Genomic DNA, 109597 nt, shown 5'->3' with positions numbered 1-109597 from the left:
GGAGGGCTTTGATTATGTTTTCTTGCCCTGGTGAAGGGAGTTGGACTGGATGGCCTTAAGGCAGCATTTCTCAACCTAGAAAGTTAAGACCCTGGGGGGAGGTCACCAAAGACCACCAGAAAACACAGTATTTTATGTTGGTCATGGGGGTTCTGTGTGGGATGTTTGGCCCAATCCCATCGTTGGTGGGGTTTGGAATGCTCTTTGATTGTAGGTGAACTATACATCCTAGTAACTACAACTCCCAAATGTCAAGGTCTATTTCCCCCAAACTCCATCTGTGTTCACATTTGGGCATATTGAGTATTCCTGTCAAGTTTGGTCCAGATCCATCTGTTTGAGTCCACAGTGCTCTCTGGATTCCAAAATTCAAGGTCAGTGCCCACCAAACCTTTCCAATATTTTCTGTTGGTCATGGGAGACCTGTGTGCCAAGTTGGTTCAATTCCATTGTTGGTGAAGTTCAGAATGCTCTTTGATTATAGGTGAACTATAAATCCCAGCAACAACAACTCCCAAATTACAAAATCATAATTTTTTGAGTGATGGTCATTCCTTGTGTTGTGAGACGTTTTGTTGCCAAATTTGGTGCGGTTTCGTTCATTGGTTCTTTTGTTTTTAAGGTACTCATTACGCACAGAGCATTTATATATATATAGAAGATAGATTATAAAGTGTGTGCATTAACAGATTACAATCAAAATATTATAATACTATGTAAGAAAATTTGAAAGAAAAATCTGGTCCTGGTTTGAAAGTGTTACTTCCTGTTTAATTGTGTGGTCCTTGTCTTGAAATTAGTTGTTATAATCCAGGAACTTCGTGTTGGTGGCTGCCACCAACTATGTTGGATTGACTCAAAAAAATGAGATATTCACTGCAAAACTATAGCATTGTGGTTCTCAACCTTCCTAATGCTGCAACCCCTTAATACAGTTCCTCATGTTGTAGCGACACCCAACCATAGAATTGTTTTCACTAATACTTCATAACTGTAATTTTGCTACTGTTGTGAATTGTAATGTAAATATCTGATATGCAGGATGTATTTTCATTCAGTGGACCAAATTTGGAACAAATACCCAATACGCCCACATTTGAATACTGGTGGGTTGGAGGGATTGATTTTGTCTTTTGGGAGTTGTAGTTGCTGGGATTTATAGTTCACCTACAATCAAAGAGCATTGCGAACACCACCAACAATGGAATTGAACCAAACTTGGCGCCAAACTCCCACGAGAAACAGAAAATACTGGAAGGGTTTGGTGGGCATTGACCTTGAGTTTTGGAGTTGCAGTTCACCTACATCCAGAGATCACTGTAGACCAGTGGTTCTCAACCTGGGGCCCCCAGATGTTTTTGGCCTTCAACTCCCAGAAATCCTAACAGCTGGTAAACTGACTGGGATTTCTGGGAGTTGTAGGCAAAAAACATCTGGGGACCCCAGGTTGAGAACCACTGCTGTAGACTCAAACAACAATAGATCTGGACCAAACTTGGCATGAATACTCAATGTGCCCAAATGTGAACACTGGTGGAGTTTGGAGAAAAGAGACCTTGACATTTGGGAGTTGTAGTTCCCACATAGACCCCCCCCCCCCGGCCTTGAAGGGACTTACTGGTGCGAGACTCCCGACTGCCTTGCATGCTCTCCCTCGCCCGCACATGCACACCATACTGCCATGTGCCAAGCACACCTGCTCTTCCTTCCCCACTTCTTGTCTCAGAAACAGCCCTCTCCTTGGCTGAGAAGCCGGCCAGTTACAGCAGAGGAGGGCTTTTGGTGGGAGAATTAGCTGTCTGTTTCCAAAAAGGAAGAGAAAAACAGGCGAAGAGATCTTCAACTTTATCTGCAAAAGGGGTTTCTAAGACTATCAGAAATATGTTTTCTGATGGTCTTTGATGACCCCTCTGAAACCCACTGACGACACCCCCAGGGGTCCTGATACCCAGGTTGAGAAATGTTGCTATATTAGAATGTGCTGCAGAATGTCCCTGCAGCAGGAACAAAGTTTTTGCAGTTTTAAAAACTTTTTTTTGATGTTTTTGTGATCAAACCAATTAGGAAATCACATTTACAACCCAGAAACAAACATAGTGTTACATACACATTAGATCTGGTTTTCTGCCAGGGATGGGAGAAAGGTGGTGGGATAGAGGAGTTAACCATCTCTACGTTGCCATGGACCAACCACTACCTGATCAAGTTTAGACTCACTCCGCCTCCTAATCTCTGCAGGGGTGGAGGACCTATTAAAAAGGTCCACTTAAGGATCCGGATGGATTCCTGACAGCTCTTGGGGAATTTCCCCCCACCTCAGTAGGTGATGCTCTGGTCACACTCCAGAATAGGGAGATGGCTGGGGCAGTAGACACGATTGCTCCGGAACATCCCCTCTCAAGTACCTGAGCTAAACCATCTCCTTGGTTCAATGAGATGGCAGCAATGAAGCAAATGAAGAGGGGACTAGAGTGCATGTGGCATTCAAGGCCAAGTGAGTCAAACTGAACACAACTATATGCCTACTTACGGGCATACGCCTTGGCAATAAAAGCTGCACAGAAATCTTTCTTTGCAGCCAAGATTGCGTCTGCAAGGAATCATCCGATGGAGCTTTTTCGAATAGTCAGAGGGTTGCTAAATCCCATCTCCCAAGACGGGGTCCCTGACAACTTGGCAGGCCGCTGTGTAGCATTTGCTCGGTTCTTTGCAGACAAAGTTGCTTTCATCCGTTCTGAGCTTGACACCATGTTAAAGGCAGTCTCAGAGGATGTAGCATTGGCACCTGCTTGTCCGCCAAAAACCATCAGAAAACATATATTTCAGATGGTCTTTGATTCAATTGGTGCAGCTAGAGGATTTGAACACGATATTTGGAGAGGCAAGAGCAACCACATGCATCCTAGACCCCTGCCCATCTTGGTTGATAAAGGAAGCCAGAGGGGGTTTGACAAAGTGGGTGAAGGTGGTGGTCAATGCCTCCTTACAGGAAGGCAACATTCCAGCCAGCTTAAAACAAGCTGTAATAAAACCGCTGTTGAAAAAACTATCACTGGACCCCACTCAATTCATCAACTTTCGGCCATCTTCCAATCTCCCCTTCTTAGGCAAAGTTGCAGAACGTCTGCTGGCCTCACAATTCCAGGTATTCTAGGAAGACATGGATTATCTAGATCCGGCATAGTTTGGCTTCAGGCTGGGACATGGTACCGAGACTACCATGGATCACCTTAGTGCAGCATTTCTCAACCTGGGGGTCGGGACCCTTATGGGAGTCACAAGGAGGTTTTAGAGGGATTGCCAAAATCCATAGGAAAAAACATATTTTAGATGGTCTCTTTGATTGTAGGTGAACTATAAATCCCAGCAACAACTCCCAAATGTCAAGGTCTATTTTGCTCAAACTCCACCAGTGTTCACATTTGGGCACATTGAGTATTCGTGCCAAGTTTGCTCCAGCTCTATCATTGTTTGAGTCCACAGTACTCTCTGGATGTAGGTAAACTACAACTTCAAAACTCAAGGTCAATGTCTACCAAACCCTTCCAATATTTTTCTGTTGTTCATGGGAGTTCTGTGTTCCAAGTTTAGTTCAATTCCATCATTGGTGGAGTTCAGAATGCTCTTTGATTGTAGATGAACTATAAATCCCAGCAACTACAACTCCCAAATGACAAAATCAATCCTTCCAATCCATCAGTATTCAAATGTGGGCGTATTGGGTATTTGTGCCAAATTTGGTCTAGTGAATGAAAATACATCCTGCATGTCAGATATTTACATTACGATTCATAACAGTAGCAAAATTACAGTTATGGAACAGCAATGAAAATAATTTTATGATTGGGGGTCACCACAACATGAGGAACTGTATTAAGGGGTCACTGCATTAGGAAGGTTGAGAAACACTGCCTTTAGTGGATGATCTACGCTTGGAACTAGATAGGGTGTGTGTGTCCTACTGACCTCTCAGCGGCCTTCGATACCATAGACTACAGTATCCTTCTGGATCACCTTGCGGGAATGGGCCTTGGAGGTACTGTTTTACAGTGGCTCCAATCCTTCCTAGAGGGCTGTTCCCAGAAGGTGTTCTTGGGGGACACCTGCTTGGCCCCACAAGCATTGTCTTATGAGGTTCCACAGGGGTCAATAATGTCTTCAATGTTATTTAACATCTACATGAAGCCACTGGGAGTGATCGGAGTTTTGGAATTCAATGTCATCTGTACGCAGATGACATTCAACTCTTATCACTCCTTTCCACCTACTACTAAGGAGGCTGTTCAGGTCCTGAACCGGTGCTTGGCAGCTGTGATGATCTGGATGAGGGCAAACAAATCGAAATTGAATCCAGGCAAGACGGAGGTACTCCTGGTCAGTCGTAAGGCCGAACAGGGCATAGGGTTACAGCTTGTGTTGGATGGGGTTACACTCCCACTGAAGAGACAGGTTCACAGCTTGGGAATGATCCTGGATTCATCACTGAGCCTGGAACCCCTGGTGTCAGTGGTGGCCAGGGGAGCATTCACACAAATAAAACTTGTGCAGTAGCTGTACCTGTACCTTGGGAGATTTGACTTGGCCATGGAAGTTTAAAGGACATGGACTAGAATGACAATACTAGTGTATTGAATATAGGAACATGGAACAACGGATTATGAGATTGGATCTTGATTCTACCTATGAGACGCTAATGAGAAGTTATAGTTATGTTTAACTGATTGTTTATTATATCATTGTTTTAACTGGTTTTTTAAAAACTCTTTTTACGATGTTGAGCATTGAATTTTGCTATTGTTAATCCCTTTGAGTCACCCAAGGGCTGAGAAAAGCGGTATATAAATGAAGTAAGTAAGTAAAAAAATAAGTCTATGTTCTGGCTACATCCCAAGTAGAGTACTGCAATGTGCTCTATGTAGGGTTGCCTTTGAAGACTGTTTGGATGGTTCTAATGGTCCAATGGGTGGCAACCATATTGCTCACCGGAGTGGTGTTCAGGGATCATACTACCCAGGCCTGTAGCCAGGGGGAGGGGGGGGGGACCTAAAGGGCTTCAGCCCCCCCCCCCCCGAAATCCTTAGGGTGGTCCATGAGAAGGCCTTACTGGTACATTATTTAAACTGTTATGTCTATTCATATCATGATCTGATCACTATGCTCAATATATCCCATATGCATGAAGGTATTGGGACAATGATACAAAAGTGGGTTGTTATAGGATTTTCCAGGCTATATGGCCATGTTCTGGAGGCAATTTTTCTCCTGACGTTTCTCCTGCATCTATGGCAAGCATCCTCAGAGGTAGTGAGGTCTGTTGGAACAGACCCCACTACCTCTGAGGATGCTTGCCATAGATGCAGGCGAAACATCAGGAGAAAAATTGCCTCCAGAACATGGCCATATAGCCCGGAAAAACCTACAACCCAGTGATTCCGGCCATGGAAGTCTTCGACAATACAATGATACAAAAGGTTTGCTAGGGTAGCTTCCCCCCCCCCCCCCCCAAATCAAAATCCTGGCAACGGGCCTGATACTACCCCTCTGTTACGCCAACTCCACTGGCTGCCAGTTTTCTACCAGTGACAATTCAAAAGGCTGGCTTTAGCCTATAAAGCCCAAACAGTTCTGGCCCAGCTTACCTGTCCGAATGTATTTCTCCCTATGAACCATTTAGGAGTTTAAGATCGTCTGCGGAGGCCCTGCTCTCAGTCCTGTCTTCTTTACAGGTGCGACTTGTGCGAATGAGAGACAAGGCTTTCTCAGTGGTGGTCCCTCAGTTGTGGGATGCCCTCCCCAGTGGTATTAGATTAGTCCCCTCTCTCTTGACTTTCCAGGAAAAAAGTGAAAACATGGCTATTTGAACAAGTCTTTGTAATCTAACGCAACAGTCAAACACGGTATTAGACAAAAGTGAACATTGGAACTGCTCACATGACGATTTATGGACAATTTGGGACTAACATTGGTTTTATATGTTTTATTGTATATATTTTTAATTCTCTTAATTGTATATTGTTGGGCATCAAATTGCTGCCAGGTTGTAAGCTCCCTTGAGTCACCTTCGAGTTTGAGAAAGGTGGGATAGAAATATTGTAAATAAATAAATAAATAGTGTAACAGGAGCACATTCATTAAGAGATTAACTTATACCCTCTTTAAATATGAATGGACATTCTTGAGAAAATTGAAATAATTATTTGATGCAGCCTAGTTGGTGTGTTATACTTTGAATTAAGTCATGGGAGGCCACAGCCACAGCTCCCAGCATCCCCTAGACCAGGCCCTTTAGGAGAGGAGGAGGATCCAAATGCACTGCTTCCAAGCTGCAAGCTTTCTTCTCCTTGGATCTCTTTGAAAGCATCCCAATCCCCGCATATTTCCAATTTCCTATTCCTGGACTGCAACTCCCAGCAATCATCCAGAAAGATAGATTAGATAGTGATAGATAGGTAGATAGGTAGATAGATGGATCAAGAGGACTGCTAGGAGTTGCAGTACAAGAATAGGTAGAGAAGGAAGAACAGGGAGAAAGAGGAAGGGAAAGAAAAGAGGGGGAGGAAGGGAAGAGGAGAAGGAAGGAAAGGAGAGAAGAAAAGAAAAAAAGGGAAGCAAGGAAAGAGGGAAGGAGAGAAAGAGGTTGGCTGCAGCAACACGTGGCGGGTATAGCTAGTACATTATAATAATACATAATTGTTGTTGTTGTTCATTCGTTCAGTCGTCTCCGACTCTTCGTGACCTCATGGACCAGCCCACGCCAGAGCTCCCTGTCGGCCGTTACCACCCACAGCTCCCTCAAGGTCAGTCCAGTCACTTCAAGGATGCCATCCATCCATCTTGCCCTTGGTCGGCCCCTCTTCCTTTTGCCTTCCACTTTCCCCAGCATAATTGTCTTCTCTAGGCTTTCCTGTCTCCTCATGATGTGGCCAAAGGACTTCCACTTTGTCTCTAGTATCTTTCCCTCCAGTGAGCAGTTGGGCTTTATTTCCTGGAGGATGGACTGGTTGGATCTTCTCGCAGTCCAAGGCACTCTCAGGACTTTCCTCCAACACCACAGCTCAAAAGCATCGATCTTCCTTCGCTCAGCCTTCCCGAAGGTCCAGCTCTCACATCCGTAGGTGACTACAGGGAATACCATGGCTTTGACTAGGCGGATCTTTGTTGCCAGTCTGATGTCTCTACTCTTGACTATTTTATCGAGACTGGACATTGCTCTCCTCCCAAGAAGTAAGCGTCTTCTGATTTCCTGGCCACAGTCTGCATCTGCAGTCATCTTTGCACCTAGAAATACAAAGTCTGTCACGGCCTCCACGGTTTCTCCCTCTATTTTCCAGTTGTCAACCATTCTTGTTGCCATAATCTTGGTTTTTTTGACGTTTAGCTGCAACCCGGCTTTTGCGCTTTCTTCTTTCACCTTGATTAGAAGGCTCCTCAGCTCCTCCTCGCTTTCGGCCATCAGAGTGGTGTCATCTGCATATCTGAGGTTGTTAATGTTTCTTCCAGCAATTTTCACCCCAGCTTTGCATTCATCCATAATACATAATAACAATACACTTTGTTGCTGTGAGTTTTCCAGGCTGTATGACCATGTTCCAGAAGCATTCTCTTCTGATGTTTTTCCCACATCTATGGTAGGCATCCTCAGAGGCTGCGAGATCTGTTGGAAACTAGGCAAGTTAGGTTTATACATCTGTGGAGTGTCCAGAGTGGGAGAAAGAACTCTGTTTGCTGGAGGCAAATGTGTGTTGCAATTGGCCACCTTGATTAGAATTGAATGGCTTTGCAGCTTCAAAGCCTGGTTGATTCCTGCCTGGAGGAATCCTTTGTTGGGAGGTGTTAGCTGTCTGGAATATTCCTGTTTTTTGACTGGTGTTTTTTTCTTTACTGTCTTGATTCTGGTGTTTTTTAATACTGGTAGCCAGCCTTTGTTCGTTTTCATGGTTTCCTATTTCTGTTGAAATTGTCCACATGCTTGTGGATTTCATTGTCTTCTCTGTGTAGTCTGACATGGTGGTTGTGAGACTGGTCCAGCATTTCCGTGTTCTCAAATAATAATACGCTGTGTGTCCAGGCTGGTTCATCAGGTGCTCTGCTATGGCTGACTTCTCTGGTTGAAGGAGTCTGCAGTGCCTTTCATGTTCCTTGATCCGTGTCTGGGCAATGCTGCTGCGTTTGATGGTCCCTATGTAGACTTGTCCACAGCTGCATGGGATACGGGAGACTCCTGCAGAGGAGTCTCCTATATACTTTATTTACAGTATTTATATTCTGCCCTTCCCACCCCGCAGGGGACTCAGGGTGGATTACAATGTACACATATATGGCAAACATTCAATGCCAAAGACACACAACAGATTAAGACAGACAGTCAGAGGCTATTTAACTTTTTTGGCTGCCAGGGGAGCCGTCGCTTTCATGGTCCATCTAGGATACTGATGAAGTACTTCCGTATTCCCCGCATGCTTTTGCTGGAGTACTTTGCTGGAGTCCTTTTTATGGCCTCATAAATTAGTTAAATTAGTCTTTCCACAAATAGGTGGTACCTAATTTTCCTACTTGACAGATGCAACTGTCTTTCAGGTTGCAAAGGTTGACAACAAGCTACACAATTGGTCAGAAGCTCACTCCGACCTGGGCTGGCTTCGAACTCATGACCTTCTTTGGAAGCTTTTAAAAAGAGGCTGGATGGCCACCTGTCGGGGGTGATTTGAATGCAATATTCCTGCTTCTTGGCAGAATGGGGTTGGACTGGGTGGCCCAGGAGGTCTCTTCTAACACTTTGATTCTATGATTCTGTGATTCTTCAATGTCAATATCCTTCCAATAATAATAGAGTAAAATAATAAATGTAATAAAAATAGAGTAAAATAATGGAAATGTAATAATAGTAGTAATGATAGAGTAAAAAAGTACATGTAATAATAATAATAACAATAATAAATAGAGTAAAATTATAAATGTAACAACAATAATAAAGTAAAATAATAAATGTAATAATGATAGAGTAAAATAATAAATGTAATAGTGATATTTTGGAGCACAATACTCCTGACCTCATGATCGTGTTAAAAAACCAAGTATGGATCGTCAGTGCTGCAATCCCAAGCGACAGCAGTATTGAAAAGAAACAACCTATACTTGTCCCGTGATGTTTGGATTGATGTTGTTCACCGCTTTGAGTTGCCTGAGGGCTGAGAAAAGTGGTATATAAATAAAGTAAATAAATAAATAAAAGCTGACACAATACGAGGATTTAAAGATCGAACTGCAAAGACTCTGGCACAAGCCAGTCAAGGTGGTCCCAGTGGTGATCGGCACACTGGGTACAGTGCCTAAAGACCTTGGCCTGCACTCAAACACAATTGGCGCTGACAAAATTACCATCTGCCAGCTGCAAAAGTCCACCTTATTGGGATCTGCATGCATTAAACGCCGATACATCACACAGTCCTAGACATTTGGTAAGTGTCCAACGTGTGATCCAGTACAACAAATCAGGACATATGGGACTTTCAGTCATTGGAAGCATCCATGAAAATTTGATTTAAAACTACATCTTTCTCAATATTAGATTTGGAAGAGACTTCAAAGGTCATCTAGTCTGACCCTACTTTCCTGCCATGCAGGAATCTACAATTTAAGCCTTCCAATCCAATGCTCACTCCAAGGTGCTGAGTCCTATACTCCTGCAAAGGCTGAAATTAAATCTATTCAAATAAAATATTGATCCATCTGCCTATACTTGTATTTTTCTAGATGGCCCCCACCCCTGTCCCCATTAAGGATTAGTGTTGTTTGGGAGGACAATGGGAGTTATAGTTCACCCAAATACAAAGAGCACAATGAACCCTCCTGGAAACAGATCTGGAATAAACTTGGGACACAGACCCACCTTGACCCACTTTAAATACTGGTGTGTTTTGGGGAGGAAATGCTTTGGATGGTGGGAGATGTAGTTCACCCACATTCCCATCTATTTCCTAATGGGTCCATTCATAGAACCCAGAATCAGACATAACCATGTTTATCCTTCCAAGATACTTAACTTGGGCATTGCAGGTTGTTGGGTGAGTGGGCATCATGAAAAAGACCCCTCCTTATAAATGTATAGAATCCTAGAGTTGGAAGCAACCTCGTGGGCCATCCAGTCCAACCCCATTCTGCCAAGAAGCAGGAAAATCTCATTGAAAGCACCTCCGACAGATGGCCACCCAGCCTCTGTTTAAAAGCCTCCAAAGAAGGAGCCTCCACCACACTCCAGGGCAGAGAGTTCCACTGCTGAATGGCTCTCACAGTCAGGAAGTTCTTCCTAATGTTCAGATGGAGCAACACATTAGCAATAACACATTAGCAGCAGCCCAAAGGGGTAAAAAAACAAACAAACCCAAAAACACACAAGCCAATGTTATTTCTTTCATAGGAGGCTTTTCTATGTAGTAAAAGAATACAGTGGATTGTTGTGTGTTTTCTGGGCTGTCTCGCCATGTCCTAGAAGCATTCTCTCCTGAAGTTTCACCTTCATTTATGGCAGGCATCCTCAGAGGTTGTGAGGTCCTCTAAGGATGCCAGTCATAGATGCAGGCGAAACATCAGGAGAGAATGCTTCTGGAACATGGCCATACAGCCCAGAAAACACACAACAACCCTGTGATTCTGGCCACAAAAGACAATTCATTAAGGTAATATAGTTGCACTATTTACAACAAGGTTTCCATAACACAAATAAATATATTGTAGCTTTATACATACAGCAGCCTTTATGCTGGAGCTTTACACACGAGGCTTCTCTCATACTTGGCCTTCTCATACAGTATGAGCCCTACCTCACAGAGAAGCCTCACACTGACTGAGGAGTTCCCTCACTAAGGCAAACCTAACACTAACAGGCTTTGGCTTACTCACGCTCCTCAGGGCGACGCTAGCTTTGGCCCACTAACTCTAACAGGCTTCGGGCTACTAACTTTTTCAGTCCTTGACTCACACTTTGGTCATCAAAAAATACCTAGTTAATATGTGTCATCTTTCTGACACATAATAATAATAATAATAATAATAATAATAATAATAATAACAACTTTTATTTATATCCCGCCACCATCTCCCCCAAAGGGGACTTGGGGCAGCTTACATGAGGTCAAGACCAAACAGTAAATTACAGTACAGTAAATTACAATAAAAAACAAAACAAAACGCAAGCATTAACACAGTAAAATACAAAAACATTATGAATACAATAAGCAATGAACACAAAACATAAGAATGCAATGAAGAATCACAGTAACAGTGAGCGGGCCGCATCTATATAAATAAAAATGTAATGTTCAGGTTGTTGTAGGTTTTTCGGGCTGTATGGCCATGTTCTGGAGGCAATTTTTCTCCTGACGTTTCGCCTGCATCTATGGAAAGCATCCTCAGAGGTAGTGAGGTCTGTTGGAAGTAGGGAAAATGGGTTTATATATCTGTGGAATGACCAGGGTGGGACAAAGGATTCTTGTCTGCTGGAGGATGCTTGCCATAGATGCAGGTGAAACGTCAGGAGAAAAATTGCCTCCAGAATATGGCCATATAGCCCAGAAAAACCTACAACAACCCAGTGATTCCGGCCATGAAAGCCTTCGACAATACAATGTAATGTTCGTTTGTGGGATTAACAGAACTCAAAAACCACTGGGCGAATTGCCACCAAATTTGGACACAAGACACCTATCAGGCCAACAAATGTCCATCACTCATAAAAACATTGAAAAACACAGCAGAAGAGACTTTAAAAGCCAAAAAAATGCATTACAACACATACGCAAAACCACATATATACACAAACACACACATATATGCACACACAAAAATATATACACATATATATACACAATATACTCACACAAAACATATACACAGACTGGGCCACAGCACACGTGCTCAAAACCACATATATACACAAACACACATATATACACATATACACAAATATATACACACATATATATACACACACAAAGCACAAAGCACATATACACAGACTGCCTTGCGTTGCTGTGGCCCATTCATAGTATCATAGAATCAAAGAGTTGGAAGAGACCTTATGGGCCATCCAGTCCAACCCCATTCTGCCAAGAAGCAGGAATATTGCATTCAAATCACCCCCGACAGATGGCCATCCAGCCTCTGTTTAAAGCAGTGGTTCTCAACCTTCCTAGTGCCGCGACCCCTTAGTACATGTCCTCACATTGTATGACTCCCAACCATAACGTTATTTTCGTTGCTACTTTTTAAATTTTGCTACTGTTATGAATCGTAATATAAATATCTAATATGCAGGATGTATTTTCATTCACTGGACCAAATTTGGCACAAATACCTTAAACGCCCAAATTTGAATACTGGTGAGGTTGGAAGGGGTTGATTTTGTCATTTGGGAATGTTGGAGTTGCTGGGATTTATAATTCACCTACAATCAAAGAGCCTTTTGAACTCCACCAATGATGGAATTGAATCAAACTTGGCACACAGAATTCCCATGTCCAAGAGAAATACTGGTAGAGTCAGATGGACACTGACCTTGAGTTTTTGGAGATGTAGTTCACCTAAATCCAGAGAACACTGTGGACTCAAACAGTGATGGATCTGGATCAAACTTGGCTCAGATACTCAATATGCCCAAATGTGAACACTGGTAGAGTTTGGAGAAAATAGACCTTGCCATTTGGGAGTTGTGGTTGTTGGGATTCATAGTTCAGCCACAATGAAATAGCATTGTGGACCCCACCAATGATAGAATTGGACCAAACTTCCCACACAGAACACCCATGACAAAGAGAAAATACTATGTTTTCTGATGGTCTTTGGTGACCCCTCTGACACCCCCTCGCGACTCCCACAGGGGTCCTGACCCCCAGGTTGAGAAACACTGGTTTAAAAGAAGGAGCCTCCACCGGGCCACAGCACACGTTTGTAGATTGTTTGTATGTTGTGTTTCCTCATCAGCTTCCCTATGCGGTCTACAAACCCACCAAGAAAATCCAACAAATGCTACGTTCAGCAAAGGACAAGAGGGATCCCCTCGCCTCTGCAGGTGTCTCCCGTATACCATGCAGCTGTGGACAAGTCTACATAGGGACCACCAAACACAGCAGCAGCGTTGCCCAAACACGAATCAAGGAACATGAAAGGCACTGCAGACTGCTTCAACCAGAGAAGTCAGCCAGAGCAGAGCACCTGAGGAACCAACCTGGACACAGCATATTATCTGAGAACACAGAAATGCTGGACCACACCAACAGCCACCATGTCAGGCTACAGAGAGAAGCCATTGAAATCCACAAGAAGCATGTGGACAATTTCAACAGAAAGGAAGAAACCATGAAAATGAACAAAATCTGGCTACCAGTATTAAAAAACTCTAAAATTACAACAGCAAAACAGCAGAGAGGAAACAATCAGGCACATCTTAACACCTCTCAACAGGGGATTTTCCCAGGCTCAGCCAAGCCTTCAAATGCTAATGAAGGTGATCAGTTGAAACATTCAAACCTAGCTCCAGCAGACAAGAGTCCTTTGCCCCACCCCAGCCATTCCACAGATATATAAACCCATTGTCCTAATTCCAGCAGACTTCACAACCTCTGAGGATGCTTGCCATAGATGCAGGCGAAACGTCAGGAGAAAATGCCTCTAGAACATGGCCATATAGCCTGAAAAAACCCACAAGAACCTAATAATAATAATAATGCTTCTGGAATATGGCCAGACAGCCCGGAAAACACACAACAACCGGTTTCTAAAAATGCAGACTTGGTGGAACTTCCCTCCTGCCTCTTCTGCTCCATTCTCCCCAGTTGAGGATAAGCCCCGCCCCCTTTTTTCCCGGCGCGGGAGGGAGGGGCCCCTCCCCTTTGGCGAGCCCCGTGGCCACGCCCCCTTGGCTGCTGCCCATTGGTGGAAAGGAGGCGCTGACGTCACTCTTGTCCCTCTCGCTTCACCGGCGCCGCCGCCGCCATTTTCAGTGAGGAAGGACAGAGAGAAGGAGGTGAGTGAAGGGCGTCCGGGGGTGTGATCTCTCCTCAAACAGATCTCCACCCGGGACCCATTGCGGTCTCTTCCAACTCGAGAAATATATATTGAGATGGGCCTCTTGGCCTCCTTTGTGCTTCAGGCAGGTTTGGACCACGAGGGGGGGGGGGAGGCCTTTTCTCTCAGCCGCAGCCTCCTCTTTCCTGAGGGATTTCTTCCCTCGAGGCCAGGCCTTGAGAGAGAGACAGAGGCCCAGACCCTTCTGGAGTGGGTCTCCTTGCAGAGGCTGCATTCAGCTTCCCATCCCGTTTTGAGCATGGATTTTAAACGTTATGCCTTGTGTTTTAGTCTCTTTTCTCTGAATTATAATATATGCATTTTATAAAAACATGTTTTAATGTGCATCTTTTGTATAAAATACAATTGATATATATCTAGAAGGCAGAATCCTAGAATCAAAGAGTTGGAAGAGACCTCATGGGCCATCCAGTCCAACCCCATTCTGCCAAGAAGCAGGAATATTGCATTCAAATCACCCCTGACAGAGGGCCATCCAGCCTCTGTTTAAAAGCTTCCAAAGAAGGAGCCTCCATCACACTCCCTCCGGGGCAGAGAGTTCCACTGCTGAACGGCTCTCACAGTCAGGAAGTTCTTAGAATCATAGAATCCTAGAGTTGGAGGAGACCTCATGGGCCATCATCCAGTCCAACCCCATTCTGCCAAGAAGCAGGAATCTTGCATTCAAATCACCCCTGACAGATGGCCATCCAGCCCCTGTTTAAAAGCTTCCAAAGAAGGAGCCTCCACCACACTCCGGGGCAGAGAGTTCCACTGCTGAACGGCTCTCACAGTCAGGAAGTTCTTCCTCATGTTCAGGTGGAATCTCTTGTAGTTTGAAGCCATTGTTCCATTTATTTATTTATTTACGACATTTATATGCCGCCCTTCTCACCTCGAAGGGGACTCAGAGCGGCTTACAAGGTATATATACATACAACATATTATCAACATAGTACAATATCAGTTTTAAATATTGCTATATTGCACTATATCAATTATACTGTAATATTATTAGTAATATTACATGTAATATAAATATATAATTATAATATCTTATTATTATTATTAGTATTATATTGCATTACATTACAATATTATAAATAAATTGCGTCCTAGTCTCCAAGGAAGCAGAAAACAAGCTTGCTCCCTCCTCCCTGTGGCTTCCTCTCACATATTTATACATAATAATAATAAAACTTTATTTATACCCCGCTACCATTTCCCCCTTGGGACTCGGTGCGGCTTACATGAGGCTGAGCCCACAATACAAGCAATACAAACAATAACAGATACAATACAAAGCAATTAAAATAAATCTCATACACAAAAGCATAAACATTAAACAGAATACAGTGCACATTTAAAATCTATGGCTGGGCCAAATGTAATTAAAGTTTAAAAAATAATGCTAGGCATGAACAAGATAAAGGAGGTGGGGCGTTGATTTTTTTTTTGTTGTTGTTGTGTCAGGAGCGACTTTAGAAACTGGAAGTCGCTTCTGGTGTGAGAGAATTGGCCATGTGCAAGGACGTTGCCCAGGGGACGCCTGGATGAATTGATGTTTTTATCATCCTTGTGGGAGGCTTCTCTCATGTCCCCGCATGTGTAGCTGGAGTTGATAGAAGGAGCTCATCCGCCTCTCCCCGGGTTCAAACCTGCAACCTGTCCGTCTTCAGTCCTGCCGGCACAGGGGTTTAACCCACTGCGCCACCTGGGACTCCGGGCCGTTGATAGAGACATATAAGCAGTCCTAAATCGATATAATGTGCTTTTTTGGGGGGACATAATGCTAAGGGTTCGTTATTCTGGGAAGGCACACTGGAACAACCACATCTTCAAGCTCCTCCTGAAGACTGCCAGAGATGGGGCATGCCTGATGCCCTTAGGGAGTGAGTTCCAGAGTCGAGGGGCCACCACCGAGAAGGCCCTCTCCCTCGTCCCCACCAATAGTGCTTGCGATGCAGGTGGGAGCGCAAGCAGGGTCTCTCCAGATGATCAAAGAGATCGTGTGGGTTCATATACAGAAATACGGTCACGCGGGTGGGCAGGTCCCAAACTGTTCAGGGCTTTGTAGGTAAGAACCTGCATGGGCAATCCATGGTTCTAAAGTACTGACAAAATGAGAACAAGCTGGTGCTTTGCTTCCACAGTGTTGCTAAAGTTCTGGTGGTGAAAATTTCAGAATTCTAACAAAACTTTCAAAATTTCGTCATAAATGGCAGTTCCTAATTGGTTCTGTCATAAAAATTGCCAATAACAAAATAGTAATGAAATTTTGAAAGTTTTATTAGAGTTCTGAAACACCTCAGAAACAAATCATCAGCGCGCCCTCTAGTTTTTGCCCATGTCCAGCATTATTTTAAATACATTTTCGCCTACCCATAGTTTTTTAAGTGTGTTGTCCTATTGTTATTGTTTTATTGTTATGTTGTTTTTAAATTGCTGTTTTGTTGTTATTGCTTGTATTGTATTTTGGGCTCTGCCTCATGTAAGCCGCACCGTCCCCTGGGGAGATGGTAGCGGGGTATAAATAAAGTGTTATTATTATTATTATTTTGTAAGTACTTTAGAACCATTTAGAACAGGGGTTCTCAAACTAAGGGCTGAGTGCGGCCCTCCAAGGTCATTTACCTTACCTTTGCTCAGGTTCAACCTAAGTCTGAAACAACTTGAAAGCACACAACAACAACAACAACAACCCTATCTCATCAGCCAAAAGCAGGACCACACTTCCCATTGAAATACTAATACGTTTATATTTGTTAAAGTATAAATTTGATAAAATATAAATTTGTTAAAAACCCATTTTCCTATTTCCAACAGACCTCACTACCTGAGGATGCTTGCCATAGGTGCAGGCGAAACGTCAGGAGAAAATGCCTCTAGAACTTGGCCATATAGCCCAGAAAAACCTACAACAACCCACTGTTAAAATTGTGCTTCATTTTAATTATTGTATTGTTCTAAGGTGTTTTTTTGCACTACAAATAAGATATGTGCAGTGTGCATAGGAATTCATTCATGTTTTTTTTCTTCAAATTATAATCCGGCCCTCCAGTAGTTTGAGGGACTGTGACCTGGCCCTTTGTGTAAAAAGTTTGAGGACCCTTCTTTTAGAACAATGGATTGCCCATGCCTAATAACTAGCCTTTCCCTGACATGCGTTGCTGTGGCCCAGTCTGGTGATCTCGAATATAAAGTAATGAGAAAGTGTTGGCTTCTAATATAAGTAATTTCTTTATACTTGTGGGTAAACAGTATTTCTTGCTGTTTCTTTGTTGGTGTTGATGTGGAGGTTGTCTGGTTTGCCTACTCAGGAACATGCAACATATTGTCCTTCTTTAGGGGTCCCTTTCAAATCTATGATGCTATATCTGTGTGTGTATGAATCATATATATCTATCTGTATCTAAGGTTGCTGTTTGTCAGGAGGGCTTTGATCACGTTTTCTTGCCCTGATGAAGGGAGTTGGACTGGATGGACTCAAGGCAGCATTTCTCCACCTGGTGTTAGGGAGCCCTGTGGGGGTTGCGAGGGGGTGTCAGAAGGGTTGCCAAAGACCACCAGAAAACACAGTATTTTCTGTTGGGAATGTGGGTACTGTGTGGAAATTCTATCCTTGATGGGGTTCAGAATGCTCTTTGATTGTAGGTGAACTATAAATCCCAGTAACTACGACTCCCAAATGTCATCTATTTCCCTCAAACACTATCTGTATTCATATTTGGGCATATTGAGTATTCATGCCAAGTTTGGTCCAGATCCATCATTGTTTGAGTCCACAGTGATCTCTGGATGTAGTTGAGCTCCAACTCCCAAACTCTGGATGGCCTCAAGGCAGCATTTCTCAACCTGGGGATCGGGACCCCTGTGGGGGTTGTGAGAGTGTGTCAGAAAGGTTGCCAAAGTCCACCAGAAAACACAGTATTTTCTGTTGGTCATGAGGGTTCTGTGTGGGAAGTTTGGCCCAATTGTATCCTTGGTGGGATTCAGAATGCTCTTTGTGGGTGAACTATCAATCCCAGCAACTACAACTCCCAGATGTCAAGATCTGTTTTCACCTACCTACACCTGTGTCCCTATTTGGGCATATGGAGTTTTCGTGCCATATTTGGTCCTTCATTGTTTGAGTCCACATTGCTCTCTGGATGTAAGTGAACTACAACTTAAAAACTCAAGATCAGTGCCCACCAAACCCTTCTAGTGTTTTCTGTTGGTCATGGGAGTTCTGTGAGCCAAGTTTGGTTCAATTCCATCGTTGGTGGAGTTCAGAGTGCTCTTTGATTGTAGGTGAACTATAAATCCCAACAACTGCAACTCCCTAATGGCAAAATCAATTTTTGAGTGATGGTCACTCCTTGGGTTAGTAGGTGTCTTGTGGCCAGATTTGGCAAAAATTCATCCAGCAGATTTTGAGTTATGTTGTCACTCAAAATTAACAGAGTATTTATATGTGTGTGTATGTGTGTTTTAGTTATGCTCTAACCCAGGTATGGGCAAACTTGGGCTCTCCAGGTGTTTCGAACTACAACTCCCATAATTCCTCACAGCCTCAGGACCCTTCCTTTTCCCCATCAGCTGCTCAAGTGGAAGGGGCCCGAGGCTGTGATGAATTGTGGGAGTTGTAGTCCAATACATCTGGAGGGCCCGAGTTTGCCCATGCCTGCTCTAACCCGCCTTGAGACACAGGGAGAGGCGGGTAAGAAATGAAATTATTGTTATTATTGTTGTATTGTCAAAGGCTTTCATAGCTAGAATCACTGGGTTGCTGTGAGTTTTTCAGGCTGTATGGTGGAGGTGTTCCAACAGCATTATCTTCTATTTATGTATTTATGCATTTATTTATTTATCGATTCAGAAGCGCATTCAGGGCACAGTTATAATATCTTTAAAACACACATACGAAGTTAAAAATAGGCATTATACTAATGTTCTTTGACCAGACGCTGGCCACTTGGAGTGTCTCTGGCGTCTCTGTGAGAAGGTCCTCCATTGTGCATGAGGCTCAGGGTGCGTTGTAAGTGGTCTGTGGTTTGCTCTTCTCCGCACTCGCATGTTGTGGACTCCACTTTGTAGCCTCATTTCTGAAGATTGGCTCTGCATCTAAGATCTACAGAGATAATTCTGAAGAGCATTTTCTCCTGATGTTTCGCCTGCATCTGTGGCTAGTATCTTCAGAGGATGTAATGGTGGGGAAGCAAGTGGAGTGTGTGTATGTGTGTGTAATAATCTCCGAATAATTATTGCCGAATAATGCATGCAGATCTCAGTAAGGTGGCTTTCTGCAGCTGGCAAATGGTAATTTTGTCAGCACCAGTTGTGTTTAAGTGCAGGCCAAGGTCTTTAGGCTCTGCACCCAGTGTGCTGATCACCACTGGGACCACCTTTACTGGTTTGTGCCAGAGTCTTTGCAGTTCGATCTTTAAATCCTGATATCGTTTCATATTTTCCAGTTGTTTCTCTTTAATCGTGCTGCCACCCGGGATTGCAACATTGACAATCCATACTTTGTTTTTTAACACGATCGTGAGATCAGGAGTCTTGTGCTCCAAAACTCTGTCTGTCTGAATCCAGAAGTCCCAGAGTATCTTGATGTGTTCATTTCTCTGTAACCTTTTTCGGCTTGTAATCCCACCAGCTCTTTTTTGTCGCAGGCAGATGGTATTTGTGGCACAAGTTCCAATGAATCATCTGAGCAACTGTGTTATGCCTCTGCTTGTAGTCTGTCTGAGCGATAGTCTTGCAGCAGCTAAGGATGTGATCTATTGTTTCATCTTCTTCTTGTTATTATTATTATTAAACAAGCTTGAATAGCATTGAGTAGCTATGAAACTGTTTAGGAGGCATTAACTGGTTCTTGATTACCTGTTGTCTGGAGTTCTCCTGCTTCTGAGTGTTGTTCCTTATTCAGTATCTTGATTCTAGCGTTTTTCAATACTGATAACCAGATTTTGTTCATTTTCATTGTTTTCTCCTTTCTGTTGAAATTGTCCACCTGCTTGTGGATTTCAATGGCTTCTCTGTGTTGTCAGAGTGGTCTAGAATTCCTGTGTTCTCAAATAATATTCTGTGGCATTTGCAGATGGTGTTTGCACAGTCTACCACGGCTTCAACTGTGCGTCTTCTTGACCTATTCAATGGTTGGAGTTTTTATATAGGTGTCTACCAGTGTCTGTAAGTTTGCAGATGACTAGGATAGCTAAAAATGGTAGTTTTCTTTTTCTGTGGTAAATGTGATGTTTGGAGGGACATTGTTGATGTGGTCCAGGAATTTGTTTAGTTCTTCTCCATGACTCCAAATGGTGAAAGTGTCACTCACATATTGGAACCATATTGTGGGATTTTTGGTGCTATTTCCAGGACTTTCCAGGACTCAAAATGTTCCATTTATTTATTTATTTATCATGTCAGGAGCAGACCAAACAGTTGTGTTGCATTTTTAAACAAACAGACAAACAAAACAGAAAGTTTGCAAGTTTAGTAGTTGATTAGATGCCCTTTGACCAGTAGCTGGCCACTTGGAGTGCCTCTGGTGTTGCTGCAAGAAGGTCTTCCATTGTGCATGTGGCAGGGCTCAGGGTGCATTGCAGCAGGTGGTCAGTGGTTTGCTCTTCTTCTCCACACTCGCATGTCATAGATTCCACTTTGTAGCCCCGTTTTTTAAGGTTGGCTCTGCATCTCGTGGTTTTCTATGTGCCCAGGAGGGAGTCTCCCATCTGGTATCAGCCATGGGTTGAGGTTCTGGGTTTGAGCCTGCCACTTTTGGATTCTCGCTTGCTGAGATGTTCCATCGAGTGTCTCTATAGATCTTAGAAAACTATTCCTTGATTTAAGTCGTTGATGTGCTGGCTGATATCTAAACAGGGGATGAGCTGGAGATGTCACTGTTTTGGTCCTTTCACTTTTGGTTGCTACTTCCCAGCAGATGCCAGGTGGTGCAATATTGGCTAAACGGTGTAATTTCTCCAGTGGTGTAGGGCTCAGACACCCCATGATAATGCAGAATGTCTCATTAAGAGCCACATCTACTGTTTTAGCGTGGTGAGATGTGTTCCACACTGGGCATGCATTCTCAGCAGCAGAGTAGCATAGCGCAAGGGCAGATGTCTTCACTGTGTCTGGTTGTAATCCCCAGGTTGTGCCAGTCAGCTTTCGTATGATATTGTTTCTAGCGCCCACTTTTTGCTTGATATTCAGGCAATGCTTCTTGTAGATCAGGGCACGGTCCAGATTTACTCCCAGATATTTGGGTGTGCTTCCCAGGTAATCCTCAGAGCTCTGGATGCTTGTCTGTTCTTAAGGTGAAAAGCACATGTCTGTGTATTAGATGGATTAGTGTTCCATTTAAAAATGTGCATTGACTGGGCTAAGAGGGCTCCCCATGGCTACCCCATCTTTCTGTTAATAGAATTCATTGTCCTACTGGAAGTAGCTTGTAGTAAGGCAATTTTGAAACAGGACTGAGTTGGATATGATTCTATTGATTAATTTATCGTGTCAGGAGCAAACCAAACAGTTGTATTGCATTTTTTTAACAAACAAACAAAACACAACGTTTGCAAGCTCGGTAGGTAATTAAATATCCTATGACCAGTAGCTGGCCACTTGGAGAGCCTCTGGTGTTGCTATAAGAAGGTCCTCCATGGTGCACGTAGCAGGGCTCAGGTTGCATTGCGGCAGGTGGTCTGTAGTTTGCTCTTCTCCACACTCGCATGTCGTGGATTCCACTTTGTAGCCCCATTTCTTAAGGTTGGCTCTGCATCTCGTGGTGCCAGAACACAGAGCGCAGGACTGTGATGTCTTCTTGGAAATTCTGGTTAATGAGTACGATGATGTCTGCTATGGAGACCTTGATAAAAAGAGAGACCACATCAAAGCTGATCAGTTTGTCATTGGTCCTAAGTTTGCTGGTTTTTTTCTATGAAGAGGGCTGAATCCATAATGTAGTGAGCAACAGTATGGGTTTGTAGTTGTGCAGCCATAAATTTTGACAAGTCGTATGTAGGGAAATCCAGTGGCGCTCACAGTACGTCTGACCAGAGTGAAGTCCTTATGGATTTTTGGGAGTCTGTAAAGCCTAGGAGGGGAGGCTTCTGATTTGCAAATATGTTTGCATATGTTAAGATCAGTTGAGGAGTTCTGAATCAAAGTGTTTGTTTTTCTTGTGATTTTGTTGGTTGGGTCCTGAAGATGCCAGCCACAGATGCAGACAAAACGTTAGAAGAGAATGCTGCTGGAACATGGCCATGATCTTTTGACAATATATGAGATTATTATTTTTGTATTGTTCGTTTTTCTTTTTTGTGTGTGCCTGTTTTCATTATTTTCCTTTCAATTTGCTGGATTCAACCTTGAAAAATTCATTGGCTTTTGGATACCTGGCCTGCCAGGTATTCATTCATTCTTTCTTCCCCTCCCACTCATAGCTTTCCCCCTTTCATTTCCACTAGTTTTCTTCCTTCCCTCTCCCTCCCTGCCTTCCCCTTTCTTTCCCTTCTTTTTTTCCTTACTTCCTTCCCCTCTTTCCTTCTCCTCATACACGTCACCTTTCCTAATGACATCAAAGAGGGCCACTTCACCTGGCACCAGTCTTTGTGTAACACATTGACATACATGCATACTTTAACTTCCAAGCACAATTTAAAGTGCTGGTCTTAACCTACAAAAATTCTATATGGCTCTGGCCCAGTTTACCTGTCTGAACGTATTCTCCCCTATGAATAATCAAGACTGTTAATTTATTTATTTATTTATTTATTTACTTTGCTTCTATACGGCTGTATCTCAAGCCCGAAGGCGACTCACAGCGGTTCACAAACAGTAAAAACAGTAGAAACAGCCGTGGTTCCATACAACATATAACAATTGACTTAACACATTATCCATAAATTACCAATAAGCAATTACAATGCACAATTATTACAAAAAACAACCGTACCCAATCTTCTCATCACCCAAGCGTAGTCCAGGTTCGTCGTCCATTGTTCCATTCCTATGTTCCATTACCAGATTGTACTAAATTACTCAAACGCCTGCACAAACATCCAGGTCTTCACCTTTTTGCGGAATACCATTAGAGATGGTGCCAGTCTAATGTCCGCAGGAAGGGCATTCCACAGCCGAGGAGCCACCACCGAGAAGGCCCTATCTCTCGTCCCCTCCAGCCGAGCTTGAGAAGCAGGCGGGATCGAGAGCAGGGTCTCCCCGGAAGATCTCAAAGTCCTGGTGGGTTCATAGGCAGAGATGCGGTCAGATAGGTAGCTTCTGGAGAGACCCTGCTCTCGGTCCCACCACTTTCGCAATTGCATCTGGTGGGGACGAGAGACAGGGCCTTTTCCGTGGTGGCCCCTCGGCTATGGAACTCTCTCCCAAATGAGATTAGAGCTGCCCCCTCCCTCCTAACCTTCAGGAAGCTAGTGAAATCTTGGCTATGGAATGGAGCATTCCTAGAACAATGGCTGAGACTGGTAACAGGCTGCAGTGACTGACCTATGCGGACTGTGTTGGATATGATTCTATTTGATGAACTGGCTTATATGTACTTTATTTTATATGTATTTTAATCTATTGTCGCTGTATGATGTTTTAGACTGTATTGTGGCCTTGAATCCTTGCTGTTAGCCGGCCTGAGTCCCTCCGAGGAGATTGAGCAGATCGGGATATAAAAGTTTTAAATAAATAAATAGAAATACTTTGATTTTTATATCTGTAGATATACTAGTTTTCTGCCCAATGTACAAACAAACCTATACACCTGATTTCAACCAATTCCTACTGCAAGAAGCTGACTTAAATTGCTTTAGAAAGGGTTGGCCCAAATGGGGAAAGTTGGGAGAGACAATCGTAAAAGGTTCCTTTCGCCCAGTGCTTTGGAAGTGCTGACCTGCAGCTTTTGGGTGAAAGGGAGATAAGTCAGATCTTCCCAGTTTCCTATTGACTTGTGAGATTGGTAAGGTTTTTACTTAGGCTAGAAGCAATCTGGGGCTCCTTGGTGGCCTCCCATCCAAGTCCAAATCGGGGCTGGCCTTTCTTAGACAGAATCTGTTGTCTTTGGGGAACTGAGGCCAAGTAGTCAGAATATATTATTTATTATTTGTTATTGCTATTGTAGTTATTAGTAATAGTAGTACCAAAAGAAATAGTGGTGGTGCAATTATTATTGTTATAGTATTATCATTACTATTAATATTGTCTATTAATGTTATTACTGTTTTGCTGTCACTACTCCTACTATTATTAATAAATTATTCATCATGCCACTCTGGCCCCTTCTACGCTGTTATGGTTTGACGATGCATGCAGATCCAGCAGAAGCTTCGTCCTTTTGTTTATTCAAAAATGAGCCACTCAAGGACATGCTGCATGGAGGCCCCTTCCCCTTTCTCTCCCTCTCCCCTCCCTCAAAAGGGGTCTCTATAGATCTGCCTCTTCCTTTCCCTCCTCCTGCTCTGATTTCCATCTGGGACCAATTTTGGTATCTTTCAAATCGACAAATGCAGATTGAGATTGTCCAGCTATTCCTGTGCTGCCACTGCTTTGTGCTGCAGGCAGATCTGGAACACGAAGCCAGAAAGGCATCCAGGGAAGGAAGATTGATTCCTTTGATTACTCCTTCCTCCTCTCATGAAGGCTCTCCCTATGCTCTTTATTTCCTCCTCCCAAAATGGCATAGGGGAGGTTCCTGCTCTACTACTATTAGCGATCACTCCTGGCCTGTAAATCTGGTTGTCTTCCAAGGTTAGTGTCTTGGTGATTGGTCCACAAATGACTGTAGAGACCTGTTATTCTGGATCTACATGGTCTTTCTTTCACAAGGGACATACATTTCCAGATGGAAAGCGGTCCCAACAAGGATTTTCTTATAGGCACCTTCTTCTGTTCAAGCTGTTTCTCCCTCCATCCATGCCTCTTTGAAATCCATAACACTGTTGGCCACAGCTGACTTCCAGTTGCAACGCTTCAGGGCTAGAACTTCCCACTTGTATCTTGGTGTTTATACCACATTTTAAAAGATTAGCTTCAAGCCCTTCTTTAAATCTCTTTTTGTGTTCACCAACGTTATTTTAAAATGTGCTTTGTTTAAAAAGATGCATTTGTAGCCCAGCTTCTGGTTGAAGGTCTGCTAAATAATGAAAATTTGAAAGGTGAGGCTGTGAGAAGCATGGGCAAACTTTGGCCCTTCCTCTGGGTGTTTTGGACTTCCAATTCCCACAATTCCTAATAGCCTAACATGTGCTTGATACCACATTAACCTCTGTGGCTCAATGCTCTGAAAATCATGGGAATTGTGGTTTTGCAAGGTCTTTAGCCTTCTCTGAAACAGAACTCTAGACGTTCCAGAACAGCAGTTCTCAATCTGTGCTCCCCCCAGTCTCCTGCCTACAAAGCATGCAGCCTGTGGAGCCCCACTTCCCCCAGCACAATCTACGAGGCTTCTCTGCTATCGCCAGTAGCACGGCCTATGGGGCCTCCCCACCACAGCCATTGCCATGGCCTGCAAGGCCTTCCTCCCTTGGCTTTGATTGTACTTTCCCTGCATAGCAGATAAAGCTTGGCCTCAGGGGTTGCCTCTATTTATTTATTTATTTGGTAGTTTTGTATACCGGTCTTCTCACCTCCATTCGAGGGACTCGGGCCGGTTTCTAACATCAATATTACAGACCGTCATTAAAACATCAAATTTCTAAATCACACTAAAACATTGAAACAATTAAAATGGCAAAAATACAATCATATGATTACAGTGTTCAGTCGTCATCAAAGTCATTATTCGTCGTCATCGATCCATATCACAGGATCATGGCTCATTCGTTGAGTGCCAATCCCCAAAGCCAGGTTTTTACCTGTTTCCTGAACGTTAAGATTGAAGGGGCAGTTCTGATCTCCAGTGGAAGGGAGTTCCAGAGTCGAGGGGCCATCATCATTATTGCAAAGGCTGGATGGCCATCTGTTGTGTGTGTTTTGACTATGCCTTTCTTGCAAGGCAGAAAAAGAGTTGACTGGGTGGCCTCTGGGGTTGCTTCTGTTGTTGTTGTTGTAGCAAAGGCTGGATGGCCTCTGGGGTTAAAATTGTTCTTCATGTTATTGTTGTTTATTTGTTCAGTCACTTCTGACTCTTTGTGACCTCATGGACCAGCCCACGCCAGAGCTCCGTGTCGGCCGTCACCTCCCCCAGCTCCTTCAGAGTCAAGCCAGTCCTTTAAGGATACCATCCATCTACCTTGCCCTTGGTCCTTTTCCTTTTTCCTTCCTTTTTCCCAAGCATCATTGTCTTTCCCAAGCTTTCCTGTTTTCTCGTTATGTGGTCAAAGTGCTTCATCTTTGCCTCTAATATCCTTCCCTCCCTTTGGATTTTTTTTTTTTTTGCACTACAAACAAGATATGTGCAGTGTGCATAGTAATGTGTTCATTTCTTTTCAGTTACTTCACACAAGCATTTTCCATTCATTTGCCACTGGACCAGCCCATCTGACAAATTTTCAAAGGCAGTTTGGCCCCTGTGTACAGCTATTTCTTCCTTCAGAAGCTTGCATGGCTCAGTGCTCTGGAAATCATAGGAATTGTTGTTTCACAAGGACTTTAGCCTTTGCTGAAACACAACTCCAGACATTACTATTTGATACATAACAAGATTAGTACACAGCAAACAGGATCACTATGCTGTCTTTTGTATTCAGTCACACATCTGATACTTCCCAAGTGTTTAGGACTGTGTGATGTATCGGCAAATAATGTGTGCAATTCTGAGTAAGGTGGCCTTTTGCAGCTGACAGATGATAATTTTGTCAGTGCCAATTGTTTTCAAGTGCAGGCCAAGGTCTTTAGGCACTGCACCCAGTGTGCCAATCACCACTGGGACCACCTTTACTGGCTTGTGCCACAGTCTTTGCAGTTCGATCTTTAAATCATCATACCGTGTAAGCTTTTCCAGTTGTTTCTTGCCAATTGTGCTGTCATCTGTGATAGCAACATCGATGATCCATACTTGGTTTTTTAACACGATTGTGATGTCGGGAGTATTGTGTTCCAAAACTCTGTCAGTCTGAATTCGGAAGTTCCAGAGTAGTTTGACGTGTTCATTTTGTGTAACTTTTTCAGGCTTGAGATCCCACCAGTTTTGTGTCTCAGGCAGATGGCATTTGTGGCACAAGTTCCAACTGATCATCTGAACAACAGTATTATGCCTCTGCTTATAGTCAGTCTGTGCGATCTTCACTTCACTTTTTCACTTCACTTTATTTCTTAATTAGTCGCTCTCCACCAAGGTGCTCGGAGCGACTTACAATTTAAAATAGCATTTCACAATATAAAACATTCAACATAAAAACCTTTAGCAGTGACTATTTGGCAATTTGATCTGATTACTTAAATGCACAACCAAACAGCCAAGTCTTGAGCGCCTTTACAAAAGGTCGCAACTCCGACATTGCTCTAACATATGGAGGCAATGAGTTCCACAGATTGGAGCATAGATCGAAAAAGCTCTACGCCTTGTAGCTTTCAGGTGTACCTCCCTAGGGCCCAGTATGTATAGGAGATTTTCCTGGGTGGGTTGAGGTGACCACTGACGGAGAAAAGGAATAAGGTGGTCCCAAAGATATAACGGTCCTTGGCCATTTTGAGCTCTAAATGTCAGGATCAGTATCTTGTAAGAGATCTGATGTTCTATTGGTAGCCAATGTAGTTGTTGCAGAATCGGTGTAATATGGGATCTTATAGATGACCCCGCTAGCAGCCTAGCCGCCGCATTTTGGACCATCTGGCGTGTGGTGGAGGCTCCTTCTTTGGAGGCTTTTAAACAGAGGCTGGATAGCCATCTGTCAGGGGTGCTTTGAATGCAATATTCCTGCTTCTTGGCAGGGGGTTGGACTGGATGGCCCAGGAGGTCTCTTCCAACTCTTTGATTCTATGATTCTGGGTTGTTGACTTCAGAAGGCCGGCACTAGGTTGCAATAGTCCAACCTCGTGGTGATTGTTGTGTGGATTATCATTGCCAATGCTTCTACTGAAAGGTAAGATGCCAATTTCCTTGCCTGGTGAAGATGAAAAAAGGCCTGCTTACTTATGGCAGTGATTTGGGCCTCCATCGTCGGCTTTGAGTCCAACACAACCCCAAGGCTTTTAACAGTGGTAGACGAAACCAGAACTTCCCCATCAAAATCAGGCAGAGACTGGATTAATTCTGGCAGCTGGCTGGGCCAGAGTATCTCAGTTGTTGCAGTATTCACTTTTAGTCTGCTTGCTCGCAGCCAACTCATCACTGCTTCCAAACACAGCTTAAAGTTTCAGGAATCGCAGTGGTTGTCCCAGGTTTGAGTCGCAAGAGTAGCTGGGTATCATCTGCATACTGGTAGCAATCTATGCCAAAGCTCCGCACCAGTCCAGCAAGTGGTCGGACGTAGATGTTAAATAACAGGGGCGAAAGGATAGTACCCTGGGGAACTCCACGACAGCTCAGATGTGATCCAGTGTTTCAACTGCTTCCTTGCAGAGTCTACACTTAGATTCTGTCATCAACTTTTCAATACTGTCTTCGATAGCATTTGTTTTAATTTCTTGTTCTTGGGCTGCAAGAATCAGACCTTCTGTCTCCTTTTCCAAGTTCCATTTGTGAGCCACATCCATGTTTTTTCTTTGTCAGTTTTGCTCTCAATGTTTCCCAGGAACTGAGCCTTCTTTTGCCAGTTTTCTCTTCTGCTCTGCATTGTATTTTTACGATATTCCCTCTTTGTCTTTTGCACTTTAAGCAATTTTCTACTATTGACCTCTATCAATGTTGTTTCTTGACTCTCTTTCACAAAATCTGCCAGTGCATGTTTCTCTTCTTCTACCTTTTGTTTCACTTGCCGAAGCCCTCTTTTGGCCTCCTGATTTTATGGACAGGCAAAGTCTTGTTGACATCACTACATGGGTGTAAGGAATAGTGGATAATGATGATGATGATAATAATAATAATAATAATAATAATAGCAACAAAAATAACAACACCACTGCAGCAAAGACTGGATGGCCCCTGGGGTACTGTTAAGGTTATGCTGGTTCAAATTGTTCTTCATTTTAAATATTTCACATATTTTATGTCTTTTTAAAACTACAAACAAGATATGTGCAGTGTGCATAGGAATGTGTTCATTTTTCATTTAGTTCACACAAACATTCTCCATCCATTTGCCACTGACTCTGCCCATCTGTCCTATTTTAAAAATTTGTTAAAAACTTTCTTGGGGTTCCACAGGAAACTTTTCCTTCAAAAATGGCACTGTGGTTTTAAAAGTTTGAGAACCCCTGTACCAGGGCATTGAACTATGGCGGTTGAGGTGGAATCAGTTTGCATCCATTCCAAGGTGAACATGTGCCACAGGTCAGGAAAGCCTTTCAGAAGCGGAGAGTATTTGGGACCTTTGGGAGACTACTTGAAACTGTCTTCCAAAAGGCATCCAGGGAAAACTTTTCCCACCAACTGCCTTCAGTTTTCTTAGGATTTTCTTTTGGGAGGCCAGACTTATAGGTCCATGTTCTTACTTAATGCACAAGGGAAGACTTCCTTTCCATGCTGTTTTGCCCATGCTTAGTAAGGCATTTCTGAGGTGGCATTTATAGGAGGATTGCTCAGAGTAGATGTCCATTCTTCCCTAGGTCAGGATCTATTGTGTTGATCCTGACCCAGAGATCAATACAATAGACATTCCTAGGAAAGACCAGTATGAAAAGCCTGTATATTTCTCTAGCTCTCCTTCGGCTGTTGAAAATCCTTCCCTGGACAGAGGACACTGAAAGGAAGTGGGAAAAGGCCAAGTGGGAAAAGGCATTGTGGATGGAGCTGCATTTGTCTTTGTATCTGAGGGAATGAATGGAGAGGCTCATTTTGTGAACATCCCAACAAGCCTCAATGTGGTTTTGAATAAGATGGATGAGGAGGCAGGGTCATGGTTTGCTGTGAAATTCCTTTGGAAAAGGAGAGGAAATTTGGTGGCAGCAGGCGTCTAATTTGGGATGCTCAGAAAGTGCACCTGGGACCCATTGTGGGATAGGAGACAGCCCAGTAATCTTTGTGTTCCTCAGCACCGGGACTGTGGCGTAACTGGCTGAGTGTCAGCTGCATTACGATCACTTCTGACCACAAGGTCATGAGTTTGAAGCCAGCTCAGGTCGGAGTGAGCTTCCAACCAATTGTGAAGCTTGTTGTCGACCTTTGCAACCCGAAAGACAGTTGCGTCTGCCAAGTAGGAAAATTAGGTACCACCTATGTGTGGGGAGGCTAATTTAACAAAATTTAGAAGATCATAAAAAAGACTCTAGCAAAAGGTATGCGGGGAATGCAGAAGTACTTCATCAGTGTCCTAGATGGACGATGAAAGCGACAGCTCCCCTGGCGGCCAGAAAAAGTTAAATAGCCTCTGACTGTTAGTCTCTATCTGTTGTGTGTCTTGGCATTGAATGTTTGCCATATATGTGTACATTGTAATCTGCCCTGAGTCCCCTGCGGGGTGAGAATGGCAGAATATAAATACTGTAAATAAATAAATAAATAAATAAATTTAGAACACTCTAGTAATTCAGTGGATATTCATTATCCACTGAATATTGGAATGAATCATTTTTTTCTGCCTGTCTTTAGTTCCTTTAGCCATATTTGTCTTCAACCCAATGATGTTCCAATATTAGAATGAGCCCCCTTTTTTCCTTTTATCATTCATTATTATTTAAGAATCAGTGATTGCCTTTGCTGGCATCTGTGTATGCACTTGAGACCCTGATGTCTGCATTTCTTGATATTTCCATTTTCAATATGATCCATCAAGGAAAAGGGGGGGAAATCTTGCAGGTAAAGAAGGTTTCTGGCTTTCATCACTGATCTTTTGCTTCTTTCTTCCCCAGGGAAATGAGGATTCTATGGAGCAATCTCTTGTGTGCAGTAAGGAAAACAATGATATAGGAAGAAGAAGAAATCCTCTCAAGGTGATGATCTTGCCAAATTCTTGACCTCACCTACAGATAAGAAAGGAAAAAAGCAAGAGTCAAGTATCTGTATTGCAATTCAACACCCATATCACCGTTGACATGGTTGACATGGAGGAGAAATCTTCTAAAGACCTGGAGTATGGAAACAGCTTAACTCTAAGGGATCATCTGCAGCAACATAAAAGTACTCATACTGGGAAGAAGCAACATGAATGCATGGTGTGCGGAAAAAACTTCACTCAGATTGGAAGTCTACACAGACATCAAAAAATTCACACTGGGGAGAAACCCTATCCATGCCTGGAATGTGGACAGAGCTTCACTCAGAGTTCAGATCTACGTTCGCATCAAAGGACTCACACTGGAGAGAGACCCTTTAAATGCCTAGAATGTGGACAGAGCTTCACTCGTAATGCACATCTACGGTCACATGAAATGACTCACACTGGAGTGAAACCCTATACCTGCCTGGAGTGTGGACAGAGCTTCACTCATAGTTCAGGTCTACGTTCGCATCAAAGGACTCACACTGGGGAGAAACCTTATACATGCGTGGAGTGTGGACAGAGCTTTGCTCAGAGTTCAAGTCTTCTTTCACATCTAAGGACTCACACTGGGGAGAAACCCTATACATGTCTGGAGTGTGGTCAGAGCTTCACTAAGAGTGGAAATCTACGTTTGCATGAAAGGACTCACATGGGGGGGAAACCCTATACATGCTTGCAGTGTGGACAGAGCTTCACTCAGAGTTCAGATCTGTGTGCACATCAAAGATCTCACACTGGGGAGAAACCGTATACATGCCTGGAGTGTGGAAAGAGCTTCACTCGCAGTTCTGATCTACGTTCACATGAAAGGACTCACACTGGGGAGAAACCCTTTACATGCCTGGAGTGTGGACAGAGCTTCTCTCGGAGTTCAGATCTACATTCACATGAAAGGATTCACACTGGGGAGAAACCCTATCAATGCCTGGAGTGTGGACAGAGCTTCACTAAGAATGGAAATCTACGTTCACATCAAAGGATTCACACTGGAGAGAAACCCTATACCTGTCTGGAGTGTGGACAGAGCTTCAGTCAGAGTTCAGATCTACGCTCACATCAAAGGACTCACACTGGGGAGAAGCCCTATACATGCCTGGAGTGTGGAAAGTGCTTCACTCAGAGTTCAGGTCTACGTTCACATCAAAGGACTCACACTGGGGTGAAAGCCTATATGTGCCTGGTGTGTGGACAGAGCTTCACTCATAGTTCAGGTCTACGTTCACATGAAAGGGGTCACACTGGGGAGAAACCTTATACGTGCTTGCAGTGTGGACAAAGCTTCACTAGGAGTTCACATCTACGTTCACATGAAAGGATTCACACTGGGGAGAAACCTTATACATGCCTGGAGTGTGGAAAGAGTTTCACTGAGAGTGGACATCTGCGTTCACATGAAAGGACTCACACTGGAGAGAAACCCTATATGTGCCTGGAGTGTGGAATGTGCTTCTCTCGTAATTCAGGTCTACGTTTGCATGAAAGGATCCACACTAGAGAGCAACTCTAAAAATGCATGGAGTGTGGAAAGAGCTTCTCTGATCATTCAAATCTATATCGACATACAATTCATATTGGAATGAACAGTAGTATTTGACCCCAGAGCGACTCCCTAAAACAGAGCTTTCTAAACTGTTCATGTTGGTGAAACACGTTTTATTATTATTATTTATTTCAAACATTTTTACCTCGCCCTTCTCAACCCCTGGGGGGACTCAGGGTGGCTTACAATTGGCAACAATTCAATGCCGCTTCATAAAATACAAATAGCAAAAATAACAATTAAAACCATGAACATTAAAATAAAAATTAAACAGTATACTTACAATCCATTTAGCTATTGCCAATCTGGTGGCTATTTATCTAGCCATATACTAATGATTACTCCGCTTCACTTATCCAAATCCACTTCCAAGCCATAGTCAAATATTATCCATTGTCCTTTAACCTGATTGCCCGAAGGCCTGGTCCCACAATCATGATTTTACCTTCTTTCTGAAGGTGAGGAGGGATGAAGATGATCTAATTTTCCCGGGGAGAATATTCCACAGGCGGGGGGTTACCACTGAGAAGGCCCTGTCCCTCGTCCCTGCCAAACATGTTTGAGACAAAGGCGGGGCCGAGAGCAGGACCTCCCCAGAGGATCTTAAGCTTCAAGGTGGGACGTAGAAGGAGATACTTCAGACAGGTACACTGGACCGGAGCCGTATAGGGTTTTATAGGTCAAAACCAGCACTTTGAATTGTGCTCAGAATTGGATCGGCAGCCAGTGGAACTGACACAACAGGGGGGTGGTATGCTCCCTGTGTGACGCTCCAGTGAGTAATCTAGCTGCCACCCGTTGGACTAATTGCAGTTTCCGAACAGTCTTCAAAGGCAACCCCACATAGAGCACGTTGCAGTAATCTATTTGGGATGTGTCAAGGACGTGGACCACCATAGCCAGATTCGACTTCCCAAGGTACAGGCGCAGCTGGCGCACAAGTTTTAGTTGTGCAAAAGCTCTCCCGGCCACCGCCGGGACCTGGGGCTCCAGGCTCAGCGATGAGTCCAGGATCACTCCCAAGCTGCGAACCTGCACCTTCAAGGGGATTGTAACCCCATCCAACACAGGCTGCAACCCTATGCCCTGTTTGGCCTTACACTGACCAGTAGGACCTCTGTCTTGTCTGGATTCAGTTTTTAGACATGCATCCTTTCACAATATGGCAATTCAGTTGAACTATTAACCAGAGATTTTGAATATAATATAATAATAGAGATTTGTTTCATATCATCTTTATTGCATAAACAATTGTGTAGTTTCCTCTATAGCTGATCCAGATTTTATTTTATCAACAGATTATATTTTCTTAATTCTGGTAATTAATTCTGGCAAATAACAAAAGTTGTAACAGAACCTACACTTGAACATACCTGGGCCTTCCTTCCAGAGTGATGAAACTTCTCTGAATATTTTTAAACAGAAGCTGCATAGCCTTCCATGAGTGCATTGATTGTGTCTTCTTGGCTGGTTGAAGAGGGAAGGACTAGATAACCTTTGGGGGATTTCTTCCAATCCTAGTGAAATATAGACTGCTTAGGAGTCTGGAGTCTCCTCTGGAGTAGTTTGAGCTGAGGTTGCATGGCAGTCTGTTGGGAGGGCTTTGACTGTGACTTTCTGCCTGGCTAAAGAGGGTTGGACTAGATGCCCTTTGTGGGTCTTTTCCAGTGAGGGTCAGGATGCTCTTTTTTCATGTGACGCACCTGTGGACTACAGCCGACACACTAATGTGTCATGGCACACAGTTTGGAAAGCTCTGATCTAAGACATACAAAGTCAATGTTCGTTAATGCAGAAAAATGAGAGCGCATTGTTGGGATATATTTCTGCTTTTGCAGAAAGGCCTGAAAATATTGGACTCAAATGCATACGATGCTGGATGAAAATTAGAAAATTTAGATTTACAATGAGGCACGAGGAATGCTGGACAGTCATCTAGATACAACATTTGGAAGATTCCTAGAGTATGGGATAACTGCAGCAAGCATCATCTGCCGAACCAGCCACCCAGTGAGAAACCGATGTCACAAAAACTTGCCACTCTTATCCTGCAATAATAAATTCCTCTTGTGACTACTCTGAAATCTAATTTTATCTTCTTTTCTAGATATCCAAATGTAAGTCTCCATTTCGTAACTAAATCTTACTTGTTTCCTCCTCGTTTGCCATTGGATAGCTTGGTCATTGGGATATATTCTGATATTGTTTTGTCTCCAGTCCTTTAGCAACAGCTTTTTTTCTGGGTTGTTGTAGGTTTTTCCGGGCTATATGGCCATGTTCTAGAGGAATTTTCTCCTGATGTTTCGCCTGCATCTATGGCAAGCATCCTCAGAGGTAGTGAGCTCTTTTTCTCCTTTTCCGAGCCATATGGCCATGTTCTAGAGGCATTTTCTCCTGATGTTTCGCCTGCATCTATGGCAAGCATCCTCAGAGGTAGTGAGCTCTTTGTCTCCTTTATAATATTTTGCTATTATTCTCACTGCACCAAAACATATTCCTACATTTTTTACTGATTTTTTCCCATGAAATAGGCTTAAGAAGCACATCTCTGGATTTTTTCTAACCTTTTTAGTGATCATATTTGTTCAATTGCTTTTTCTCCAAAAAAAAGTTTGTTCCAACTTACAGGTTCACCAGGCATGAAAAAAGTACCCTTCTGTATTTTACATCTCCAACAATTCTCCAAGTGTTGTTGTTCATTCGTTCAGTTGTCTCCGATTCTTCGTGACCTCATGGACCAGCCCACGCCAGAGCTGTCGACCTGTCGACCGTCACCACCCCCAGCTCCTTCAAGGTCAGTCCAGTCCCTTCAAGGATGCCATCCATCCATCTTGCCCTTGGTCGGCCCCTCTTCCTTTTGCCTTCCACTTTCCCCAGCATCATTGTCTTCTCTAGGCTTTGCTGTCTCCTCATGATGTGGCCAAAGGACTTCAACTTTGTCTCTAGTATCCTTCCTTCCAGTGAGCAGTCAGGCTTTATTTCCTGGAGGATGGACTCCAAGTGAGATTTGTCTATTTTAGCTATGATTTTAAGTGTTACATAGCTTCTATAAAACATTGTGTACATGTTCTCTCTAATGCAGCAGTTCTCAACCTGGAGGTTGCGACCCCCAGAGGGGTCACTTGGCCGAATCCTTCAGCCCCAGCTCCTCCGCCTCTCCAGAATGGCTACCGGGTACCCTCCTTTTCTTTCCTATCCCTTTAATGCTCCGCTGGACCTTGAGCCAGATAGGAGCAGGAGGAGTCCTCTCTGCCACTGCACTGCCCGTGTTTGTGCCGGCACTGTCACAGTGACACTGTCTGGGTCAGGCAGGCCCGGCCTCATCCAGAAAGTAGCTTTTCCTTTTTCTTTCTTTCGGGGCAGAGACAGATAGAGGGGAAGGTTCTGGCTGCAAAAGAAAGGAAGGGAAACAAGGAGGAGGCTTGTGGCAGCACATAGCACGAGGTCAGAGCAGTGTCACAATGAGGCCTTGGGGCTAGGTTCTCGTGGGTTTTTTCGGGCTATATAGCCATGTTCTAGAGACATTTCTCCTGACGTTTCACCTGCATCTATGGCAAGCATCCTCAGAGATAGTGAGGTCTGTTGGAATTAGGACAATGGGTTTATATATCTGTGGAATGGCTAGGGTGGGGCAAGGGGCTCTTCCCTGCTGGAGCTAAGTGTGAATGTTTCAGCTGATCACCTTCATTAGCATTTGAAGGCCTGCTTGAGCCTGGGAAAATCTCTTGCTGAGAGGTGTTAATCTGTGCCTGGTTGTTTCCTCTCTGTTGTTTTGCTGTTGTAATTTTAGAGTTTTTTAATACTGGTAGCCAGATTTTGTTCATTTTCATGGTCTCTTCCTTTCTGTTGAAATTGTCCACATGCTTGTGGATTTCAATGGCCTTGGGGCTGCTCCGCTCCTGTTCCTCCTCCCTGGCTCAAGGCCCAGTGGGTCAGCCCCAAGACCTCCTTGCAACACTGCTCAGCTGGGCCCCAAGAGGGTGCAATGCAAGAGTAGCCTCAGCATGAGGCGCTCCAGCTCCTCCGATGACAAGGCCTGCTCACCTGAGCCCACCAAGGCCGCCCTGATGCAGGGTGTAGCGCAGTCAGATCTGTTGCGTGGCAGGAGGGATCTTATTTTTCTATTTATTTATTTACTACGCCTCTATACCGCCATTCTCAGCCCGAGGGCGACTCATGGCGGTTTACAAAACGGCACAATTCGATGCCCACAACAGTACAAAAATATTGTCGAAGGCTTTCATGGCTGGAATCACTAGGTTCTTGTGGGTTTTTTCGGGCTATAGGGCCATGTTCTAGAGGCATTTCTCCTGACGTTTCGCCTGCATCTATGGCAAGCTTCCTCAGAGGTAGTGAGGTCTGTTGGAAATAGGAATATGGGTTTATATATCTGTGGAATGGCTGGGGTGGGGCAAAGAGCTCTTCTCTGCTGGAACTAGATGTGAATGTTTCAGCTGACCACCTTCATTAGCATTTGAAGGCCTGCCTGAGCCTGGGAAAATCTGTTGCTGGGAGCAGGGAAGAGCTCCTTGCCCCACCCCAGCCATTCCACAGATATATAAACCCGTTTTTCCTACTTCCAACAGACCTCACAACCTCTGAGGAAGCTTGCCATAGATGCAGGCGAAACGTCAGGAGAAATGCCTCTAGAACATGGCTCTATAGCCCGAAAAAACCCACAAGAACCTAGTACAAAAATAGTTTAAACATTAAAAACATTTAACATAGATTTAAAAATTCATTACAATTAACATCAATAAGCATAATTAAAAAACCATAAGTCCGCCGCATTTCATTAATCAGTCATTGTCCAACCGTTCCGAGATCAGAGTTTCATAGCTACACTGCGTTTGGGAAGGCCTGCTCATATAGCCAGGTTTTAACTTGTTTGCAAAACGTTAAGAGGGTGGGGGCTGATCTAATGTCCCTGGGGAGGGCATTCCACAACCGAGGGGCCACCGCTGAGAAGGCCCTATCCCTCATCCCCGCCAATTGAGTCTGTGGAGATGGCAGGGTCTCCCCGGAAAATCTTAAATTCCTAGAGGGTTCGTAAGGAGAGATACGTTCGATAGGTAAGCAGGGCCAGAACCGTTTAGTAGGGCTGGGCGGTTTCGTTTCATAATGTTGTAATTCGTTAAAAATTCGTTATTTTTTTTTGTTACGAAGCGATAACGAACCATTCAGGAGCATCTAAAAAACGAAACGAATTTTTCAATTCGTTTCATAATTGCTTCGTATTCGTTTTGTATTCGTTTCGAAATCGTTTTGAAATCATTTCGTTATTATTTCCGCATGTCTGGGGCAAATTTTATAGCTGTTGTTTGTTTAATCAGTGAAAAAAAATAATAAATATCACACCAACAGTCAACAACAGGGGGAGAGGGAAGCTTCAGAAGTTCCCCCTGTCCCATATGGAGGTTTTTTAGCGTATTGCGAAGTCGCGTCCGCCATTAACGAATCGATTCGTATTCGTTTCGTATTCGTTTTGTAATTTTACGAAATTTCGTAAATATCGAACTTTTTTAAAGAAAAATTTCGGAATTCTTTTAAATATCGAAACGCAAAAAACCCCAAAAAACGAATCGAGTTTAGAAACAAATTTTTCCGTGGTTGCCCAGCCCGACCTCACACCTCTGAAGATGCTTGCCATAGATGCAGGCGAAACGTCAGGAGAAATGCCTCTAGATCATGGCTCTATAGCCCGAAAAAACCCACAAGAACCTAATGCTAGTTTCCTCATTTATATAAATTTAGTCAAATCCTTCCTTCATTGTTCAAAAATTCTCACTCCATTAAATATTAGTAGATTTTTGAATAAAAATTACATTTTGAATAAGATCTTCGTTTTGCCACCGCTATTCTCCCCACCCAAGTTAATTGAATTCTTTGCCATCTTTCCAAATTTTCTTTAATCTCCTTCCAATTATAATTTTTTCATAATTATTTTGAAAGAAGTTATTTTTGTTGCTTAGTCATAATCCTCGATATGTTACTTTCGAGGCTACCTTACCAGCTGATAAATTCTTTAATCTATCGACATTGATTTTTGACAGATTTTCAGTTAAGAACATTGACTTCCCTTTATTCATTTTCAATCCTGCCACATTCCCATACTCATTAATCATTTTCATCAAGCTTTGAATACTTTTCAATGGCTCTTCTAGAATGCGTACCATATCATCAGCATATGCTTTAACTTTGAATTTTTTCCTTTTGTTTTCACCCCTTTTAATACAGCTGTCTTTCTTACAGCCCGGCCCATACATGATTTACCAGCTGTACTAAAGCCTGGCCCACAGCTTTAGCACAGCTGGTCAATCACCAGCAATAATAAGACCCACCAAGCTCCGGATTGGCGTAAGCTCCTGACTGTCAGCTGGTAAATCACCAGCAATAATAAGACCTACCAAGCCCCGGGTCGGCATAAGCTCCTGACTCAACTGGTAAATCACCAGCAATAATAAGATCTACCAAGCCCCGGGTCGGCATAAGCTCCTGACTCAACTGGTAAATCACCAGCAATAATAAGACCTACCAAGCCCTGGGTCGGCATAAGCTCCTGACTCAACTGGTAAATCACCAGCAATAATAAGACCTACCAAGCCCCGGGTCGGCATAAGCTCCTGACTCAACTGGTAAATCACCAGCAATAATAAGATCTACCAAGCCCCGGGTCGGCATAAGCTCCTGACTCAACTGGTAAATCACCAGCAATAATAAGACCTACCAAGCCCTGGGTCGGCATAAGCTCCTGACTCAACTGGTAAATCACCAGCAATAATAAGACCTACCAAGCCCCGGGTCGGCATAAGCTCCTGACTCAACTGGTAAATCACCAGCAATAATAAGACCTACCAAGCCCCGGGTCGGCATAAGCTCCTGACTGTCAGCCCAACAACCAAAAGGATGGAGAAAATGTTGATGGCTCTTTGTCATAGAGAATGGAGTGACAGCACCCACCTGTGGCTGGATTCGAGCACAACCTCCAAGGCGCCAAAAAAGCTGGACGTCGACACAACATACCTCCTTTCTGTTCTGTCTGTCTCTCTGTCATGTTTATCCAAAACGACATTGAATGTTTGCTGTGAATGTGTACTGTGATCCCGCCCTGAGTCCCCTTGGGGAGATAGGGCAGAATATAAATAAAGTATTATTATTACTATTATTATAATTCTAATGTTTAATATTTCTAATATCCATATGAAAAGCAAAGGTGACGAAGGGCATATTGCTTTCCATCGTATGTCGATCACATGGCTCCGGGTTTGGTTTTTAATTTTATGCTTCAATTAGTAAATATATAATGTTTTGATCTATTGCTTTTTTGGGTATGACTTTAGTTGCACATCTGAATCCAGCATTTCAGTATAGCTGTCCCCCCATATTTGCAGGTGTAATGTTCAATAATGATGCTATTTTTGTTTCCTACTACCCTCTCCTTGAGGATTTGTTACAACATAGCTAAAAATAATCTAAAATGTTCTATAAAACACGGGAGTAATAATAATAATTCGTATATGCATTAACAGATTAGCTAAAGATTATGAATAATAATGTATATGGAACCATTATAATCAAAGTGTTCCTGGTTTGAAAGTGCTACTTCCTGTTTAATTGTGTGGTCCTTCCTTTGAAAGTAGTTGATATACTTCAGAAACTTGGTTTTTAAGGATGCCATGAACTGTGTTGAATTAGTTGAAACCCTTTGTTCATTGCAAAACTATAGCAAAATGTGCTGCAGGATGTCTGTATTCGAATTTCAGTGTATCGGGTATTTGTGCCAAATTTGGTCTGGAATCGTTGTTTGGGTTCACAGTGCTCTCTGGATGTAGGTTTTTGTTGTTTTTTGGTCGTGTCAGGACCGACTTGAGAAACTGCAAGTCGCTTCTGGTGTGGGAGAATTGGCTGTCTGCAAGGATGTTGCCCAGGGGACGCCCAGATGTTTTGATGTTTTAACATCCTTGTGGAAGGCTTCTCTCATATCCCCGCATGGAGCTGGAGCTGATAGAGGGAGCTCATCTGTGCTCTCCCCGGATTCGAATCTGCAACCTGTCGGTCTTCAGTCCTGCCGGTGCAGGGGTTTAACCCACTGCGCCACCGGGGGGCTCCTGATACGTAGGTGAACTATATCTGGATATCTGGATGTAGGTGAACTACATCTCCCAAACTTCCCAAACTAGTTGTGCTTCACCATCAATAACCACAAACACTAGCTTTAGCTAATCTTAACCAGTAGCTTGAGCTAACTTTCGCCAATTATACCTCCAACCAGCTTGGTACAGAGTGCTCTCTGAGTGTTGGTGAACTACAATGCCCAGAATTCTAGAACGGCACCCCCAACAGCACGGGTATACAATATCGGCCAAGTAGGTAGAGTGCCAAGCTTTATATGTATTTTTCAAGCTGGCTCCACCATCCAGAGAGTCCTGTGATGGATCTGGACCAAACTTGGCACACAGACACTGGAATACTGGAAGGGTTTGGGAGAGATTGACCCTGGACAATGGGAGTTGTAGTCCACCCACAACCAGAGCTTTGTGAGCCCAACCAATGATGGATCTGGACCAAACTGGGCACCTAGACTGAATGAACATGGTCACCTTTACATACAGATGAATTGAGGGGCGGGGAGTTGTAGTTCACCCACAATGAAAAAGCACTCTGAAATCCACTGAAGATTCTGGACCAAACTAGACACCCAGACCCATCGTGACCTACTTGAAGTACTGGTGGGGTTTTAGAGCAATGACCACACACAATGCTTCACCGTCCACTTGTGACACCAATGGAGTACTTCCTCATTTTTTGCACACTTGGTGGAGATTTTATGGCATTGTAAATTAGTTAAATTAGCCTCCTTGCATAAGCGGTACGTAAATTTCCTACTTGACAGATGCAACTGTCTTTCGGGCTGCATAGGTCAACAGCAAGCTACACAATGATCGGAAGCTCACTCCAACCAGGGCTGGCTTCAAACTCATGACCTTTTGGTCAGTATGTAGTAATCTTAGTGCAACTGACTCGCAGCCAGCTGCGCCACAGTCCTGGTGCGTAAATAATTAAATTAAATAATTAGCATTGAATAGCCTTGCTGTTTCAATGTGTGGCTGCTTCCTGCCTGGGGGAATAATTTGTTGGGAGGTGATTAACTGGCCCTGATTGATTGTTGTCTGGAATCCCCCTGTTTTGGGGTGTTGTTTGAAATGCAAACAAAATATCATATGGCTAATGGTTCCTGAAAGTATAGACTTTGTGGAACACCTGACATGCAGTGTCACCGCCCTATCCGTGGTGGAGAATTTCCTGGGAAAGGAAGCCGTGGATGAGAGTGGAACTACAACTCCCACGACTCTGTTGCACTGGGAGCCTTGGCAGCGAAAGCAGCATGGAAGTGCATTCTTTCTGCAGTTGGGAAGCCAGACTGGGTCTCTGGAGCAGGGGTCCTCAAACTAAGGCCTGGGGGCTGGATGCAGCCGTCCGAGGTCATTTACCCAGCCCTCGCTCAGGGTCAACCTAAGTCTGAAATGACTTGAAAGCACACAACAACAACACCAACAATCCTATCTCAACAGCCAAAATTATTATTATTATTAATTATTTATTATTATTATTATTATTATTATTATTAAACTTTATTTGTACCCCGCTAGCATCTCCCGAAGGACTCGATGCGGCTTACAAAGGCCAAGGCCTCAACACACAAATATAACAATACAAAACCCAAGGCAAATTAAAAACAATTAAAGCAATATAAACAACAAGCAATCAACAATACACTAAGACACAATAAAACTGTGTCGGGTCAGAGTAATGGGTACAGGATTAAAAGTGCTGATGTGACAGGTGGTGTATAAGACTTATAGGCTAAGTGCAGTGTGCGGTGTCCAGCAATCTTAGTTCTAATAAAGTGCTTATGGGACTTGGTATTGGAGATTTCCTAATCTGGGAAGGCGCATCGGAACAGTCAGGTCTTCAAGTTCTTTCTGAAGACTGCCAGGGTAGGGGCCTGTCTAAGATCTTTGGGGAGGGTGTTCCAGAGTCAGGGGGCCACCACAAAAAAGGCTCTGTCTTGTGTCCCCACCAACCGCGCTTGCGACGCAGGCGGGATCACGGGCAGGGCCTCTCCAGATGACCGAAATAAATCTACTGCCTTGCTGGTAGGTCCACTTGGCGTTCGAGACGCAGTTCGACCCGGTAGCGGAGCCCACATCAGTATGGGTTAGATTACAGTCAGCCTGGGAGAAGTTAAAACGAGGATTTTCCTTTAAGGAAGAATTTATTGAAGACAGTTGCCTGTCCTTCGTGAGCAAGATTAGGAAGTCACCAGTTGCCCAAAAGCTTGGAATCATTTGCTTAACTTTACTGAAGACGAGAAGTTTCTGTTTGATTGTTCATTCATAAAAGACTTTGTTGTACTTCTCGAGTCATCTAAAGACTGTTTGTGGTGGAAACCTCTGAGAACTTCTCTTTAGGCCCCCTGGCTTCCCGCTGAGCAAAGGTTGCACATCCTGTTCTAAAGACAATTATTTACACGCCCAGCGTGCGACAGAACAGTAGTGAATCAACCAAGTTGGGGGGGGGGGGGAGACGTTGAATGCTCTCATTAAGGAGGCCAGACTTGGTGGAGGTGGTTGACAAGGGCGGAGCTGCAGGCTATTGAAGGCTGCTCTGCCCCCTGCTGTGCTCTTTGCTTCAGCGTGAGCTAGGAGGCAGGTTTCAACCCCCCCCCCCATGAAATTTTCAACCCCCCCCCCCGAAAATTTCAACCCCTCCCGAAATTTTTTTCTGGCTACGGCCCTGCAGGGCAGGCAGAAGACTGGGCGACTTGGAAGGCGCTGAACAGACTGCGTTCTGCACCACGAGATGCAGAGCCAACCTTAAGAAATGGGGCCACAAAGTGGAATCCTCAACATGTGAGTGTGGAGAAGAGCAAACCACTGACCACCTGCTGCAATGCACCCTGAGCCTTGCCACATGCACAATGGGGACCTTCTTGCAGCAACACCAGAAGCACTCCAAGGGGCCAGATACTGGTCAAAGGACATTTAACCAACTACCAAGCTTAGAATCATAGAATCAAAGAGTTGGAAGAGACCTCCTGGGCCATCCAGTCCAACCCCATTCTGCCAAGAAGCAGGAATATTGCATTCAAATCACCCCTGACAGATGGCCATCCAGCCTCTGCTTAAAAGCTTCCAAAGAAGGAGCCTCCACCACACTCCGGGGCAGAGAGTTCCACTGCTGAACGGCTCTCACAGTCAGGAAGTTCTTCCTAATTCTTCCACAGAGCTTGCAAACTCTGTGTTTTGTCTGCTTGTTTGTTTTGTTCTGTTAGAATGTAATACAATGGACTGGTTGCCCCTGACAACACAAATAAAAATAGCAGGGCTTCTCCTCCAGGGAGTCCTTTGCAAAGGCCTTGACCACGCCCCCTTCGCTTCCCATTGGGCGGGAGGGAGGCGCCGACGTCACCCAGGCCCCGCCCCCTTCTCAGTCCCTGCCGCCATTTTGGCGAGGAAGGAAAAGAGGAAGAAGAAGAAGGAGGTGAGTGAGGGCTGTCTTGGGGGGGAGGCCTCCCCTCAAGCAGATCTCCATCCGGGACTCATTTCGGATCTGGAGCAGGAGGACCAAAGGCAGCCAGGGAAGGCAGGCAGGGAGGGAAAGAGGCCTTTCCTAACTCAGCCGCGGCCTCCTCTTTCCTGAGGGACTTCCTCAGGAATGTTTCAGGGTGGGACAAAGGACTGTTGTCTGCTGGAGCTAGGTGTGAATGTTTCAAGTGACCACCTTGATTAGCATATAATGACCTGGCAGTGCCCGGAGCAATCTTTTGTTGAGAGGTGATTAGATGTCCCAGATTGTTTCCTCTCTGTTGTTTTGCTGTTTTAATTTTTTTAGTTTTTTTTAATACTGGTACCCAGATTTAGCACATATTTGCCTTATTGATAAATAGTACATATACATGCAATAGTTAGCAGATAGGTTCTTGTGGGTTTTTTTCGGGCTATAGAGCCATGTTCTAGAGGCATTTCTCCTGACGTTTCGCCTACATCTATGGCAAGCATCCTCAGAGGTTGTGAGGCCTGTTGGAAGTAGGAAAAATTGGTTTATATATCTGTGGAATGGCTGGGGTGGGGCAAAGAGCTCTTCCCTGCTGCAGTTAGGTGTGAATGTTTAGCTGATCACCTTCATTAGCATTTGAAGGCCTGCCTGAGCCTGGGAAAATCTGTTCCTGGGAGGTGTTAATCTGTGCCTGGCTTTTTCCTCTCTGTTGTTTAGCTGTTATAATTTTAGAGTTTTTTAATACTGGTAGCCAGATTTTGTTCATTTTCATGGTCTCTTCCTTTCTGTTGAAATTGTCCACATGCTTGTTGGGTATTTCAGTGGCTTCTCTGTGTCGTCGGACATGGTGGTTGTGAGAGTGGTCCAGCATTTCTGTGCTCTCAAATAATATGCTGTGTCCAGGTTGGTTCATCAGGTGCTCTGCTGTGGCTGATTTCTCTGGTTGGCTACCAGTATTAAAAAATTCTAAAATTACAACAACAGAGAGGAAACAATCTGGGACATCTAATCACCTCTCAACAAAAGTTTGCTGCAGGCACTGTCAGGCCATTATATGCTAATCAAGGTGGTCAGTTGAAACATTCACACCTAGCTCCAGCAGACAAGAGTCCTTTGTCCCACCCTGGTCGTTCCACAGATATATAAACCCCTTTTTCCTAGTTCCAGTAGACCTCACAACCTCTGAGGATGCTTGCCATAGATGCAGGCGAAACGTCAGGAGAGAATGCCTCTAGACCAGTGGTTGTCAACCTGGGGTCCCCAGATGTTTTTGGCCTACATTTCCCAGAAATCCTAACAGCTGGTAAACTGGCTGGGATTTCTGGGATTTGTAGGCCAAAAACATCTGGGGACCCCAGGTTGAGAACCACTGCTCTAGACCATGGCCATATAGCCCGAAAAAACCTACAACAACCCAGTGATTCCGGCCATGAAAGCCTTCGATAATACATTTTGCATAATGTTTATGTGTTATGATTTTGTGTAACTTGCTCTCCAGACACAAGGAGGGGCGGGTAAGGAATGGCAGCATTATTATTGTACTCTCGGAGGCTTTCATGGCCGGGATCACTGGGTTGCTGTGAGTTTTTCGGTTTGTATGGTGAGGGTGTTCCAGCAGCATTTTCTCCTGATGTTTGGCCTGCATCTGTGGCTGGCATCTTCAGGGAATCTGATGGTGATCAAGCAAGTGGGCTGTGAACATTTATATGTCTTCCTGTGGGGTGTTCCAAGCCCACTCCCTGCTCTGGAGGCTTCGGTGGTGCGGAGGAGCCTGAGAACGTGGTTGTTCCAGTGTGCCTTCCCAGAATAAGGAAACTCCCAGCAATATGTCCCTGAATGTACTTTATTAGAGATCTAGGATTGTCTGCACGCCCCATCCCTCTCCGAAAACTCTATCCTAGTCATATCTCATATGTTCATGCTCAGCATTATTTTTTAAATTTTTAAATTACATTTGGCCCAGCCATAGGTTTTTAAACGTCGTTGTGTTACTGTTAATGTTTATTGTTTATCTTCTGTTATGAGTTTTATTTTATTGTATTGTCAAAGGCTTTCATGGCTGGAATCACTAGGTTCTTGTGGGTTTTTTCGGGCTATAGGGCCATGTTATTTTATTGTTTTGTGTTACTGTTGTTTTATTTTATTGTTTTGTGTTACTGTTGTTACTGTGCCTTGCGGGAGTTATCAGCTTTCCTCAGGGCTTGTTGTTGTTGTTGTTCATTCGTTCAGTCGTCTCCGACTCTTCGTGACCTCATGGACCAGTCCACGCCAGAGCTCCCTGTCGGCCGTCACCACCCCTAGCTCCTTCAAGGTCAGTCCAGTCGCTTCAAGGATGCCATCCATCCATCTTGCCCTTGGTCGGCCCCTCTTCCTTTTGTCTTCCACTTTCCCCAGCATCATTGTCTTCTCTAGGCTTTCCTGTCTCCTCATGATGTGGCCAAAGGACTTCATTCCTCAGGGCATGTAAGACATATTTATTTCGATAGGCCTTTGATCTTGCTGTTTTTAAATGGTTTTTAATTGTTTTTAAATTGTGTTAGATTTTAGCCTGTTCTTGTAAGCCGCTCCAAGCCCCAGGGGAGTGGCGGCGTATAAGCTTGAATAATAAATAAATAAATAAATTACAGATGTATTGTGGGCTCGGCCTCATGTAAGCCGCACCGAGTCCCTTGGGGAGATGGTAGCAGGGTATAAATAAAGTTATTATTATTATTATTATTTTTCCAGCAGACCTCACCTCTGAGGATGCTTGCCATAGATGGAGGCGAAATGTCAGGAGAAATGCCTCTAGAACATGGCCATATAGCCCGAAAAAACCCACAAGAACTGAGGATTATTATTATTATTCACTCCCCATACCCAAGCCCCTCCCTGTCCACGCTTCCCTCCACACAAGCTGCATTCCTCACACCCAGGTTGCCCTCCCTCCCCACCCCCTACACTCAAACCGCCCACTCCCCACACACAAGCCCCCAAAATTTGCCACTCCCCCCACCCAAGATCCTCTCTGCCATGTTATGCCCCCTCCCTGCCCCTTCCCCATGTGGAAGCCGCCCTCCCTGCCCACTTCCAATGCCCAAGCCACCCTCAAATCCCACTCTCTCTGCCCTCTCCCCACTCCCAAGCTGTCCTTTCCTGCCCATGCCCTTGCACCCAAGACCCCTCCCTGCCCACGCTTCCCTCCCTGCACACAAGCCACATTCCCCACCTCAAGCTCGTTCTCTCTGCCCACTCCCCACACGCAAGGTGCGCTCCCTGCCCAATCTCCACCCCGAAGACCTCCTTATTTCCCCCTCCCCACACCCAAGACTCTCCCCACAAATGAGCCTTCCTTTCCTGACCACTCCCCACATCCAAAGCCCCTCTAATTTCCCACACGCACACCCAAGCTGCCCTCTCTGCCCACTCCCATGCCCCGCTAACTTTCCCCGTGCAAGCTGCCCTCCCAGCCCACTCCCCACACCTTAGCCCCCTCAGCCCTCCTTGCCCACTCCCCACACCCTCCTCACTTCCTCTGCACAAGCTGCCCCCCTAGAATCATAGAATCATAGAATCAAAGAGTTGGAAGAGACCTCATGGGCCATCCAGTCCAACCCCCTGCCAAGAAGCAGGAATATTGCATTCAAATCACCCCTGACAAATGGCCATCCAGCCTCTGTTTAAAAGCTTCCAAAGAAGGAGCCTCCACCACACTCCGGGGCAGAGAGTTCCACTGCTGAACGGCTCTCACAGTCAGGAAGTTCTTCCTAATGTTCAGATGGAATCTCCTCTCTTGTAGTTTGAAGCCATTGTTCCGCGTCCTAGTCTCCAAGGAAGCAGAAAACAAGCTTGCTCCCTCCTCCCTGTGGCTTCCTCTCACATATTTATACATGGCTATCATATCTCCTCTCAGCCTTCTCTTCTTCAGGCTAAACATGCCCAGTTCCCTAAGCCGCTCCTCATAGGGCTTGTTCTCCAGACCCTTGATCATTTTAGTCGCCCTCCTCTGGACACATTCCAGCTTGTCAATATCCCTCTTGAATTGTGGCGCCCAGAATTGGACACAATATTCCACAATATCCCTGCCCAGTCCCCTCACTTCCCCCTTTCTGCCCACACCCTAGCCCCGCTCAGCCCTCTTTACCCACTCCCCACACCCAAGCACTTCTCACTTCCCCCACGCAAGCTGCCTTCTCTACCCACTCCCTATACCCAAGCCCCAGTTACTTCCCCCACGCAAGTGGGCCCACTCCCCACACCCAAGCTCCCCTCACTTCCCCCACACAAGCTGCCTCCTCCCACTCCCAAGCCCCCCTCACTTCCCATGCGCAAGCTGCCTCCTGCCCACTCCTCACACTCAAGTGCCCCTCACTTCTGCCGTGCAAGCTGCCTTCTCTGCCCACTCCCCACACCCAAGTGCCCCTCACTTCCCCCAGGGAAGTTGTCCTCTCTGCCCACTCCTCACGCTTAAGCCCACTCCCAAGCTTCCCTTCCCCACATCCTGATACCTCTCCCTCCCCACCACCTAAGCTCAAGCTGCCTTCCATGCCCAAGCCCCCCCTTCCCACGTGCAATCTGCCCCCCTGCCCACTCCCCACACCCAAGCCCGCCTCACTTCCCCCAGGGAAGCTTTTTTTTTTTAATAATTTTTAAATTTTCAACTATTACATCTGGCCTGGCCATAGGTTTTTAAATCCTTGCATGTTATTGTTTATATATGATTTATTTAATTGTATTGTTATTTTTTGTTTATTGCTTTCTTGTTTATTGATGTGTTGTTGGGCTTGGACTCATGTAAGCCGCTCCGAGTCCCTTGGGGAGATGGAGACGGGGTATAAATAAAGTATTATTATTATTATTATTATTATTATTATTATTATTATTATTAAGCTGCCCTCTCTGACCACACCCAAGCCCCCCTCACTTCCCCCACGCAAGCTGCCCCCCTCCCACTCTTCACACCCAAGTGCCCCTCACTTCCCACTCCTTTCCGCAAGCTGCCCTCCCAGCCCACTCCCCACACCGAAGCGCCCTAATTTCTCCTCCCACCCAAGCCCCTCCTTGCCCTAGCCCCATTCACAAGCCTCCCTTTCCTGATCACTCCCCACACGCAAGCCCCCTCCCTGCCCACTCCCCACTCGCAAGCTACCCTCCCTGCCGATTTCCCACACCCAAGCCCCCCTCATTTCCCACTCCCCATGCCCAAGCCACCCTCCCTGCCCACTCCCCATGCCCAAGCCTCCCTCAGTTCCCACTCCCCACATCCAAGCCCCTTCTTGCCCTGTCCCCACTCCCAAGCTGCACTTTCCTGCCCACTCCCCACACCCCAGCTGCCCCCCCACTTCCCATGCCCAAGCCCCCCTCCCTGCCCACTCCCCACACCCAACCCCCTCTCTGCCTACTCCCTGGCCCCAGGCTGACCTTTCTTGCCTACTCCACACATCCAAGTGCCCCACTTCCCACTCCGCCCACCCAAGCTGCCCTCCCTGCCCACTCCCCACACCCAAGCTGACCTCCCTGCCCACTCCCGTTGCCCAAGCCGTCCTTTCTGCCCACTCCCCACACCCAAGCTGCCCTCCCTGTCCACTCCCGAAAACCCAACTGCCCTTTCTGTCCACTCCTCCCACCCAAGTCGCCCTCCCTCTGCTCAAGCTGCACTTCCCAAACTGCCCTCCCCATGCCTGGGTCACCATGGCTTGCAAAAGCCTCTTTGAATGTGGATTTACTGCATGGCAGAAGCTGGTGGCCCGTGCGATTGCTTCTGTTGTTGTTGTTGTTGTTGTTGTTGTTGTTGTTGTTGTTGTTATTGTTTGGCTATCTGTTTGGGTGCTTTGACTTGTGCTTTTCCTGCATGGCAGAAGGAGGTTTAGCTGGGTGGCCCCTGGGTTATTCCTATCATTAACATTATTAATATTATTTGAAAGGCTGGGTGGCCATTTGTTGGGGATGACTGTGCTTTTCATAGAATCATAGAGTTGGAAGAGACCTCATGGACCATCCAGTCCAATCCCCTGCCAAGAAATAGGAACATTGCACTCAAATCACCCCTGACAGATGGCCATCCAGCCTCTGCTTAAAAGCCTCCAAAGGAGGAGCCTCCACCACACTCTGGGGCAGAGAGTTCCACTGCTGAACAGCTCTCACAGTCAGGAAGTGCCTCCTCATGTTCAGGTGGAATCTCCTTTCCTGTAGTTTGAAGCCATTACTCTGTGTCCTAGCCTCCAGGGCAGAAGAAAACAAGCCTGCTCCCTCCTCCCTATGAGTTCTTCTCACATATTTATACACCGCCATCATGTCTCCTCTCATCCTTCTCTTCTTCAGGCTAAACATGCCCAGCTCTTTAAGCCGCTCCTCATAGAACTTGTTCTACAAACCCTTCATCATTTTAGTCACCCTTCTCTGGACACATTCCAGTTTGTCAACATCTCTCTTCAATTGAGACACAATATTCCAGGTGTGGTCTAACCAAGGCAGAATAGCACATGGGGAGCATGACTTCCCTGGATCTAGACACTAGACTCCTATTGATGCAGGCCAAAATCCCATTGGCTCTTTTTGCCACCACATGACATCGTTGCATGGCAGAAGGGGGTTGGACTGGGTGGCCCCTGGGTTGCTCCTGTTCTTGTTGTTATTTGAAAATGCCATATGGCCAGTTTATTGTCGAAGGTTTTCGTGGCTGGAATCACTGGGTTGTTGTAGGTTTTTTCGGGCTATATGGCCATGGTCTAGAGGCATTCTCTCCTGACGTTTCGCCTGCATCTATGGCAAGCTTCCTCAGAGGTAGTGAGGTCTGTTGGTACTAGGGGAAAGGGTTTATATATCTGTGGAATGACCAGGGTGGGACAAAGGACTCTTGTCTGCTGGAGCTAGGTGTGAATGTTTCAACTGACCACCTTGATTAGTATACAATGGCCTGACTGTGCCTGGGGCAAACTTTTGTTGAGAGGTAATTTGATGTCCCTGCCTGTTTCCTCTTTGTTGTTGTGCTGTTGCAATTTCAGAGTTTTTTTTAATACTGGTAGCCAGATTTTGTTCATTTTCATGGTTTCCTCTTTTCTGTTGAAGTTGTCCACCTGCTTCTTGTGGATTTCAATGCCTTCTCTGTGTAATCTGACATGGTGGTTGTGAGAGCGGTCCAGCATTTCTGTGTTCTCAAATAAAATGCTGTGTCCAGGTTGGTTCATCAGGTGCTCTGCTATGGCTGATTTCTCTGAAGGAGTCTGCAGTGCCTTTCATGTTCCTTGATTCATGTTTGGGCCAATTGTTGGGGGTGCTTTGACTGTGCCTTCATTGCATGGCAGAAGGGGTTTGGACTGAGTGGCACATGGGATCCTTCATTGAAGTTTGTTTTGGCTAAAATTGTTCTTCCTTTCAAATATTGTATTGTTCTTTCTTTCCATCCTTTTGCTCTACAGACAAGATATGTGCAGTGATCATAGGAATTTTTTATGTTATTTTCAATTTGTTTTACACAAATATTCTCCATCTGTGTTGCCGAAGGCTTTAATGGCCAGAATCACAGGGTTGTGAGTAGAACAAAAACCCAGTTGGCCTGTAGAGCCTGGTTTAGGTGGCTCCGTTCACCTTGGATGGTCAAACATCTGTGCGACGCATGGGGAACAGCCTTGGAGATGGCGTATTGTCTCACTCCAGAAGCGACTTGTAGTATCTCTAGGTTTGGGAGACATGAGGTCCCCATAAATGGACAGTATGATTTAATTTTAATAGAATGTCTTCATTAGTGGTTCTAAACGTTTTTAATGCCACTGCCCCTTGAAACAGTTCATCATGTTGTGGTGACCCCCAACCGTAATACTATTTTCATTGCTACTTCATAACTGTAATTTTGCTACTGTTCTGAATAGTAATGTAAATATCTTGTATTCAAGATGTATTTCTGTTGTTGTAAATTGAACATAATTAAAGCATACTGATTAATCACAAAAACAATAGGTTTGGGGGAGTATGGACAACGGATGTTGGGATTCGGAGTACCTTCAACTGATTCAGCTCAGACTTCCACAGACCACTAAGACCCCCATGAATGACAGATCAGAACCTCCATGACCAACAGAAGGTACTGGAGGGGGTTGGGAGGAATTCAGAGTAACAGGATCCTCGTGTTGCAAGAGACCTCCAAGCTCCATCCAGTCCAACCTGCTTCTGCCATAAGGGAAAAACACAATCAAAGCACTTCTAACAGATTACCATACTTTGCTTAATATATTGTTGTTGTTATTATTATTATTATTAATAATAATAATAATAATAATAATAATAATAGAATCCTAGAGTAGGAAGACACCTCCAAGGGCCATCCAGTCCAACCTCTTTCTGGCATAAGGGAAAAGCACAATCAAAACACTCCTGATAGATGGCCATTTAGACTCTCCGTAATAATAATCATAATAATAATAATATCCTGGGGAAGGAAGAGACCTCCCAAGAGCCATCCACTCCAACCTCCTTCTGCCATAAGGAAAAAGCACAATCAAAGCACTCCTGACAGATGTCCATTCAGACTATCCTTAATAATAATAGAATCCTGGGTTAGTCTGGTGGTATGGAAAATAAAGTAATGAGAAGCAGCCAGGGTTTGAAGCTGCAAGGTTTCCAGTGATATTCATGCTAGCCAAAGCACTAAAAAAAAAGCCTCTTTGAAACAAAGCATGGGTGGCCATCTGTCGGGGGTGCTTTGAATGTGATTTTCCTGCTTCTTGACAGAATGGGGTTGGCCAGGATGGCCCACCAGGTGTCTTCCAACTCTAGGACTCTCTGATTCTGTATTCTTCTCTTCCCTTCACCAGTTTCCTCCTTCCTTTCTTCCTTCCTCCCTCCCTCCCTCCCTTTCATCTTCCATTCCTTTCCTCTCCCATTCCTGCCTCCTTCCCTTCCTTCCACTTTCTCTCCACCTTTCCTTTCAATCATATTATTCTCTTCTCTTCACCAATCCTTTTCTTTCTTTCTTCTGTCCTTTCCCTTTATTTCCCTTCCGTCCATCCGTCCATCCTTCCTTCTGGGGCAGTTTGTAAGGGTTTTTAAGGCAGGGGCATTTGGGGGGATGGAAGAGGAAATGTGGAGCCCAAGTGGGGGAGTTGCTGGTCTTCCCATAGTTCGCATTCTCCCTTCACCCAATGGGTCCGGGGTGGGGAGGGGGGGCAGCCTCTCGTACAGTCAGGCTTGCCTTGCAATCCTTTGGTCTTGGGGGAGGGGTTGCCTGGTGGCCACATGGGCCTCATGGAGTGTCTGCGGTGGCTCCAGCTGCTGCTGGGGTTTGCCTTGCCAAGCCCCCCACGGCTGCCGAAGGGCCAGGCCTTCTCCTTCCTTCCCTCATTCCTTTCCTCAATCCCTTCCCTCTCCAAAAGAAAGAGGAATGTGCCTTCCTGCATGGAAAGGAACTCCATAGCTAGGCTTCTCTTCCCTCACAATGGTAGGTGCTTAATTCTTGCTTGCTTGGGCAGGGGGTGCTTTTGCGCATGCTCTGTAAGGTATTCTTTTTTGGGGGAGTTTTAAGTTATTCCCCCTTCATTTTTGAAGGTTTTTTGATTGAAGGACATAGATTGGATTGGTATGTGTTCTGCTGCCAAGTTTGGTGACATTTGGTCCAGTAATTTTGTTGCTTTTAATGTCCTACAAATGGAGCACACACACATATACATACATACATACATACATACATATATATATGTATAATGTTCGTTTGTGGGATTAACATAACGCCAAAAACCACTGGACAAATTGCAACCAAATTTGGACAAAAGACACCTATTAACCCAAGGAGCGACCATCACTAAAAAAAAAATTAATTTTGTCATTTGGGAGTTGTAGTTGCTGGGATTTATAGTACACCTACAATGAAAGAGCATTCTGAACTCCACCAATGATGGAATTGAACCAAACGTGGCACACACAGGACCCATGACCCATAGAAAACACTAGAAGGGTTTGGTGTGCATTGACCTTGAGTTTGGGAGTTGCAGTTCACCTACATCCAGAGAGCACTTTGGACTCAGACAATGATGGATCTGGACCAAACTGGGCACGAATATTCCATATGCCCAAATATGAACACAGATGGAGTTTGGGAAAAATAGACATTGACATTTGGGAGTTATAGTTACTGGGATTTATAGTTCACCTACAATCAAAGTGACTGCAGTGACCTTGAAGGAGCTGGGGGTGGTGATGGCCGACAGGGAGCTCTGACGTGGGCTGGTCCATGAAGTCACGAACAGTCAGAAACGACTGAACGAATGAACAACAACAGAACAAAGAGCATTCTGAACCCCACCAATGACAGAACTGGGTAAACTTCCCACACAGAACCCCCATGACCGTCAGAAAATACTTAAGGCCATCCAGTCCAACTCCCTTCATGAGGGCAAGAAAACTTAATCAAAGCCCTCCTGACAAAGAGGGCTCCTGACAACTCCCAAACTCAAGGTCAATGCCCACTAAACCCTTCTAGTTATTCTGTTCGTCATGGGAGTCCTCCGTGCCACGTTTAGTTCAATTCCATCATTGGTGGAGTTCAGAATGCTCTTGGATTGTAGATAAACTATAAATCCCAGCAACTACAACTCCCAAATGACAAAATCGATTTTTTGAGTGAAAGTCACTCCTTGGGTTAGTAAATGTCTTGTGGCCAAATTTGGTGGCAATTCGTCCAATTGTTTTTGAGTTACGTTAATCCCACAAACGAACATTACATTTTTATTTATATAGACTAGCTGTACCCGGCCACACATTGCTGTGGCCCATTGTGGAGAAATGGGAAAGAAAGAAAAGAGGAAGAGCTGGTTTCTAAGCTATCAATACACAACTGAAGTGGCAAAGTGTCAACCTAATATAGGCCCATTTCAGTCTCCTCGAGGCCAAAAGGTTATATGGATTTGTGGAAGGGCTCTGGGTTACCTGAGTCCATACTGCCATAGTTGTTTGGGTCGTCCTTTTTTCCCTTCTTGAAGATTGGGACCACATTGGCCCTCCTCCAATCTGCTGGAACTTCTCCCGTTCTCCAAGAACTCTCAAAGTTGGCAACCATCTTTGAGAGTTCTTGGAGAACGGGAGAAGTTCCAGCAGATTGGAGGAGGGCCAATGTGGTCCCAATCTTCAAGAAGGGAAAAAGGGATGACCCAAACAACTACCGTCCGGTCAGCCTCACGTCGATACCGGGCAAGATTCTGGAAAAGATTCTTAAGGAAGCGGTCTGCAAACACTTAGAAACAAATGCAGTCATCGCTAATAGTCAACATGGATTTATCAAAAACAAGTCATGCCAGACTCATCTGATCTCTTTCTTCGATAGAGCTACAAGCTGGGTAGATGCGGGAAATGATGCCGTGGATGGAGCGTACCTAGATTTCAGGAAGGCCTTCGACAAGGTCCCCCATGACCTTCTGGCAAGGAAACTAGTCCAATGTGGGCTAGGCAAAACTACGGTGAGGTGGATCTGTAATTGGTTAAGTGGACGAACACAGAGAGTGCTCACTAATGCTTCCTCTTCATCTTGGAAAGAAGTGACAAGTGGAGTGCCACAAGCAGGGTTCCGTCCTGGGCCCGGTCCTGTTCAACATCTTTATTAACGACTTAGATGAAGGGCTAGAAGGCAGGATCATCAAGTTTGCAGACGACACCAAATTGGGAGGGATAGCCAATAGTCCAGAGGACAGGAGCAGGATTCAAAACGATCTTGACAGATTAGAGAGATGGGCCAAAACTAACAAAATGAAGTTCAACAGTGACAAATGCAAGATACTCCACTTTGGCAGAAAAAATGAAATGCAAAGATACAGAATGGGGGACAATGCCTGGCTCGAGAGCTGGACGTGTGAAAAAGATCTTGGAGTCCTCGTGGACAACAAGTTAAACATGAGCCAACAATGAGATGTGGCGGCAAAAAAAGCCAATGGGATTTTGGCCTGCATCAATAGGAGCATAGTGTCTAGATCTAAGGAAGTAATGCTACCCCTCCTTTCTGCTTTGGTGGAGGCTCCTTCTTTGGAAGCTTTTAAACAGAGGCTGGATGGCCATTTGTCAGGGGTGATTTGAATGCAATATTCCTGCTTCTTGGCAGAATGGGGTTGGACTGGATGGCCCATGAGGTCTCTTCCAACTCTTTGATTCTATGATTCTATATAACCCAGTTCAAAGTTATTATATAGGTATTATTATTATTATTATTATTATTATTATTATAGATGTATAGATATTATAGGCATGTAGATATTATTATTATGGACACAGATATTAAAGACATATAGGTATTATTATATATGTTATTTATTTATTTATTTACTTCCTATAAAAAGCATTGCATAAATTAGTCTAAAACTGATAATAAAAATAGAAGGAGCACAAGGGCTAAATATCTTTTGAGCAAAAACGGGCAACAGATGTATGAATGTTATTACAGACGTAGAATCATAGAATCATAGAATTAAAGAGTTGGAAGAGACCTCATGGGCCATCCAGTCCAACCCCCTGCCAAGAAGCAGGAATATTGCATTCAAATCACCCCTGACAGATGGCCATCCAGCCTCTGCTTAAAAGCTTCCAAAGAAGGAGCCTCCACCACACTCCGGGGCAGAGAGTTCCACTGCTGAACGGCTCTCACAGTCAGGAAGTTCTTCCTAATGTTCAGATGGAATCTCCTCTCTTGTAGTTTGAAGCCATTGTTCCGCATCCTAGTCTCCAAGGAAGCAGAAAACAAGCTTGCTCCCTCCTCCCTGTGGCTTCCTCTCACATATTTATACATGGCTATCATATCTCCTCTCAGCCTTCTCTTCTTCAGGCTAAACATGCCCAGTTCCCTAAGCCGCTCCTCATAGGGCTTGTTCTCCAGACCCTTGATCATTTTAGTCGCCCTCCTCTGGACACATTCCAGCTTGTCAATATCTCTCTTGAATTGTGGTGCCCAGAATTGGACACAATATTCCAGGTGTGGTCTAACCAAAGCAGAATAGAGGGGTAGCATTACTTCCTTAGATCTAGACACTATGCTCCTCTTGATGCAGGCCAAAATCCCATTGGCTTTTTTTGCCGCCACGTCACATTGTTGGCTCATGTTTAACTTGTTGTCCACGAGGACTCCAAGATCTTTTTCACACGTACTGCTCTCGAGCCGGGCGTCACCCATTCTGTATCTTTGCATTTCGTTTTTTCTGCCAAAGTGGAGCATCTTGCATTTGTCGCTGTTGAACTTCATTTTGTTCAACATCTCTCTAATCTGTCAAGATCGTTTTGAATTCTGCTCCTGTCCTCTGGACTATTGGCTATCCCTCCCAATCTGGTGTCGTCTGCAAACTTGATGATCATGCCTTCTAGCCCTTCATCTAAGTCATTAATAAAGATGTTGAACAGGACCGGGCCCAGGACGGAACCCTGCGGCACTCCACTTGTCACTTCTTTCCAAGATGAAGAGGAAGCATTAGTGAGCACTCTCTGTGTTCGTCCACTTAACCAATTACAGATCCACCTCACCGTAGTTTTGCCTAGCCCACATTGGACAAGTTTCCTTGCCAGAAGGTCATGGGGGACCTTGTCGAAGGCCTTACTGAAATCCAGGTACGCTACATCCACGGCATTCCCCGCATCTACCCAGCTTGTAGCTCTATCGAAGAAAGAGATCAGATTAGTCTGGCATGACTTGTTTTTGATAAATCCATGTTGACTATTAGCGATGACTGCATTTGTTTCTAAGTGTTTGCAGACCACTTCCTTAACAATCTTTTCCAGAATCTTGCCCGGTATCGACGTGAGGCTGACCGGACGGTAGTTGTTTGGGTCATCCTTTTTTCCCTTCTTGAAGATTGGGACCACATTGGCCCTCCTCCAATCTGCTGGAACTTCTCCCGTTCTCCAAGAACTCTCAAAGATGGTTGCCAATGGTTCCGAAATGACTTCCGCTAGTTCCTTCAATACTCTGGGGTGTAGTTGATCTGGCCCTGAAAGGGGACTTGAACTCATTAAGAGCGGCCAGGTATTCCTGGACGACTTCTTTCCCAATTTGGGGTTGGATGTCCTCCAAACCCTCATCCACTCCATCTTGCTGAGGTTGAAAACTCTCTTTTTGTGAGAAGACCGAGGCAAAGAAGGCATTAAGTAGTTCTGCCTTTTCCCTATCCCCTGTCAGCATTGCCCCATCTTCTCCTCGAAGAGGTCCTATCGCCTCCTTGTTTTTCCTTTTTCTACTGACATAAGAATAGAAGCCCTTTTTATTGTTTTTAATGTCCCTGGCAAGTCTGAGCTCGTTTTTTGCTTTAGCCTTGCGGACCTTTTCCCTACAGGTGTTGGCTATTTGTTTGAATTCTTCTTTGGTGATTTCTCCCTTTTTCCACTTCTTGTGCATGTCTCTTTTGTGTCTTAGCACAGTTAGAAGTTCTTTGGACATCCATTCTGGCTTCTTTGCACTTGTCCTATTTTTTCTCTTTGTTGGCACAGTTTGCAATTGCGCCTTGAGTATTTCACTCTTGAGAAATTCCCATCCATCCGTAACTCCCTTGTCTTTTAGTATCTGTGTCCACGGAATGCTGCTCAGCGTTTCCTTCATTTTTTGGAAATCAGCTCTCCTAAAGTCCAAAATGCGGGTTTGACTTGTCTTAGTTTCGGCCTTCCTTTGTACCTCAAATTGCAGGAGCACATGGTCACTTGCCCCTAAGGATCCTACCACTTCGACCGCATCGATCAGGTCCTCCGCATTTGTTAAGATGAGATCAAGAGTAGTCAATCCCCTTGTTGCTTCTTCTACCTTCTGGACCATGAAATTGTCTGCAAGGCAAGCGAGGAATTTGTTGGACCTTGTACTCTTGGCCGAGTTTGTTTTCCAGCAAATATCGGGATAGTTGAAGTCGCCCATGACTACTACATCTCTTCTCTGTGCATGTTTGGTCAACTGTTGGCAGAAGACTTCATCAAGTTCTTCCTCCTGGCTTGGGGGTCTGTAGTAGACGCCTACAACGACATCTTTTTGAGTCCCAGTTCCCTTGATTCTTATCCAGATGATTTCAAGCTGGTTTCCCAGATTGCTGTCTTGAGTCTCTTCTGTAGCATAAGAGTTTTTGACATATAAGGCTACTCCGCCTCCTCTCCCCTTTGTTCGGTCTCTGTGAAAGAGGTTATACCCCAATAGATATATATAGATATTATTATAGGCATATAGATGATATTATTATTATTATTGTAATAGACATATATTATTATAACCATATAGGTATTATTATCATTATAGATGTATAGATATTATTAACATACAGGCTTCCTCTGTCAACTCCAGCTCCCTATGCGGGGACATGAGAGAAGCCTCCCACAAGTATAGGAAAACAACAAAACATTCAGGCAACGTCCCCTGGGCAACGCCCTTGCAGACGGCCAATTCTCTCAAACCAGAAGCGACTTGCAGTTTCTCAAGTCACTCCTGAGATGAAAAAAAAATTACAGAGGTATAGATATTTTCATTCGTATTTATTTATTTATTTGTCGTGTCAGAGCAACCAGTCCATTATATTACATTTCTAACAGAACAAAGCAAGCAAACAGAAAAATACAAAACTTGTGAGTTTGGTAGTTGGTTAAGTGTCCTTTGACCAGTATCTGGCCACTTGGAGTGCTTCTGGTGTTGCTGCAAGGTGGTCCTCCATTGTGCATGTGGCAAGGCTCAGGTTGCATTGCAGCAGGTGGTCAGTGGTTTGCTCTTCTCCACACTCGCATGTCGAGGATTCCACTTTGTAGCCCCATTTCTGAAGGTTGGCTCTGCATCTCGTGGTGCCAGAGCGCAGTCTGTTCACTGCCTTCCAAGTCGCCCAGTCTTCTGTGTGCCCAGGAGGGAGTCTCTCATTTGGTATCAGCCATTGGTTGAGGTTCTGGGTTTGAGCCTGCCACTTTTGGACTCCCGCTTGCTGAGGTGTTCCAGTGAGTGTCTCTGTAGATCTTAGAAAACTATGTCTAGATTTAAGTTGTTGATGTGCTGGCTGATACCCAAATAGGGGATGAGCTGGAGATGTCTCTACCTTGGTCCTTTCACTAGTATTGACATTAGTATTGACATAGATATTCTTATAGGCATATAGATATTATTATTATTGATATGATATTGCTATTATTATTACAGAGGTATAGATATTTTATTATTATAGACGTAGATATTATTATAGTCATATAGGTATTATTATAGATATATAGATATTATTGACAGACAGATATTATTATTAGAGACCTATAGATATTATTAGAGGCATCTAGACATTAGTATTACAGTTTTGCAGCTATTATTATAGACATGTAGATATTATTGTTATAGACATATAGATATTATTACAATAGACCTATAGATATTATTATTACAGATATAGATATTAATATTAAAGACTAATAGATATTATTATGATAGATATATAGATATTATTATTGTAGATATTGTAGCCTAGGGTTGCTATAAAGTAAAAATGGATGGCCATCCATCGGGAGATCTTTGATTGTGCCTTCCTGGACAGCCTTTCCTAAGTTACAGAGCATGTGTTTCCTGTTTCGTCCTTTCTTTGAGTACTGGACTTCATTTCCCAGAATTCTTTCCCATAACTCAATATGGGAGAGCTTTTTGAGAGCTGAAGTGTGTAGAGATATGTGTGTGTTTACACACATATACACACACATACAGAATCCCTCTGCTGCGAGTTCCCAGCAGCCCAATGGAGGCGACTCCATGCTGCCGACCCAGAGCCCCAAGTCTCAGGCAGCTATGAGTTCTGTTAATCCCACAAACAAACAAATTGTGTCCAATTCTGGGCACCACAATTCAAGAGAGATATTGACAAGCTGGAATGTGTCCAGAGGAGGGCGACTAAAATGATCAAGGGTCTGGACAACAAGCCCTATGAGGAGCGGCTTAAGGAGCTGGGCATGTTTAGCCTGAAGAAGAGAAGGCTGAGAGGAGATATGATGAGGGCCATGGATAAATATGTGAGAGGAAGCCACAGGGAGGAGGAGGGAGCAAGCTTGTTTTCTGCTTCCCTGGAGACTAGGACGCAATGGAACAATGGCTTCAAACTCCAAGAAAGGAGATTCCATCTGAACACGAGGAAGAACCTGACTGTGAGAGCCATTCAGCAGTGGAACTTTCTGCCCCAAAGTGTGGTGGAGGCTCCTTCTTTGGAAGCTTTTAAACAGAGGCTGGGTGACCATCTATCAGGGGTGATTTGAATGCAATATGTTGTCCGGATGCCCGACCACCGTCTCCCAAAACAGCTGCTCTACTCCGAACTCAAGAATGGAAAACGGAATGTTGGAGGGCAAGAAAAGAGATTTAAAGATGGGCTCAAAGCCAACCTTAAAAACTCTGGCATCGACACTGAGTACTGGGAAGCCCTGGCCCTTGACCGCTCCAGCTGGAGGTCAGCTGTGACCAGCAGTGCTGCAGAATTTGAGGAGGCACGAGTGGAAGGTGAACGAGAGAAACGTGCCAAGAGGAAGGCGCGTCAAGCCAACCCCGTCCGAGACCGCCTTCCACCTGGAAACCAATGCCCTCACTGCGGAAGAAGATGCAGAGCAAGAATAGGGCTCCACAGCCACATACGGACCCACAACATACATACATACATACATACACACACACACACACACACATATATATAATAAAGCATAAAGAAATTAAACATATACAAACAAAGGGGTCCCAAGGATAGTGGTAGAGTTGATCCCACAGAGACCTACCACGTGACTTGGGCACCCACAGAGCAAGAAAGGTGAAATAAAGGCAAAAAGCAAGGTCATCATGCACATGAGGGTCCCGTGGGGGTAAGGTAGTGCAGACATTAGACAGGCTGACCCGTGAGTGTCGAGGGAGATCCTCTGGACCCCCATATTCACAGGGGGTTGGGTTGACATGGATAATGGGTTATAGGGTTAGGCGCAAGGGAAGGCATTATGGGGTAGGTTTGTTGAGAGATGAAAGAGGTACAGATCTGCGGATAAGTGAATGTCAGTAAATGGCAAGGGTAAAAGGTGGGTTGGTTGCCTTCTGGTGCTCCTGGATTGTTTGGGAGGCAGCGATGGGGTATTTGTGGGGTAGCATCTGGCATACAAGGTTATGAACTGTCTCTGTCCCGAGAGTCCTGGAGAGTCCTGGAGGGCGGTAATCCATGTGGCCTGAGCTGTTGCCGGCAGTGTGGAGGAATGTGGAAGTGAGGGGAAAGAAAAGATTTCATGCAGCAAAGAAGATGGAGAAGCAAAAGTTAAGGATAACTTCATTTTATTAAGGGGTTTTAGACCATAGCAGGGTTAAGAGGTGTTCTCTGGACTGGTGGCTGCTGCTGGATTTCCCCAGACCTCTGGATGTTCACAGCATTCATTTAGATAAAAATAAAATCCACGTTAACCCACAAAATGCTCCGCAATGGTACCAAGGCCATAAATTTGATAATTTGATTTGGGGGGGTGTCACCATGCTCGATATCATCTCCCTCCTTCCTTTTTCTTCTTTCTTTCTGGATTCATTCCCTTTTTAAAGAATCAGTGATTTCCTTTGCTGGTATCTGTGTAAGTGCTTGAGACGTTGTCTGCATTTCTTGGTGTTTCTCTTTCAGCATAGCTCATGAAGGGAAATGGTTGGGGGGGGGATCTTGGAGGTAAAGTAGGTTTCTGACTCATTATTGATCTTTTGCTTCTATCTTGACTAGGGGAACGAGAATCCTATGAAGCTACCTCTTGCCTGCGGTAAGGAAACCAATAATACAGGAAGAAGGAGCAATCTTTTCAAGGTGGTGATCTTGTTCAATTCTTGACGTCACTTACAAAGAAGAAAGGAACCAAGAAGAGCCAACTATCTGTATTGTAATTTGGCACCAAGCCACTGTTGACATGAAGGGAAAAGCAGTGAAATGCCTTGAGTGTGGAAAGAGTTTCACTCGGAGGTATCATCTCCAGAATCATAAAAGGACTCACACTGGGGAGAAACCCTATAAATGCCTGGAGTGTGGAAAGAGTTTCACTCAGAAGTATCTACTGCAGCAACATGAAGGTACTCACACTGGGGAGAAGCCCTATGAATGCCTAGAATGTGGAAAGAGCTTCACTTTTTCTTCAACTCTACATTCTCATAAAAAAACTCACACTGGGGAGAAGTCCTATGAATGCTTGAAGTGTGGAAAGAGTTTCTCTCGGAGGGAACATCTCCAGAATCATGAAAGGACTCACACTGGGGAGAAACCCTATAAATGCCTGGAGTGTGGAAAGGGTTTTGCTCGAAGAGAATCTCTGAAGAAACATGAAATGATTCACACCGGGGAGAAACCCTATAAATGCCTGGAGTGTGGAAAGAGCTTCAATCAGAACCAAAATCTATGTTCACATCAAAGGATTCATAATATGGAGAAACCGTATAAATGCCTAGAATGTGGAAAGAGCTTCACTCAGAGTTCAGGACTACGTGCGCATCAAAGGATTCACACTGGAGAGAAACCCAACACATGCCTGGAGTGTGGGAAGAGTTTCACTCAGAGTGCAAATCTATATTTACATCAAAGAACTCACAATATGGAGAAACCTTATACGTGCCTGGAATGTGGACAGAGCTTCAATCAGCGTTCATGTCTACTTTCACATCAAATGAATCACACTGGGGAGAAACCATATAAATGCCTGGAATGTGGAAAAAGCTTCAATCGGAGTTCAAGTCTACATTCACATCAAAGGACACATACTGGAGAGAAACCCTACAAATGCCTTGAGTGTGGACAGAGCTTCACTGTTAATTCAAGTCTACATAGACATCGAAGGATTCATACTGGGGAGAAACCCTATACATGTCTGGAGTGTGGAAAGAGCTTCCCCCAAAAATCAAATCTACGTTATCATCAAAGAATCCACACTGGGGAGAAACCTTATAAATGCTTTGAGTGTGGAAAGAGCTTCACCCATACTTCAGGTCTACATAATCATCAAAGGACCCACACTGGGGAGATTCCGTATAAATGCCTGGAGTGTGGACAGAGCTTCACTCGGAGTTCAGGTCTACGTTCACACCAAAAGACACACTGGTGAGAAACCCTATAAAAGCCTGGACTGTGAACTGAGCTTGAGAGTGGAAATTTAGATTCGCATCAAAGGACTCACACTGGGGAGAAACCCTATATATGCCTGGTGTGTGGACAAAACTTCACTCATCAATCAAGTCTAGGTTCACACCAAAGAACTCACACTGGGGAGAAACCCTTTAAATGTCTGGAGTGTGGACACAGCTTCACTCGGAGTTCAGGTCTAGGTTCACATCAAAGGACTCATACTGGAGAGAAACCCTACAAGTGCCTTGAGTGTGGACAGAGCTTCACTGTTAATTCAAGTCTACATAGACATCGAAGGACTCACACTGGGGAGAAACCCTATACATGTCTAGAGTGTGGGCAGAACTTCTCAATTAAATCAAGTCTAGGTTCACATCAAAGAACTCACACTAGGGAGAAACCCTATAAGTGCCTGGGGTGTGGACAGAGCTGCACTCAGAGTTCAGGTCTACATTCACACCAAAAGACCCACACTGGGGAGAAACCCTGAAAATGCCTGGAGTGTGGACTGAGCTTCACTTTGAGTACCGTATATTCTGGCATATAAGACTACTTTTTAACCCAAGAAAATCTTCTCAAAAGTCAGGGGTCATCCAATACGTGGGAGTTGTCTTATACACGGGAGTCGTCTTATACGCTGGAGTAGCCCTATGCATGGGAGTCATCTTATATTCGGGGGTAGTTTTATACACTGGAAGTCGTCTTATAGAGCGGATGCTGAAACTTCCAATCCGGATTGGAGAATCTGTGGTTGTTGCATATTGTGGGGAATCTCAAAAATGGGAGTGGCTTTGCCCCCGCCGTATGCAGCGACTGTATGAAAGCATAAAGGGCGATGCTGTACAAGTATGGTAGAAGAAAATCCATTCATCAGGATTCGTGGACTTAATGCGGTCCTGGTGGTGAGGTGAAGGGGCGCCTCACTGGGAAGGTGTAAGTGAAGGGCGGAGCAAGCTGTAGGCATCCGGGGTGCCTGGGGTATGGAAAAAAGAGACAGAGTGGCTCTGGGCCCAGAAAAACACACCTCTTTTACCTGTCTGGCCTGCCCATGTATCCTATTACAGTACCTCCTCCTCTGCCTCTCAGATCTCGCACATGAAAACTGCAGTGAAGTAGTTTGCATGTGTAAGATCTGAGAGGAAGAGAAGGCGGTACAATAATAGGAAAATTACCATATTGAAATAAAATCTGATTTTAAAATTTTTATTTGGTTTGTGTTGGAAGAGGGGTAGTCTTATATGGCAAGTATATCCCAAACTCTATATGTTACCTGGAAAAGTTGAGGTTCGTCTTATGCGCCCAGTCATCTTATATGCTGGAATATTCGGTAATTTATGTTTGCCTCAAAGGATTCACACTGGGGAGAAACCCTATTCATGCCGGCAGTGTGGACAGAACTTCACTCATCAGTCAAGTCTAGGTTCACATCAAAGAACTCATACTGAGGAGAAACCTTATAAGTGCCTTGAGTGTGGACAGAGCTTCACTCTTAATTCAAGTCTACATAGACATTGAAAGACTCACACTGGGGAGAAGCCCTAGAAACATATGTTGTTTGGAAAGCGCTTCTTTGTTCAAATTTACATAGACATAAAATTCGCATTGGAGAAAGTAGTGGTAGTTGACCTCAGAGAGACTCTTTACACAGCCTTTCCACACAGCCTGGTAATGCAGAATATCAAGGCAGAAAATCCCACCATATCTGCTTTGAACTGGACTATCCAAGTCCACACTGCCAGTTTGGAAGATGCCTAGAATATCCGATAACTGCAGCAAGCAGCATTTATCCTCAGACTGGAGGAAATTATTATCCCACACAAGAAGATGACTGAGGAAAATCCGTGAATGGTCAGAGATAGACAAAGTGACTCTGCTGATTAAAAAGTTATCTTGGAGAAACTTCAAGAAAGCTTGGGACTTCTTTATCACTTTTTCGCAACAACAGGGGCAAATTTTCACTTGTCAGGTTTATGAATTAGAAGAGTGTTGTCTTTTGAAACCTAATAAGGATCCTACAAACCCTGGATCGTATAGTCACATGTTGTTAATCAATCAACATGCCAAAATTTTAACTGCAATTATGGCAAAAATAATGAATGTATATATAAATATATCTATGAAGATCACTGTGGCTTCATATCAGGGAGACCAGAGTCAAATTTAATGGGCAGGATACTAAATGTAATTTGTACTCTAAAAAGAAAAAAAATGGCAGCAGGTTGTACTAGTTCTGTATATGTAAAAGGCTTTTGATTGTGTCTCTTGGTCTGCCTTAAACCTGGTATTGGAGAAATTTGGATTTGGAGAAATCTTTAGAGCAGTGGTTCTCTACCCGTGGGTCCCCAGATGTTTTGGCCTTCAACTCCCAGAAATCCTAACAGCTGGTAAACTGGCTGGGATTTCTGGGAGTTGTAGGCCAAAACACCTGGGGACCCTCAGGTTGAGAACCACTGCTTTAGAGGCTTAACTGATAAATTACAATCTAGGAGTTATGCCTCAGTAATAGTCAATTAGGGCCTAACAGGGGGGAAAATAAGCATAACCCGAGGTACAAGACAAGGTTGTCTCCTTTCCCCAATTCTGTTTGCAATAGTAATGGGAATTCTAACTAATGTAATTAAAGAGTATAAAAGGAAAAGGACTAAAAGTAAAAGATAAAATTAATATATTTGCAGATGACACCCTTTTATCAGTGGAAAACCCAAGAAAACAGGGACGGGGGGAATGAAGATTACCTAACAGGATTTGGAAAAATAACAGGTCTACAAATCAAATGGAACAAGTCAGAAATGTTTTTATTTAACTATCAGGGGACAACCACTGCTTTAGAGGCTTAACTGATAAATTATAATCCAGGAGTTACGCCTCAGTAATAGTTAATTAGGTTAAATAGTTAACAGAAAAAAATAAGCATAACCAAAGGTACAAGACAAGGTTGTCTCCTTTCCCCAATTCTGTTTGCAATAGTATTGGGAAGTCTAACTAATGCAATTAGAGAGTATAAAAGGAAAAGAACTAAAAGAAAAAGATAAAATCTATTTATTTGCAGATGACACCCTTTTAATAATAATAATATAAACTTTATTTGTACCCTGCTACCATCTCCCCAAGGGACTCGGTGCGGCTTACATGAGGCCAAGCCCAGAGTACATCACTAAAAACAATAACAGCAGTAATACACAACAATAAAATAAAACTCATAAACAGAAAATAAGCAGTAAACATTAACAATAACGCAACAACGTTTAAAAACCTATGGCTGGGCCAAATGTAACAATTAAAGTTTTAAAAATAATGCTGAGTGTGACCAGGTGAAATATATCAGTGGAAAACCCAAGAAAACGGGGGGGGGGGGGGGGGTGAAGATTACCTAACAGGATTTGGGAAAATAATAGGTCTACAAATCAGTTGGAACAAGTAAGAAATGTTTTTATTTATCAGGAAGAAGAGATAACAAATAAAGCAGGAGGGGAAAATAAAAAATAAAGAGTCAGTCACAAATATTGGGAATAAATATATGTAAATAATTAGATAATTTAGAGACAAAGAGTCTTACTAAGCTAAGAAAGGAAATTATTGGTGCAATGGGTTAAACCCTTGTGCTGCTGACCTGAAGGTTGGCTGAACTAGTGACCTAAACGTTGGCAGTTTGAATCTGCGAGATGAGGTGAGCTGTCGTCTGTCAGTTCCAGCTCTTGCCAAGCTAGCAATTTAAAAAGTATAATGGGGCAGAGATCATACAAAATTTGAGAGAATGGCAACCCAAAGAGAGAATAAAGAAAATGAACCAATAAGAGGAATGATAAGTGTTCTTTATAAATTATTGTTAGAAGATGGCCAGAAATAAGACCATCTTAGAGAACGTTGAGCGGAGGAGGCCCTCCTCTCAGTCCCACCTCTGTCTCAAGCACGGCTGGTGGGAATGAGAGAAGGGGCCTTCTCCATGATCAATCTCCACCTCTGGAAATCCCTAAAAAACTGAAAACTGCCGCTTCTCTCTCTCAAGAAGCTCTTAAAAACTTACTTATGTACTTAAACATACCGGGGGGGGGGGGGGGAGGATTAGCACTTTATTTCAATTGTGACTCAGCTGAAGGAGATTGACCTTTGTCCGGGTGTCCTATTGTTAACCATACGATGTGCTTTAAATGTGTTTAAAACTAGAGAAATGTGTCCCAATGATTTTACTCTCTATCTTTAAATTTCTCATGTGCTATTTTGAGTTTTTTATAAGTAGATTTTTATGTTTTATATTTGATAGTTTATTATATAAAGTGTTTTATTATGTATATTTTCTAGGCATTGAATGTTTACTGATTCTTTGTTGTACACCACCCTGAGTCCCTTTTGGGAGACAGAGTGGGATTTTTATTTTTATTTTTGTTGTGTCAGGAGCGACTTGAGAAACTGCAAGTCGCTTCTGGTGCGAGAGAATTGGCCGTCTGCAAGGAAGTTGCCCAGGGGACGCCTGGATGATTTGATGTTTTTATCATCCTTGTGGGAGGCTTCTCTCATGTCTCCGCATGAGGAGCTGGAGCTGATAGAGGGAGCTCATCCACCTCTCCCCGGATTTGAACCTGCAACCTGTCGGTCTTCAGTCCTGCCGGCACAGGGGTTTAACCCACTGCGCCACCGGAGGCTCCATAGAGTGGGATAGAAATAAATTTTTGTTGTTGTTATTACTATAAGAACTAGATTTAGGAAAAAATAGAATATTCAAGAGTGGACAAGAATATGGAAATATTTCTATAAGAACTAAGGAAAATTATTATAAAAAATTATAGAGGTGGTATTTAACTCTAGTTAGAGTAAATCTAGTTAGAGCGCCCGGTGGCGCAGTGGGTTAAAGCACTGAGCTGCTGAACTTGTTGATCGAAAGGTCGCAGGTTCGATTCCGGGGAGCGGCGTGAGCTTCCGCTGTCAGCCCTAGCTTCTGCCAACCTAGCAGTTCGAAAACATGCAAATGTGAGTAGATCAATAGGTACCGCTCCGGTGGGAAGGTAACAGCGCTCCATGCAGTCATGCCGGCCACATTACCTTGGAGGTGTCTACGGACAACGCCGGCTCTTCGGCTTAGAAATGGAGATGAGCACCACACCCCAGAGTCAGACATGACTGGACTTAATGTCAGGGGACTACCTTTACCTAGAGTAAATCAGAGAGACAATAAATATTCAAACCAATGTTGGAGAGGTTGCCAGGAAGTAGGTTCATACATTCAAATGTGGTGGCCCTGTGAATTTATATTAAAAGTATTTAAAGAAATAAGGACAGTAATATGAAATAGAGCTAAGATTACACCAATATGATAAGATGATGATATTACAAGAAGAGAAATAATAATAATAAAAAAATATTTTAACTCTTTTAACTATTTGAATAAATAATAATAATAATAATAATAATAATAATAATAATATAATAACTCAACCTCCCTCCCTAAAGGGACTCAGGGCGGCTTCCAAAAACAAAATGGCACACATTCAATGCCATTTGTAGTGTCAAAATAAGCAAAATAGAAGGAAAACAATTAAAATTAACAGGTTTTTTTATTTATTGTATCAGAGGCGAATCGAGGGGACAGTTGTAATGTATTTAAAAACACAATCAAAGATTACTAAATGCCCTTTGACCAGTTCCTCTGGTGTTGCTATAAGAAGAAGGTCCTCCATTGTGCATGTGGCAGGGCTCAATAAGGCCGCATAAATAACACATTAAGCAGTTAAAATCTATATAAAAATATGGCTTTCCTATAAGTTAAGGTTATCAATGTCAGCATGGTCAGTCGAGGTAGAGTCAAACGGTCACCTTCCTCTCCGTAGGCTAATGTGCAAAAGTAGGCTTTTCGTTGTTTCTTAAAGGAGAGGAGTGAGGAGGCTGTTCTAATTTCCGTAGGGGAAATTAGAATTTATAAATGTATTTATAAACTCAATAAATAGGCCTCTAGTTCATTAATGGCTGCGAAATTGATAGTTACACAGAACTGGAAAGGTAAAAGGGAAGTCCATTTAGAAGAAGAGAGAACAAGAGAGAACAAGCCCTATGAGGAGCGGCTTAGGGAACTGGGCATGTTTAGCCTGAAGAAGAGAAGGCTGAGAGGAGACATGATAGCCATGTATAAATATGTGAGAGGAAGCCACGGGGAGGAGGGAGCAAGCTTGTTTTCTGCTTCCTTGGAGACTAGGACGCGGAACAATGGCTTCAAACTACAAGAGAGGAGATTCCATCTGAACATGAGGAAGAAGTTCCTGACTGTGAGAGCCGTTCAGCAGTGGAACTCTCTGCCCCGGAGTGTGGTGGAGGCTCCTTCTTTGGAAGCTTTTAAGCAGAGGCTGGATGGCCATCTGTCAGGGGTGATTTGAATGCAATATTCCTGCTTCTTGGCAGAATGGGGTTGGACTGGATGGCCCAGGAGGTCTCTACCAACTCAAAGATTCTATGAGGCTGGATGGCCATCTGTCGGGGGTGCTTTGAATGCAATATTCCTGCTTCTTGGCAGAATGGGGTTGGACTGGATGATGGCCCAGGAGGTCTCTTCCAACTCAAAGATTCTATGAGGCTGGATGGCCATCTGTCGGGGGTGCTTTGAATGCAATATTCCTGCTTCTTGGCAGAATGGGGTTGGACTGGATGGCCCATGAGGTCTCTACCAACTCAAAGATTCTATGAGGCTGGATGGCCATCTGTCGGGGGTGCTTTGAATGCAATATTCCTGCTTCTTGGCAGAATGGGGTTGGACTGGATGGCCCATGAGGTCTCTACCAACTCAAAGATTCTATGAGGCTGGATGGCCATCTGTCGGGGGTGCTTTGAATGCAATATTCCTGTTTCTTGGCAGAATGGGGTTGGACTGGATGGCCCATGAGGTCTCTTCCAACTCAAAGATTCTATGAGGCTTGATGGCCATCTGTCGGGGGTGATTTGAATGCAATATTCCTGCTTCTTGGCAAAATGGGGTTGGACTGGATGGCCCATGAGGTCTCTTCCAACTCTTTGATTCTATGATTCTAATGGTATATAGCGATCAATGATAAACTGACTTGTGACATAAAAGTTTAAAAAGGGTATATGGAAACAAACGGATTTCTGGGATGTACGGGGTAAATGTATTGAGTTTATATTCATGGAAGGAAAGGGGAACAAACCTGCAACAGAAACAATGAAATTTTGGGATTAAAAGATAAGTTGAGTTGGTCCAGGTGGAGGTGGTACAAGAAAAGGGTGTGGGATATAAAGTAGTAGCAGTAGTAGTAAGGATACTAGAGACAAAGTTGAAGTACTTTGGCCATATCATGAGGAGACAGCAAAGCCTAGAGAAGACAATGATGCTGGGGAAAGTGGAAGGCAAAAGGAAGAGGGGCCGACCAAGGGCAAGATGGATGGATGGCATCCTTGAAGTGACTGGACTGACCTTGAAGGAGCTGGGGGTGGTGACGGCCGACAGGGAGCTCTGGCGTGGGCTGGTCCATGAGGTCACGAAGAGTCGGAGACGACTGAACGAATGAACAACAACAGTAGTAGTAGTAGTAGTAATAATAACAACAATAATAAGGATAAGTAGTTTGTAAGCAGCTTTGAGTCCCCTGTGGGGTGAGAAGGGTGGGGTAGAAATATAGTAAATAAATAAATAAAAAACAAAATATAGTTAAATAGATAGAAAATTGTAATATAGTCACAAGCATAACATGTTTCAAGCAGATAAAGTTCAAAACTAGATAGGAAACATTTTATTATGTTTATTGTTATTTTAGATTTCTATTCAAAATGTTAATATGCTCAATGATTTTATGTATAAGCTGTTTTAAGATATGAAGATTATTTTTTTTACTTTTTACATATTGTGTACTTTGGGGAGATGATGGTGGGATACAAGAATCATAGAATCATAGAATCAAAGAGTTGGAAGAGACCTCATGGGCCATCCAGTCCAACCCCCTGCCAAGAAGCAGGAATATTGCATTCAAATCACCCCTGACAAATGGCCATCCAGCCTCTGCTTAAAAGCCTCCAAAGAAGGAGCCTCCACCACACTCCAGGGCAGAGAGTTCCACTGCTGAACGGCTCTCACAGTCAGGAAGTTCTTCCTAATGTTCAGATGGAATCTCCTCTCTTGTAGTTTGAAGCCATTGTTCCGCGTCCTAGTCTCCAAGGAAGCAGAAAACAAGCTTGCTCCCTCCTCCCTGTGGCTTCCTCTCACATATTTATACATGGCTCTCATATCTCCTCTCAGCCTTCTCTTCTTCAGGCTAAACATGCCCAGTTCCCTAAGCCGCTCCTCATAGGGCTTGTTCTCCAGACTCTGGTTCATTTTAGTCGCCCTCCTCTGGACACATTCCAGCTTGTCAATATCTCTCTTGAATTGTGGTGCCCAGAATTGGACACAATATTCCAGATGTGGTCTAACCAAAGCAGAATAGAGGGGTAGCATGACTTCCCTAGATCTAGACACTAGGCTCCTATTGATGCAGGCCAAAATCCCATTGGCTTTTTTTGCCGCCACATCACATTGTTGGCTCATGTTTAACTTGTTGTCCACGAGGACTCCAAGATCTTTTTCAAAGTTGTTGTGATGATGATGATGATGATGATGATGATGATGATGATGATGATGATGATGATGATGATTGGTCGCTGTCCACTCAGTCGCTTTGAAGAAAAGGTAACGATTTCTTAACAGGACTTGGGCCTCACTCCACCCTGGCACTCGCTTGATTTCCCCACAACCAAGTTAATATTCAAAACTTGAAAGGTAACTTAAGGATTCTAAAACTTCCAGATGTGGATTTTCCTGAGGAGTATAAATGGCAGTTCTCCTTGCTCTCGGTCTGTGGTGTATGAGGCCTCTAATGCACCCAAAACCCAAGGCGATAAGCAGTTGTGTAACTAATAGATTGAAGTATTTGTTGTATAGTAGCTGGTTGATGCTGAAGCACAACTGGTTAAGTTAAAGCTACTGGCTGTAGTTACTGATGGTAAGCTCAGCTGGTTATGTTAAATTGATTCGAAATGGCTTTTCCAAACCTGAATTTCTGGGACCGACTGAAGACGTGTCTTGTCTCAAGGATTCCCGGGTGGTCTGTGCTATAAAATGGCTCCTTTACCTCAGAAAAGGGGCGTGGCCAACCAACTCACAAAGGGCTCCTTTTTCCTCAGGCAAAAGGGGGCGTGGCCAATACACTGACACAAAATGGCTCCCTTTTCCTCAGACAAAAGGGCAAACACAATGGTGGACACAAGCCTGGAAGTGTTTTGCTAAGCTCCACCCTAAAAAAAACTACCAACAACAGTAACTGCTCTAAAACTATGGGCGAGAAACAGGGGCGGCTCAACCACTATGCAAAGTAAGCATTTACGGTATACTGCATTTTGCCCAGGGGCGCTCTTGAGGCACCTCCGTAAATGCCCCAGGCCTACTTGCACAGCGGTGGTTAGCAGAACTTCGCACTGATGTCGACCCCCACAATAAGGGATAGTGACTTATAGTTCTGCCAAGGGCAAGGGCACTAGACTGCACAGTGGAGGTTAAGTCTTGGTCACATTGCCAAGGCACTAACAACAACAAGGACCCCACGAGGCTTTTATGAAATGGCTGGATCTTGGAACTTCTGCCCCTCGCGAGAGTTGTAGTTTTTCAAGGACCCAAGCCAGGGTCACCCAGCAGCCCTACCAATGATCCATCTACGGGCTTCCCCATCACCAAGGGCTCTCCTTTTACCCATTTCTCAAACTTGGAAAACAGTTTCTCTCATGAACTTCCTCAGAACATGGAATGCTCAGACTCTTTTGAATAAAGCTTGAATCTTTTATTAAATCTTCTCGGAGGGAGGGATCGCGGTGGGACTTTTATTAATGCATGCTGCTTATGATTTTGATGTATGTGTGCCCCTTATGGAATATCCTCTGTACCCTTTAACTTTGCCCCACAAAGCTATGAAGCAAAAGACTGAAGCGTGCATAGCTGCCCCGAGGGGTCATTTGCCCCACAATGGAACTCATAATTGCTCATCCCTTGCATGGACAATAGTTCAGGAAGTTTCGTCACTTGTCTTCGGAGCAGGGCCAACAAGTGATATTCTTCCTCCGGTCAGAAACTAATTTACCAAGGACAAGAAGGGTGAGACTGCCCAGCAGGGGGTCCTGTGCCCAAACCCTGATCATATCACTTGAAACTCTTCACTGAACTCAGCTGACCTGGCTTTGACAGGAAAAGTCAGATTGATTCAATCACCCACCCATTGACTCAAACAATAGCTGTCTTCACAGCTGGCCCAATTTTGCCCCGGCCGCATGGAGATTCCTGGTCAAGATTGTCATAATCCTTCCCCTCCATCCTTGCTCCTGATTCGCTAGCCCCTCGAAGTGGCCGGACGATCCTGATTCGTCCATCCTTGGAAGCAAGGGAGCTCGGTGATTGGCTGAGCACGGGGGAGGTTCGGCAAGCCTCCTCCCAGCTGTTTGGCCATCCACCAATCACCGACAAGCCGGGGGGGGGGGGAGGTGGGCGGGAATTTAAACTGTACTTTTGCTATAAAAATGCTTCCTGGTCTCTGTATGCTTATGCTTGTATGTGAATTATCACTACAACTGCATCCTTTTCAGCTGAATCGCAAATAAAAGCCTCGATTGCCGCTTCTTCAACTTCTGGGCGAGAGGATCTATTCGTCTATCGTCGGTCATAGAATCATAGAATCATAGAATCAAACAGTTGGAAGAGACCTCATGGGCCATCCAGTCCAACCCCCTGCCAAGAAGCAGGAATATTGCATTCAAATCACCCCTGACAGATGGCCATCCAGCCTCTGATTAAAAGCTTCCAAAGAAGGAGTCTCCACCACACTCCGGGGCAGAGAGTTCCACTGCTGAACAGCTCTCACAGTCAGGAAGTTCTTCCTCGTGTTCAGATGGAATCTCCTCTCTTGTAGTTTGAAGCCATTGTTCTGCGTCCTAGTCTCCAAGGAAGCAGAAAACAAGCTTGCTCCCTCCTCCTCCCTGTGGCTTCCTCTCACATATTTATACATGGCTATCATATCTCCTCTCAGCCTTCTCTTCTTCAGGCTGAACATTCCCAGCTCCTTAAGCCGCTCCTCATAGGGCTTGTTCTCCAGACCTTTGATCATTTGAGTCGCCCTCCTCTGGACACATTCCAGCCTGTCAATATCTTTCTTGAATTGTGGTGGCCAGAATTGGACACAATATTCCAGTTGTGGTCTAACCAAAGCAGAATAGAGGGGTAGCATTACTTCCCTAGATCTAGACACTATGCTCCTATTGATGCAGGCCAAAATTGCATTGGCTTTTTTTGCCGCCACATCACATTGTTGGCTCATGTTTAACTTGTTGTTCATGAGGACTCCAAGATCTTTTTCACACGTACTGCTCTCGAGCCAGGCATTGTCCCCCATTTTGTATCTTTGCATTTCGTTTTTCCTGCCAAAGTGGAGTGTCTTGCAGGAAGCTAAGTAATGACAATCTCATCAGATGAGCAAAATAGACATTTTTAGATTGCCCTTTTCTCTTACCTAGAGGTTAACCTCCTTATAAAGAAAACTGGATAATTTGAACCCACGGCTAGACTCAATGTAGCAACTCTATTTATATGAATCAGCACAAGTGCCTGAATTTTTGGATATTCCTTGTGTATAGCAATGGAGTTTGTCATAATGAATTTCTGCACTTTAAAATGTTTCCCTAAGCTACTGGTTCTGGGTTCTGGCCGGGGGTCTTTTGACAATATGAATCATTCGCTGGCTTTATGATTCTCATATACCAACTTAATACCAACAGACTGGGATGCAATCCTGATTTGGAAGGAAATTGCTCTATTGTTTTCTTGGAACTTGCTTCTGTCTTGACTGCCTGCCAGAGCTAAGGCTGGCTGCCCAATCTCACATCATTCTACACTGGGAAGTGAGGTTCATTCACAATAAAAGGCAGAAGACATGCTAGTGAAGCATGAGACATTGATAGATTGCAGTTGGTCTTGGCAATCTGTTTTAGCACATTAAAAAACTATGATTATTTCTTGCTCTTGCTGTACCTGGTCAATATTTCTTCTAATTAACCCAGAGCTCTTATACCTTTGAATTGGCTTCCCTTTAAGTCTCGCCAAGAAGGTAGCAGGACTCTCTTTGGTGCAGTCTTAGGGATCTCCTCGCCTGGGGAGACCCTCCTAAAAGCAGCTCGATATCAGCACCGTGGACTTGCTTCCAAAGGAGAAGAAGCAGCGGCAGCACAAAGAGGGGAGTCGCCATGTTGCCGCCGCCTCCTCCGTGGACCTAACCAGAACTCTCCATCCCCGCCACCTCCTTCACCTCGCCTTAGCCTCAGGAGGAGGAAGCGCCGCTGCTGAGAGACATGGTCCACCGGGAGGAGGAGGAGGAGGAGGAGGGCAGGAGGAGGACCATGTGTCCTGGCGGCACTGCTTCCTCCTGAGGCAAAGGTGAGGCGGAGGATGTGGCCGGGAAGGAGGCCGCCGGTTAGACCCTTGGAGGAGGAGGCGGCGACATGGCGGCTGCTGCTGTTTCTTCTCCGTTGGTGATGTTGAGCACCCCCCCCCCCAAATAAGGGATAGTGACTTATAGTTCTGCAAAGGGCAAGGGCACCAGACTACACAACAAGGGTCAAGTCTTGGTCACCTTGCCCAAGCACTGACAACAACAAGGACCCCACAAGGCTTTTGGGAAACGGCTGGATCTTGGGACTTCTGCCCTCCATGAGAGTTGTAGTTTCCCAGGGACCAGCTTCGATCCCAGCGTGGCAGCTCTGCCTAATGTTTTGGACTCACAAGGACATCTTTCCCGCTCATGGACTCACATTGCTTGAAAATAATTTCTTTATTAAGTTTCTCTGGTGGGTGCGATGGAGACGGGGTGATTGATCTATATACTTTCCTTCTATGTATTTCCTTCACAAGTCTGACCCAGCCATGAACTCTTTTGCCCTTTGGGAGGCTGATCTATTCTGCTTTGGTTAGACCACATCTGGAATATTGTGTCCAATTCTGGGCACCACAATTCAAGAGAGATATTGACAAGCTGGAATGTGTCCAGAGGAGGGCAACTAAAATGATCAAGGGTCTGGAGAACAAGCCCTATGAGGAGCGGCTTAGGGAACTGGGCATGTTTAGCCTGAAGAAGAGAAGGCTGAGCGGAGATATGATAGCCATGGATAAATATGTGAGAGGGAGTCACAGGGAGGAGGAGGGAGCAAGCTTGTTTTCTGCTTCCTTGGAGACTAGGACGCGGAACAATGGCTTCAAACTACAAGAGAGGAGATTCCATCTGAACATTAGGAAGAACTTCCTGAGTGTGAGAGCCGTTCAGCAGTGGAACTCTCTGCCCTGGAGTGTGGTGGAGGCTCCTTCTTTGGAAGCTTTTAAGCAGAGGCTGGATGGCCATTTGTCAGGGGTGCTTTGAATGCAATATTCCTGCTTCTTGGCAGAATGGGGTTGGACTGGATGGCCCATGAGGTCTCTTCCAACTCTTTGATTCTATGATTCTATCAGGGAGCGGCCCGCTGGGCCGAAAAGGCAATCGGGAATCACAAAAACACCTATTTACTTGGAACTCACATCTGAACAATGGGACCTGGAGTTACTATTTGACTTTAGGAGGGGGTCATCAGACTGTGATTTCCTCTGCCAAGTTTCCCTTCACAACAAACACCCTTCTCAGCCTCACCTTTTACCTTATCTGATCTTGGAAGGGGAAAACCTGAATCAAATGATTATCCCTAATCACTGATCCATCACAAGAACCAAAAAAACTAGTTTCCTTGGCTGGCTGATTCCCCGGGCACAGGACATTCGGGCACAGGACAATAGAATGTCGTCATCCTCTCTGGACACAATGCCCTTCTTTCGTCCTGCCTCCCTCTCCCTGATTTGCTAAGGAGCCAAAGAGTTTTGAAATGTTTTCCTGTATTTTGCCTATAAAAATGCCTGTAAATTCTGTATTCATTGATTGGTTGGGGGGGGGGGGCAAAATACTGTTTGCTTATACTTGAAAATTACCCAGGGCCGGCCGGCCCTGGCGAGAAAGCCAAACAAAGGGATCTGGAACTGGTGTAGTTCCAGGACACTCCTTCTCGTCTTCCTCCCTCCACTTCGCAGTCCTCCTCCTCTTCCTTCTGTCATTGAATATGAGGACCCCTGCTTTCAAACTGATCTATTCCTCCTCTTTCTCCTCCTTTTCATCTTCATCGTATTCCTCTTCCTCCTCTTCCTCCTTCTTTTTCTCTCTCCTTTTCATTCCCTTTTCCTCCCTTCTCCTTTTCTTCCTCCTTTCTCCTCCTTCATCCTCCTCTTCATCCTCCTATTCCCCTTTCCTCTTCCTCCTTTTCCCCACACGCCTATTTTTCCTTTCTCCTCTTCCTTTTCATCTCCTTCCTCCTCTTTCTCCTCTTCTTCCGCCTCCTATTCCTCTTTCTCCCCCTTTTCCTCTTCCTCCACTTTCTCCTTCATCCCCTTTCTCCTCTTCCTACTCCTCCTCTTCATCCTATTCCTCTTCTCCTCTTCCTTCCTCCTTCATCCCCTTTCTCTTCTTCTTCCCTCCTCTTCCTCCTCTGTTCCTCCTCCCCTTCCTTTCTCCTTATTTTCCTATTCCTCCTTCCTCCCCTTTCTCTTCCTCTTCTTCCCTCCTCCTCCTCTGTTCCTCCTCCCCTTCCTTTCTCCTTCTTTTCCTCTTCCTCCTTCCTCCCCTTTCTCTTTCTCTTCTTCCCCCCTTCTCCTCTGTTCCTCCTCCCCTTCCTTTCTCCTTCTTTTCCTCTTCCTCCTTCCTCCCCTTTCTCTTCCTCTTCCTCCCTCCTCCTCCTCTGTTCCTCCTCCCCTTCCTTTCTCCTTCTTTTCCTCTTCCTCCTTCCTCCCCTTTCTCTTTCTCTTCTTCCCTCCTTCTCCTCTGTTCCTCCTCCCCTTCCTTTCTCCTTCTTTTCCTCTTCCTCCTTCCTCCCCTTTCTCTTTCTCTTCTTCCCTCCTTCTCCTCTGTTCCTCCTCCCCTTCCTTTCTCCTTCTTTTCCTCTTCCTCCTTCCTCCCCTTTCTCTTCCTCTTCTTCCCTCCTCCTCCTCTGTTCCTCCTCCCCTTTCTTTCTCCTTCTTTTCCTCTTCCTCCTTCCTCCCCTTTCTCTTCCTCTTCCTCCCTCCTCCTCCTCTGTTCCTCCTCCCCTTCCTTTCTCCTTCTTTTCCACTTCCTCCTTCCTCCCCTTTCTCTTCCTCTTCCTCCCTCCTCCTCCTCTGTTCCTCCTCCCCTTCCTTTCTCCTTCTTTTCCTCTTCCTCCTTCCTCCCCTTTCTCTTTCTCTTCTTCCCTCCTTCTCCTCTGTTCCTCCTCCCCTTCCTTTCTCCTTCTTTTCCTCTTCCTCCTTCCTCCCCTTTCTCTTCCTCTTCTTCCCTCCTCCTCCTCTGTTCCTCCTCCCCTTTCTTTCTCCTTCTTTTCCTCTTCCTCCTTCCTCCCCTTTCTCTTCCTCTTCCTCCCTCCTCCTCCTCTGTTCCTCCTCCCCTTCCTTTCTCCTTCTTTTCCACTTCCTCCTTCCTCCCCTTTCTCTTCCTCTTCCTCCCTCCTCCTCCTCTGTTCCTCCTCCCCTTCCTTTCTCCTTCTTTTCCTCTTCCTCCTTCCTCCCCTTTCTCTTTCTCTTCTTCCCTCCTTCTCCTCTGTTCCTCCTCCCCTTCCTTTCTCCTTCTTTTCCTCTTCCTCCTTCCTCCCCTTTCTCTTCCTCTTCTTCCCTCCTCCTCCTCTGTTCCTCCTCCCCTTTCTTTCTCCTTCTTTTCCTCTTCCTCCTTCCTCCCCTTTCTCTTCCTCTTGTCCCTACTCCTCCTCTATTCCTCCTTCCCTTCCTTTCTCCTTTTCCTCTTCCTCCTTCCTCCCCTTTCTCTTTCTCTTCTTCCCTCCTTCTCCTCTGTTCCTCCTCCCCTTCCTTTCTCCTTCTTTTCCTCTTCCTCCTCCATCCCCTTCCTCTTCTTCCCTCCACCTCCTCTGCCTTTCTCCTCCTTTTTCTCTTCCTTCTTCATCTCCTTTCTCCTCCACTTCCTCCTTCTCCTCCACTTCCTCCTCCTCCTCTTCTGCATCCCTTGAAGGCCAGGTGAAGGTGTCACAATGGAAGCTGCAGCAACCACCAACAGAGCAACTAGGGAAGGATGCCAGGATGAGCTGCACCTCCAAGTGTCAAGTACTTTCCCCTGGGAGATGTAGAACTCTTGGAAACTGGCACCCCGAAACACCCCTGAGAAGCTGCTAAGGCGTCATGAAGTATGAGTGGCTCCAAGAAAGGAGGAAAAGGAAGAAAAGGCAATAGGGACACATGGGAGTGGCATAGAAACCTGGAGGTGGGGGAGACCTCCCCCAAAGGCCATCTAGTCTGACCCCTCCTGCCAGGGAAGACACACAATCCAAGTCTGGCCAGCTGGCGTCCATTCAGCCTCTGTTTCACAGGCCTCCAGAGAAGGAGACTCCACCTGACTCCAGGCTGTCTAGAATAGATTTGGAGAGGGACCTCAAAGGCCATCTAGTCTGACCCCTTCTGCTAGGCAGGAAGACACACAATCCAACCCTGCCCAATAAATGGCCATCCAGCCTCTGTTTCACAGAGTAGAAGAATCTGCCAGACTCTCAATCAGTCTACAGACTTCAAAGGCCATCTAGTCTGACCCCTTTTGCTAGGTGAAAAGATGCACAGTCCAAGCCTGCCCAGCAGATGGGCATGCAGCCTCTCTTTCACAGACCTCTGGAGAAGGAGACTCCACCTGAACCTAAACCATGATGGATCTGGATCAAACATGATACACAAACGCAGTGCAACCAACTTCGAATACTGGCAGGGTTTTGGGGGCCAATTGAGTGGGGATGTTGGGAGTGGTAGTTCACCCTGCATCCAGAGAACACTGTGAACCCAACCGACGATCAATCTGGACCCAACCAAGCACACAGACCCATCATGACCAACTCCACATACTGGGGAGGAAAGTCTCTGGATGAAAGGAGTTGTAGTTCAAGCACATTCCTATGCATTTTCTAACAGGTCCATTCATAAAACCCAGAATCACACAATGAGTCCTTCAGGTGCTTATCCTTCCGAGATATTTAACCTGGGCATTGCAGGGGACTGAAGCTAGTTCAGAATAATACCCCAAAGCCATTGTTTCCTCCAAACCATTTTGAAATACAAACAAAAGTCACATGGTTAATGAGTCCTGAAAGATGTGTTTTCAAAGGCTTTCGTGGCTGGAATCGTTGGCTTGCTGTGAGTGTTCCAGGCTGTCTGGCCATGTTCCAGCACCATTCTCTCCTGATGTTTTGCCCACATTATGGCAGGCATCCTGAGAGATTGTGAAGTCTGTTGGAAAAAACAAGGCAAGTGAGGTTTATATATCTGGAATGATGTCCAGAGTGGGAGAAAGAACTCTTGTCTGCTGGAGGCAAGTGTGAATGCTGCAACTGATCAACTTGATGAGCATTGAAAAGCCTTGCAGCTTCAAGGCTTGGCTGCTGCCTGCCTAGGGGAACCCTTTGTTGGGAGGGGATTAGCTGGCTCTGGTTGATTCTTGTCTGGAATTCCCCTGTTTTGAGTGTTGTTTGAAATACAAACAAAACATCACATGGCTCATGGTTCCTAAAAATATACACTTTGTGAAACTCTTCCCCTGGGAGGCCTTCCTGACATGCAGGGCCATCTCTCCTTCTGTGGCGGATAATTTCCTGGGAAAAGAAGCCGTCCACGGGAGTGAAACTACAACTCCCATGATTCCGTTGCACTGTGAGCCATGGCAGTGGAGGCAGCATGGAAGTGCATCCATTCTGCTCTTCAGATGCACCCTGGGAAGCCAGACTGGGTCTCTGGGGGCTTGATGGGGCAGTACTTGTGTGTGGGGGTAATGAGGGGCAAGGCAGGCCCAATGGGATTTTGGCCTGCATCAATAGGAGCCTAGTGTCTAGGTCCAGGGAAGTGATGCTCCCCATGCTCTATTCCGCCTTGGTTAGACCACACCTGGAATATTGTGTCCAATTCTGGGCACCACATCAATAGGAGCCTAGTGTCTAGGTCCAGGGAAGTGATGCTATCCCTCTATTCTGCTTTGGTTAGACCACACCTGGAATATTGTGTCCAATTCTGGGCACCACAATTCAAGAGAGATATTGACTCTAAGCTGGAATGTGTCCAGAGGAGGGCGACTAAAATGATCAAGTGTCTGGAGAACAAGCCCTATGAGGAGCGGCTTAGGGAACTGGGCATGTTTAGCCTGAAGAAGAGAAGGCTGAAAGGAGATATGATGTTGTTGTTGTTCATTCGTTCAGTTGTCTCCGACTCTTCGTGACCTCATCGACCAGCCCACGCCAGAGCTCCCTGTCGGCCGTCACCACCCCCAGCTCCTTCAAGGTCAGTCCAGTCACTTCAAGGATGCCATCCATCCATCTTGCCCTTGGTCGGCCCCTCTTCCTTTTACCTTCCACTTTCCCCAGCATAATTGTCTTCTCTAAGCTTTGCTGTCTCCTCATGATGTGGCCAAAGGACTTCCACTTTCCCTCTCGTCTCCTTCCCTCCAGTGAGCAGCCGGGCTTTATTTCCTGGAGGATGGACTGGTTGGATCTTCTCGCAGTCCAAGGCACTCTCAGAACTTCTCTCCAACACCACAGCTCAAAAGCATCTCTCTTCCTTCACTCAGCCTTCCCTAAGGTCCAGCTCTCACATCCGTAGGTGACTACAGGGAAGACCATGGCTTGGACTAGGCAATGGATCTTCATTGTCAGTGTGATGTCTCTACTCTTCACTATTTTATCGAGATTGGACATTGCTCTCCTCCCAAGAAGTAGATATGATAGCCATGTATAAATATGTGAGAGAAAGCCACAGGGAGGAGGAGGGAGCAAGCTTGTCTTCTGCTTCCCTGCAGACTAGGACGCAAGGGAACAATGGCTTCAAACTACAAGAGAGGAGATTCCATCTGAACATGAGGAAGAACTTCCTGACTGTGAGAGCCGTTCAGCAGTGGAACTCTCTGCCCCGGAGGGAGTGTGGTGGAGGCTCCTTCTTTGGAAGCTTTTAAGCAGAGGCTGGATGGCCATCTGTCAGGGGTGCTTTGAATGCAATATTCCTGCTTCTTGGCAGAATGGGGTTGGACTGGATGATGGCCCATGAGGTCTCTCCCAACTCTTTGATTCTAGGATTCTATGAGGCTGGATGGCCATCTGTCGGGGGTGCTTTGAATGCAATATTCCTGCTTCTTGGCAGAATGGGGTTGGACTGGATGATGGCCCAGGAGGTCTCTTCCAACTCTAGGATTCTATGACTGTGAAAGCTGTTCAGCAGTGGAACTCTCTGCCCCAGGGGGAGTGTGGTGGAGGCTCCTTCTTTGGAAGCTTTTAGACAGAGGCTGGATGGCCATCTGTCAGGGGTGATTTGAATGCAATATTCCTGCTTCTTGGCAGAATGGGGTTTCACTGGATGATGGCCCAGGAGGTCTCTTCCAACTCTAGGATTCTATGACTGTGAGAGCCGTTCAGCAGTGGAACTCTCTGCTCCGGAGTGTGGTGGAGGCTCCTTCTTTGGAAGCTTTTAAACAGAGGCTGGATGGCCATCTGTCAGGGGTGATTTGAATGCAATATTCCTGCTTCTTGGCAGAATGGGGTTGGACTGGATGGCCCAGGAGGTCTCTTCCAACTCTTTGATTCTATGATTCTATGATTCTTGTCTAGAATTGCTCTGTTTTTGAGTGTTGTTTGAAATGGAAACACACCATGACATGGCTCCTGATTCCTAAAAGTCGAGACTTTGTGAAACTTTTCCTCCGGGAGGAATTCCTGACATGCAGGGCCATCTCCCTATCTCTCCTGGGAGTAAAACTACAACTCCCATGATTCCGTTGCACTGTGAGCCAGGGCATGGAAGAAGTGCCTCCATTCTCCTTGGCAAAGCCGTTGGCCACGCCCTCTTCGCTTCCCATTGGTCGGGAGGGAGGGAGGCGCCGACGTCACCCAGGCCCCGCCCCCTTGTCAGTCCCCGCCGCCATTTCTGCGAGGAAGGAAAGGAGGAAGAAGAAGGAGGTGAGAGAGAGGTCATCTTGGGGGAGGGGGCGAGGAGGAGGAGGTCACCATCCGGGACCCATTTCTGATCTCAAGCAGGAGGCCCAAAGCCAGCAGCCAGGGAAGGAAGGCAGGCAGGGAATGAGGGAGGCCTTCCTTCCTTTCCCAACTCAGCCGCGGCCTCCTCTTCCCTGAGGGAATTCCTCCTTCGAGGCCAGGCCCAGAGAGAGAGACAGACACAGAGAGACACCCAGGCCCTTGGGGAGTGAGTCTCCTTGCAGAGCCTGCATTCAGCTTCCCATCCAGTCTGAAGCGTGGACTTTAAACTCTGCTTCTTGTTCTTGTGGGTTTTTTCGGGCTACATGGCCATGGTCTGGAGGCATTCTCTCCTGACGTTTCGCCTGCATCTATGGCAAGCATTCTCAGAGGTGTTCCAGAACACCTCAGCAAGCGAGAGTCCAAAAGTGGCAGGCCCAAACCCAGAACCTCAACCAATGGCTGATACCCAATGAGAGACTCCCTCCTGGGCACACAGAGGACTGGGCGACCTGGAAGGCACTGAACAGACTGCGCTCTGGCACCATGAGATGCAGAGCCAACCTTCAGAAATGGGGCCACAAAGTGGAATCCTCGACATGCGAGTCTGGAGAGGAGCAAACCACTGACCACCTGCTGCAATGCACCCTGAGCCCTGCCACATGCACAATGGAGGACCTCCTTGCAGCAACACCAGAGGCACTCCAAGTGGCCAGATACTGGTCAAAGGACATTTAATCAACTCTCATACACACAAATTCTGTAATCTGCTTGTTTGCTTTGTTTCTGTTAGAAATGTAATATAATTTGACTGGTTGTTCTGACACGACAAATAAATCCTCAGAGGTAGTGAGGTCTGTTGGAACTAGGAAAAAGGGGTTTATATATCTGTGGGATGACCAGGGTGGGACAAAGGACTCTTATCTGCTGCAGCTGTTAAGGCTGGAATTGGATCTTCCCTCACTTAAGGCCAGAATGCATAAGTTTAACATCTTATATGGGAAGAGGCTCCTGGGAATGGAGGACGAGAGTATAACAAAGCAATGCATGATGGAGCAGTATAAGCAGGGAGGATGGGCACAATACTGGCAAGCCTTGCTCCTTCAGTACTTTGATGGGTCAACAAATAGCCTAATGCATCTGGACAAGAAGGCGATTAGAGACAAAATCTTTGAGAGGGATGCAGCTGACAACTTGCAGATTAGCAAACTGCAAGGTTTCTCTACCTGGTATCCTCGGCTAAAAAGTGACCAATATCGTCAACAATATCTTCAAGACCTAACGTCAGCGGTCCTGAGGAAAGCATTGACAGCCCTGTGATTCCAAACACAGCCATCAAACTGGCTAGAGGGAAGATACAGAGGGATCCCCCATGCCCAACGACTCTGCATTTGTGGCACAGGGGAAATAGAAGACCGAACACACTATTTGCTACACTGCCCCTTGTACAATGACCCTAGGAAAAGTCTCCTAGGATCACTCTTGGAAGAAAGAGCATCATGGCAACAATCTGCGGTGATCTGTGACTTGCTAGCAGATCATTCTAAAAATATAACAGTAAAGGTTGCCACATTCGCAATCGCAGCCCAAAAGATCAGAGCCAAAGTAGCAAAATCCATACTGGGGGTCAGAAGTGGAAACGGTTTGGAATGACACAAAGCAGACACTGTTATTGTCATGTTTCTGCTTTCATAATTTTAAAGAACTTGTTTTAGTTTTAATTCTTGTTACGTTTTAAGGTTTATATTGGAAAGTGTTTGTAAAGTTAGTATTTTACTGATGTCATGGCCTATGGCTAGTACAATAAACAATTCATTCAATTCATTGTTGCTGCAGCTAGGTGTGAATCTTTCAACTGACCACCTTGATTAGCATACAATGGGCTGACTGTGCCTGGAGCAAACTCTTCTTGAAAGGTGATTAGATGTCCCTGCCTGTTTTTCTCTCTGCTGTTTTTGCTGTTGCAATTTTAGAGTTTTTTAATACTGGTAGCCAGGATTTGTTCATTTTCATGGTTTCCTCCTGTCTGTTGAAATTGTCCACATGCTTCTTGTGGATTTCAATGGCTTCTCTGTGTCATCTGACATGGTGGTTGTGAGAGTGGTCCAGCATTTCTGTGTTCTCAAATAATATGCTGTGTCCAGGCTGGTTCCTTGGACTGCGAGAAGATCCAGCCAGTCCATCCTCCAGGAAATAAAGCCCGGCTGCTCACTGGAGGGAAGGATACTAGAGACAAAGTTGAAGTCCTTTGGCCACATCATGAGGAGACAGCAAAGCCTAGAGAAGACAATTATGCTGGGTAAAGTGGAAGGAAAAAGGAAGAGGGGCCGACCAAGGGCAAGATGGATGGATGGCATCCTTGAAGTGACTGGACTGACCTTGAGGGAGCTGAGGGTGGTAACGGCCGACAGGGAGCTCTGGCGTGGGCTGGTCCATGAGGTCACGAAGAGTCGGAGATGACTGAACGAATGAACAAGGCTGGTTCCTCAGGTGCTCTGCTATGGCTGACTTCTCTGGTTGGAGTAGTCTGCAGTGCCTTTCATGTTCCTTGATTCGTTTGTTGGGCAATGCTCCTGCGTTTGGTGGTCCATGTGTAGACTTGTCCACAGCTGCATGGTACACAGTAGACTCCTGCAGAGGTGAGAGGATCCCTCTTGTCCTTTGCTGAACGTAGCATTTGCTGGATTTTCTTAGTAGGTCTGTAGATTGTTTGTATGTTGTGTTTCCTCATCAGCTTCCCTCTGCGGTCAGTGGTTCCCTTGATGTATGGCAGGAACACTTTTCCTCTGGGTGGATCTTCATCTTGACTCTCGTGGCTTGTTCTTGGTCTTGAAGCTCTTCTGATGTCTGAGGTGGCTGGACCACTCTCACAACCACCATGTCAGGCTACACAGAGAAGCCATTGAAATCCTCAAACATGTGGAAAATTTCAACAGAAAGGAGGAAACCATGAAAATGGACAAAATCTGGCTACCAGTATTAAAAAATTCTAAAATTGCAACAGCAAAAACAGCAGAGAGAAAAACAGGCAGGGACAGCTAATCACCTTTCAAGAAGAGTTTGCTCCAGGCACAGTCAGCCCATTGTATGCTAATCAAGGTGGTCAGTTGAAAAGATTCACACCTAGCCCAACTTACAAAAGTCCTTTGTCTCACCCTGGTCATTCCACAGATATATAAACCCCTTTCCCAGTTACCAAACAGACCTCACTACCTCTGAGGATGCTTGCCATAGATGCAGGCGAAACCCAAGCCCCCTAGAATCATAGAATCTTTGAGTTGGAAGAGACCTCCTGGGCCATCCAGTCCAACCCCATTCTGCCAAGAAGCAGGAATATTGCATTCAAAGCACCCCCGAGAGATGGCCATCCAGCCTCATAGAATCATAGAATCTTTGAGTTGGAAGAGACCTCCTGGGCCATCCAGTCCAACCCCATTCTGCCAAGAAGCAGGAATATTGCATTCAAAGCACCCCCGAGAGATGGCCATCCAGCCTCATAGAATCATAGAATCTTTGAGTTGGAAGAGACCTCCTGGGCCATCCAGTCCAACCCCATTCTGCCAAGAAGCAGGAATATTGCATTCAAATCACCCCTGACAGATGGCTGGGGAGCAGGGAGTGGGCAAAGTGAGGGTTGAGTGTGGGGAGTGGGAAATGAGAGGGGGGGGTTGGGTGTGGGGAGTGGGCAGGAAAGGGCGGCTGGAGAGCAGGGAGTGGGCAAAGTGAGGCTGCCCTACCTGCCCACTCAACGCCCTCCCTGCCCTCCCCCCACTCCCAAGCCACCCTTTCCTGCCTACTCCCCACACCCAACCCCCCTCATTCCCCACTCCCCACACTCAACCCTCACTTTGCCCACTCCCTGCTCCCCAGCTGCCCTACCTGCCCACTCCCCACACCCAAGCCCCTCCCTGCCCTCTCCCCATTCCCAAGCCACCCTTTCCTGCCCACTCCCCACACCCAACCCCCCCTCATTCCCCACTCCCCACACTCAACCCTCACTTTGCCCACTCCCTGCTCCCCAGCCACCCTCCCTGCCCACTCCCCACACCCAAGCCCCTCCCTGCCCTCCCCCCACTCCCAAGCCACCCTTTCCTGCCTACTCCCCACACCCAACCCCCCCTCATTCCCCCCTCCCCACACTCAACCCTCACTTTGCCCACTCCCTGCTCCCCAGCCACCCTCCCTGCCCACTCCCCACACCCAAGCCCCTCCCTGCCCTCCCCCCACTCCCAAGCCACCCTTTCCTGCCTACTCCCCACACCCAACCCCCCTCATTCCCCACTCCCCACACTCAACCCTCACTTTGCCCACTCCCTGCTCCCCAGCTGCCCTACCTGCCCACTCCCCACACCCAAGCCCCTCCCTGCCCTCTCCCCATTCCCAAGCCACCCTTTCCTGCCCACTCCCCACACCCAACCCCCCCTCATTCCCCACTCCCCACACTCAACCCTCACTTTGCCCACTCCCTGCTCCCCAGCCACCCTCCCTGCCCACTCCCCACACCCAAGCCCCTCCCTGCCCTCCCCCCACTCCCAAGCCACCCTTTCCTGCCTACTCCCCACACCCAACCCCCCCTCATTCCCCCCTCCCCACACTCAACCCTCACTTTGCCCACTCCCTGCTCCCCAGCCACCCTCCCTGCCCACTCCCCACACCCAAGCCCCTCCCTGCCCTCTCCCCACTCCCAAGCCACCCTTTCCTGCCTACTCCCCACACCCAACCCCCCCTCATTCCCCCCTCCCCACACTCAACCCTCACTTTGCCCACTCCCTGCTCCCCAGCCACCCTCCCTGCCCACTCCCCACACCCAAGCCCCTCCCTGCCCTCTCCCCACCCCCAAGCCCCTCCCTGCCCACTCCCCACACCCAAGCCCCTCCCTGCCCTCTCCCCACCCCCAAGCCACCCTTTCCTGCCTACCCCCCACACCCAACCCCCCCTCATTCCCCACTCCCCACACTCAACCCTCACTTTGCCCACTCCCTGCTCCCCAGCCACCCTCCCTGCCCACTCCCCACACCCAAGCCCCTCCCTGCCCTCTCCCCACTCCCAAGCCACCCTTTCCTGCCCACTCCCCACACCCAACCCCCCCTCATTCCCCCCTCCCCACACTCAACCCTCACTTTGCCCACTCCCTGCTCCCCAGCCACCCTCCCTGCCCACTCCCCACACCCAAGCCCCTCCCTGCCCTCTCCCCACCCCCAAGCCCCTCCCTGCCCACTCCCCACACCCAAGCCCCTCCCTGCCCTCTCCCCACCCCCAAGCCACCCTTTCCTGCCTACCCCCCACACCCAACCCCCCCTCATTCCCCACTCCCCACACTCAACCCTCACTTTGCCCACTCCCTGCTCCCCAGCCACCCTCCCTGCCCACTCCCCACACCCAAGCCCCTCCCTGCCCTCCCCCCACTCCCAAGCCGCCCTTTCCTGCCCACTCCCCACACCCAACCCCCCCTCATTCCCCCCTCCCCACACTCAACCCTCACTTTGCCCACTCCCTGCTCCCCAGCCACCCTCCCTGCCCACTCCCCACACCCAAGCCCCTCCCTGCCCTCTCCCCACCCCCAAGCCCCTCCCTGCCCACTCCCCACACCCAAGCCCCTCCCTGCCCTCTCCCCACCCCCAAGCCACCCTTTCCTGCCTACCCCCCACACCCAACCCCCCCTCATTCCCCACTCCCCACACTCAACCCTCACTTTGCCCACTCCCTGCTCCCCAGCCACCCTCCCTGCCCACTCCCCACACCCAAGCCCCTCCCTGCCCTCCCCCCACTCCCAAGCCGCCCTTTCCTGCCCACTCCCCACACCCAACCCCCCCTCATTCCCCCCTCCCCACACTCAACCCTCACTTTGCCCACTCCCTGCTCCCCAGCCACCCTCCCTGCCCACTCCCCACACCCAAGCCCCTCCCTGCCCTCTCCCCACTCCCAAGCCACCCTTTCCTGCCCACTCCCCACACCCAACCCCCCCTCATTCCCCACTCCCCACACTCAACCCTCACTTTGCCCACTCCCTGCTCCCCAGCTGCCCTACCTGCCCACTCCCCACACCCAAGCCCCTCCCTGCCCTCTCCCCACTCCCAAGCCACCCTTTCCTGCCCACTCCCCACACCCAACCCCCCCTCATTCCCCCCTCCCCACACTCAACCCTCACTTTGCCCATTCCCTGCTCCCCAGCCACCCTCCCTGCCCACTCCCCACACCCAAGCCCCTCCCTGCCCTCTCCCCACTCCCAAGCCACCCTTTCCTGCCCACTCCCCACACCCAACCCCCCCCTCATTCCCCACTCCCCACACTCAACCCTCACTTTGCCCACTCCCTGCTCCCCAGCTGCCCTACCTGCCCACTCCCCACACTCAACGCCCTCCCTGCCCTCTCCCCACTCCCAAGCCGCCCTTTCCTGCCCACTCCCCACACCCAACCCCCCCTCATTCCCCACTCCCCACACTCAACCCTCACTTTGCCCACTCCCTGCTCCCCAGCCACCCTCCCTGCCCACTCCCCACACCCAAGCCCCTCCCTGCCCTCTCCCCACTCCCAAGCCACCCTTTCCTGCCCACTCCCCACACCCAACCCCCCCTCATTCCCCACTCAACGCCCTCCCTGCCCTCTCCCCACTCCCAAGCCACCCTTTCCTGCCCACTCCCCACACCCAACCCCCCCTCATTCCCCACTCCCCACACTCAACCCTCACTTTGCCCACTCCCTGCTCCCCAGCTGCCCTACCTGCCCACTCCCCACACTCAACGCCCTCCCTGCCCTCTCCCCACTCCCAAGCCACCCTTTCCTGCCCACTCCCCACACCCAACCCCCCCTCATTCCCCACTCCCCGCACTCAACCCTCACTTTGCCCACTCCCTGCTCCCCAGCCACCCTCCCTGCCCACTCCCCACACCCAAGCCCCTCCCTGCCCTCTCCCCACTCCCAAGCCACCCTTTCCTGCCCACTCCCCACACCCAACCCCCCCTCATTCCCCACTCCCCACACTCAACCCTCACTTTGCCCACTCCCTGCTCCCCAGCCACCCTCCCTGCCCACTCCCCACACCCAAGCCCCTCCCTGCCCTCTCCCCACTCCCAAGCCGCCCTTTCCTGCCTACTCCCCACACCCAACCCCCCCTCATTCCCCACTCCCCACACTCAACCCTCACTTTGCCCACTCCCTGCTCCCCAGCTGCCCTACCTGCCCACTCCCCACACTCAACGCCCTCCCTGCCCTCTCCCCACTCCCAAACCGCCCTTTCCTGCCCACTCCCCACACCCAACCCCCCCTCATTCTCCACTCCCCACACTCAACCCTCACTTTGCCCACTCCCTGCTCCCCAGCTGCCCTACCTGCCCACTCCCCACACTCAACGCCCTCCCTGCCCTCTCCCCATTCCCAAGTCGCCCTTTCCTGCCCACTCCCCACACCCAACCCCCCCTCATTTCCCACTCCCCACACTCAACCCTCCCTTTGCCCACTCCCTGCTCCCCAGCCGCCCTTCCTGCCCACTTCCCGCACTCAATGCCCCCTCCCTGGCCACTCCCTAAACCCAAACTCTCTCATTTCCTATTCCCTGCCTACTCCCCATGCTCAAGCCCCCCTCATTTCTCACCCCCCACATCTGAGCCCCTTCCCTGCCCACTCCCCATCCCCAAGCCCCCTACCTGCACACTCTCCCTGCCCAAGCCATCCTCTCTGCCGTTCTCCACACCCAAGCTGCTTTCCCTGCCTATTCCCCACACCTAAGCTGCCCTCCCTTCACACTCCCCACAACCAAGCCACTCTGATTCTCTGCTGTCCACACCCAAGCCATCCTCCCTGCCCACTCCCCCCACCCAGCACCCTCCCTGTTCTCGAGCTGCCCTTTCCACACTGCTCTCCCCTAGGCTAACATTGCCATGGCCTGCAAGACCTCTTGGAATGTGTTTTTACTGCATGGCAGAAACAATATTCTATTGTTCTTTCTTTCTATCTTTTTGCACTACAAACAACTTTTCTGCAGTGAGCATAGGGATTTGTTTATGTTATTTTCAATTAGTTCATACAAACATTCACCATCTACGTTGTCGAAGGCTTTCGTGGCTGGAATCACTGCGTTGCTGTGAGTTTTTCTGGCTGTATGGCCATGTCCCACCATCTGCCACTGCTCCAGCCCCACTGTCAAATTTTAAAATGCAATGTGGCCCCTGTGTCCAGAAGTTTTTTGGGACTGCACAAGAAACTTTTCCTTCAAATAGGGATCTACAGCCTTAAAATGTTGAGAACTCCTGTGTTAGAGGATCCCTCCTATTTTTTGCGGAACGTAGCATTTGTTGAATTTTCTTGGTGGGTCTGTGGGTTGTTTGTAGGTTGTGTTTCTTTATCAGCTTCCCTGTGCGGGCAGTGGTTCGCTTGGTGTATGGTAAGAAAATATGGGTGGTTTGTTCTTGGTCTTGTAGCTCTTCTTCTTCTTCTTCCTCCTCCTCCCCCCTCTTCTTCTTCTTCCTCCTCCTCCTCTTCTTCTTCCTCTTCCTCCTCTTCTTCCTTTTCCTCCTCCTCCTCTTCTTCCTTTTCCTCCTCCTCCTCTTCTTCCTCTTCCTCTTCTTCCTCTTCCTCCTCTTCTTCCTCTTCCTCCTCCACTTCTTCCTCTTCCTCCTCTTCTTCTTCCACCTCCACTTCTTCCTCTTCCTCCTCTTCTTCTTCCTTTTCCTCCTCCTCCTCTTCTTCCTCTTCTTCCTCTTCTTCTTCCTCTTCCTCCTCCACTTCTTCCTCTTCCACCTCCACTTCTTCCTCTTCCTCTTCCTTTTCCTCCTCCTCCTCTTCTTCCTCTTCCTCCTCCTCCTCCACTACTTCCTCTTCCTCCTCTTCTTCTTCCTCTTCCTCCTCTTCTTCTTCCTCTTCCTCCTCCTCTACTTCTTCCTCTTCCTCCTCTTCTTCTTCCTCCTCCTCCTCCTCTTCTTCCTCCTCCTCCTCCTCCACTTCTTCCACTTCCACCTCCTCCTCCTCCACTTCTTCCTTTTCCTCCTCTTCTTCTTCCTCTTCCTCCTCCTCCTCCTCTTCTTCTTCTTCTTCCTCTTCCTCCTCCACTTCTTCCTCCTCCTCTTCCTCCACTTCTTCCTCTTCCTCCTCCTCCACCTCCACTTCTTCCTCTTCTTCTTCCTTTTCCTCCTCCTCCTCTTCCTCTTCTTCCTCCTCCTCCTCCTCCTCCACTTCTTCCTCTTCCTCCTCTTCTTCTTCCTCTTTCTCCTCCTCCTCTTCTTCCTCTTCCTCCTCTTCTTCTTCTTCCTCCTCTTCCTCTTCTTCTTCCTCCTCCTCCTCCACTTTTTCCTCCTCCTCCTCCTCCTCTTCCTCCACTTCTTCCTCTTCCTCCTCCTCCACCTCCACTTCTTCCTCTTCCTCTTCTTCTTCCTTTTGGGAACACGGAGGTGCTGGGCCACTCTCGCGGCCGCCGTGTCGGACTGCACGGAGAAGCCATTGAAGCCAAATGCTAGTCAGGGTGGTCAGTTGAAGGATCCACACCCAGCCCAACTTACAAAAGCCTTTTGTCTCACCCTGGTCATTCCACAGATATATAAACCCCCTTTTTTCCCAGCTCCAGCAGACCTCACCTCTGAGGATGCTTGCCATAGATGCAGGCGAAACGTCAGGAGAAATGCTTCTAGAACATGGCCATATAGCCCAAAAAAACCCACAAGAACTGAGTGATTCCAGCCATGAAAGCCTTCGACAATACATAAAACAATGATGTTTATTTAAGAGAACTGGAACAATTCAGGTATAAAGCTTAGCTGTTTCAAACTATTGACTTTAAAAGCATGTGGTTACTTTGAGCAGTTCAGACTTAGTTATACAGGAACACTTAGAATCATAGAATCAAAGAGTTGGAAGAGACCTCATGGGCCATCCAGTCCAACCCCATTCTGCCAAGAAGCAGGAATATTGCATTCAAATCACCCCTGACAAATGGCCATCCAGCCTCTGTTTAAAAGCTTCCAAAGAAGGAGCCTCCACCACCCTCCGGGGCAGAGAGTTCCACTGCTGAACGGCTCTCGCAGTCAGGAAGTTCTTCCTCATGTTCAGATGGAATCTCCTCTCTTGTAGTTTGAAGCCATTGTTCCATTGCGTCCTAGTCTCCAGGGAAGCAGAAAACAAGCTTGCTCCCTCCTCCCTGTGGCTTCCTCTCACATATTTATACATGGCTATCATATCCCCTCTCAGCCTTCTCTTCTTCTCTCTCCCTCCACATAATTTACTAACAGGATTGCTTCTCTGAACGTAATTCTAATCTACACCACAGATAGTCCTATGCTGGATCTATGTCTTCACTCCTCCACCAGCTATCTCTCTTAACAGCTGTAAAAATCCTCCCACTAGCTATCTCTGCTAGCCAACAGACCAATTTCAGGCCTCTCTCTCTAACCCAGGGGTCCCCAAACTAAGGCCCGGGGGCCGGATCCGGCCCCCCGAGGGCATTTATCCGGCCCGCAGGGTGTGGAGAAGGTGGGGGAGGCGGCGGGCGAAGCAGCTTCGGAGCCGCTTCGTCCTCCTCCTCTTCCCTGGGCCAAGCCAGCTTTTCTGCCTTTGGGAAGGGGCCACGAGCTGTGTGCATCCGCAGAGCAAAGCCAGGCGGAGCAGCAGCCGCGTCCCGGGCAAGGTGCGCTTCCCGAGCCTCTGCCTGTCAGGGCGGGGACTCCATGGGCTTCCTTGCAAGGCAAGGAGCAGAGGGAGGGGGTCAGTGCGGAGGGAGCGAGCGAGGGAGGGAGGGGTCTCCTTCCACCAGGGAAGCACCCGCCAAGACCCTCCTCCTCCTCCTCTTCCTCCTCCTCCTCTGCTGGGCAAGAACCCCCTCCCTTCACACACACACACACACACACACACAGACATCATCTTTGATTTTGGGCTGTATGACTGTGTTCCAGAATCATTCTCTCCTGATGTTCTCTCTTTGGTTCCATCCTTCCTTGTCTCTTTCCTTCCCTCCCACCCTCTTTCTCTTTTTCGTTCCTTCTCTCCTTCTTTCTCTACCTTTCTTTCTTTCCTTTTCTCCTTCCCTCCTTCTTTCCTTCTCTCTCCCTCCTTCTCTCCTTCCTTCAATCTCTACCTTTCTTTCTTTCTTTCTTTCTTTCTCTCCTTCCCTCCTTTTCCCCCTTCTTTCCCTTTTTTCTCTTTCTCTCCCTCCTTCTCTCCTTCCTTCGTTTTCTACCCTTCTTTCTTTCTTTCCTTCCCTCCTTCTTTCCCTCTTTCCTTCTCTCCTTCCCTCCTTCTCTACCTTTCTTTCTTTCTTTCTTTCTTTCTTTCTTTCTTTCTTTCTTTCCTCCCCCTTTTCCCCCTCTTTCACTTTTTCTTGCTCTTTCTCTCCCTCCTTCTCCCCTTCCTTCATTCTCTACCCTTCTTTGTTTCCTTCCCTCCTTCTTCCCTTCTTCTTTCCCTCTTTCCTTGTCTCCTTCCTTCCTTCTCTATCCTTCTTTCTTTCCTTCTTTCTCTCCTTCCCCTTTCTTTCTTTCCCTCTTTCCCTCTTTCTTTCTCTCTTTCTCTCCCTCCTTCTCCCCTTCCTTCATTCTCTACCCTTCTTTCTTTCCTTCCCTCCTTCTTCCCTTCTTCTTTCCCTCTTTATTTCTCTCCTTTCTTCTCTACCCTTCTTTCTCTCCTTCCCCCTTCTTTCCCTCTTTCTTTCTCTTTTTCTCCCTCCTTCTCGCCTTCCTTCTCTACCCTTCTTTCTTTCCTTCTTTCTCTCCTTCCCTCCTTCTTTGCCTCCTTCTCTCCCTCCTTCTTTCTTTCCTTCCTTCTTTCCCCCTTTCTGTGTATGCGTTTTGTGTGTGTATATGCATAGATGTGTGTGTTTGTGTATATATATATGGTTTTGCGCATGTATTGTAATGTATTTTTGGGGGAATGTTGCTTTTTAAGTCTCTTCCGCTGTGTTTTTCAGTGTTTTTATGAGTGAAAGTCACTTGTTGGCCTGATAGATGTATTTTGTCCAAATTTGGTGTCAATTCGTCCAGTGGTTTTTGAATTCTGTTAATCCCACAAACGAACATTACATTTTTATTTATATAGATTTTTCAAATTATAATCTGGCCCTCCAACAGTTTGAGGGACCGTGACCCGGCCCTCTGTTTAAAAAGTTTGAGGACCCCTGCTCTAACCCTTCACCACTAACTCTCCCAGCTCCTCCTTCTTTGACACCCACAGTCAATCTCCCTGACAGGGTTTTTAAAAGGTCCCTTTAAAGTCATTTTCCCCCTATTTCCAAGTTAGGCTCTGCCCACTCTCAGCCAGTTACAGTCTTCCCTCATTTCCCGCCAAAGCTGCTTGTGATGTCTCAGCCTGTTTATTTCTCAGTTGGACTGTTCCATTTTGCCAAGTTTAGGGGAGAGCTTAGGTTCCCCCTAGAGGCCGAGTTCGGTTGGTGCAGCCCATTCTGACTCAGAGCCAGAATGGGCTGGTTATAGAACTTCGTTTCCCATTCTTTGTTGGTCTTAGCTTGTTGACAGTTGCCAGATAGTGTCTGGTCTGGCCTAGCAATTTGAACAGGCCATCCTAATCACGTATTTGCCTTAGAGTTTATAGATAGATAGTTTGTATTTGCCCTATAGATAGATAGTTATAGATAGATAGTTTAGATAGTACATACCCCAGAGTTTATAGAGTATTTACCTCATAGAAATTATAGTTTTTTACCTCAGATTCACACCTTTGTACATTGTTGTAATTCACCTTGATTATTTAGTAAACAATGGTTAAACTTAATCTTGTTTGTAGAGTTTTATTTTGGGGGAATTATAGTAATTAGGGCATATCGATGGTCACTGGGAAAATAGCCAGACACATTTAGGTTTCACATTAGATCTTCCTGGTGTGCCATCACACTGCTCTTTCTAAACACGCCTCCTTCAGGAAATGGGTAACTAAAATGGATTCCCCCGGCACCCTTTCCAAAATGGCTGCCGAACTGCTTGGGCCTACTTTTCTAGGCTTTTCCTAGCCTAACAGGGAGGGAATTCACTACCTCAGTGTTCTTGGAAATGAGTGCGATGGCGTCTCCTTTAGGGACCTTGGTGAATAGAGACACCACATTGAAGTGGATCAGCTTGTCTTACTTACTTACTTACTTACTTAGGCGATCCCTCGTTGGACGAGTAAGATGGTCTTCCATTATGGGTTTCCTTGTGGGTCCGCATGTGGCTGTGGAGCCCTATTCTTGCTCTGCATCTTCTTCCGCAGTGAGGGCATTCATTGGTTTCCAGGTGGAAGGCGGTCCTGGTCTCTTTCACCCTCCACTCGTGCCTCCTCGAATTCTGCAGCACTGCTGGTCACAGCTGACCTCCAGCTGGAGCGGTCAAGGGCCAGGGCTTCCCAGTTCTCAGTGTCTATGCCAGAGTTTTTAAGGTTGGCTTTGAGGCCATCTTTAAATCTCTTTTCCTGTCCTCCAACATTCTGTTTTCCGTTCTTGAGTTCAGAGTAGAGCAACTGCTTTGGGAGACGGTGGTCAGGCATCCGGACAATGTGGCCGGCCCAGCGGAGTTGATGTTGGAGGACCATCGCTTCAATGCTGGTGGTCTTTGCTTCTTCCAGCACGCTGATGTTTGTCCGCTTGTCTTCCCAGGAGATTTGCAGGATTTTCTGGAGGCAGCGCTGATGGAATCGTTCCAGGAGTTGCATGTGACGTCTGTAGACAGTCCATGTTTCGCAGGCATATAGCAGGGTTGGGAGGACAATAGCTTTATAGACAAGCACCTGTCCCGGTCCTCAAACACTCTCTGCTTCATTCGGGAAAATGCTGCACTTGCAGAGTTCAGATGGTGTTGTATTTCGGCGTCGATGTTGACTTTGGTGGAGAGGTGGCTGCCAAGGTAGCGGAAACGGTCCACATTTTCTAATGTTACACCATTAAGCTGTATCTCTGTCATTGGGGAGGGGATGGCTGGTGACTGCTGGAACAGCACTTTGGTTTTCTCGATGTTCAGTGACAGGCCAAGCTTCGTGTATGCTTCTGCGAAGGTGTTTAGAGTGGCTTGTAGATCTTCTTCTGTATGCGCACAGACAACATTGTCATCAGCATACTGGAGTTATATATATATATATATATATATATATATATATAGGTTTGAAGTTGTGTGGCCAGAAATTTTGTCAGATTATATGTGGAAGATCCAGATCTGACCAGAGTGGAGTCCTATGGATTTTTGGGAGTCCATAAAGCCTATGAGGGAGGGCTTCCGATTTGCATATATGTTTGCATATGCTAAGATTAATCAAAGTGCTTGTTTTCCTTGTTATCTTGTTGTTTGGGTTCTGAAGATGCCAGCCAGAAATGCAGGTGAAATGTTAGGAGAGAATGCTGCTGGAACATGGCCATAAAGCCTTTGACAATATATGGGATTATTATTTATATATTGTTTGTTTTTCTATCTTTACTTCTGTTCTCATTATTTTCCTTTCATTTTGCTGGATTCAATTCATAAGGTAAAAAAGTTGAAATAAAGCAAAGGTGCGACTCTCAGTCTCCAGGTGGAGAACATTGGTTTTTGCATATTTGGCCTGCCATGCATTCTCCCTGCGCCGCCACCCCCCCCCCCCCCCCCGCAATAGCTTTCCTCTTTTCATTTCCCTCCCTTCCCCCCTTCACTTCCTTTCCTTCCTTTTCCTCATACACATGTCAACTTTCTTTCCCAGTGACATCACAGAGGGCCACTTCACCTAACAACAGCCTTTGTGTTACAAACGAACACATACACACATATAGCCATTGTACTGTGGAGTCCCGCGGGGTTCAGTATTGTTCCCTATGTTGTTTAACATCTACATGAAGCCGCTGGGTGAGATCATCCGGAGTTTCGGGGTGCGGTATCATCTGTACGCAGATGATGTCCAGCTCCGTCACTCCTTCCCACCTGCTACTAAGGAGGCTGCTCAGGTCCTGAACTGGTGCTTGGCCGCTGTAACGGACTGGATGTGAGCGAATAAATTTAAACTTAATCCTACTGGTCAGTCGCAAGGCCGAACAGGGCATAGGGTTACAGCCTGTGCTTGAAGGGGTTACACTCCCCCTGAAGATGCAGGTTTGCAGCTTGGGAGTGATCCTGGACTCATCACTGAGCCTGGGACCCCAGGTCTCAGCGGTGACCGGGAGAGCATTTGCACAGTTAAAATATGTGCGCCAGCTCCACCCGTACTTTGGGAAGCCTGACTTGGCCACAGTGGTCCACGCTCTGGTTACATCCTGAATAGATTACAACGCACTCTACGTGGGGTTGCCTCTGAAGACTGCCCGGAAGGTAGTCCAACCTTCAGCAGCCAGGCTGCTCACTGGGACTGGGTACAGGGAGCGCACAACGCCCTTCTTACACCAGCTCCACTGGCTGCTTATCAGCTTCCGAGCACAATTCAAAGTGCTGGCTTTGGCCCATAAAGCCCTTAATAGTTCTGGCCCAGTTTACTTATCCGAATGTATCTCCTGCTACGATCCACCCAGGGCCCTAAGATGATCTGAGGAGACCCTGTTCATTGTCCCCCTATTGTCACAATCGCGGCTGGCGGGGACAAGGGACAGGGCCTTTTCTGTGGTGGTCCCCCAGCTATGAAACTCCTTCCCAAGTGAAATTAGATCTGCTGCATCACTCTTGACCTAATGGACTGCCCTTGGATAATCATAGAATCAAAGAGTTGGAAGAGACCTCATGGGCCATCCAGTCCAACTCCCTGCCAAGAAGCAGGAACATTGCATTCAAATCACCCCTGACAGATGGCCATCCAGCCTCTGTTTAAAAGCTTCCAAAGAAGGAGCCTCCACCACACTCCGGGGCAGAGAGTTCCACTGCTGAACGGCTCTCACAGTCAGGAAGTTCTTCCTCATGTTCAGATGGAATCTCCTCTCTTGTAGTTTGAAGCCATTGTTCCATTGCGTCCTAGTCTCCAGGGAAGCAGAAAACAAGCTTGCTCCCTCCTCCTCCCTGTGGCTTCCTCTCACATATTTATACATGGCTATCATATCCCCTCTCAGCCTTCTTTTCTTCAGGCTAAACATGCCCAGCTCGTTAAGCCGCTCCTCATAGGGCTTGTTCTCCAAACCTTTTATCATTTTAGTTGCTCTCCTCTGGACACATTCCAGCTTGTCAATATCTCTCTTGAATTGTGCTGCCCAGAACTGGACATAATATTCCAGATGTGGTCTAACCAAAACAGAATAGAGGGGTAGCATTACTTCCCTAGATCTAGACACTATGCTCCTATTGATGCAGGCCAAAATCCCATTGGCTTTTTTTGCCGCCACATCACATTGTTGGCTCATGTTTAACTTGTTTTCCACGAGGACTCCAAGATCTTTTTCACACGTACTGCTCTCAAGCCAGGCGTCACCCATTCTGTATCTTTGCATTTCATTTTTTCTGCCAAAGTGGAGTATCTTGCATTTGTCACTGTTGAACTTCATTTTGTTAGTTTTGGCCCATCTCTCTAATCTATCAAGATCGTTTTGAATCCTGCTCCTGTCCTCTGGAGTATTGGCTATCCCTCCCAATTTGGTGTTGTCTGACTTAAATCGGTGACCGCTGACTATTTCTTGTCTGTATTGTCAAAGGCTTTCATGGCCAGAATCACTGGGTTGTTGTAGGTTTTTCCGGGCTATATGGCCATGTTCTAGAGGCATTCTCTCCTGACGTTTCGCCTGCATCTATGGCAAGCATCCTCAGAGGTAATGAGGTCTGTTGGAACTAGGAAAATGGGTTTATATATTCCTGCTTCTTGGCAGAATGGGGTTGGACTGGATGGCCCATGAGGTCTCTTCCAACTCTTTGATTCTATGATTCTATATCTGTGGAAGGACCAGGGTGGGACATTCTGTCCTGTCTATCCTGACATGGTTGTGGAGACAGGCTTTCGATGAATGAGACAGCACCCTAGGTTTGTGGATGGAAGATGAGGTATACTTGTTTTTAATATGACGACTGACCACTGTAGTTTTGAATATAGTTGTTATTTTAAATGTGTTATTGTAATTATGAACTATGATATTTTACTGATTGTATGTTTTTATGGTTGTAAACCGGGCTGAGTCCCTCTAAGAGGTGAGAAGCTCGGTATAGAAAACTTTGAAATAAAATAAATAAATAAATAAATAAAGGACTCTTGTCTGCTGGAACTAGGTGTGAATGTTTCTTTTATATATATATATATATATATATATATATATATATATATATATATATAATTGTGTGTTTTGTTTTACAATAAAAAGTGGGTGAACAGTTAAATAGCTAAAATTATACAGCTAAAATTATAACAGCTAAACAACAGAGAGGAAAAAACCAGGCACAGATTAACACCTCCCAGCAACAGATTTTCCCAGGCTCAGGCAGGCCTTCAAATGCTAATGAAGGTGATCAGCTAAACATTCACACCTAACTGCAGCAGGGAAGAGCTCCTTGCCCCACCCCAGCCATTCCACAGATATATAAACCCATTTTTCCTACTTCCAACAGACTTCACAACCTCTGAGGATTCTTGCCATAGATGCAGGCGAAACGTCAGGAGAAATGCCTCTAGAACATGGCCCTATAGCCCGAAAAAACCCACAAGAACCTAGTGATTCCAGCCATGAAAGCCTTCGACAATACAGTTAAATAGGATAGTAAGAAATAAGAGAGGAGAATTGGAGGGGGGAGGCGAGAGAGAGATAGAAAAAACAAAATAAACAGAAAACAAACAAAAAATTACATATATACAGAACTCTAACAAAACTCTCAAAATTTCATAATAAATGGCAGTTCCTAATTGGTTCTGTCATTAAAATCACCAATAATGAAATAATAATTAAAAGTTTTTGAAAGTTTTGTTAAGAGTTCTGAAATTTTCACCACCATAACTTTAGTTTTGTAAGTACTTTAGAACCATTTAGAACCATGGATTGCCCAAGCGCCTAATATAGACATGATACACATTTATATATATATATATATATATATATATATATACACACACACACACACACACACACACACACACACATACATATATACATATATGCATACACATACACATACATATACATATATATACATACACACACACACACATATATAGAAGAAGGGGGGAGGTTTGACTTCCATTCTTGTTCGTGGCAGTTCATCTATTTTGTATGTTCCTATGTTGTTCTTTATATGATAAGATATATGTATAAATACTCCTCTTCTTTCTTTCCCTTTTCTTCCTCTTTTTCTTTTCTTTTCTTTTTTCTCTCCTTCTTTGTCTTTAAGAGTATAGTCTTTCTTTATCTCTATCCCTTGGTTGTATATTCTCTCTTAATCTTTTTTCAGTTCTTCTTTGAGGTATTCTTCGAAAAGTTTCCATTCTGTTTGCTTTATACACTTTCCTGTAGTTTTCTTTAAAAAGAAAGTTAGCTAGGTGTGAATGTTTTAACTGACCACCTTGATTAGCATTTGATGGCCTGGCAGTGCCCGGAGCAATCTTTTGTTGAGAGGTGATTAGATGTGCCTGGTTGTTTCCTCTCTGTTGTTTTGCTGTTGTAATTTTAGAGTTTTTTTTAATACTGGTAGCCAGATTTTGTTCATTTTCATGGTTTCCTCTTTTCTGTTGAAATTGTCCACATGCTTCTTGTGGATTTCAGTGGCTTCTCTGTGTAGTCTGACATGGTGGTTGTGAGAGTGGTCCAGCATTTCTGTGTTCTCAAATAATATGCTGTGTCCAGGCTGGTTCATCAGGTGCTCTGCTATGGCTGACTTCTCTGGTTGGAGTAGTCTGCAGTGCCTTTCGTGTTCCTTGATGCATGTTTGGGCAATGCTGCTGCATTTAGTGGTCCCTAAGTAGACTTGTCCACAGCTGCATGGTATACGGTAGACTCCTGCAGAAGTGAGAGGATCCCTCTTGTCCTTTGCTGAACGTAGCAAAACAAGGACATCTAATCACCTCTCAACAAAAGATTGCCCCAGGCACTGCCCGGCCATCAAATGCTAATCAAGGTGGTCAGTTGAAACATTCACACCTAGCTCCAACAGACAAGAGTCTTTTGTCCCACCCTGGTCATTCCACAGATATATAAACCCATTTTCCTAGTTCCAAGAGACCTCACTACCTCTGAGGATGCTTGCCATAGATGCAGGCGAAACGTCGGGAGAGAATGCCTCTAGAACATGGCCATATAGCCCAAAAAAACCCACAACAACCTAGTATTTGTTGTCTGTTTTTATATTGTTTATACGGTTTTATACTGTTTATACTGGTTTATATTGTTGTTATTATTACATTGCTGTTAATTGTCTATTTATGTTTTGATGTGGACGCCATGGGGTGCCACTTTGTCAGCCGTCCTGAGTCCCTCTGCGGAGGTTGAGAAAGGACGGGATATAAAAGCCCTAAATAAATAGATAGATAGATAGATAGATAGATAGATAGATAGATAGATGATAGACAGATAGATAGATGATAGACAGATAGATAGATGATAGATAGATAGATGATAGATAGATAGATAGATAGATAGATAGATAGATAGATGATAGATAGATAGATGATAGATAGATAGATAGATAGATAGATAGATAGATAGATGATAGATAGATAGATGGATGGATGGATGGATGGATGGATGGATGGATGGATAGATAGATAGATAGATAGATGCTAGTTTTCTGCCTCATGTACAAACAATCTGTAACCTGTTTTCCGCGCTAATTTCCACTGCAAGAAGCTGTCTGTTAAATGGTCTTTGAAAGGAGTGGTCCCAGTCTGGGATACTGGGAGTGACAATCCAAAAGGGCCCCCTTTACCCCATTGCTTTGAAAGTTCTTGCCTGCAGCATTTGGGGGGAAAAGGTGGATGCTTCTGGTTTCCTATTGACTTATGAGTCTTGAAGGGTTTTTCTTAGGCTGGAAGCAATCGGGTTCTTGGTGCTCTCCCATCCAAGACTGAACCAGGGTTGGCCCTGCTTAGGTAGGATCTGTGGCCTTTAGGCCCAAAATAAAAGCTGCGTTAACCCACAGAATGTTCTGCAATGGTACCAAGTCCATAAATTTGATAATTTGATTTGGGGGGGGGGGGAGGATCGCCGTGCTTGATATCGTTTCCCTCCTTTCTTCTTTCTTTCTTTCTTTCTTTCGTTCTTTCTTTCTTTCTTTCTTTCTTTCTTTCTTTCTTTCTTTCTTTCTGGATTCATTCCCTTTTTAAAGAATCAGTTATTTCCTTTGTTGGTATCTGTGTATGTGCTTGAGATGATGTCTGCATTTCTTAGTGTTTCTCTTTCAGCATGACTCATGAAGGGAAACGGTTGGGGGGGATCTTGGAGGTAAAGTAGGTTTCTGACTCATTATTGATCTTTTGCTTCTTTCTTCACTAGGGGAACGAGAATTCTATGAAGCTACCTCTTGGGTGCAGTAAGGAAACCAATAATACAGGAAGAAGGAGCAATCTTTTCAAGGTGGTGATCTTGTTCAATTCTTGACGTCACTTACAAAGAAGAAAGGAACCAAGAAGAGCCAACTATCTGTATTGCAATTGGGCACCCAAGCCACTCCTGACATGAAGGGGAAAGCATTGAAATGCCTTGAGTGCGGAAAGAGTTTCACTGAGAAGCATCAGCTCCAGAAGCATGAAAGGACTCACACTGGGGAGAAACCCTATAAATGCCTGGAGTGCGGAAAGAGTTTCACTCAGAAGCATCAGCTCCAAAAGCATGAAAGGACTCACACTGAGGAGAAACCCTATAAATGCCTTGAGTGTGGAAAGAGTTTCATTGAGAAGCATCAGCTCCAGAAGCATGAAAGGACTCACACTGGGGAGAAACCCTACAAATGCCTGGAGTGCGGAAAGAGTTTCACTCAGAAGCATCAGCTCCAAAAGCATGAAAGGACTCACACTGAGGAGAAACCCTATAAATGCCTTGAGTGTGGAAAGAGTTTCATTGAGAAGCATCAGCTCCAGAAGCATGAAAGGACTCACACTGGGGAGAAACCCTACAAATGCCTGGAGTGCGGAAAGAGTTTCACTCAGAAGCATCTACTGCGCGAACATGAAGGTACTCACACTGGGGAGAAGCCCTATGAATGCCTAGAATGTGGAAAGAGCTTCACTTTTTCTTCAACTCTACATTCTCATAAAAAAACTCACACTGGGGAGAAGCCCTATGAATGCTTGAAGTGTGGAAAGAGGTTCTCTCGGAAGGAACATCAGCAGCGACATGAAATGACTCACACTGGGGAGAAGCTCTATGAATGCCTGGAGTGTGGAAAGGGTTTTCCTCGAAGAGAATCTCTGAAGAGACATGAAATGATTCACACTGGGAAGAAACCCTATAAATGCCTGGAGTGTGGACAGTGCTTCACTCAGAGTTCAAATCTATGTGCACATCAAAGGATTCACACTGGGGAGAAACCATATACATGCCTAGAATGTGGAGAGAGATTCACTCAGAGTGCAAATCTATGTGCACATCAAAGCACACACACTGGGGAGAAACCCTATAATTGCCTGGAGTGCGGAAAGAGCTTCTCTCATAGTTCAGGTCTACGTTTACATCAAAGGATTCACACTGGGGAGAAACCCTATAAGTGCCTGGAGTGTGGACAGAGCTTCTCTCATAGTTCAGGTCTACGTTCACATCAAAGGATTCACACTGGGGAGAAACCCTATAAATGCCTGGAGTGTGGACAGAGCTTCTCTCATAGTTCAGGTCTACGTTCACATCAAAGCATACACACTGGGGAGAAACCCTATAAGTGCCTGGAGTGTGGACAGAGCTTCTCTCATATTTCAGGTCTACGTTCACATCAAAGTACACACACTGGGGAGAAACCCTATAAATGCCTGGAGTGCGGAAAGAGCTTCTCTCATAGTTCAGGTCTACATTCACATCAATGGATTCACACTGGGGAGAAACCCTATAAATGTGTGGAGTGTGGACAGAGCTTCTCTCGTAGTTCAGGTCTACATTCACATCAATGGATTCACACTGGGGAGAAACCCTATAAATGTGTGGAGTGTGGACAGAGCTTCTCTCGTAGTTCAGGTCTACGTTCGCATCAAAGCACACACACTGGGGAGAAACCCTATAAATGCCTGGAGTGTGGAAAGTGCTTCTCTCATAGTTCAACTCTACGTTCACATCATAAGATTCACGCTGGGAAGAAACCCTATAAATGCCTGGAGTGTGGACAGAGCTTCAGTCGTAATTCAAGTCTACATAGACATCAAAGGACTCACACTGAGGAGAATCCCTAGAAACACATGTTGTGTGGAAAGAGCTTCTTTGAGTGTTCAAATCTACATAGACATAGAATCCACATTGGAGAAAACCGTGGTATTTGACCCCAGAGAGACTCCACACAGCCCTTCCACACAGCCATATAACGCAGAATTTCAAGGCAGAAAATCCCAGAATATCTGCTTTGATTTGGGTTAACTGAGTCCACACTGCCATATATTCCATTTCAAAGCAGATAATGTGGGATTTCATTCAGCTGTGTGGAAGGGGCCCAAGACAGAAATTTCCAGACTTTTCATGTTAGTGACACTTATTACGACATTCATCCTTTCTTGACATAGTAATTCAGTTTAACTAGCAAAAAAGGGATTAACCCAACCTCTTATAAAATTTTGCATATAATATGATCTGATATGATATCAGTTATATATACACATGCACACACACGCTTCAGGAGCCCCCAGTGGCGCGGTTTTAAAGTCAGACATCCTATCTGCAAGCCCTGTGTGTCTAAATCCAATCCTGACTGAACAGAAAAAACTGCACCCATCCCGGTGTAAATGTATCACAACTCCCATCAGCTCTAGTCATGGTGTCTAATAATGAGTAATACAAGAGTTGGAGTCCAACATCTGGAGGGCCACATAAAGTGGCATAGAGAGCCAGATACGGCCTTTGAGCCTTGAGTTTGAGACATGTCTCTTAAAACGCACTGAATGCACTTCAGTGGCATGTGTAGTAAAACCACTGCTTTCAAGCTGCATTACATGTCCAGTGTAGATGAGCCCAACATGGTAGGACTTTGTGCAAGCAGAGCAAAAGGGAGGGGTTTGAAAACGATGTGTCTCTTGGTCTCACCCGCACAACGTAGACACGAACCAAGACGTTGACATCCTGGTCAGTCGTAAGGCCGAACAGGGCATAGGGTTACAGCCTGGGTTGGATGAAGTTACACTCCCCCTGAAGACGCAGGTTCGCAGCTTGGGTGTGATCCTGGATTCATCGCTGAGCCTGGAACCTCAGGTTTCGGCGGTGACCAGGGGAGCATTTGCACAGTTAAAACTTGTGCGCCGGCTGCACCCGTACCTTGGGAAGTCTGACTTGGCCGCAGTAGTCCATGCTCTGGTTACATCCCGTATAGACTACTGCAATGCTCTCTACGTGGAGTTGCCTTTGAAGACAGTCCAGAAGCTTCAGTTAGTCCAACGAACAGCAGCCAGATTGCTAACAGGAGCGGTGCTCAGGGAGCATACAACCCCCTTGTTGTGCCAGGTTTGGTACTGGGCCCAATTCAATGTTCTGGCTTTGGCCTACAAAGCCCTAAAAAACGGTTCTGGCCCAACGTACCTGTCCAAACATGTCTCCCCTTACGAACCAATGAGGACTTTTAAGATCATCTGGAGAGGCCCTGCTCTCGGTCCTGCCTTCATCTCAAGTACGTTTGGCGGGGACAAGAGACAGGGCCTTCTCAGTGGTGGCCCCTCGGCTATGGAACACCCTCCATAGGGGGATTAGATCTGCTCTCTCCCTCTTAACATTTGGAGGCAAGTTAAAACATTGCTTTCCGAGCAAGCATTTACAAATGCAGAGTAGCTAATATAGGAAATCGAATGATTTGACAATGGAACTGGACAATGCTTGATAATAATGAGACGCTAATGATGTTGTTTTTATTGCTTTTGTGGTGTTTTATATTGTTTAATGTTTTTATCTGCATTATGTTTTTATATGTACTGATTTGTTGGAAACCGCCTTGAGTCGCTGATTGGCTGAGAAAGGCGGTATAAAAATACAATACAATAAATAAATAATATTATAGGACATATGTAGGCAAAGCAAGTAAAAGTAGCAAAACAATAAAAATCCACAATCGAAGATTATCCAGGAACATAGCAAAAGACCAGGTCCATGAATACATTGGAGCCCCTGATGGTGCTGTGGGTTAAAGCTCTGAGCTGCTGAACTTGCATACCAAAAGGTCACAGGTTTGAATCCGGGGAGCGGCATGAGCTCCCGATGTTAGCCCCAGCTTAATGTCAGTGGAAAACCTTTAGCTTTACCTGTATACATTTCATATAATCTCCACTGTATAAACAGTTCTTACATAGTTTCCTTTATAGCTGATCCATGTGGTTAATCAACAGATTTTATTTTTGTAATTGGAAACTTATCCATATATTGGTAATTAATGCAACTCAATCAACAAATTGGCAAATAACAACAGTTATAATAGAACAGGGGTCCTCAAACTTTTTGAAACAGAGGGCCAGATCACAGTCCTCAAACTGCTGGAGGGCCGGATTATAATTTGAAAAAAACAAGAACCATGAATGAATTCCTATGCACACTGCACATATCTTATGTGTAGTGCAAAAAACCACTTAAAAGCAATACGATAATTAAAATGAAGAACAATTTAACAAATATAAACTTACTAGCTGTCCCCTGCCACGCGTTGCTGTGGCCCAGTCTGTTGATCTGGAAAATAAAGTAATGAGAAAGTGGTGGTTTCTAATATATGTAATGTCTTTCTGCTTGTGAGTAAAGAGTATTTGTTGCTGTTTCTTTGTCCGTGTTGATGTGGAGAGTGTCTGGTTTGCCCACCCTGGAACATGCAACATATCATTGTCCTTCGTCAGGGGTCCCTTTCAAATCTATGATACTATATCTCTCTGTGTGTGAATCTATCTATCTATATCTATGGCTGGATGGCTCTTTGTCAGGAGGACTTTGATTACGTTTTCTTGCCCTGATGAAGGAAGTTGGATTGGATGGCCTTAAGTATTTTTTGTTGGTCATGGGAGTTCTGTGTGGGAAGTTTGCCCCGATTCTGTCGTTTGTGGGGTTCAGAATGCTCTTTGATTGTATGTGAACTGTGAATCCCAGAGACTACAACTCCCAAATGTCAAGGTCTGTTTTCCCCAAACTCCATCTGTGTTCATATTTGGGCGTATTGAGTGCTTGTGCCAAGTTTGGTCCAGATCCATCATTGTTTGAGTCCACAGTGCTCTCTGGATGTAGGTGAACTACAACTCCAAAACTCAAGGTCAATGCCCACCTGTGGTGAAGTGTGAATGTTAACCTACAGCCATGTATAATTGTAGGTAGGTGTTTAAAGGGGTAAGTATTTAAAATAGCCTAACTGGGGCCAGCTCAGCTCACTCTGAGATGGGTTGTC

General features: G+C 45.8%; 3 protein-coding genes and 1 long non-coding RNA gene across 4 annotated transcripts; all 4 read left to right on the top strand.

The window, feature by feature from the left end:
- Nucleotides 1–13972: 13972 nt before the first annotated feature.
- LOC132761665 (zinc finger protein 420-like) lies at nucleotides 13973–34689 on the top strand. The gene is made up of 2 exons (XM_067460651.1): nucleotides 13973–14020; nucleotides 30943–34689. The coding sequence occupies exon 2, from the start codon at nucleotides 31126–31128 to the stop codon at nucleotides 32578–32580; it is 1455 nt and encodes a 484-aa protein (XP_067316752.1). The 5' UTR covers nucleotides 13973–14020; nucleotides 30943–31125; the 3' UTR covers nucleotides 32581–34689.
- On the top strand, nucleotides 20562–71558 carry LOC137095536 (uncharacterized). Its single transcript, XR_010908870.1, has 2 exons — nucleotides 20562–20612; nucleotides 69869–71558. It is a non-coding gene; the product is annotated as an uncharacterized lncRNA (long non-coding RNA).
- On the top strand, nucleotides 44100–64303 carry LOC132779020 (zinc finger and SCAN domain-containing protein 2-like). The gene is made up of 2 exons (XM_067461463.1): nucleotides 44100–44157; nucleotides 62826–64303. Exon 2 carries the CDS (start codon nucleotides 63007–63009, stop codon nucleotides 64186–64188), a length of 1182 nt encoding a protein of 393 aa, XP_067317564.1. The 5' UTR covers nucleotides 44100–44157; nucleotides 62826–63006; the 3' UTR covers nucleotides 64189–64303.
- Nucleotides 71559–84162: 12604 nt separating the features above from the next.
- On the top strand, nucleotides 84163–108980 carry LOC132761675 (zinc finger protein 420-like). The gene is made up of 2 exons (XM_067473401.1): nucleotides 84163–84233; nucleotides 104557–108980. Exon 2 carries the CDS (start codon nucleotides 104739–104741, stop codon nucleotides 106434–106436), a length of 1698 nt encoding a protein of 565 aa, XP_067329502.1. The 5' UTR covers nucleotides 84163–84233; nucleotides 104557–104738; the 3' UTR covers nucleotides 106437–108980.
- The last annotated feature ends 617 nt before the right edge of the window (nucleotides 108981–109597 follow it).

This window comes from Anolis sagrei, chromosome 1, assembly GCF_037176765.1.
Source record: "Anolis sagrei isolate rAnoSag1 chromosome 1, rAnoSag1.mat, whole genome shotgun sequence".
Lineage (NCBI taxonomy): Eukaryota > Metazoa > Chordata > Lepidosauria > Squamata > Dactyloidae > Anolis > Anolis sagrei.
The sequence above is the reverse complement of the archived record's forward strand: the minus strand, read 5'-3'. Positions and strand labels throughout refer to the sequence as shown.

Coding starts and splice junctions, on each gene's coding strand:
- LOC132761665 (XM_067460651.1), top strand. CDS start 31,126: ATGGTTGACATGGAGGAGAAATCTTCTAAAGACCTGGAGTATGGAAAC.
- LOC132779020 (XM_067461463.1), top strand. CDS start 63,007: ATGAAGGGAAAAGCAGTGAAATGCCTTGAGTGTGGAAAGAGTTTCACT.
- LOC132761675 (XM_067473401.1), top strand. CDS start 104,739: ATGAAGGGGAAAGCATTGAAATGCCTTGAGTGCGGAAAGAGTTTCACT.